The following is a 143,013-nucleotide window of genomic DNA, read 5'->3' on the forward strand; positions in this document are numbered from 1 at the left end:
ATAGGGGACAGGAGGCAGTGGAGCAGAGAAAAGGGGTAGAGAAAAGGGGCGTGTGGGAAGAGAGCAGAGGAAGGAGAAGTTACATGATCTCAGCCCCCAGCCCACCCCTGCGGCAGTCTGTAAATCCGCGGCCCCTTCCCTTTGGCTCCATCAAAGGTCCCTTTGGGCGAGGGGCAAAGGCCGGGAGAAGGGCAGATCCAGGCGGGTGAGTGGCAGCGCCTTCTCTTCCTCTTCTGGGCCGTTGTCGCCCTCCTCCTCTTGCTCCAAGTCGGCCCTTGGCCGCCGATGCTGCTGTGGCGGCGGCTGTGAATGCTGCTCGGCGTCCCGGTGTCTCCGGGGTGGGGGCTGCTCCGGCTCGTCCTCTGGCTGCTGCTCGCCGTCCGGCGCGGCCGCGACTCCCGGCTTCATGATCCTCCTCCTCCTTCCCTGGGGGCCGGCTCTGAGCCCCCGCGCCCGGGCAGCGCTGCCATGCAACCAGAGGCGAGGCAGGCGTAGGGGTGGGGGCGGCTGGGGAGTGAGGCTGGGGGGGGCAATAAAAAAATGAAATAAAACTAGTGGAAGAATAATAATTCGGTTTTCAAATGATCAGGAAAGAGTGCTTCTGGAGGGGTGGGGGTGGAGGAGGGCGGCTGCCGGGTCTTCACGGCAGCTCTGCCCCCGCTACCCCCACCAAGGGCGGCCTCGGCCGGCTCTCTGCCACCCCCCCACGATTCTCCCTCCTCTCCGCTGCCTCCGGCTGGTTGGGCTCGCTGTTGCTACCTCCTCGCAGATGCAACGAGGTAAGGCTTGTTTGCGGTGCCAGTTGCAGGTAGGGAGGGGGAAACGAAGCAGTGTGGCCGAGGTGGGAGACAGCCAGCACTTGGCTCCGGCTTGGTCCTCGCGACTCCTCAAAGCCGTATATAAATATATCTCTTATAAAAGGCGAGAGGAAGCAAATCAGATTCCAGGCTGCTGCCAGGTGTTGTCTCGTCTTCCGCCGTTGCTCAGCACCCGCCGCCGCGACTGCTGCCCCCCTGGCTCAGTTCCCAAAGGGGTGGTGCTGGAAGGGAGGTGGCGGGGCGGTGAGCTGACCGTCCGAGAAATGGAAACAAGGTTCTTGCAGCGGAGAAGGCTCTCAGCTATCTCCGCCGCTGCCGCCGCCGCGGCCGCCGCTGCTGCATTCAGCACCCCAGGCGAGTGGACAGCTCCCACCCAGACCCCGCGCGTCACGCAAGTAGGGGCCTGACGCAGACGCCGCGGAGGGATGGAGGAGGGAAAGGGGCCAAGAGGAAAAGAGGCTAGGGAGAGAGAGAGAGAAGGAGAGAGAGAGAGAGAGAGAGGAGAAGAGAAGAACTGTTCGAGGGAAGGGGATGGGGAGGGACCAAGGGAAAGGGAAGGAAGGAGGCTAGGGAGGGATTTAGGAAGGAAGGGAGGAGGGAGCAAGAAAGGGAGAAAGGCAAGTGGGGTGGAAAGGAGCAATTCAGGGTACATTTCCCCCAGCTGGAAAGTATCAGTGTGGATAGTAAGATTGTAGAATTTCTTCCCAATGTACACTATCACCAGCCCTCTCAACCCGCATACACAGAGCCTTCTACATCTCAACCAGAGTCCACTTCCCTGCTCATAAACATTGTAAGCAAATATCAGTCTGCAGACTTTGGAAAAAATAAAGTTTTGTGATTCTCTCACTAACTCTGGGGCTTGGTGGAGACTAAGTCCCTCATGACTAAGAACTCATGAGAAGAAAATGCTTCAAATAGGGAGGGGGATGCCAGCACCATTTTTGCCAGTTTCTTCCAGAAATTCAGCTCCAAAGGTCAGGATTTGTTTTTTGTTGTTGTTTTGGTCCATTTAAATCCTATGTGCCTAGGTCAGTGATGGCACGTAGTATGTGCTCAATACATATTTGTTGAATGGAATATGACCACCATTAGCATCATCAAAGTCATCATTACTCCAAGCTATAGACCTCTTCCAATTGTGAATCATAAGAACCCAGAGCAATATTACAGCCTCCTCCTAACCAATATCTCCAGCCTCCCTCCATCCAAGCCTTTCACTGAGCTGCTGACAAGAGGTAATTTGAAATGGATTTTAATTTCCTCTTTTATTTCTGTTTCTGACTCATGTCACCCTACCCCAACCTTGTCAAGGAGTTTCTAGTGAGTAGTAAGGTGTCCCCAAATGTGAAGAGCAAGAGAAAGAAAACTCAAAGTGGTCTATACAAATAACTCAGTACTTACAGCTGTAGACTTTGGTCATTTAAAACTTAGGTTTTCTTTCTTGCCTTTCTTCATAACCTCACCCCCCCTCAAAACACACACACCTCCTGGGTCATAGACTTGGACAAGCTAACCCAATGAGTCATCTACACAGCTGTGGTAATGCCTTTAGAAATATTGGAGCCATAGACAGAGAAGCATGCAAAATCTCTGCACCAAAATATCACTGGCATGAAGTTCAGCCCTATGAATCATAAGAAAACTACCCCTTTGCTGCCATCTCCTTGAATGATTTATTCCTTCAAGCTCTAAGGAGCAAGGACCTAAGTCTGGGTCTTGATTAAGCCAGGTTGGCTGCTTGTATGAATCATGCCTCAACACCCACCATGGATGCTGACACCTGGCCCAAGGTGAGTGGTTCAAAGAGGATGCTACAAAAATAACTACAAAAACAACTACAAAATAATATGTATATTACTAATATCAGCACACCCACTCTGTTGCAAAAGAGAATTTCTTTGTTACAAAAATCCATCTGCTCTCAAAGAAAATTCTCTACGCACCACATCACCCTGTGCCTGACTCTGACGTTGTGCACATCACACTCTATAATAATGATCTCGTCATATATTCATCTCCCTCTATAAGACACAGAGCTCTTTGAAGGCAGGGACCAGTATTTATGTTTGTATCATCAGCATATAACATAGTGTCTAGAGCCTAGTGCATGATCAAGAAAATGAATGCTGAATGACAGAAGGGCCTTTTTGTTTCAGTGAAGCTACCCTATTTCTCCCCTTCAACCTAAACACATTCATGTGAGTGCTCTCAGACATGACCGAATATCTGCTTTACCTAAAATTGAATTTCAGGGTCTTGTAAAATACTAATACTCATAAAATACTAGTTTCAAGTGTGTTGTGCAAGTAAATTGGGGCAGGAAATAGAAGAGCCATATGAAACCTATGTTCAGAGTCATAGAAAGGGGTGATATCCATAAGACTGTCTTTCCCAATCCTTCCACTGAAAGGAAAATGATTTCTAGAAACAGAAAGCTGCTGATAGGGAGCAACAACAGGGCTGTCTTCAGAAATACTGGAAGGCTTGAGGGCTCTGTTTTGAATATTATGTAAATCCTGAGAAACACCTCACTGAGTTAAAGTCTCCTTATGCTGTTGATGAAACAATGGTTGTGAGCCCCAAGAGTAAAAGCCACAGTAAAGAAAGTGTTAAATCAATGGGTCTCCATTCAAGTATTCAAAAAACATTTACTGAACACCAATCATAGGCAAGGCATTGTGTTGGAAGATGGCAACACAAAAATGGATTGGTTGGAATTGTATCCCCAAGAGTCTAGTACTATAAATATGTACATAATCATAATATAAGGTACAAAATAATAAATGCTACAAAGGTATAAAAAGTTTGGGGAGTGTTTAAAATAAGGAGATAATTGTGTTTATGCCTAGGCAGCAATTGGGAGAGGTGGGGAGAAGTGGAGACGCCAGAGCTCCAAGAGAGCCTTTCTCAAAAAGTGACATTTGAACTGAGTTAAGATATGTAGAATTCAGAGGAGGGGATGCTGAATACTTTAGTTCTTCCATTTGACTGGAACAGTAGGTGCTTGAAATTAAGCAGCTGGAAGTCAAGTTTGAAAGATAGGCTTGAGCCAGATCACAGAAGGCCCTGAATGCTAATCTGGGAGAAGATTTACTCATTGACCAGTTACTTGTTTTAATGGTTTTAAAGATTTGGAGCTGAAGGTGAAGGGCAGTAATAAACTTTATCTCTGAGCAGGTTAATTAACTGGATGAGATTTCATTGCTAACAGGTGAGAAGCAATCAATATTTTTCATTTCATGCCAGAAAGTTCTTAGCTCCTTAATAGATTTATTCTTACAAATGAGGTTGTTTTTCAGATATATTTCATTACATACAGAGATGCTGGGGTCACATGAATTAGAAGCATAGAAGAATGAGAGGCTACAAGAAATAGTCTTCAGGAATAAATATTAGGAGATGAAGATTTCAGAAAAGGCTTATTATGGAGTTCCATTGCTCTTGCTTCTCCAACCAGGGGAGTGCTAAAGTGATCCCATACTAATGCTGTTGTTTCTTCTTTATCTAGACAGAGAGTACTCAGGCTGAAAGGCATTTTACAGAGGCTGGAAAGAAAATTAAAAAAAAAAAAAAAAAAAGAGGTCCAGAAAGATTAGGTGACTCTGTGCCCAAGATCCCACAAAGTATCAGACAAGAGCTCAAACTCCTACATCTTCTATCTTCAGTATAGTTTGCTTTCTACTCTATCAGTTGGATCTCTTCAAACATAGTTCCTCAAGAATAATTGCAGGGGCGCCTGGGTGGCACAGCGGTTAAGCGTCTGCCTTCGGCTCAGGGCGTGATCCCGCCGTTCTGGGATCAAGCCCCACATCAGGCTCCTCCGCTATGAGCCTGCTTCTTCCTCTCCCACTCCCCCTGCTTGTGTTCCCTCTCTCACTGGCTGTCTCTATCTCTGTCGAATAAATAAATAAAATCTTTTTAAAAAAAAAGAATAATTGCAGAATTAAAGTTATGCAAAATGTTAATAGCTACCATGTACTGACCACATACCTTTTTCATACATACTTAGAAATACCTGTGTGTTTATTAAAAATAGAAATTCTTAGGTGCCACCTAGGTCTACTGAATAAGAATTTCTTGAGGAGGACCTGGGAAAATGCATTTTAATAAATGCCTTACCCAAGTGATTTTTTTTTATTTTTAAAACTCTTCAGTTAGTGGGTATTTTCCACATTTTGGGGGTGGGAAAACTGAGGCTCAGAATAAGTCTAAGATCATACGGTTGGTGTATACCAAAGCTGAGATTCTAACACCAAAACTGACAGGCCTCTCTCAACCTAAAGTCTATGCTCTTCTTATGATGCAACAGTGCCTTTTATTTATTTATTTTTAAAGATTTTATTTATTTATGTATGTATGTATTTATTTATTTAACAGAGACAGCCAGCAAGAGAGGGAACACAAGCAGGGGGAGTGGGAGAGGAAGAAGCAGGCTCCTAGTGGAGGAGCCTGATGTGGGGCTCGATCCCAGAACGCCGGGATCACGCCCTGAGTTGAAGGCAGACGCTTAACGACTGTGCCACCCAGGCGCCCCAACAGTGCCTTTTAAATTAAATTTCCATGCCACATAGAATCCCCACACAGTTATTATCTGTCTGCCGTATTGTGTCCCATGTTTAAAACTCAGGCTAAGGCAGCCTCCAAAAGGGTTCCCAATGATCCCCATCTCCTGGTAGTCAAGTCTTTGTGTAATTCCCTCCTTTTGAGTGTGGGCTGGTCCTAGTGACTTGCTTCTAGTAAATAGAATACAGCAAAAGTGATGGCATATCACTTCAGAGATCAGATTACAAAAGACTGACTTTCATCTTGCTCTCATTCTCGCTCTGGCTCTTCTCATTTGCCCACTCTGATGGAAACCAGCTCCCATGTTGTGAGCTGCACTATGGAGAGGCCCTACATGGCAGGGAACTGAAGATAGCTTCCAGCCAACAGCCAACAGCCAGCAAGAAACCAGGGCCCTTAGTCCGAAGCCCACGAGGCACCAAATCCAGCCAACAATCCACGAGGCACCAAATCCAGCCAATAAGAGTGAGCTTGGAAATGAATCCTTCCCCAGTTGAGTCTTGAGATAACTGTAGCCCTGGCCAACAGTTTGACTGCAGCCTCACGAAAGAAGCTGAGCCAGAGGACGCAGCTTCGTTGTGCCTGAATTCCTGACCTACAGAATCTATGAGATCAATGTGGTTGTTTAAAACCCTCTGTACTCTATCACAGCCCCCACCCCAACACACACATAGAGAGACATCTACCTCTCAACCAGAGTCCATTTCCCAGCATGTAAGGAAATTCACGAGTATTTGAATAGATACCCATCTGCAAGCCTTGGAAGAAATAAAGTTTTGGAAATCCCTCACTGAACCTGAGGACTTGGTGGAGCCTAAGCCCCTCGTGACTAAGAACTCATGAGAAGGAAATGCTTCAGACAAGAAAGGAGGTGATAGCTAGCATCATTGCCTTCCATTTCCTTTTCTAGAATTTGAGCTCATGGGGCAGGAACTTTTTGTTTGCTTGTTTCATTTCAATCCCATGTGCCTAGGTCAGTGACGGCATGTAGTAGGTGCTTAATACTTACTTGTTAAATGGATTATGACCATCATCATCATCACCAGAGACATTACGCCAAGCCAGAGACCTCTTTCAATTGTGGATCTCAAGAATCTGGAGCAATTATTACAGCCTCAGTCTCCTCCTTATCTAAGCCTTTCACTGAGCCACTGGTAAGGGGTCATCTGAAATGGATTTTAATTTTCTCTTCTACTTCTGCCCTGACTCATGTCACCCTACCCCATTCTTCTCAAGGAGTTTTTAATGAGCAAAAAGGTGTCCCAGGTGTGAGAAACACACTAAGTTTGGGGGTAATTTCTCACACAGCAATTGATAACACTTACATAAGGGCACTGAGAACATCAGTCATTGCACCCATGCTTTCTGTGCCCCAAGGCACTCTACTCTGACCTCAGAGAGACAGTTTGATAATTCACAAGACAATGTAAGTATAAATGTGAGAACTCACCAGGAAAAAGCAAAAGTATTTTGTATGCTTAGTTGGTGGACTGAACTTAAGTCCTAAGAGAGCTCCTCTGAAGCCTAGGTATGCCTCTAGGATGACCTGTGGTGCTTGTTAAAAGTGCAGATTTCCCAGTAGACTCTCACCTCCAGAGATTTTGACTTCTTTGTCTATTATAGACTTGGGATATGTATTTTCTACTAGTTCATTGGGCAATTCTGAAACAGGTGGTACTTGAGTTCACTGTGGAGAAACTGATTTAGAAGATAAAGTTCAAAGTCAGGCCCCACACCCCAGTTACCAGCTGTTATGTGGGCAGGGTAGCCACTTCCCTGCCCGGAGTTGATATTCTTCTTCAGACATGAGTGAGGAAGGAGCAAGTTCCAAATCGACATTGAAAAGAGGCAACATAATGCTACAGAAAAGTGCTGAGGAGAGATTTGTGCATTCACCTCTGGAGTTCTGGACCATTCTCAGCGACGGGGATACAATAGGAAGAAAGATAGATGAAGGCCTTGCTCTCACAAAGTTCTCATCCCAGTGTGGAAAACAGAGAAGTAGACAAATAAATAAGTTAATTTCATATGGTGATAAGTGCTAGAAAGAAACTAAACAGGTTATGGGGCCTCCGGGTAGCTCAGTCCATTAAGCATGCAACTTGATCTCCCCTTAGGTCTTGACTTTAAGGTCATGAGTTCAAGCCCCACATTGGATGCCACATGGGCATGGAGCCTACTTAAAACAACAACAACAACAACAACAACAATAATAATAATAATAATAATAATAATAATGAAACTAAACAGGGTAATGTGATAGGGAATGACCCACTAGCCTGTGTGTAGACTGGAGGGAAATAGATGGTGAGGGTAGGGAAGGCTTCTTGAATTTAGATCTAAGACATGAAAAGGAACTAATGATATGAAGATCTGGCAGTGCTCCAGTTACAGTAGGAGAAAGCCCAGAGCTTGAGGTGGGAATGGTGTAGTTTCTTAAGGGAACAGAGAGAAGGCCAAAGTAATGGGAGGCTAAAGAATGAGAAGAGGTGATGGAAGATGAAACTGGAGAGGAGAACAAGAGTTATATCATGTAGAGACTGTAACAATGGTGAGAGAGATTGCATTTAATTCTAAATGAACTGGGAAGCCACTAAAGGATTTTAGGTAATAGATTCCTATTTTTAAAAGGTCACTCTTGTTGCTGAGTAGGGAAAGAGCTAGAGGTAGACCGTTTCTTGAACACTTACAAGATGCCAGACACTGTGTCAAGCACTTCATATGCTCTATCTCATCTAATCTGCACCAAAAAAGCATATGGGTTAGATATTATCATTTCCCCCATTTTATAGAAGAGGACACTGAGCTCAGAGAATTAAGCAACTTGCCCAAGATCAAACAGCTAATACATGACGATGGTCATTAATTCCAGTAGTCACCAATATTTCTGATTCTCTTCCCTTTCCTGGATACATGGAAAACTGTATTTCCCACCTCTCTTTGCAAGTGGGGAGGGTTTTGTGACTAGTGTTTTCAAGGGGTTGTGACTTCAAGTGGCAAAGTACTCCCAGGCTGACACATTTCAGAGCCAGCATGTCATCTTCAATCCTGATTCCTCTGCCTCTGCAGTCACGGTAGCATGTGTTGAGCTGGGATGCCGTAAGATTAAAGCAGCCTGCACTGCTGAGCACTACATGAAGGGAGCCGCCCTGCAGAGTTGCTCAGACCTCAGACCACCATGTGGTGCTGTTTGTTACTGCAGCATAACCCAACCATTCCAAAAATGGAAACGGACTCCTGGGTTAAAAACAGCTTGCCCTCTAATCAGCTGTGTGACTTCAGAGATCAGTTATTCTCTGGGTCTCAGTTTTCCTCTCTGTGAAATGTCAGCTTGGGATCAGAAGAATGATGTGGCTCATTCCAGCTTCGCCATTCAGTGAAATACACTGCAGTAGCCTGAATTTGAGCCAAGCTCTTATACATTTGTGGAAAATAAGTCTCTGGTTTCCCTCTCACCACATGTCATGGTCACTTGATACCAGCTCAGAACTTCCCCTTCCTCTCTAAGCCTCCTGCCTGGTGCCTGGAACCACCTGCATGGCCTCCTTTCCTGGCCACATTCTTAGCTCAGAGCCATCTGTTGGGCTTTTCAGTTTGAGGATGCTCCTGGAGGGGAATGACTGGCCAGCCTGCTCCATGTCATCACAGCCCTCCTGCTCACCTACTGTACCAATGTCTGCTCAAGCTTCTCCAAGCTCTGTGTCTGGGAAGGCAAATTGTATTATTAAATATTCAAAAAGCCTGCAATGAGGCAGTGGACATGAAAGACAGAAGCTGCTTCTCAATTGTGCTGAGAGGGCAGTTGCCTGCTCAGAGTCATCCTTGGACAAAGAAAGAAGTGGTCTCAGCTGAAGATTCCCCAAGCTCCACTGGGTGTGCCTTTGATGTGTCCACCCCACACCTGGTCCCAGAACATGAGGGCTTTTGTCCTTTGTGGGGACAAAGCCCTTCACCAACCAACCCTCTTTGGGAACTTATTGTCTTATTCCAGTGACATGTGACTATGCAAGGAATTATAGGCACCTGAGATGTACACATACATATGTAATCCCAAGCAGAAATATCAGCTGCATTTATACCATGAACTCCCCCCACCCCAGTTCACACAAGTACAACGATACCCACACCCTGCAAACTTTAGCCATCTGCTATGTATAACCATTTTAACAGAGAAATCACTTAATGCAACGTGGCTTTAAAAAGAGCCTATTTTAAATGGCTGCCTGATGTGCACATGTAGATCGATAGCCAGACAGATAGAAATATTGATTTTTAGATACGTACATAGCAATAATAAAACCTTGAATTTATATACCCTCCTTGTCCTGGGGAATTCGCTGGATATGTCGTCTCCCCTATGTGGAGAGCACAAAAGTTTATCTGTGCACGAGATGTGAAACAGAGTTAATAGAAACCAAAGAAAGCCCCTTAGTATCCTGATTTATGCCACCTTGCACTTCATACATCCCGAGTGCCTGGATTCATATGCCCTCCAAGAGGGAAGACCTGAGCTCCGTAAACTATACCGTGAAGATGCATGTAGTGCTATCCATGTGCTTGCTATATCACTATACTCGAAACAATACCCCCTGGAAATTTTAAAATTGTATCTTTACTTCCAGTAATATTTATCATCTCTACCTTTTCAGATTAGATATAGCTGTGAATATAGAGAGCTGTCACATGAATATTTAATTGTGTAAAAATCCGTTAAGCTATCCACTTCAGATCTGTGCACTTTCCTGTGTATAAGTAAATACCTCAATGTAAGAAAGTAAGAAAACACAGATTTGCCTCTTTAAATCCAGGACGCATTCGCGTACACTGGAGTCAGGATAATAAAGCGTATAGTGTATGGGCGTGTCTCGGAATTCTGTGAGTGCAAATAAGGTGGGATACTGATCTTGAATCTGATAGTTTGTGGTTGTGTGACCTTGGCCACCTTACTCAACGCTTCTGTGCCCGCATCTGTACACAAAATATAAACAACCTTGTAGCATGATATAAAGATTAAATGAGAAAATTGATGTAGGCACTCAACATGGTGTCTGGCACATAGTGAGCTCTCAGCAGTTGGCTATGCCCCTTACGGTTGTAGTGACCCCGACTCCTTGGGCTGACACAGCCAGAGGCCGCTCAAGGCATGGCACTCTTTCCACGCGGCAAGCTCTGCCTCCTATCACCACCACCGAAAGCATCTGCAAAAACAGAAAGGTTTACATATAATCAGAAACCTAACTAGTGATTTTTAATGTCCTGATTGTCCAACCCCATCCATAACAGCCACATGAATAAATTTTGGTCTTCCCAATGTCCGGTGGGGCATAATGTTTTCTAACATCTTCAGCAAACAGCATAACCTCCTCCCATCACCAGCTCCCCTACACTAACATGTCTGTCACACCTCGGCTCTGCTTTCTAATCTTGAGACTCTAGGTCACAGTCCTGTCACCCAGCAATTCCCCTTTACATACACCCCTGCGGTTGTGTGCCCCAGAAAAATGAGGTCGGCCAACATTCGCTTCCAATTCACTTATGTGGGGAACATGCGTGTGAGCAGTGTGTGTGTGTAGAATGAACAAAGACGTGGGCTTTGTAGTAAGAAAGGCCTGGATGCTCCTCCTAGGTGTGTCTCTCAGGGCAAGACATGTGACCTCTCTGAGCCTTAGTTTCCTTATCTAGAAAATAGGACCATGGATCCCTATGTGAGAGGGTGTGATGAGAATGATAAGAACACTCATACCAAGTAAGTGCCAAGCACAGTGCCTGGCAGTAACACTACTGACCAGGAGTGTAGGCTACTGCTAAGTAGGAGGGAGCTTGCTACAAATTCCTTGCTGAGGAGAAAGTTTGCAGTTCTGTTGGACAGGATAACTTTTTATTAGCTAAGATAAAATTGTGCGCCTCCTTGAGAATTATCTTCTCTGAGCATTTTCATTGAGAGTTGGTCCTAGCTAAGACTGGCAAGATTTGTGCAATTCATACACACTTGTGAAAGTCAAGCACATTATCTCTTACTGACAAACCATAATGACTGTAATAAACAGGGAAGCCTCTGTTCTAATAAACAAGTAATTATAGTTGACAATAAATGTGTAAACATGATGCTAATTAGCAAATCCTCTCATAGCTGTTTCCAGTTTGGGGACCCATATACACATGCTTGGGAATATGGGTAAGACTGGGTGGTCCATGTTCTCATCCATAGGTATATAAATATGTGGGCAACTGGTGCCACCTTCCTTGTCGATCCTTCCCCCCCCCCACAATAGAATTATCTTCTTCAGTGGAGAAAACAAGGTCATTTAAGCACCTTGGTTTCCAAAGTAATCCCTTGAAACTCAGGTTTCCTAGTAACCTTGCGGGACAGTGATTTATTACACAAAGTACCTTTAGATATGGGGACACTGGCCTCAGTACATGGGTTCTCTCCAAAACAAAGACATGGCCCGTCAATCTTGGGATTTGGGAATGGCAGGTAAAAGAAGGCTGGAAGGAGAAGGTGGTTGAGATTAATAAGCAGTCTTAAACCAACAAATTGTCTTTATTGAACTAAGAAGGAGAAAAGCCACACAGGGAGACAGTGACCTGAATGGAGGGTCTATCCCACTTGTAGGCAGAGGGGCTATAGCTTGGAACTTCTCTTCCAAAGCAGAAAACATTCCCATTTATGCTTCCCTAGAGATGGGCTGCAAAATTATTTCCAATGAGGAACAACCACAATTAACTCTCTGGCCATATACAAAAATGCCAGAGGCCCTACTTACAAAAAATTTCCCAGGAATCCCTTTTTTTTTCTTTACCATTTTTTTAAAATATAATGACCAAAGGAAAGACAGGCATGATTTTCTACTAATCTCTTACCTAGTTCTTTTATTCCTCTAGTAAGAGGGTTCATCACATTCCTTTCTCGTGTCCCCTTTCTCTCATTTTTCCAGGGTGACAACTTCTTTTTTTTTTTTAAAGATTTTATTTATTTATTCGACAGAGATAGAAACAGCCAGCGAGAGAGGGAACACAAGCAGGGGGAGTGGGAGAGGAAGAAGCAGGCTCATAGTGGAGGAGCTTGATGTGGGGCTCGATCCCATAACGCCGGGATCACGCCCTGAGCTGAAGGCAGACACTTAACTGCTGCGCCACCCAGGCGCCACCCAGGCACCCCCCAGGGTGACAACTTCTAAGAAGTCTTTTTGGATAAAGAGGCAGAGAGAAGCAGTATTGCCCAGTGGTTAAGGACACTGACTTTTGGCTCCGAAAGACTTGTATTTGATCCCAGCTCCTCCACTGTTTCAGTCAGCACAGGTTAGGTTATGCGGCAGTAACAAATAGGACCACATTTCCAGTTTCTTAACACAGTAAACGTTTACTTTGCCTTTCCACCAAGTGAGTGCAGGTCTGAGTGATTCTGCAGGGTGGCTCCCTTCATGTAGTGCTCAGCAGTGCAGGCTGCTTTAAGCTTACAGCATCCCAGCTCAACATGCTACCGTGACTGCAGAGGCAAAGGAATGACAATTGGAGATCACATGCCAGCTCTGAAATATGTCAGCTCAGAAGTACCTTGTCACTCAAGGTCACAACCCATTGAGAATGCTAGTCACAAGACTTTCCCCAATTGCAAAAATGTTGGGAAATCTATGTATCCAGGAGGGGGGAAAGAATCAGAAATATTGATGATCACTGGTATTAATGACCATAGTTACCAGCTGTTTCATCTTGTTACTTAACTCTCTGAGCCTCAGTTCTCTCAGATATAAAACAGGAAAAATAATAGTGTCTAACCGATAAGTTTTTTGTGCTAATTAAATGATGTAAAACATATAAGGTGCTTGGAACAGTATCTGGTATCCTATAAGTGTTCAAGAAATGGTAGGTAGCACTATGATTTATAGCATTGTCTGCACACTTTCTACTTACTTAGACAATAGGGTACAAATGTTGGCAGGGGCTGAATGCAGAGAGGGATAATAGCCCTCAAATCCATAATTTTAACTATTAGGCTTCCCAAGAAGGCTAGGTCCTAAAGTATAAGTGTAAGTGACTATCCTTTAGACTTATAGAACACTGGGTGTGATCAAGGTATGTGATACCTGGTGTGACAGTGTGGCTCAGTGGATCCTGGACCTGCTGCCTGCCTATTTTTTTTTTTTATTAGTTTCAGAGGTAGAATTTAGTGATTCATCAGTTGCATATAACAGCCAGTGCTCATTACGTCAAGTGCCCTCCTTAATGCCCAATCCCAATTATCCCTTCCTCCGAGCCACCTCCCCTCCAGTGACCCTCAGTTTATTCTCTAGAGTTCAGCATCTCTTATGGTTTGCCTCTCTCTCAACTTTTATCTTATCTGATTTTTCCTTCCTTTCGCCTATGTTCATCTGTGTTGTTTCTTAAATTCCACTTATGAGTGGAATCATATGGTATTTGTCTTTCTCTGACTTATTTCACTTAGCATAATACCCTCTAGGTGCATCCACGTCACTGCAGATGGCAAGATTTCCTTCTTTTTGATGACTAATATTCCATTGTGTGTGTGTATATATATATATATATATATATATATATATATATATATATATACCACATCTCCTTTTCCATTCATCTGGCAATGGACATCTGGGATCTTTCCATGTTTTCTGACACCTGCCTATTGTATGAGTCAGGATTCTTACAGGAACCAGACAACACACTCAGAGACTTCTACTGAAGGTACTACATACAGACACATAGTTAAGAATAAGGGAACCGTGGGGCGCCTGGGTGGCACAGCGGTTAAGAGTCTGCCTTCAGCTCAGGGCGTGATCCTGGCGTTATGGGATCGAGCCCCACATCAGGCTCCTCCGCTATGAGCCTGCTTCTTCCTCTCCCACTCCCCCTGCTTGTGCTCCCTCTCTCGCTGGCTGTTTCTATCTCTGTCGAATAAATAAATAAAATCTTTAAAAAAAAAAAAAAGAATAAGGGAACCAATAGGGACTGTTGAGTAACTGGAAGGTAACGTCCAGGAGTTAATGCCACCTGTAGGCTTGAAGGAGCAAAGGGAGGAAGTGGTATGATGGAGTCTAAATAAAAGAAGCATCATAAAAGAGGAACGATCAACAGAAGCACTGGGCATAATGGAATGTAGCCACTGTAAGAATGGTGACAGCAAGGAAGAATCAGGAGGAATAAATATCTGAATATCTGAATCTCTCGTCCCTCCCTTTCATCTGCTGGTGATACCAACAATTGACCAAACACAACCATAAACCAAAGGGCAAAGGGGCCTGGGTGATGCAGTCCATGGAGCTCAGTTCCAGGACAGAGAGATCATCTGAGGTTGGCGACACACAGCACACCTGTGCCCCAGCTCTCTGAACACTTCTTAGATACCACCTTCTCCACTCACTCCCCCTTCTCTGCCTCTTCTGCTTTCACTTTCCCAGGCTGACTGAGCATCTCCTTAGGTGAACAGTACTGCCTGGATGGAAGTAATTAAAGCCATAGGACATCTACCTGCCGTGTGCAATGAAGAATTCCCTGGCACCAGTTCAGAGTCTTCCTAGACAGTCCCATTGACCTCCCACTGCTGCTGCTGCTATTTTGAGTCCAAGTACAAACACAGTTCTTGCCTCTGTAGTCTCTTGATGAGAGGAGTGTGGGTGGTGGGCATCTGTTGTTTTTGCTACCCAGCATCTATTCACCTCATCTTGATTACCATCCCCAGCTCTTTCTGCAGTATCACCCTTTCTTCCCCCACTCTCAGCTTCAGGTAGGGTTGACTCATCCTGGCTCAGACATGGAACATGTGCCTTGGCTTAAACCAATCACTGCACCTCATCCTCCCATACACAGTAATTGGTTCAGGGATGGACATGGTAGTGAGATTTCCTTAGAAATCTTGTTTTCCAGATAGAACACCATAGAAGACATTGTGGTTAACTCTTGACACTTTGCAGGAATCACCACTCCACCCTAGGTAATTGTCTAAGCCACGGTTTTTCAATCTCAGCACTACTGACATGTTGAACCAGATAGTTCTTTGTGGTGAGGGCTGTGTCCTGTGCACTGTAAGATGCTTAACCTCATCCCTGTCCTCTACCCACTAAATGCCCAAAAGTGTCTTTAGATATTGTCCAATGGTCTCTATGAGACAATATCCTCCCTGGTCGAAAAACGTGATCTAAGCTAACATGATAATTGTATTCCATTGTCAGTGGTTGGTTGAAAAATGGCAAGTGGAACAATTCTGTCCCATAAGACATGAGAAGTCTTCTAGGAGATTATGGGAACATTTCCTTTTTCTGAAGAAAAAGCTGGAGGAAGAGGAAGTTTTACTTCTTTTGCTGTGCATTGCGACGTCTAGATATGACACTTGGAATTCCAACAGCCGTGTGTGACCATGTGGGGGGCCATTCTGAGAGAAAAATTGATACTGAAAATAAAGGAGTAGAAAAACTTGGCTCCTCAGTGACATTATCGAGGCACTTAATTAACCAATCTGGATCTCGCTACATCTTTGGATTTCTTGTTGTGTAAGGGGAAGATTTTCCTTATTGATTAAGCTAACTTGAAACAGATTTTCTGTTTCTGCAGCTCAAATTATCCCAGCCAACGAAGACTTTAATATGGTTGTATGTAACCCTGAGAGTTTCTAGATGTTCTCTTGTGATCACAAAGGAAGATCCGGGGTGCCCGGGTGGCTCAGTCGTTAACCATCTGCCTTTGGCTCAGGGCGTGATCCCAGGGTCCTGGGATCGACCCCCACATCAGGCTCCCTGCTCCCCTGGGAGCCTGCTTCTTCCTCTCCCACTCCCCCTGCTTGTGTTCCCTCTCTTGCTGGCTGTCTCTGTCAAATAAATAAATAAATAATCTTTAAAAAAAAAAAAACAAAGGAAGATCGTACCTAAGACTTGAGAAAATACAGACGATGCAGAGCTGAGAGGAGAGAAGAAATGTATTTTAGTGACAATGGTTCAGATGTATGAGACAATACATTTTCCTTGCTTGGTTTACTCCATTCGAGTTGGGTTTTCTGTCCCTTGCAATAAAAAATGATCTAACTCATACAGGTGGAAGAACAATAGAGCCTCCAACATCAGAAGGTCACCTCAAAGTAAACGAGAGATGTGAGTACTTAAGATACCAGTCCACCCAAATTAATCTGAATTAGCTGTGTATATACCAGCAAGTAAAGTGGAATAAGGTACTTCCCAACCTTCCCAGCCCACCTTCCCAAGTATAAAAAATACTCCTGCTGAAAATATTAATAAAATTAAGCAAAGTATGCCCCTCAAATATGGACAACTTCTCACAATTTCAAATCCCACTGACTCATCCTAGATTTTGCCTAGATGCTCTGTGTAGCTATTTGATCAAATTGAATGATGTTGGATCCATTAAAGGAAAGAGTTAAAAGTAAACTTAGATACATCCCATCTGACTTTTTCATTTTTGCACAGGAGGAAACTGAGGGTCAGGGAGGGGGAATGATGACCAAGGTCACACAATTCCTGAGTGGCAGAGCCAGGACCAGAAGCCCTGTGTCCTGACTCTTCCCCCACTATTTATTCTCCCTCACTTCACCTGCCAGATATTGAGTCTCATTTTCTGGACCGGTCCCTGCAGAGCCTGGAGACTTGGCTGGGCTTTCATGAAGTGCTAGAAACCACTCTCCCAGCGTCCAAACATTCTCAGTCGGTGGCACCCATGAGAACACGTGTTTTAGTATCTGGAGCAGCTGTGTCAGCAGCCCCGGGAAGCCCTGGGACGGCCGGGACCCCCATCGTCAGCTGGGACAGAAGGCCCGTCTGGTGAGGCTGGTCCAACTGCCTGCCCTCCTTCCGGCTGAGCCAGAGCCAGCTGGATGCTGGAGGGGGGAGTAACTGGAGACAGCAGAGGGGGAGAACGGGCCCTCCCAGTGGCAGGAGGCACAGAATCTTTTGTGCCACCAAAATTTCAATCCAAGTTTAAAGCTGGCACAGGTGGAGTGGGCGGGCCTCTGTGATTTGATGGGTTCTCTGAGGTTTCTGGCTGCCTAAAAATATCTCCTCTACCCACCTGCCTATGACACCCTCTCCCTTCTTATCGGGCCTGCAATTCCTGCCATTAGAGTCTCGAAGGTTTTAGATGACAAAGGATGGAGCATGTTTCCCAGCAGGTCACCGTGAAAGCAGGTTTCCTGGGAGTGGAAGGGAGGCCCTTGTGTCTGCTCCTTTTAGCACAAAGAACTAATACTGCCAGGAGCTCAGAGAAGACGAGACTGGCCTACTTTACAATTATGGCTCCTACTGAGACACCGGTCACTCAATTCATTCATGCCATATGACCAGGCCTTTGAAGAAATTAGGCAGCAAGCTTTCACAAAAATAAGGTGACAATGCTGACAAGCAAAGTATCACATTCCGCCTCTCCTTTGCATTCCTATTTAGGTTTCTTCCCCCATGGGAACCTGGGTCCAAGTTGGAGAAGTTTTCCATGTGTCTGCCGCAGCCGGCCTTCAGAATCCTTCCAGAGCTCTGCAGGGCGCTCCTATTTGTGTTGTTCTTGTTTTCCCCTGATTCCTTTCGCATTTCCTCTTGTCATCTCTTCCCCTGGGCCATTCCCAGAAGGAAATTTAAAATCCGGGCATGCTCCTGAGAAGTAGAGGGATGAAATGGCAGGGGGCAAGGAGGGGCACAGGGAGAGATTCCTAACCCTGTTGATTGATTTTGTCCGCCCCATTCCGACAGGTGTAAGCCTCCACTCTGCGCTATCAGAGGCTGGGGCGAGGGAGAAAGATGGACAGGGAGGGTCAGAGGCAACGGTTGCTGACAGAAAAGGCCGGGCAGGCAGCAGAGTGATTAATGGTCTTGGGCTTGGGGAACACACAATGGCCAGAGGAGGGGAGGGGAGGGTTGATGGGGTTGGGAGTTGTGCTAAGAATTTATAAGCCCTGGTGTGAAGGGGAAGCTCTCTGAATACTTAAGAAGATGCTTGGTGTTGGGTTGATTGGTTGGAATCAGGGTAGATACCTTGGGTTTGGTCAGATAATTCATGCATTCATTTACAAGGTGCAACATGGATAAGACTGGAGAACCCGATTGAAGGAATGAATTCATGTCGTCTTATCTGGGCCAGACACATCCTGGTGGCAGAGGGTGGGGGAGGTAGGGGGGTGGGGCATGGCTTGCCCTTGAAGCAGATGGACCCTCCCGGTGTCAGTCAACCTGGCAAGACTTTAATCAGTTGTTAGCTATAAGACTATAAGGAGGAGGGACTTCCATTGGGAAGGAAAAAAGCCTATTTGTTCTCCTCAGGGTACACCTTCAGCCGTGCCTCAAGGCCAAGAATAGCCCCAGGAGATTTCTGGTGTGAGTACGAGTTCAGGTGGGGGCGGGGGGAGCTGCCCTTTGTCAATGGAGGCCCGCCAGGGGCCAAGCAAAGAAACAAATTAAAGGATGAGCCTGATGTGGGGCAAGAGTTTTTGACCATTCTCAGTCTTCACAATTTCCTTTCATTAATCCCAGACTTAGAAAAAGTTCTCCTTAAGATACATAATATAATCAAAAATTATTCTAAAATTAAAAAAAAAAAAGATATATAACCTGACTTCAGGGATGCTGTCGGAGCTGAGGGAAGCACGGGCACCTGTTTGGGACCCAGCAGCAGAGCAGTGAGCAGCATCCCCTTTCTTGAGGCTGGAGAAGTAGGAATAGTGGCAGTCACAGCGCCCCTGTACCAAGGAGGAATGTAAAGTCAGTGGCTGAAGCAGTGGCTTGCAGATAAAGCAGAATGAAATAACCTCATAAAAGAATGAAACAAGACAAAACCACAAAGGGAGACAAACCATAAGAGACTCTAGTCTTAGGAAACAAACTGAGGGGTGCTGGAGTGAAGGGGGTGGGGGATGGGGCGGCTGGGTGATGGACATTGGAGAGGGTAGGTGTTGTGGTGAGTGTGGGAGTTGTGTAAGACTGATGAATCACAGACCTGTACCCCTGAAACAAATAATACTTTATATTAATGTTTTAAAAATGTGCAAAGGTGGGGGGGAAAAGGAAAAAGGAAAAAGGAAAGAAATAGGCCAGAGGGTTGTTCATGATTTTATTAAAATTCTTTTTTTTTTTTTTTTTGGTTCACTCTTCCTCACCAATTGAAAATACTACTAGTAATAGCTGTCATATTAAATCTTACTATGTTATTTGCTAAAAAAAAAAATGAAATAACCTCATAGACTTGTTTCTGAATAATGGGTAAGGCAGCATTCTGGGAAGCCCTTGGAATGGTCTGAGAGGGCTAGGGCCTCAGCTCAGGCCGCTGTAATTTGAGGCACTTTCTTTTATAGTATCAACCACGTCCTGAGGGGCCTGGCGTTGGTTGTGTTAGGCTCTAGGGATATAGGGATGAATTGGACATGATCCCTCCCCTGAGGGCCCTTCCTGACTAAGTGACTTTACCACATCCCTCCAGGTGTCTGGAAACAGAAGACCCTGGGTAAGAAAAGGCACTCTGAACCCCGGACTCAGAGGGAGCTCACCACTCGATTCCCTTTGCATTGCCCATGTTGCCAGGCCCATGGCTTAATTTTAGGAACCACCAGTTTGTAAGATCTGGAAAAAAAATCGGAGACTATCTGATTTAACCCTCTGATTTTGCAGAACATCTATATGGTAGGATCTGGTGGGGGGGGAGGATCTGAGAGGATCTGGTGTCCAGACCTGTCCCTTAGCAAAGGGGAACTTTCTGCAAGTTGGTATCAGAGCCTCACGCTGGAAATGAGGTTAGGCCTGTGGCCAAGCATGCAGGCTGACGCAGGAGGATTCAAATCCTGGTTCTAGCTCTGTGACCATAGGCACATTATTGAAACTCTCAAAGCCTCATTTCCTTGTCTATAAAATGGGGACAAAAACGGCAGCTACTCACAGGGAGTCCTTTGGGGATTAAATGAAAAAAAATCTGTGTCAAGAACTTAGCACTGTGTATGGTACATTAAAAATGCTCCACGGTTTTTAATTATTTAAGAGAAGCTTTTTCTCAAAATATGCTCACGTTGGGATGGATTTGCTTTTTTATCTTCCTCAAAGTACATGTCAACTATAAACCTTGCTACTTTTGATATCATCAGTCATTACCAATGGATGAAAATATCCTTGCTGAAGCTCTTGACTCTCATTTCCCTGCAACTCTAGTGCTTTTTCTTGCATCTCATAGCTTCTGTAACAACAATACTGCAGGTAAGAGGTAATGTTCGGTTATCTACTCTTGCGTAACAAATTACCCTACAATGTGATGGCTTAAAACAACTATATGTGTTATATCTCATGGGTTTATGGGTCCAGACCTTGGGCAGGGTTTGGCTGGATGGTTCTTTTGCTCCATTTAGTGTTAACAGAGGTTATTTGGTGGTAATGAGCTTGCCCTGGTACAAGTGGCTAGAATTCTAGGCTCAGCTGGGATGGCCAAGTGCTTACACATAACCTCTCCCAGCAAGGTAGCTTTTAAGGTAGTCAGACTTCTTACATGGAGACTGGGGATTTTAGGAGCCCATGCAACAAAGGTCTAACCTTGCCTCAGAATTCCCAAGGCATTAGTTCTACCATATTCTATTGCTCAATCAAGTCACTAAAACCAGATTCAAGAGAAGAATTAGATTCCACTTCTCAGAGATAAGAGTAACAAGAATTTACAGCCATATTCAATCTACCAGAGGTAAGGAGTGCATACAGACCAACACTTTTAATGTAAAAATAGAAACCATTGGGGGAAAAATATAGAAGGAAATATACATGATTGTTTGTCCTTCCCTATGGATAGGGAAACTTTAAGCATAAGAGGATTGAAAGAAACCAGTGATGCAAATTTTGATAGAGTTCAAACTTTTGTATTTCAAAAACATTATAAACAAGACAGGAAATAAAACTCAAGCCATTAAAAAAATTTTTTTGTTACAACATAGAATAGGTTAATATGTCTAAGGTAGAAAATTAATACAAATCAATAAGAGCAAATAAAGTCAATAGAAAAGTAGGCAAAGTAAACGAATAGACAATTTCCCTAAACAAGAAAGGCACATGACCAATAAATACACAGAAACACTTCAATCACAGTCCAAAAATAGAAAATAAAACCATTATAAGATATTTTGTAATCTCGTTGACTTTGGTTGACCAAAAATACTCTGCTGGATACTGGCAAAGATGGTGAGGAGACACACATTCTCGACAAACTTCCTGGAAGTCAACTTGATAAAATATATCAAAAGCTTTTAAAATGTCATACTCTTTGAACCACTAATTCTGTTTCCGGCAATTTATCCTAAGGAAATAATTATCAGTGTGCACAAAGACTTAGAGACAAAAATATTCACTGCAGTATTGCACAAACTAACAAAAAATGGGAAGAAATCTAACAATAAGAGATTGCTTAAATAAATTATGATATGTTTGCATAGTGTAATACAATGCCACCATTGAAAACAAGGTAAAATATGCTACTGACACAAGGACGTTTTCAAAATACGTTGTTGAAGGAAAAACATGCAGTATGATTCCATTTTTGTAAGAAAAAATATATATATTTACATAGAAAACAACATAGGTACCAGACAAATGCCATTGCTTCCACTCTGGCCGCTGGAAGATGCAAACCCACTATTTCAATATGATGGTCATGGGTTGAACCATATTTCCTTGAAAGATATTGAAATCCTAGCCTCCAGTATCTGTGAATGTGACCTTATTTGGAAATAGAATCTTGGTAGATAACCAATTTAAGCTGAGGTCATTAAGGTGGACCTTAATCCAATATGACTTATGGAAAGGGGAAATTTGGATACAAACATATACCTACAAGGGGAGCACCATGAGAGAATGAAGCAGAGATTGTGGTGATATAGCGGAAGCCAAGGAATGCCAAAGATCCCAGCAAACCACAAGAGGGAAGAGGGATGGTACAAATCCTCCATCCAAGCTCTCGGAAGGGACCCACCCTACTGTCACCTTGATCTTGGACTTCGGGCCTGCAGAACTATGAGACAAGGAATGTCTGTTGGTTACACCCCTGGTTTATGATACTTTGTTATGACTGCCTTCTCAAACTAATACAGATTTGTGGCCTTGTCTACCGGATGAAGCTTCCTGGCCTAAGTAGGCAGTCTTCTTGGAAGTTGGAATTGGGACAATGAAAGATGGAGCCAGTGAGACCGAAAAATCATAGAGGCCCCAGAGCAGACATGAGGACCACATGTGAACTAATGAGTGAGCAAAGAAGAGTGGTCTTCGGAGATAGAAGATTGAAGCAGGTGGACCCATAAAGCAGAGATGCCCTGGGAGAGAGGTCGTCAGGCCCCTCGGAGTCAGAGAGAGCAGCTTTGGTGTCTGTTGAAGTTTAGTTCCCTTGAGGCCCAGTGACACTTTGTGCCCTGTAGGTTTCTCTGGAGTCCATGGCAGCCTTTGATCAATATTCCTGTGTTGGAGCCAGCAGAAATGGGTTTCCACTGCTTACAATCAGAGGGCGTGGAAGAGAACAGTCAGGATGGATCCACAGTAAATGTCAGCACTGGGTATTTCCAGATGATGGTATTATTTCATTCTTAAGGCTTATTATAGTTTCTAATTTTTCTATGAGGAACCCGTATAATGTGTTTCATTTTTAAATTAACTAGATTAATTCATTTATTCATTCACTTAATAGAGTTATTGAAAAGCTTCTAGACCCTGAGGATGCAATGAACAAACCCACAAAATCCTTATCCTTGTGGAGCTAAAGATAAGGAAGATGGGTAAGTAAACTATAAATGGCGACCAGGGTTATGGGAAAAACAAAGCAGGGAAGGGGGAGGGAATGGCCAGGTGAGGAAAAGACTTTCAATTTTAAATACAGTGATCAGGGAAGGTTTCACTGAGAAGGTGAGTTTTGAACCAAACCTTGAAAGAGGTGAGGGAGAAGTCCCTGCATGTCGGGGGGGAAGAGTGATTCCAGGGGAGACACCCACAGATGCGAAGTGTCTGAGGCAGCAGGTTGCCAGGACGCTGCTCAGCACAGATCATGTGCGGAACCTTGAGTTTCCTTGGGACACAGAGACTGGCCTCTCGGCTCCACAACCCCAATGAGTGACCCAAGACCGACAAGGTGAAAGCCTCAATGTCTTCCCTGACCTGGCCTAGGAAGTCACCTTCCACACCCAGTTTTTGCAATATCGTACTGGTGACACGGATGGGCCCTAAAACAAGAGTGTGAATACCAAGCAGCCCTTTCGGAGTCTCGCTACCACAGCTATTCTATTTAAATGATAATTTCTAACATATGCAAAGACTGCCGCTTTGCCAAGTTCAACCCAATACCCTTTACAGGGTTTACCTAAATATAACTGAACTGAAGAAGCTAGTAATTCTCCAGTTGTAACTTCCAGGGGACCTCATCTATGTAGTCGATCTTCAATCTGCCAATCTCCTCCTGATTGTCATTTGTCCCCAGAATCAAAGCGTCTTTAACAGATATAACATTAGTCGACTTGAGCACAAAGAAATGGAATTTGCAGGAAGGATAGGACTTTTCCCTAGGAGTTGCTTTAGATGTAATTCATCTTCCACACCTAAAATGTCCCATCTTGCAGTTCAAAATGCCAAGTTCCTGTGAAAGGGGGTCTGATGGGCTTGAACTGGGTCAGGTGGGCCCCACCCTCACCCAGACCAATCACCTGTTGGGGTGGGGGGCGTTGGAGGTAAGTGATACAAGCTCCACAACTCAGGGCTTACCTTTGTGACATGGAGGAAGTTCCCAGAGAAGAGTGACACCCCAAGACATATTTTCTGTAAAGCTCATAGATACACTGTACTTGGGTGATCACTACTGAGATTTTAACCTGAGATTGATTTGCTTTTTTGTAGTATTGCATGCATGTTTTTGTCTGTATTCTGACATGAAATTATTTCATTTCTCAACATTCAATTTCATTATTTCATTATTCAATAATAATTATTTCATTATTATACTGAGCAAAATCAGCAGCAATTCTTTCATATCATCCTAGTATCCAGTTCAAAAGTTTCTCGATTGTCTCAACGGGTTCTTTTTTACATTTAAAACGTCTCTGCTTTCATTTCATTTTTTTACCTTTTATTTACCTTGATTCACATTTTGCATTTAATTAATTTGACTCACTCAATTAATTAAATCACAATTTTTAGTCTAGCACAGGATGACCCCTCCAGCGGGCACGTTGGAGGAGTGTGGTGTGTTTGGCGCTGGCTCAGTGCTGGGTAGGGGTCTCGCTCCTGGCACGGAGGGGGTGGGCTTACATAGGGAGGTGCACAGGTGCAGCCTGACCTTTTGCAATCTGCGAGACAATCCTGCACGTGCTGGACCCCACGCTCCACATGACTTTCCACCGTCCCTGTATTTATAGAGCTGGAAACTTACTTATGATCATCTGATCTTTAAAATGGGATTTTGTTTTACATGTAAATGGAAGGACTTTGAAAAATGGGTTTTCATATACGCTCAGTATACAGTAAGAATGGGACTGCTAGGCAAATTACAGGAAGATTGGATCACTGACTGCCATGCTGCTTGTGGTAACTGAGTCTCCAACACGCCCGCCTGCGGTAGCCTCCATTCATAGCTGTCCCACTGTGGTGATTTTACTTTTAGTGTCTGTTTCATTGTCTTCTGGTGCTGGCCTCTCTCTGTCTACCAGCCCCCCGTTATGCCCAAACCAGACACAGAAGTCTCGAGCTGCATTTCCCTTAGGGTAACGTCCTGACATCCAGGTTTGGAGGGAGCATGTATTTCCCAGAGCTCCCTGACATTCACTTAGGGGCTCCAGGAATGCCCCTGTGGGTCACAGCAGAAGAAGAACCAGCTGGGGCTCAACTGGGAAGAAACCTTCGGTTGCCTGACTCCTGCCCTCCTGCCACCGCCACAGCTGCCCCCCCCATCACCACCCACCTTTGGAACAAAACTAATGCCCCGGCGTCCGAGTCAACTTAAGTCTCCCAGGCGCATCCATCATTGCCCCAGGCATCTCAGGAGAACTGACACAGGCTTTATTGTCCCTATTTTACAGGTGAGAAAACTGAGACCCTGTTTCCACAGTACAGAAAAGACCCCGAGAAATCCCCCGAGAACCCTCACCTGCTTTCAGGAAGGTCTGGGTGGTCCTTTCCAAGCTCAGGCAGAGACAGGCCTTCTCTCTGTTCTTTCCCTTTGTCTCTTTTTATGCCTGGGCAGGCTTGGAGAAAAAGAGGGGCCGGGAGGAGTTCTGGCCAGATGGCAGGGTAATAAATGACTCTGATTTAATAATCTGCTGCTCTCCTCTTAATTAAAAGGCTTTTCCCTAAATGACTTGCTGATCACCTAAGAGCATACGCTGCTTGGGTGAGGTCTGGGGGGCCAAGGGAAATCTAGACTGAGAGGAGAAGGAGCTGGAAAAAGAGGTGCCAGGTGGGCAGAAGAAACCTGCCCTACACATGCCGGTGGGCCAGCTTTGGGGGCTTCCTCCCTCATCAGGTCTCAAACATATTCCATCTAATCACAGAGCGGTGAGAAACGGATTCTACTTTGGGGTCTGGGCTGGCCTGGAAGCTGACTTAGCCATAGGGTTTTTGAATTTCTAGAATCAAGTATTTTATCTAACACGTACCTTGACATTCAGGTTCCCCAAGGGGGTGGTCGGATGACCTATGGACCATTTTGCGTACGTAGTGTTCCTTACACCCTTGCTATACAGGGGCAGTGGCAGGAGGAGTGTTGGGGGTGCCCATCGTTCCAGGCACTGTCACGAACTGCAGTTGCAATCAGATGACACTATTTAATAAGACCCCTATTTCATCTGTGCAATTATTATGTATAAATCCCGGTGACTAAAATCTGCTTTATAGCAATTATCATTCCGCAGCATGCTTTCAAAGCCTCATATGTAATTAGAACATGGTATTGATAAAGTGTTAGCTAAAGGTTTAGACTTTGAGTTTGTTCACGAGGGATTGGTTTAGTTAATATTGATACTACCCTCCCCCCAACTTAAATTGTAGTTGAGAGACTGAGATGTCAAATCAAATCAAAGCCCGCATAACACCCCTGAACCAAGGGACTCCTGGCCCTCCCTTACTGCTTTAGATTTGTTCAAAGGACCGCAAAGATCATGTCATTCCAGAAGCTAGGCTGTGACGCTGGAACTCTTTTTAAACATTTCATTTAATTAACCACATTTTCCTCCGCATTTGTGATTTTGTCAGATTGGATCATCCCTGTGATGTGGTTTTGGAATATAGGTGAGGTTCAGTGCGGTGGAGTCTGGAGCCGATGACCAAGAAAGAATTCTTGAGACGTGTTTTGTGCAAAAGGGTGGTTTATTAAAGCACGGGGACGGGACCCGTGGGCAGAAAGAGCTGCTGCCCCCGGTTGTGAGGGGTGGCTGATTATATACTAATACCGGAGGCCTTGCCATTGTCAAGTTCAGGTTGTTTACCCCTCTAGTAAGGCATTCACATGAAGATAGCTGGGAACTTCCTGGAGGCTGCAGATTGTAAGGACATTGAATTGTATTTACACTCCTTTCTGGATGCTAGGTTAGTGATAGAAATGATTTCTTGTAGACTGCTAAAACATTTCTAAACTGAGGGAGACTTAAGTCTTGCAGGATTGTGGTCTCTATAGGTTAACTATTTCTCTTTCCTTTAGGGCAGCCAGGAGTGCCTGAGGAATGTCACGTACATTCCATGGTGGGGGGTGGGAGAGGTTGCGGGGTGTGAGTTTCTGCTTTGTCCTCAGCTTGCCTTCTGTTCCCTCATCACTTGTAAGTAGCATTTTCCCCTTTATTTTTGGAAGTCAAACCCCTACTTATTCTTCAAAGGCCAGTTCAGATAGCACGGCATCCGCTTAGCCTTCTTGGTCCTGCACTGGCTCTGCGGTCCCCAGTGCTCTAGTGGACAAACCACCTTCCCGCCATTCCTCCCAGCAAGTTGTTCTTTCTGTATTGTATTTTTGACAAACCTCTTCTCTCTTCGCCTAGACTTTAAACTCCAGACAACCTTTTTCTTTTCAGTGTTTGTATTCCACCCATGGACACAAATAATACAGAGTTGCAGAGACTTCTTGTTTCATTTCATCCACCTGCTATTATGTTATCAGTACCACACTGTTTCTATTATTGTAGCTTCATTGTGTATTTTAATTAGGAACCATGGAATAATAAGTTACCCCCATTGATCATTTACTATGTTCCAGGCAATGGGCTAAGGGCTTTACATTACCTCATTTAACTGCAACAGGAAGTCTCCAGGATAAGTAGTGATTTCCATTTCACAGAGGAGGAAACCAACTACAAAAGAAATTCACTAGCTTTAAAGAATGCAAGAAGCAAAGTGCAGAACCGTGTGTATAGCCTGTTACTACTCATATGAAAGGAAGGAGGGATAAATATGTTTTCACTTAAATGTGCATAAAATATACCAGAAAAATATGCAAGAAATGGCTGATGTTTGGTTGCTGGCTGGGAAGGGAATGGGGAGTTTAAGAGACGGGGATGAGGGCAGAGGCAGAGTCAAGTTTTGGAGGCACTGAAGCGCATACAATTTGGCTGGCAAGGGAAGATTTTAGAGAAAAAAACAATGCAAGAACATGAATACAGAATTAGGTACAGGACCAAGAAGGCTAAGCGGATGCCGTGCTATCTGAACTGGACTCTGAAGAATAAGTAGGGGTTTGACCTCCAAAATTTAATAAAGGGGGGAAAATGCCAATTACAAGGACCGTAGGCAAACGAGGGTCCCTGAAGCCGAGGCTTCTGTATAGCTTCACGTCAAATTTACCTCCAGCCAGAAGAAAGCATTTCCCTGTATGGACTCTTGCGTGTGTCTGGAGTTTGAATTATGTGACTGTCTTGCCTGTCCAAAAAGTATATAGTTGTTTTAATTAATATTTTAAGATGCCATCTCTCCAACTGACAGCGTGAAATGGGCCTTTTAAATTTTTCAAAAGGCAAATAACTTTCGTTTATTTACAAGCAGAGAAGGATGTGCTTGCCGCAAGCAGGAGGGGGTGCTGAGAGGGAGTTCCGGAACTGTCTGTCGAATGCAAGTGGGGTAGCAGAAGACAGGGATTTACTTTCATTGTTTAGAAGCAGAGGGTTGTGCCGGAAGTCTAAAAGCCTTGAGTGTGTAACACACACTGGACGACACATCACTTGCTGTACAAGGAGGGTTAAGAAGAGAGTCCCTGATCTTTCAGAGGCTGACAAGGGAAAAACAAAATAAAAACTAGAATAATATTGAACTGATGGCTAAAAGAGAGCTGATTTCCCGAAAACAAGTGCTGGAGGACCAAGGAAGTGAGCGGACTGGATGCTAATGCTCTTTCCCAAATGGATCTGATGGCCCCGTGGTTTTCCATTACTGCATCCAGGAGTAGGAGGTCCTTACTGTAAACTACCTAGAAAGCACTCATTCTCTTCACCACTCAGTTAGGATAATTCACCTTCACAATGAACGCCACTGCTCCTTCTCTCTGATTTAGTCTGTGCTGGCCCCCATCGAATGCAAATATAGGTGGTTCTGTTCGCAGCAGAGAGCCAGCCCTGTGTCCTCATCACCCTGATGCCCGAACCTGCAGCGTGCTTCATGGAAGGGAAGGGTGGCAAGCCCCTCGGGTCAACAGAACATAAAATAGCTAGCAGTTCCTCCCATTTATCTTTCTCCGGTGGACAGAACAAATCTGAACTTGCAGAGAATTTGGAGAGTCCTCTGACAATAAGAACCAAAATACTGGGATAAGGGAAGGCGGGCCTTTCCCCCCATCCATCAGAACTCCACACTTTGGGTGGTTATTTAGATGCCCTATTGGTTACTGTGGAGATAGGATGCAGCCTACGAAGCCTCTTCAATTTTCCCACACCCTTGAACTTCTTCAACAGTTGAATGACCTTTTATTTGTGTGATGTTTTATTTGGGTCAGGAGTGGATCCCCTTTCTTTTTCTACTGAAGCAGAGAAGGCAATAGATATGACCACGTGAGTAAGACAAACGAACGGAAGCAGAGGGGAGGCTAGGGGAAAGGAGTCTAAAGTGTTTCACTTACAGTCCCTGAGAACTGAAAACCGGGAAGTAATTCAACACATACACCAAACTACTGGAAATAAGCTTTTGTTCCATGCTGTGGGCAGACTGGATATGGGGCAGGAGGAGCAGAAATATAAAGAGAAGAATAAGAAGAAAATAAATGTAACATAAAATGAAAAAGACATAAAAAGAGACAAACATAAACAGGGAGACGCAAGATGTAAAAAGAGACCCAGACAGAGGGACAGGTGCCCAGAGGGACAGGTTAAGAGTGACAGGTAAGTGACAGGGCTGGCCAGCTTTCATGGACTCTTACCCGCCCCCTTGTGGCCCTCAGGGATATTGCACCAAGCCAATGACAATCCAACACTGGATTTACACCTCTGTAGAAACAAATGGGGTGTCATCACATGAGCAATTTCCCATGGGACGGATGAAACTATACCAAGAGCAGAATACTGAGCAAAGTCTGGTGGCTGTCCCCTTGTTGTAGGACCCATGGAGGAGCACAGTGAATGAGGAGTAGGAAGTCGGACATCTCAGCTGCTACTTACCCCGGTGTTACTTGTATCCTTGAAGAACCTACTTAGCTCCTCTGTGCCCCCATTTTCCATGAATAATCATGAAAAAATGGAACTGTTCCAATTCATACTTCGGCAAGGAAGCTGCAGAAAAAAACAACAGTCCCTAACAGAGTTCCATATACTACCCTGATTTTCGAAGCTAATTTCACGTTTCTTGTTGCCAGTGGGAGGTGAGCGATGGAGCCCCGAGTGTGGGTGTGTGCTGGCCTCAGACATTCAGCCTCCTTCAGGAAAGATAGTGCTGGAGTCTCCCTCCAGGCAGCCTTCCAAAATGAGCATCCAGCCAGGCCAGCACCATCTCTTCCCTGGACCCCTGCCACAGCTTCCAGAAAGGCCTTCCTGTTGGCACTCTTGCCTTCCTCTGGGGCACGCTCCGCTCAGAGGCAAGAGCAATCTTCGGATCACACCATTGCAGCCTGAATCCTTCAGTGGCTTCCCACTGTTATCAGAACAAAATCCAAACTTCTCAGCCTGGCCTGCAGGACCCTGAAGTTATCTGTCCTACTTGCCTCTCCAGCCCTCTAGTCTCACACTGTCCTGCAGCCACACTGGTCTTCACTCAGCCTTGCAAACATACGCAGGTCTCTCTTGTCTGGGTGTAGTCGTGCTGGCCTTTGCCTCTAGTTCAGAGCCCTCCTTGCTCCCGTATCTGCAGAGCTGCTCCTCTCCTCCTTCGGGTCTCAAGGTTAATGCCTGCCCAGCAATCCCCAGGAGGCCTTTTCTAACCACTCTGAAATAGTTCCCTCTTTAGTCTCTACTTGAACCCTCTGTTTAGGTCCTTCAGGCCCTTATCATTTTGTTTATCTGTTTCCTTCCTTCCTTCCTTCCCTCTCTCTCTCCCTTTTTTTTTTTTTTTTTTGGTCTGCCTCTCCAAATAGACTGTAAGCTTTACGGAGAAAGGCTGACATAGTCAGGTTCTTATTCACCGTTGGCAACCCCAGTGCCTTTGCACTGTATGTGGCCCCTAGTAGGTCCTTGAATTGTAGTTAAATGAATATATGAATGGATGGATAAATAAAGAGGAATTTGCGATTTTAGAGGAACGGAAAAAGTGAAATTTTACAGGTCTAAAAAAACTGGATGAGGGTGTTGAGGGGGATGCTTTTGGCAAAGGATATACAAAGCCATCCTGGGCAGAAAATGTGCCAGATTTGAGAGAGAAGCTTGTGAAGTAATCACAGCCACCAAGACCAAACAGAGAAATTAAGATGCTTGGAGAATACTCACACCAAAATATGGAATGCTCAGCATAGAAATAATCCTGGAGTTTCGGTCTTCGTCACACATTTAAAGTTTTGAGGGAGAGGAGAGCTAGGGAAAGACAGAACCACGAGGGAGAAACACCGAACTGTCAGACTCCGAGCAATTAAGTCCATCAGAACGGAACAACCGCTAAGAAAGGTGAATTTCTTGGCTTGTAAACCTTCACATTGCTCCTCTGTGCTTTGGATATGTAAATGCCTTTGCCGACTGGCGGCATGAAGGAGGGAATAGCGTCCTTATCCACCCAAAGTCTTGCATCTGCTCCAGAATCTTTTAACAGTGCTCTAGGTGTAATTAACTTGAGCAATGACATGCCCTTGAGGAGGCTGTCGAAAGCTTTCTCTCCAAAGAGCTGTCAAGCCAGGGGAGGGGGGGGGTCAGAAACAGAAGGAAGTGGGAAGCCCACCACCTATAACAGTAGCATGTAAGCTCCAGGGAGAGGGACCTTAAGCTGTTGTAGGTTCCCACACATACTACCAGGGAAGGGCAAGCATGCAACAGCTACGGAATTAGTGTCTAGAGAGAACCCCACACTGGGACTGAGGTTCCCCTTCCTATCCTGGTCTCTGCCTGGTCGGTGACATCATGCAAGCTAAATTCTCTGGGTGCATTTTTACAACACACAAAGGCTGATCTGACCTCTATTTCCTCCCCTAGGAATAGACTCTGAAGTCCCTTCTAGCTTTAAAATTTGACATATCAATATATCTGTAAATCACCTATGTATCAATGTATGTTCGTTTGCAGCGTAGCTAAGCCTAACTGATAACAGGAGTGGACTGTTTTTATGGTTGTCAGATAAAATATAAGACGCCCAGTTAAATTTGAATTTCAGATAAACAACAAATACTTTTTTAGTATGAGTAGTCCCATGCAATATTTGAGACAGATTGTAGGACCTTGGCTAAATCTGACAATTTTAACCATTTGTCTTCTGTCCTCCAGATGTTGTAAACTTTTGGAAAGACAGTAATAGCTCTTACTCATCTTTGGACTCCCTGACAATTGTGTCTTGCCAGATTTTTGGATTTCACAGATGAAACATTATTGGATTTTCTTTCAGGGGAAAACAATTTTTTACTTTGGTAAATAAAAGTATTTATAACCATCATCACTTTACTAAAGAAAACCAGGTAAACATTAACAACTCTGACACAAACTCACAAATCATTTTATATAATTACGTATAATTATGTGATTATATGTAATTATATTAATCATTAAAAAGATTTTAACTTTACAAAATACTCATTACACTGTCCTTTTGCGTGTGTGTTTCTATGGCAACCAGGCGATGCTTCCCATCAGTTTGGCACTGCCCAGCTGCCCCGTGTTGGGAAGCTTCAGCTGTGTGATGTTTATTTGAAGGTCTGGCACAACTTGTTGACTTTTTTGCTTTAGCTGCCCGGGAGGGTGAGTTCATTTGGAGCTCAACTGCCTCAGCTAGCCTCTCTTCTCCCTCTATGCCTTGGCTCCTGTGCTCTCCTCCAGGCCTTCAAACCTTTTATGAGTGAATTTTCACTATAAGTTACCTCAAGAACCTCAGAAGCATTGGAAAACGAAAGAAAGAAACACACAAACAAAAAAACCCTTGCCTATAGTGAGTCCTCAACAGATGATGCTGTTGGCAAAGCAGATGTGAATATTAAGTGGTACCTGATTATACTGCCCTCTGAGATGATCTTTCTTTCTTTCTCTTTCTTTCTTTTCTTTCTTTTTTTCCTGAATTCTTATTTTTAGAATTTTAGAAAGTTAGAGCTAGAAAGGGGATCACAACTTCTAGTCCAATGCCAGACTTACCAAATTGGGACTTCGAGGGATAAGATCCATAAAATCTAGGATCCGAGTTCCACTGGTCCACATGCCCTCTTAGTAGGTATCAAAGGGCAATCTGTCGTTTTCCAGGCGAGATGACTGAGCACGACAGAGTGAAGTCACTGTTATATAAATAGGGGGCAGACACGGGTGAAGAGCACAGCACCCAACTTTCCTGGCAAATTAATGGACTCTGTTGGGGGACAGGAAGGGCAGGGAAAGGTGTTCATTAATTTCTGAACAGAAATCTGTATAGTAGAAAGTTCATGCTGGGTGTAGAGAGATGAAAGACCAAGAAGATTTACCTCGAATAATAGCAACATCCATCTGGTATCTCTTCTGGGATTTCACGGTTCACTAAGCATTTCTCTTGTCTTGCTTTGATCCTCACCACAAAAAGATTTAGCAAGGTGGTGGTGTTTTCTACCTTAACTTCGCAGAGGAGAAAATGGAGGCACAGTCACCATGCTTTCGTGGCCATAAAAGAGGTAGAGTGAGATTGGCCCACTTTCTAGTACTTTATGTCACTCAAGTGGGCAAAGACAGGTCAATGTCTTTGTCAGTTAAAAAAAGAAAAAACATGTTTCAAAAATGATTTTGTGTTTCAAAAGCCACACAAGTTCTACATAAGTATTATAAGAAAATCCAAGTAATTCAGAAAAATATAGCTTAAAAAGAAGAGTGAGTTTTGATGTTTCCTTTCCAGACATTTTTCTATGAGTTTATATGCATTTATAGTTAAGCCAGCCTTCCTTCCTTCCTTCCTTCCTTCCTAATGGCTCAATCTATACACGTTGCTGTGCTTTGTTTTTCTTAACATTATGTCTTGGCCATTTTTCCAAATCTTTAAACAGAGATCTACCTCTTTGTTTTTAAGTGAGTCATGTTTGAAAACTGAATAGCAACATTCGTGTACACTGATAATAAAGAAATATTGTATTTACCACCAATATGTAATAACTGAGTTCATCGTGTGAGGAAAGGGGTATTGATGCTCAGAAACGAGGTAAACTAACTCTGATAAATCAGTTTAGTAATTTTCCCTGAAGAGTGGGGACTTCAGAATCAGAATCACAAATAGCCTAACAAAGCCTTGAAAAACTTAGCAAAGAGCTGTCTCAGTTTTCCCATCTATAAAATGGGGATACGAATAATACATGTTCCATAAGGTTATCGTGAGGATTAAATAAGAAAATTTACATTAAATGGTCAGCACAACCACCAATGCAGACAATGGTGACGACGCCAAATCTCCTAGTCCAGGAAGGTCAGGTAGGTCATGGTTGGGACAACGGGTGGGGCTTAAATTGCGAGGTAATCAATACCTAGAACTGATGCTCCAGGAGATATTTTTTTATTAAGAGATACCAAACCAAAGTCTGGAATGACCCTCTGGAGACCATTGAGACCACGAGACTCCAGCTTTGGAAACCTCAACGTTCCAGGGTTTCGAGATGCAGTGTTTGGCCAAACCTTTGTGCGAACAAAGACTACAATTCCCAAGCTGCATCACCCCAGGCCCGCCCCGCCCCGCTCACGTCGATGCGTATCGCCTACTTCTCGCCAGGCTCCTGGCCCGAACTACAGATCCCGGAAGACCTTGGAGCACCGGTCCCGTCTCCCGGCTCATCACTTCCACTCTGTGAAGCGAAACTGCGGCCGCGTTGTCCGTTGGGAAACGTAGTTTTGCGGTGACCAGGCCCCTCCCCCTCCAGGCCCAGGCGCGGCAATAAGGCGGGCGAAGTGGCAGTGCTGGAATACCCGCTCCTAACTGCCCACCCGGAAGGGTAACCTGGCTGGGGAGGATTCTGGAGACGCTCCTGGGGTCGGGGTGGCTGAGAACGTGGCTCGAGTTCCACGCCTGTACGGGTGAGAAGGCGGACGAGACCAAATGTCACCTGGAAGAGGGAGTGGGGCAAGGGACGGGTGAATCCAAGTGGAGATAATAGGGGTGGCATTGGGGCGTGGCGCTCCCTTACTGCCTGGGTGGAGGGTGGTGCCCGCGCAGAATCTGGTGGAGCAGCGCTCCCGGCAAAGTGAGGCAAAGGGGAGTCTGGGTGGTAAGATCTTTAGGGTTTGGGGCTGATCAGTGAGACGCCTTCATCCTCTGGCCTCCCCTCCCCTGCCTCGTGGAGGCGGCGCACCCGGCCCTAGGCCTGGAGTGTTTGGGGGTGTAAGGGAGCCCTGGTTGGAAAGTTAGGAGTGTGTTACCCAGGGAGCCTGAGGGCTTCAGCTCTGCCAGGGGAGCAGTGCCTTTCCCAAATCCTTCCTAACTGGTGGTTGGAGGAGGTGAGAGGTCTCAGGGGGTACCATGGAAACCCCATATGTTTTGGAGCTCTGCCCGAAGGGAGTCTTCAGCAGCAAGGAAAGCTTTGAACCCTCTCAGTCTCAGCAGTGCTGCTGGAGTCTTCCCCATGTCATCATTGTAAACATAACACTTCAGTAGGTTGGATGAGGGCTTGGTCTGAACCAAGCCAGAGAAATTGGGGTCCAGCTCCTTGGTCCTAGAACATTGTAAAAGATTGTGTTGTTCATAGAGAAATGTCCTGAGTAAATTAATTGAAAAAAAATGAGGATACAAAGCAATATATATACTGATCCTTTTTGTAATAAATACACATATCTCCTAAATATGTGGCATGTATCTACGGATATGAGTAGGAAAAAGTCACTTTAAACGACTCTAAACCACTAACAGTGCTTATTGATGGGTGGTGAGATTACAGATTAATTTTACTCTTTTCTGTACATCTTTTTGTAGCATCTGAATTTGTACAATGAACATGCGTCACCTTTTTTTTTTTTTCCCCCTCTGCTTATTTTTCCAAAAAGTCACCGTTGCTCCACGGTGGTGCATTTTGGAAGGCAAGCACCGAGGCTGACTTCTTTGTGCCTTGCGCCTGGCCACCTGCAGATTGGTTTGCCAGGAATAACAGGATTGAATTCAAGGGCTGAATTTAGTGTGCAGTCTATGTGAGGCTAATGCTTCTTTCCTTCTTCCAGCTTGGCAGGAGTCTGTTAGCAAGTGTCACACCATGGTACGTGGCTGTTTTGGTCTATGTCAGTCTAATCCATTATTGCTTCTGGTTTGAAACGTCATCTTTCTCATTATCTGATAGATTAGGTTGCACTGCATAACTTCCTTGGGATCTGCTAGCTCAGGTTGGCTGGGGGGATGAGAGGGAGAATAATACTGCAGCTAAAATACCTTTTTAGTTTTGGATTTGATCTCACCTTGCTCTTTGCTTTTTTAGTATATGCTACCTATTATCCCTGTGCGTGTGTGTGTGTGTGTGTGTGTGTGTAATTGTAAAACAAACCTTTAACATATCCCTTGATTGTGCACATTGTGCATTTCCTGGAGGAAAGTTTGTTAAAATCAAGGTAGTATGAAAAATAAATATATTTAATGTTTATTTCAATATTGTTTTTCCTTCCTCAGCTTTTGCCAAGTTCCTGATTAAAGATTGACGTCCCTGCATAAGTATTTCCCAGTTAAAATGTCCTTGCCTCTTACAGAGGAGCAGAGGAAAAAAATCGAAGAGAACCGACAAAAGGCTCTGGCCCGTAGAGCTGAGAAATTATTAGCAGAACAGCATCAGAGCCCAGGCTTTGGCTCCTCCATTGCCACCAACTCTTCCCAGTCCAAGCAGGGCCCTACCCCAAACCTCCCCAGGGATCCGTCTAAGCCAGTGAACCATGGTGTCGTTTTCCTGCAGCAGAATCTCAATAGTTCATCTAATGGTGACCAAAGACCTCCTAATTCCCACAGTTTTCATCTAAGCTCTCCAGAGCAGGCAAAGGGGATCTGGAAAAGGCAAGAAGATGTGTCCCCAGCCTGCCCGCGCCACGGCCCATCAGGTCAAATGACTCTCACTGGCATCTCTCCTCCCTTGGCACAGAGTCCTCCAGAGGTCCCCACCCAACAGCTGTTGGGTGGTACGTTAGGTCAAGGTCATCCTCAGGCTTCACAGGAGATCAAATCCACACCCTTTGCTAACACAGCTCATGAGCCTTTGGCCAAAGCCAAGAGTTTCCAGAAGACACTAACTCCTTTCTTTAGACAGCCACCCAGGGATCCTGGAGTAGAGGCCAAGGCAGTGAGGCCCTCCACCTCGGGGCAGAACATTTCTGACACAAACTGTGGCTCGGGAAGTGCAACACCTGGGACAGAAGGCAGACGCCCTCAGAAATTGGGGGCCTCACTCCACAAAGCAGGAAGCTCCCAGAAGGGAATGTGCATAAGGAGTGGGGATCGTTTCCAGGTGAAGATCGGGTACAATGCAGAGCTCATTGCGGTTTTTAAGCGTCTTCCCAGCAGAAGTTACGGTAATGAGGCTTCGGTCTTATTCTTCACATGGTTTTTTTCTATTTTTAGAGTCTCTTTTAATCTTAACAGTTTCTCATAAATATGAAGAGAGTGCATTGGCACATTCTGTCCGTCCAGTTGTTGAAATTTTCATTTTAGCTCATGTTGCCTTTTGTAATAGACGTTCCCTCCGTCAGCTGCCAAACTTGGGGTGCTACATGGCCATATGGGGAATGGATGAGTATTTACTGAGAGGCCAGTTCCCCGGCCGGTGCTTTGTTTGTGTTGTAGCACTTATGCGTAACAACAGTTTTTTGAGATAACTGAATGTGATTTCCATTTTAAAGGGAATAGGACTGGCTGAGGAAGGTGAAGTAAGACACTCAGGTTCGTTCTTGTGGAAGGGCAGAGCTGGGATACACTAGCTCGGCCTCAGCCCAGAAAGCGTGCTCCTAGTGCTGTTGGCCTGACTACACTGGGTCACAGAGAACTTGGGTTCTAGCCCCGCCTCCGTCCTCTGCCCTCTTAGGCGATGCCATAACGTTCCTGGGCCTGATGAGTTCCACTATCTGGAGTACAAGCACTGTCCTCATTTGCATTTGCTCTTTGTCCCCCACGGGGATTTTTGTACATCCGTAGGGGCTCTCAGTCGACTGTTTTTTGAACCGAGCACTCATTCATTCATTAAACAAGCTTTTAGTGAATGTCTCAGTACAACTCAGAACAACAGTCGTCAGCCTCATTATGGGCAAACCAAGTACTTGTGTTTCATTTCAGATCCTGCCACCAAGACATGGAACTTCAGCATGACCGACTACGGTGCCCTGAGTAAGTAGGCATGTCATTGCCCTGCATGCAGGGAAGTCCTGGTGTCGAGAAGCCCCTAGAGCATCAGCTGCTCTCCAGCCCATGGTTTAGGGCACTACCCCAGTGCTCCTCTCCCTTCTCACTCATGGGCTGCCTACTGAGGCGACTCGTTGGGTGAAGGTCACCATATTCACAAAAGCTAGCGCATACTGGAGCCGCCCTGCCGGGTTGTTCTAAGCCCCTTATACAGGCAATCCTCAGAGATAGTGTGGGTTTAGTTCCAGACCACCGCGATAAAGCCGGTAGCACAGTAAAGTGACTCAGATGACTTTTTTGGTTTCCCAGTGCATATAAAAGTTATGTTTGCACTATACTGTAGCTTGTGAAGTGTGCAATTGCATTATGTCTGAAAAAACAATGTACAAACCTTAATTTAGAAATACTTGATTGCTAAAACATTACAGCTATGGCCTGAGCTTTCAGCAAGTCGTAATCACTGATCACAGACCCCCATAACAAATATAATAATAGCGAAACAGTGTGGAGTATCGCCAAGAATTACCAAAATGTGACACAGAGACAGGAAGTGAGCAAATGCTTTGGGGCAAATGACACCAATAGACTTGGTCCATGCAGGGTTGCCACAGACCTTCACCGTGTAAAAACAGCTCTGTATCTGCGAAGTGCGATGGACAAAGCAGTGAAACGAGGTACGCCTGTATGCACTGACTCTTTCACTTCTCACAGCAACCATCTTACAGATGGGAAAACTGAGGCCCAGAGAGGATAAGTAACTGAAATCGGTCACCCAGCCAATGAGTTGCACACCTGGGGTTCTGACCCAGCCAGCCTGACTTCAGAGCGCGTGTTCCCATGGGGCTGCCACTCCAGCCGTGACAGGCAGCTGTGCCGCCCCGAAAGGAATGGCTCAGCAGCAGACAGCCACGTCCTCACAGCTCTTCGTTCTTGTGGTTCACTTGCGGGGGCAGGGAGAGGGCGTAGCCCGGGCAGGCTCCAGTGAACCCCATTAATCCAGTGTGGTCCGTTGTCAGAGCCCTCGAGGGCACCCCCCTCTGTCTTCTGAGATTTTGTTGTCTCTTACATGATGGTTTTCGTCACCTCTTAGCACCCGGAGCCTCTACCCGTGCCAACACATCAGCCTTGGGTGTTCTGGCCTCCCGTTTTCCTCCTCTCTTCCCGTAAGCGTTTCCATGCTCTCTTTCCCCACCCAGTTCAAAAAGGGGAAAGGTGAAGGTGCACTTCACTTCTTTGCAGGTGTGGGGCCTGGGGTAGGATTCTTTGGAGTCACCGGCACAGTTTCTGGGGGGAGAGGGGTTGGGACAGCCCCCTGCACGATTTCCTGCGTCTCTCCTTGGCGTCCACCTCTTTAAGTGTGTGGCATTGGGGGGGTGTCCTTTTGTGGGGGGTGGGGGGGCTCACTTTTACTGTTATTTTAATCCCTGTGTTGGGTGTTGGGAGGGGGAGAGCCCGTACTCTGGGTTAAGATTGCAGGTTTCAACACCTGAGTTTCTCATTTTTGCTCGTTTTAAACCAGTGATTTTCACAACCACGGTGTTTTTGTATTACCGTTTTCTTACTACTATACTCACAATGCGTGGTGACTTGGATAACTTCTGCTTTTGCAGATTGGTTTTCTGTGTGGTATGGTTGCTTTTTGTAATGCCCCACATCTTTTTAAAAAACTGGTTATTGGACACAAAATTCTCTATATAGCTTTTAGATGAATTTTACTGATTATGAATTATTTAGTTCATCTGTGTTTCTTACCGGTGTTTCACACACTTGACTTCCTGTCTACTGAGATGTCCCTTGAACGCTGTGCAATGATTGTGGGGTTGTGCATTCATCCTTGTCCCCCCCCACCACCACTGTTGAAGTACAGTTGACACACAGTGTTACATTTGTTGCGGGTGTGCAACATGGGGATTGGGCAACGCTGTGTGAGGCTGTGCTCGGCACAAACGTAGCTCCCCTCTGTCCTTGTTTCATTTCCAGATAGGTTTATGATGTGCTTTCCTAGTAGGTTATCCTTTTTATCAACGTAACGTGTAAAGACTGTCAGTCTTTCTGTCATTTTGCTTTAGGCATACCTGTGAATTTTGCCTTTTTAACCCTCCCACACATACATTGTAGAAAATGTGGAAAGTATATGATCGTGCAAAGAACAACAACTGTTCCCCCATAATCTCCTGACTCAGTTAACCACTATTAACATTTGGTTTTGCTTCTTCCAGCCATTTTCTGTGTGTTAAGACATGCACATTTTATCTATGTAATATAATTTTTATCTTGCTTTTTTTACGTAGTGTTCCAGCAGAAGCATTTTTATTTTAATGGTGAATGTTAGCCGCTAATTCTGAGCAATGACAATACAGGTATTCCTTATTGGACTACTTTGAGCCCTAAGAAAATGATTTCATACTGTCGAACTCAATATTGGTTTTTGTATTATTGTTTTTTCCAAAACTTCTCCCTAAAAAAAATTAATAGCTGTATAACATTCCATGGTATAAATGTGTCATAAATGGCTTAAATAATTTCCTTTTTGTTTCACTTGTCTTTGCTCCCAGTTTTCCCAGGATTAAAGCTGTAAGGAATACCTTTCTCCATAAATCTCTGTATTTTCACTTGTTAGTTTGGGCAGATCCCTGGAAGTGGTGTCATGATCACTGTTTAGGACTCTTGTTCTAGATTACCAAATTGTTCTTCAAAAGGTTTTATTCTCGGCCAGCAATGCAGATACCTCGGTGTTTTGTTTTTTTTTTTTTAATTTTAATCTTGCAGGTTTGATGAGTAAAAATGGCTTTTTATTTCTCTGCTTATTTGTGAAGTTGAACATTTTTCCAGATGTTTGTTACTCATTTCCCCCCACTCTTCTGTGTTCATGACATCTCTGTCTTCTTATTTTGTGGTATAGTATTTTCTCAAGTGCCAGCTCTACTCTAATTTCTTGCAAAAATCTTTATTTGGTAGTTTTGCCTTTCAATTCCGTTTGGGTTTTTTTTTTTTTTTGACAGTTTAATTTTATGTAGTCAAATCTGCTAATCTATAAAATGCATCTGTCACAGATAAAATCAGACTGTAGGCTGCATTTGTGGGCTGACGGTTCTGTGTCTCTTTCCCTGGCTCTCCAAGCAGGAGAGAGCAGTGACCTGGGGATTGGGTTGAGGGGGTGATTCCTGGGCCGTTGGCTTCGGTGGCTTCTCTGACACAGCAGCAGCAATTTCCATTAAGTTCAAGCATCTTGGTGAGACTCCTTCTCCTGTTCATTTCTGAGTTGCAGGTTTTGTAATTTGAATACTTAAGGTGCAGAAGTTACATTCAGTAAAGGCTGGAATTCCCAGTGCCCCAGTGAAAGCGCACTTGCAAGCCTTCCTGATCTAACCATCCGCCTGGTCACATCTGCCCTTTTCTTCCGCAGTGAGAGCAGCCCAGAGCCTCCCCACGGTCACCCTGGAGCCTTTGGAAGGGGAGGACAGCAGGGAGTCACTCTCCACTGGGAGCGTGGCCCATGCCTGCCTGCCTTCAGCTCCCTCCCTGGCCTTCGTCAAAGGGCAATGCGTGCTCATCTCCCGGGCCCGCTTCGAGGCAGACATCGGCTACTCCGAAGACCTGATGGCACTGTTTAAGCAGATGGAGTCCAGAAGTTATGGCAAGTAATTGGCTCTTGCCGGATTCCTAGGATGCATAGTGGTCCATGATCTCCGGGCAGGTTATTTTTCTCTCTGTTTGAATGTTCAGAAATAACTTTTGTCCTTAGGAGAGCTGGAGACACAGGCATGTGCCATAAAAATAGATGCCCTTGGGTAGACTGAGTCCATGCTTGTCAGCCTGGAGCACGCATCCATACTGCCGGGAGGGCTTGGTAAAGCAGAGTGCCACGCCCCACTCCCCCCGAGCGATCACTGGTGCCTAGTGCCGCCCCAGAGACGCTGATTTAATTCCCTTGGGTGGCCAGCATGGAAAACCACTGGCCAGGGCAGAGCAGTTCTGCTTTGTTTTTTGTGAGGCTCTTCAAAGGTGCCCTGTCCGAATCAGGAGCCGAAGTTGGTTTAGAATTTGGAACTGCTGGATTTCATTCTCAGCTTGGGCCGTGTCGCTTTGCTGAACCACATGGCTTTTATGGGTCGCTCTTCTCCCGGAAATCCTTGAAATGGTGTTAGTCTTTTCCTGAGGGAAGTAGGAAGCAGACCCTTAACAGCTGCCGGTTCTGATTGCTTGTGTCCAGGCAAGGTCATGGAAGCAGGCTCTCTAGAGTTACTTGCTCGGTGAGCTTTCTTCGGGGTTTGGGGTTCCGTAGGAGGAGGGGATGCCAGCTGTTACGTTTGTATTCCTTAGGCGGTAGAGTTTTAACTCACAGGGGCAGCCTGCTGATAGGATTTAGGGGAGGCAGGCCGGGGCCTGGCCTGAGTCATGAGACGGGCCACACGCACGAGAGCTGGCGTTCCTTGCCCCTTCTGCTTCCTTGGATTTCTGGCTTCCGTGTGGGGTCGCCCTTACAGGCCAGTGCAGATGGCCAAGTGGGACCCTTGAGATCACACTCCTGACGTGGCCTCCTGTGCTGGGAAGGTGAATGGCTAAAATAGCGACACCCCATCCTGCCTCCACCCAGACGTGCAGAAAGCATGATTGGATTTTTTTGCCATACTTACGCTTCACAGACTTGCCCATCTGCTGTTCTGCCACGGTCAGGATCCAGCTGTTGTCAGGAAGAGTCTCCCGTACAGTTCCCATGTCAGGAGTCGTCTGTCTGCCTTTGATCTGTCAGAGTATACCTGGGCTACCTTGCTTTTTCCCCTGACACTGACTCACTGTGTTGATGCCGCCGGTTCCCTCACCACCTTGCTTTCCCAGTGACCATGCGGAGAAGACTTAGTGTCTGCTCTGTGCACAGGGCATTTGTCTAGTGGAAGCTGTCATGATTTTCTCCGAAGATAGAGCGATAGGGAAGCTCTGTAAGAACTTAGGCGGTGTTGGGTACTGAGACGCTCGCCCTTCTTGGTCTGTATTGTACGTAGCATGTGCTGCTCTATATTAATCAGCAGCGGGTGTCACACTAATAACAACAATCATAACAGTTTATAATCACCAGCTTTCTTTTGAGCGCCCATTGTTTACCGAACACATGTTCATAAGCATTTTATTTTTCATTTAGTTATTTTTTGTGGGGGAGGGGCAGAGGGAGAGAGAGAATCTTAACTGACTGAGCCACCCGGTGCCCCATCGTAAACATTTTGCGGCAGGGGCTGTAGTGTCCTGATTTTTCAGGTGTGGGCACTGAGGCACAGAGAAGTTACATAATTTGCCCAAGGTCACACAGCTAGGAAGTGGCATGACCGGGATTTGAACATAGGCTGTTTGGCTCGTCTGACCATGTGCAGCTCGTTTCCGGTGTATGAAAGGGAGCTAATAATAGTGCCCAGCTCTTAGGGTCATGAGGAGCAGAGGAATGTCACGTGTGAGTCTCTTGGCACTGTGCCTGGCTTAAAGTAAGCACTGAATAAATGTAAGCTACTATTATTACCCCTATCTTGGAAATGGAAGACATTTCTGACTTCCCCGGGCCATTCCCGGTGACGGATGCCCATAGGTCCCCATAGGACCCTTTGTCATCCCCTTAACAGCTCAGTAAGGTTGCCGTGTCTGCTTGTCTTTTCTCGCTGAATTCTGTGAAAGCCTTGAGGGCAGGTACTCTCCATTTCTGTATCCTGTATCCAGGACCAGGACCAGGCACAGCGTCCTAGCTTACTGGAGATTTCTGGAAAAAGGGAATGAATGAGTAATGACGCAGCAGGAGGGCGCAGGGAGTCACACTTACTTGTTTGTTTGTTGTCATTGCAGATGTCAAGACCAGGAAGTGGAACTTTCTCTTGGAAGAACACAATAAACTAAGTGAGTTGCCTACCTTGCTTGTTTTATACCATGCTAGTGTTAAGCTTTCATTATCTGCCTTAAATTTTGCATATTTTAAAGGAAGACCTCCCCTCTCCACCCTCCCCCCTCCACCTTCCTTCGACTCTCCACCTGTGGTAATTTCACATGCTCAGGCACAGGACAAGTGAAGGGGAAGATGTTCCCAGGCAGCTGAGATGGTGGCTTTACAGTCACCCAGGCAGACGCAGGGTCCCCTCTTCTATCCGAGCGTGACAGCTCGTCAAATTCCTAAAGCCTGTGAAAGAAGTATTAGATGGGGACTTGGAGCGTCAGACGTGAACTAGGTTTGCTTAGCGTAGATGGGAGCCACTGTAGATTCCCACTAAGAACAGGGTCTCGGTTTACTTCTAAAACCAGATGATCAGTGAGGTTCGGAGGGTCTGAGTGGTTACAGGCTTCGTAATAGGCCTGGGCGTGCATGCATTTAATAAGCACTTTGGAGACTGACCCAGGGAGGAGATGTGTGTATGGGTATAAGAATAGGAAGGGGAAGCCGGTTTGGGCTCACCATTCGTCTCTGTGCTCTGCATGGGTGGGGCGGTAAGTTCTAGTATGCCTGAGAAAGGGGGACGTGGGCATGGCTCAGCCTGTCCCGGAACGCCCATCTGTCACCCATGTACCAAGCTGTCACATGCCCGCAGTGGGTCTGCAGCTGGCACAACTTACATTCCTGCTTGGCCCCCTGAGGACTTGGGCCTCCCAGCCATGCTGGTCCCAGTCAGGCCAGGAGAGACAAGCTCCTGCCAAGGACCTCCGAGTCATTGCCCATCTTGCCCAGCAGGCCAGGGCTGTCATCAAGAGGGAAGAGCTGGGTTTCTTCCTTCCGTCTCCTTCTCGTGTGACTTATGAGGTGACATCAGGCAGATGATTCCACATTCTGGGTCCCCCCTATCCTTTCAGTGAAAGAAGGGGTCGTCAATCCGTATCTGCCCTGTTGACAGAAATTCAGTGTAAGGGAAGTGCCTTTGATTCCTCGCAGAAAGGCTTGCTGCAAACTCACAGACTGTAAACGCGGGGACCCCATGCCACTTCCCCCACCCCAGGTCTTGTTCCTTGTGTGCGAAGCTAGCTTACTGACCCCGAGCTAGTGAACGTGTGCATGTGAAACTCATTAAGAAATGGTCATAAGACCTTCTGAGTGTATGAATGCTCACTGCTGACGTGGTGACGATTATTTTCTCCAGATAAGGTAAATCTAAGAGCTTTCCTCCTCCCTTTTTTCTCAGTGACTTGAGGACTTTTGCCCATTGTGAAATTGGCAAAAGGCCTTTTGTTTTCCCCGGGCTGTCACAGTCCAGAAGGGTTCTGCATCCCCCTCACTGATCTTGTCTTGTCAGCTGCTATTTGAAAACATTAACATCTCTCTGCCGTGTGGCTCACTAGAATTCTGCCAAAGAGCTGTTTTACAGAAACGATTTCTAGATGACTCATGAAGCCAGACAGCACACTCCTGTCATCTTCCAGCACCTGGAAAGGACATCCGTGAACTGGGGGGCTTCCTCAGAAACACAGCCACTCGGCTGAACTAGCAGCATAGGGTTATGGAGGCAGTAGTTGGTGGGAGACAGAGTGGAGGTTGGGTTTTCCTCTCGAACGGCTGGAAGAGCATAATGCTCACACAGCACCACATTTCACACCGACCGGATCATCAGGCCTTTTCTTAGCTTCCACCAGGTGTTTGAGTGCTGGCGATCCCAGGATTAAAATGAAAATGGTTTCTGAAAGCACATGGGGCGCTCAGTCTCCTGAAGTGTGCAGAAATCAGCACGTTCAGATTTAATTTGGAGGTAGAAAATGTATTTCTCCGTCAATACGGGAAGTCTCTTTTATATTAAAGCCGCCAACCGTACCTAATTTTTTATCGTGGTGATTCTGTTCACGCAAAGCATTTCCAGAAATAACTGGTATATACATTTAGCGAAAATAGAAATGGATTTAAATATTGAGAATACAAAGCAACTTAAGGTAGCGGTGGCTGGCTCAGCCCTCCAGATTCAGATGAGTATTTGCAATGGTAGTCAGTCGGTGGTGTGGCAGAGAGCTTGGAACACCTTGTGAGGATATTGGGAAAACACATGACCGTATGGAAAGAAGAACCAACCACCTTAGAATTTCAAATAATATTGGGGAGAAATGAAATATACCCGGCTTCTTATTTGGTTCCTTTTACTAGATTCCTGAGAACAGTTAGCTCCTTGGAGGGTTACAGTGACTCCCAGGGTACCTGTGCAAAGGTAAAGGATGAAGAGCAATCGAAGATCTGCAAACAGTAGTTACTCCTCCAATTCGATTTTTCAAAGGACAATGGTTTCCCCATCCATTACATGGGGGGTCGAACCACTCACTTGGAAGGAAAGTAAAGACCCCTAAATATGAGCTTTAATTGAAAGAGTCAGAGTGATGGTCACTCTTAGGAATAGTTTAGACTCTGAGCTTAGCAGGGGTTGGTAAATTATTTTTGTAAAGGACCAGATAATAAAGACTTTTTAGGCTTTGTGGGCTACATGGTCTCCCGTCTGCTCGGTTCTGCCACGGTGGCAAGCCCAGATAAGCAAGTTGTCACAGCTGTGTTCCCAACACACTTTCTTTACAAAGCAGGCAGTAGGCCGGTTTGGTCCACAGGCCTTAGCTTGCCATTGCCAGCACCTGCTTTCGAGGATCGGTAGGATGCTGTCAGGTCCCCTCCAGACCAAGGGACTTGCCAGGTGCTTCATTGCTGACGTCAGGGAGATCAGTGTTCTCTTAGGGAAAGGGTCACCCAGGTGCAAGGCCACTTGCATTTTTATCACTTGGTGGCCTTAGCGTGGATCCTGGCCTTTGTTGTCGCTGCCGTTGTTTGTAAATAGCCCTCCTGTCCTCTTGATATTTCTCACTGAACAGAGCACAGCAATTCCTTGCCTATTGGCAGCAGGTAAAGTAAAATTCTCAACTTCTCAAACATCAAAATCCAAAGAAAACGTGAAGAGAATGGAAGCAAGACAAGATTTATTCATTCTACATCTTGCTTTTTTTATGGGTCTTTTGGAACTGATTTTTAAGAATGTGGGTCCTTATTTATTTGAATGGGAATACTAAGATAATTTTTAAAATTACTTTAGGTTAAAAAAGAATCAGTCACAGAAACATTTGCAATTCTTCCCAGGGTCCACGTAGTGTAGAAAATCAATTTGGCATTCATGATTGCCCTCTTACTTGCAGAGACTGGGAGTAGCGAGGGAGCATTCGCTCTCTAGGTTTATGTACTTGCTCAGGGTATGACTGTCAGCCTAAGCTTTCTCTCTAGTTACGTTTTTGAGAAGGTGGCACACAGCAGAATTCCAGCCACTGAGCTCTGTATTTCAGAGCCCCTTCACTGTCCTCAGCTCTCGCGGGCATTTCCCTCCAAGTCACACAGCTCTGTCCTTCTTTCTAGTCCAGAGCGTGCGCTGCCTTCCACAAGTTCAGCTGGACCCTCTGCCCACGACACTCACCCTGGCATTCGCGTCGCAGCTGGAGAAGACCTCTCCCTGTCTCACAGAGCCCATCCCCGAGGCCGACCTTTCTGGAGTGGACCCCAAGCTCGTGTCCAATCTGCTGCCCTTCCAGAGAGCGGGAGTCAAGTAGGTTCTTGGGTCTTCCCCTCTCCTGGACTTCATGACTCATACTAACTGGGTTCAGATGCTCCTTCTTTTAAGAGCACTCATCTTTCATGGACATCGAGAAGCATCTAGGCATTACACAGCCAGGTGTGTTGTAAGCTAAGCCTGATTATAACCATCGATTTCAAATTCCATGAGTTAATCAGGACTCCGGATTGCAGGTGTGCAGAAACCCAACTCAGACGGGTTCCAGAACAGAGATTTCTCAGTGCGCTTAGTAGCAAACTAAGGGTCTCCAAAGATCTCATCAGGACTCTGTCCCACCCTCAGCTCAGCTGTCTCCTGAGTTCGCTTTGTTCTCAGCCAGGTGCTCCTCAGGTGTGGCGGCTAGGGCTCAGCAACCAGCGGAAGCACCTCTTTCCTGGTGGGGCTGACACTGAATGGCCTGAAGTCTGGTGCCGACGCTGGGACCAGTTGCTGTGGCCTGTGGGCTGGGGAGTCTTATTGGTGAGACTGGATGACAGGCCCATCCGTGGAGCCAGCTGGTAGGGCCCCACCCCCCAAGTTACTTGGACTGAGAGTGGAAGGTGGTGGTTTTCCAAAAGAAAGTCAGGATGTTCTTATTATAGACAGAAAAGCAGATAAGCCCACATCGTGACCTGTCCTGTTTCCAGAGCTTCTCGGGAAAAGCCAAATGACAGGTTTGAACTTGCCTTCTAGTGAAAATACTAGAGGTCCAGGAGAGGAAAGAGATGGTCAGAGCTTCATCTGTCATTCGACGGTGTGGCTGGGGGTAAAGCCCTAGGTAAGGGAAGAAAGTATATCATCATGGACCCACAGGCAGCCTGCTCGTGAAGTTTTGGTAAAAGCTTGGCCACTGTCTCAGACAGGATTCTGCGATTTGGGAACAGTCATACCTCCCTACATTCCCGTGGTCCCAGCTCTGTTCATACCCTTTCCCTCGTCTTCCCTCCCAGTTCCATCTGTCTCAGCTAACATGCTTTGCACAACTTCATCTTGCTTGAGAGGTTGCCGACCCACACCCCCGGGCAGCCTCTGTCTTCGCTGTCCAAGCTCCTCTGGGCCGCCTTGGAGATCCTGGGCCCGTGTGGTATGTGCCGCCTTGCCAGCGAAGCCGTCACCACCAAGAGGCTCCGTGTAGAGGCCCGCCCGGCCTGACATGCGCCAGAACCAGAGCCTAGCCAGCAGCTTCCATCTTTTTCCCTGTGCAAGGACATCGGAGCTGAAATCCACATTTTGTGCCGACGAGCGCGGCACTTGTGTTCTACCAACTGCCCTGTTGGAAATGGCGTTCGCTGTGTGCTTGTTTCTCTGTTAGGCACACATTTCCTTTATTCTCCTTTTTGGCCACTTTGTTCCTTAGCTGGGCTACTTCAAGGCAGGGAAGAAGGAAAGGCCACGAAATGCAAGGGCTCTTCTGCTTTGAGAATGACTGGATGGACAAACCATAGGGACGCTGCGAACGGCCGAAGCAGAGGGTCCTCTGGGGTATGTTGCTTAGGTGCCCCGTCCGCCCTGGCCGTCAGTTCTGTAAACTAAAATGTGAGGTAAAAAATGTATCTTTTCACACTTGCCTCCCCCATTCATCTCTCTGGACGGTTGATCCTGGAAATAGTCTAGAAGATTTTAACCGAGGCAGATGTGCCGAGAAGAGGCTGGGTCTGTCGGAGAGGTGAGGTGGCACCACACCGGGCTTCCTTCCTTGCCACTGAAGGCATATGGTGGTCACAGCCCGGGGGGGCAGAAGGGGTGGGTGCTGCCTCCCCTGGTCTCCACCGTGGCTGCTGGGGGACAGAGCAGTGCTGTGACATGACATGTGTCGCCCGCCAAGCCGGGCGAGCTGGCTCCTGCCACCCGCAGAAACACTGCTCAGTTTGCCGCCTTTGCTGAGCGCTGGCTTTCGAAGGGCAGAAACGCTCTTTCCAGCAACTCCGAGAGGCCCCCGCAGCCTGGAACTCCTGTCAGCCGTACCCACTGCTGATCAGAAGGGGCTACACTCTCTGCCTTGGCTGTGTGAGAAGGAAAGAAAAAGAGCTCATTGATGGGCTTCTTCTCAGATTTCTGAGCAAATGATCAGTTTTTCAGGAATTCAGATGAAAGAGAGCTGGTGTTTGGATCAGGAGACCAGACATCTGGCACTTGGGATCCTTTTCCCTTTTCACTGATTCATTTGTGAGTCAAGCAAGTCCCGTTCAGTGTTCATCTTGATTATTTTTCTCTTTTTTCGTGGAATAGTAGTTAGAAGAGAAACACTTCCCCAGCACGTATGATGGTGCCAGGCACTGTAGTCAGTGCCCGAAACATTAACTCGGTTAAACCCTGATGACGGTCTCTGGGGTTGGGCCCTTTTTTCCCCATCTCATGGCTGAGGCACGAGGAGGTGAGATAACTTGTGGAAGGTACCCAACTGCGAAGCGGTGGAACTGGAGTGCCCCCCAGGCCAGGCGGGCTCCCGGAGAGTGAAAGAGCGTGCCCTTCTTCACAAGGCATCAGCAGGAGTTGTCGCACTGGAGGGCCAAGGGGCCCCTGGCAGCTGCTGAGGCTGGTCCTCCCTGGTAGACAGACACCCTGGCGCCGTCCTCCCCTCGGCCTGTCCTCTTCTGCAGCATCCTCAGTCTTTGCCAGCTCTTTCCCTTTGCCCCTGTGCATAAACGTCCTCTCTGACCTTGAGAAAGCCTGGCTGTGATGCCACCATCTCTTCATTCTTCCCTTCCCTTCCATGCAGACCTCTCACGTGAACAAGACCACCCTTCCTGGCCCCTGTTTAGGGGCTGTTTCCCAGTCTCCCCCTCTTTCGCTCCCCCCCGTCTCGTCTGCACTGGACTGAGGGGGCCGCCTCTCTTCGAAGCTTCCTCCCTTGGCTTCCATGACCTTGTTGTCTTGTAGAGCCTCTCTCTGCCTTTTGACCACCATTCCACATTGTCCCTATTTTGACTCTTCAGTAGTAATATTACCATCATGCTGTCCCCTCATGGGCTCCTGTCTTCCTTCTCCGGGGGCGCAGGGCCCATGTTGCGCACTGCGGTGGCGCATATCGCTTTACATGGTGGCCTGACGGCAGGTTAGCTACCACCCCTGACAGATGTGCCACGCCACCGTCCTTCCCTCGTCTGCTTTCAGTTTTGCCGTAGCAAAGAGAGGCCGCCTGCTGCTGGCTGACGACATGGGCCTGGGGAAGACCATCCAAGCCATCTGTATTGCGGCCTTTTACCGGAAGGAGTGGCCGCTCCTGGTGGTGGTCCCATCATCTGTGCGCTTCACCTGGGAGCAGGTCAGTTCTCTTTGTATTGTGGTTTTAACTAGGAAGTGTCCTCAGTGTTGAAGCAATCAAATAACAGTTTGGGGACAGGGCCTGGGGAGCTTTAGAAGATCCTGTGTCAGCTGAAGGAGGAAGGGGAGGAGGTGGCCTTCGCGGGCCAGGCTCACGGTTTTCTGAACTAGAATGAGGGATAGCTTTAGGGAAGAAAGCCGAGGGGTTACGGGCTCAGACCTGCCTCCATCCGGCAGCAGAAGCTTCCTGAGCGCCTCTCGTGCCCCTGCTGCTAACCCCACTCACCGGTACCACACTGACGTCTCAAAATGGCTGCCTCCTTTATTTCCCTGAATCCCGTAGCGGCTGTGTGCGCGTGGCCGCGGTCGGTATTAACCCTGTTTACAGATGATAAAACTGAATCTCAGCGAGCTGAAGCAGGAGGCTCACTGGTAGCTGGAGGCATTATCGGACCTTGAAGGGGCGTCTCCTGAGGTGTCGGCTCAGGTTTTGTGCCCCTGCAGGAGGTGGCCAGGGCAGGATGCTCACTGTCAGCCAGGTGCCGTTAGAGCTGAAGAACCTGACATGGACATGGCATTCGCACTCGGCCGTGAGCGTTGTCCACCGTAAATCCAGGGGTCGGAGTGCTTCCAGGAAGTGAGTGAACGCCCATAGAAGCAAACTTGACAGAGAAAGGAGACCTCATTCATCGTCTATAGCTTTTCTCAGCTCTCTGCTACTCATGGCAGCTGTCTGCTTCCTCCCACGTTGGCTTCTTACTAAGCACCCCGTGAGCCACTTGGTGGACAAGAGGCGACTCTGCCTGTCACTGGTCAGCCTGATGCCCAGACATGCCCTTCCAACTGAAAAGAAAGCAAAACTTTAAAAATGTGCATTGCAATAATACCTCTTTTTTTTTTTTCCTGTCCTTGTGACCTGAATTCCCCCCACCTCTAAAAATGAACAATTCAACAGATACTTATTTGGTGTGTGTTAAGTTCCCCCAGCACCTCAAAAATTCTCAAAAAAAAAAAAAAAGAATCAGGTGGTCACTTACTTATGAGCAGGACCAAAACTGGAGGAAGAACCAGCCCTCGACATTGCCATGGTGTCAGCTGACATGCAGGGACCTCGTGGCCTTCCATTGGCTCCAGGCACTAGCTTGGGGTAGGGATGGCAAGATTTCTGGAGAGAGCAGATGATAAGTATTTTTGTCATTATCAATGTCTTTGGTATGTACCAGGATCTGCTAAAAAATCCTCTGTAAAATTCCTCTTAGAAAGAGTCACATTCTTGCCCTGCAGAAACCTGCCATCTAGTTAGAGATTCGAGGTCTGAGATCCGCAGACGCCACAGTGACTGCTTACGAGCCCTTGCTGACAAAGGCAGACAGTGTCATGTTAGTGGAAAGCGAAGGAGCAGATGGGTAGGAGGGTAGTGGAGATAATTGTTGTTCATGGGCCCAAGGGCGCCAGCAAATACAGGAGGGTGTGGAGAGAAGGGCGCTGAGTTCATTTTTTGGGGAGTATTAACGTTCACTGAGAGAGTGCCGTTGATGGGTGGGCTGGGGTCTCAGCGGGCAGCTGCTGGCTGGATCCCCCAGGTTTCCTTCTCCTCTGTCATCCCCAGGCCTTCCTTCAGTGGCTGCCGTCTCTGAGCCCAGACCGCATCAACGTCGTGGTGACCGGCAAGGACCGCCTGACAGCTGGCTTGGTCAACATTGTCAGCTTTGACCTTCTGAGCAAGTTAGAAAAACAGCTAAAAACCCCCTTTAAAGTTGTCATCATTGTAAGTGACTCGGCAGAGTCTTCAAGTACTTCATCTCTGGGGAAGCTTTCTTCTTAAAAGCTCCGAGAACTCTAATGTCTGTGCTCTCCTGGAGCCTCCCTCTGTTTCTAGGAGAATAGAAATCACTGTCTTTATTTTGTGGGAAACTGGCATTTTATTCATCTCAATAGCAGTTCTCAGCCCTGGCTGCATATTAGAATCTCCTGGGGAGCACTTTGGAAAGTGTCATTTACTAGGCCTGAGCTGGGGGTTTGCAGCCCATCTCCCCGACGTGAGGTCATGGATGGAGGCCAGCTTGGGGAACCCGGGCCGCCGGCCTGGACGGCAAGGGCATGTGCCTTCATCTGGTGCCCTCTCTTGTCCAAGGGGCTCAGATCAAACAGTAAGTTTTTTTCTAGCCAATATAAAGGCACTCGCTTACCCCCCCCCCCCCCCCAAAAAAAAATACAGCTGTCCCTTGAACAACATGGGTTTGAACTACATGGGTCCACTCATTGGCAAATTTTTTTCAGTAAATACAGCATGGTACGGTGAATGTGTTTTCTCTTCCTTATGATTTTTCTTAATATTTTTTCTCTAGCTTACTTTATTGGAAGAATACAGTAAGTAATCGTATAACACACAAAATACGTGCTAACTGTGCATGTTGTCGGTAAGGCTTCTGGATGAGTAGTTAAGTTTTGGGGGAGTCAAAAGTACATGCTGACTTTTGACTGCAGGAGGCAGGGGGTTAGCACCCTAACCCCTGCGCTGTTCAAGGGCTAGCTGTACTTTTCACAGGTTTTAGTGTTTGGTTTTTTATTTTTTCCTTAAGTAGGCTTTACTCAAGTTCTGCTCCCAGATGTGACCTCACATCTTTCAGTTAACTGGCTTTCCTTCTTTTCATTCCTCAAGTCCTCCGTAAGGAAAGTCTAGAGAGGCCTGGTGCTGGCCACGAGACAGAACTCAGTGTATTCACGTGGCTCACAAATAAAGGTTAGGAAAAGGCGTGCAGCTCCCAACCCCAGTGCCGGTAACACGCACACAGAGCGCAGTGGATGATTTTCAGCGCCAAGTTTACCCTTGTTTTTCCTCTTGGCAAAACAGAGGAACCCAGTGCCTCTGGATGATATGAAAGGTTCTTCTTTATTCAAACGTGTGCATTTTAAAAGCCTCTGGTATTTTCCTTCTCTTAAAAATAGAATTCTCTGCTGACAGTGGCTTCCCAAATCCCAATGCTCAGAATGTCGTAGTGCATATCTTATCTAGAAGGAGGAAAAGGAATGAGTTTGTAGGAGGCCCAGAAAAGTCAGCAAGATTGCGTTAGAGCTGTGGGTTTCTCAGCACGGGGCTGGCTGTGAGGGGAGGCTCGTTCATCCATGTGCTCAGCCCACATTTGAGCACCAGCTCCATACCCTGCTCACGGCTACACACTGAGGGTATGGCGGGAGGAAAGTCAGCCCCATTCTCCAAGATACCCCAGTCCAGTAGGACAGACAGACACGCACACAGAGCATTAGAATACATTTTAGTGCTTTCATAGATGTGTGAACTAAGTATTGTGGGAGCTCAGGGAAGGGAAGAAGGCACGGTTGCGGGCCTCGGGGATCTATTATCATGATTTGAACGTGAGAACCATACTCTGTTCCTAGCCTAAGCAAACTTCCATGTTTATATGTTTTCACAGCTGTAAGGGTAATGAGTCTTTGAGGAAGTCCTTTCTGGTTTGGCACAAAATCAGGTGTGGCTTTGAAAAAATGTTAGCGTATACATGAAATGCAGACATTAAAAGAAGTATCCCAGGATGATGGTGATGGTTCTCCAGTGTGTAGGAAGAATAATGCCTTCATTTCTTGAGTGTTCTCCTTTGTTGAGTACTTTACACATAATTGCCGATCTTCCCCATGGCCCCTGAGGCAGACATTATGTCCCTTTCACCACTGATGGAGCTGACAATGAGAGCGCTCACATGATTTGCCCACAGGCGTGAAGCCAGCAGGATGGGACGCATTGATCAAAGCTGGACCGCATCATTTGTTTCTGTTTCTGGCTCAACACTTCCACCTGCCATATGATTTTTGGCAAGCTACTTACCACCCCTGTTAGTTTGTCTTCAGTTATTTAAGAGCCCTGTCTTCTGATTTCAGAGAAATGTTACAGGAAGGAATAAAGTGTCAGCTCTAGGATGTCACACTTCTTAGGAGAGAATTCAGATGTAAGCCATTCCTTGTGGTTAGTTATAAATAATGGAACATTTTAGCCCATTGGTTAAAAGGGTCCATTCCCTTCCCCATCCTCTGTACTTCCTGCTGTTTCTCACTATAAACCCTTTCCTTCTTGGCTGCCGCGGGGGCTCATCATCAGATAGGAGTATGAATGTTACACCCCAGGTTTCTAAGAATAGATGCTCTGACATTTGTGGGTTCATCTTGCACTCCTCTCCATTGTGCTTTTGAGGACCATTTTGGTTCATCGTAGCTGAAATGGACAGGAGGTTTCTTACAAATCACCTCTCGAGATAGAGCCGGGATCCCCTTAGTGTCCCCGTCATAGGGTGGCCGATACCACCGTGTGCTTACTGAGTTCAGTGGCAGGACTGTTCTAAGGGCTTTGTGTGTGTTAGCCCATTAAGCCTTACAGCAACCTGATAAGTTAGGTAGTGGTGTCTTACCCATTTTATCGATGGAGAAACTGGCACCGTAGAGAGGCCACATGTACCTGTATGTATGCTGTGTCTGCTCAGGTCCACAGCAAGTAATTTGAATGTGTACCAAAACAGAAATTTCTTCCCCAAATCCTAAGAATGTATTAGTTACTTACTTGGCTTTAGAAAATACGACAGGGGCACCTGACTGGCTCAGTCGGTAGAGCACGTGACTCTTGATCTCAGGATTGTGGGTTCGTGCCCCATGATGGGTGTAGAGGTTACTTAAAAGTAAAATCTTTGGGGCACCTGGGTGGCGCAGTTGGTTAAAGCACCTCACTCTTGGTTTTGGCTCAGGTCTGCTCTTAGGGTGGCCCCGCATCGGGCTCCACGCTCAGCATAGAGTCTGCTTGAGTTTCTCTCTCCCTCTTCCTCTGCCCCCCACCTGCTTGCACACTCTCTCTCTCTTTCCCCCCAAAATAAATAAATCTTTAAAAAAAATAAAATGAAATCTTTAAAAAAGAAAGAAAAGAGACTATGCCATATTCTAGTTTGCTCAGGCATAGAATGCAGAGCTCTGTCGTCAACCTCCATGTTGTAAACCTGGCAGTGTCTTGAGGACGGGAGTTGCGTCTTCTTCCCCTCCTCGAGTCCTCCATACTTTGTCACCCTTCCTCAGTGACAGCACTTAATACTTCGCTCCGCTGTGGTGTGGCTGACATCCTTGCTGTCTGGGGGGCCCTGAGGGCAGGAGCTGGGCGCCAGTGCCGCGCCCTGGGGCAAGGCACGCAGTAGGCCTGCTCCGGCGTTGTGCAGGGCGGACGCCAGGCGCGTCCTATCAAGTAGCAAACCAGCTCGTGACAGTTTGCTCAGCACCGCCTGCAAGGTGGTAACCCCACTTCACAGTTGGAAAGCTGTCGGGGGAGATGACACAGCTCACCCAGGATAAAGTGGAGAAGCGACAGCAGAGCCTGGGTGCTTACCGAGGCCCACAGCTGTGTCCTTGAACACGAAACTACCAGAGGCGTCCTCGGTGGGACGCCATCCCAGGGTCAAGCTTGACGTGTGCTCTGTCTCCATCCACTCAGGATTTGGTCTTGTTCACCTATGTAACCCTTTCTTTTCAGGACGAATCTCACTTCCTCAAGAACATCAAGACAGCCCGCTGTCGCGCGGCCATGCCCCTCCTCAAGGTGAGTCCCGCGGAGACCTGGCTTGGAGCCTGAGCCCACTCGGCGTTGAGGGCCCACTGTATCTTGCTCGGCCTGGCAAGGGGTCCATGGAGAGCAAGGGCTTACGTCCGGGGCGAAGGGCTGTAGGCCATGGACGTGACTTAGCGTCCACTCTGGGCATCACTCTGGAGGGCTTCAGCACCAGATTCGTTTTTCTTCCTAACTTCCTGCTAAGGAGCTGGTGGTCGGTGCAGTCGTTTCTGTCTGTCGGAGACGAAGGCCTGTCGGAGGTCACAGGCTGGATGGGGGCTGTACCGTAGGTCCTCTTGGGCTCCCGGACAAGGCAGAGGGGGCCACCAGCGGCATGCCCTCTGAACAGCTCAGGAGAAACGGCCTGTCTGCTAAGTCACTGTGGGGACAGAGCTCTCTTGCGCTGAGAACCAAGGGAGAGGAGTCGTACAGACTCGGAACCAGGCCATCGGGTGTCAGCAAGAAGCCCTAGAAAGCTGAGGCGTGCCTCAACACTGATGTCCTCCCCCTGGGCCTCCCTAAGTCTGTCTGGTTAGCGAGAGGGTCAGCCATCCACAGCCCTTACTGTGCGGGCCTACACTGAGGCCTGCGTGCTCTGGTGGGTCGAGCCCTGGCTTCAGAGCGGGCAGCGTGTGGATAGAGCGTAGCTTCAGATCTGTGTCTGAGAGTGTTCTGTTCTGACACGCGACGTAAGCTCCGTGTTTCATCCGGCACGCGCTCCGGGCCCCCTTCCCCAGACAATGGGAAGGCCCCGAAACTTCCTTTCATCTTTTTGTGGTGAGCTTTTTCTTAATATTGGAAAACATTAGTCAATTAGGGAAGTCGCTTTTTTTCTTAGAACCAGATAGAAGCCTCTCACAGATGACTTCGGGAGAATTTCCTCTGGTCTATGTAGACTGAGCAGACAAAATTCCGTGTTTATCATGTGCTTCCTTAAAGCAGCCTTTGTGTTGTGCCCGCACTTGCACACCGCAGCTTTCGTTGCTTAAAAGAAGCTTTACGTTGTACGTAAACTAGGGAAAAACAAATATGCTAAATGTTGGCGAAGCTTATTAACATTTGAAAATTAACTTAATTTCTCCAGCTCCCCGTAAAGCACAACTGTCTAACTCGTTTCAAATTTTGTTTTGTTTTCTTTTGTCTTAGGAATAACAACATGATACCTCTTCCAAAGCAGGATTATGTCCTGTGCTCCAAACTTAAAAGTCCTTTACTTAAAAACCTTGATTCTCTGCTCACATTATTTATAAATATTGATGGATACCCTGCAATGTAATGTTTTTCTCAGAGTGGTGACCATTCTTTTTGGAGGCTTCAATATATTTTCTTTTGAAAAACGTTAATAGATCAGGGCGCCTGGGTGGCTCAGTTGGTTGGGCATCTGCCTTAGGCTTGGGTCGTGATCTCAGGGTTCTGGGATCGAGTCCCGCATCGGGCTCCCTGCTCAATGGGGAGCCTGCTTCTCCCTCTCCCTCTGCCTGCCGTTCCCCCTGCTTGTGTGCTCTCTCTCTGACAAATAAATAAATAAAATCTTTAAAAAAAAATAGAAAAGAATATTAACAGATATCTTACCGTGGTTCCAGTATTACGGTGGTACCTATACAAATCTGTGCCCCTGATTGCTTAGAAGAAGCTTGCCATAGGTAGGGTGTGTCACTACAGGTACGGAGGAAAGCTTTTTTTTGTTTTTTAAAGATTTTATCTATTAGCACAAGCGCGTGCGTGCTCAGGTGGGGGGAGGGGCAGAGGCAGAGGGAGAAGCAAGCTCCCCACTGAGCAGAGAGCCGGACTCAAGGCTTGATCCCAGGACCCTGAGATCATGACCTGAGCTGAAGACAGACGCTTCACCAACTGAGCCACCCAGGTGCCCCAGTAGGAAGGCTTCTGAGCAGCCACCTGGTTCATGCGGTCATTGGCTGGCCAGGCAAGCTGGACTACATACTTGTTTCCAAAACATGTGCTTCTGGGTCAGACCTTTTATTTTTTTATTTTTTTATTTACGCTGGAGCCCGATGTGGGACTCGATCCCGGAACGCTGGGATCACGCCCTGAGCCAAAGGCAGACGCTTAACGACTGCGCCACCCAGGCGCCCCAAGGGTCAGACCTTTTAAAGCAGCATTTGTATCTTTAATATCATGGTGTATTTCAGAGTGCTACATTTAAGACAGACCTTTTAGCTGTTAACTAGTATAGCTTACCCTGCATTTGCTGTAGAACTCGGATGAGTTAACACTCTGAGATAGGACCTTTGAACATGGCCTGCTGTGTATGGAGGTGTCTTGAAGCCCCTCTCGTCAGTAACATTGACATCACAGGATTCCGAGCTGTTGACGGGATTGAAGGGAGGGGCGCTGAGGCATTATATGCTGTTCTGCCAACCAGACCTTTCATCTCGGCTGTATTTCCATCTAGATCAGAGTTTCTCAGTCTTGGCACTGCTGGCACTTTGGGCTGGATCGTGCTTTGCCGTGCGGAGCTGTTCTGTGTGCCGTGGGGTGTCTAGCAGCACCCCTGGCCTCCCCGCACTAAGTGCCGTAGTCCCTCCACCCACACACCAGGGGTGACAAGCAAAATTGCCTCCAGATATTGCCAAACGTGCCCGGGAGGGGCAGATCACCCCTCTCCATCTCTGTTGAGAATTACTGATCTAGATACTGGAAGGAGATGGATCTAAGTATTTTTGGAACAAGAGGAGAGTTCAGAGAAGTAAAACATGCCTTTAGAAAGGCACGCAAGGAACTAATTTAGTACTACTCGATTGTTCCTCCAACTTGTGCATGTCCGAGAACTACATTCACATAATTAATATTTCAAGATATGTTTGGCAAATGCGCACGATGAGGTAGTTAGGTGATATCCTACAGTCTGTGAGCTGGCCAGGCTGAATCGTGTCCTGAAAATGTGAGTCTCGTGAACAGTGATAGCAGGTGCACTCGGGACACACGTGGCTTAGGTTGTAGGAAACTGGTGTTGTGGTCCCCTGGGAAATGTGACGTCTTTCTTTCCCCACAGCACTCTTTCTTTGGGCTACTAAGCAAGGTAGTTCTATTTTTTGTGTACACGTGTGAAAGTAGCAAGACAGAAAGCCATGAGGAACAAAATTCACGGGCGCCTGGGTGGCTCAGTCGGTCGATTGTCTGCTTTCAGCTCAGATCATGATCCTAGGGTCCTGGGATCCAGCCACTCCCCTGTTTAGCTGGGAGTCTGCCTCTCCCTCGCCCTCTGCCCCTCGCCCCTGCTTGTGCTCAATCTCTCTCTCTCTCTAAAATAAATAAATAAAATCTTTAAAAAACAATTCAAATCACCTTAACTCCTTCCAACAGAGAAGACCACCATTAACATGTCCATTGTAGAGCAAGGTCATCATTTTTAATGGCTCTAGAGCCTTCTGTTGGATGGATCCCATAGTTTAGTCCTTAGTGTTAGACGTTGTTTTGCTATTATCAGTAATTCTGCAAGTGAACATCATCGATGTATTTGTAGCTTGCATACTTTGACCTATTAGGACAAATTCCTATGTGCAGAATTGCTGGGTCAAAATTTCACTTTTTGGGGGCGCCTGGGTAGTGCAGTCATTAAGCGTCTGCCTTCAGCTCAGGGCGTGATCCTGGCATTATGGGATCAAGCCCCATATCAGGCTCCTCCACTGGAAGCCTGCTTCTTCCTCTCCCACTCCCCCTGCTTGTGTTCCCTCTCTGGCTGGCTGTCTCTCTGTCAAACAAATAAATAAAATCTTAAAAAAAATTTTTTTCACTTTTTGATAGATGCCTCTGAAGGCGCATGTGGCCAGGCTTAACCGTCTTTACTCCACTCAGCCCAAGTCACGCAGTCTTCTCCATAAGACAACAACCTGAAGGTAGTCAGTCTCTTGCTTTAGAGCAGCGAGGTGGATGTTGGAGTTTTTCTCTGATTTATAGCACTTTTTATTGTCAGATGGTGTTCGATTATTTCTCTGGAGGGAAAAAGGCCTCAGAATCCCACCATCCTTTCCTAATAAATAGCTATTTCTCTTTTTGTGTGAGTAGGTCCTTTTTATGTCTCTATTGATTGGTTAGATGAAACGAGAGTAGTGACTAAAATGTATGAGCTTTTTCTTTTTTCCTTTCTCGTTAAAGGAGTTTAAGTAGATGATATATTCAAAAGGGTGTACAGTGAAAAATAACTCTTTCTCCCACCTCTGGGCTCCGGACCCCTTGATTTCTGTCTCCGAAGGCAGCCAGAGTTACCAGATTCTCACATTTACTTCCAGAGCTTAGTCTGTGCCCAGCTAAGCATGTGCATGTGTTTTCCTTCCTCCCTCCTTAGAGTGTTCCTCGACTGCTATTTTGCTCCTGCCTTTTTTCTCTGACTAGTGTATCTTGGAAATCATCCCACCTCATTTCAGATGACTCGACCTCATTCTTACAGGTAGTATGGTATTGTATAAATCTATCATAATATGTATCATCTGCTCCCTTTTGATGGCTTCGTAGCCAGGCTTTGGCCATCACATATAGTACTGTGGTGACCATCTCTTCACATGATACACAAGCAGGTGTAGAGAACCCAGTCCCTCTGCCTCTAGAAGAGATGGCTTTTTGCCCCTCTCAGCCCGAAGGGAGAGTGGTATCATTTGAGGGCCTGTTCTCCCAGTGTGACGAGGCTGCAGGAGGAGTCCCTTGTGGTCCTGCTGTTCTGGTGAATTTCCTCCATTTTATCACAGAATCAGGAAGGAAATTATTGGAGTCTAACACTTAAGGTAGAATAGACTATTTTCCCGGCGGAAAAAACCGTGCTTAATACTTAATTTGAGCATGTGTGTTGTGTTAATAACACCTGTGCCCATGCATGCCTTGAAGGTCAAAACAACGTAACTTTAATTAGCTCTAATTATGCCATTTGATGTATTCGCATGCATTTTGGTATTTTTGAACCAGAACACCTGTAGTCACATCCTTCCTTCTTTCTGTTCTTCCCTGAGAACTAGTTACCTTTCACATGGCATCAGTATTTTATTACTCTCAAAGCAGTGATGCTTGCTTAGCTTGAAAGCACTCTGGTTCTCGTGCAGATCAGTTTGGTGTTGGCAGGAGTGCTCAGACTTGTGACTGGAACTTTGTCTCTTTTTGGGAAAAGGCTAGATCCTAGAAGGAACCGTTTTGTATGAAATATGCTGACCCAACCAGAGACTCAGAAAGGCTATTTATGAAGTATCACTGAGTGGTAGGTGGCCCTCTGCTGATCCTTGGAGTGCCCTCTGGTCAACAGGGGTCATAATGATGCCATTTGTCCTGGTTTGGTTTTGCATGTCATGGAGAGCAGAGGGAAGAACAGAACCTCGATCTTCTCCCCGGATTCCAGTCACTGGATTTCTCCTGAAGAGTGGGTTTCCCCTCTTGTTCTCAGGGTTTAGATTTAACTACGGGTGTTGACTCTTCTGTTGCTTCTTGGCTCCTGACGGTGATCCTGCATTTGTTTTTGATCTGTGTACTTTTAGTCACGTGCCCCCAAACTGTTTGCCATTCTCCTTGTTTTTGAAGATTCTATAATGACTTCTGAACTCGTGACAGCGTAGCTCCAGTGTCCCCACCACATGGGGCTAATGTGTGTATCAGGACACTTGGGTGGCGTGGGCACAACCTTCTCTTTGACGTCACCAGCCTTCCCAAGTAGTACTGCTAAATCACAGGGGACTCCGCCTACAGACCAAACTTGACCATTAGGAATAACATGGGGCGAGAACGGGGCTCGGCTTTGGGAGCATGACTTCTTCCCCAGTCCGGAGTCTTGGTGAGTAAGTGTGTGATACCCAGTCAGAATAATTCAGTAAAGTGATTGGCTCAGTTGGAAAAAAAGAGGTAACAACAGAAAGTGATACAGAATCCCCAGGCTGCTTCTTGTATGAACTTACAATAATTTCAGCTCTTCTCTGCAGCAGAACATTCTCTTGGCTCCTATTTAAAAATCTATGTGTAGGTTACTTACTCTGAGTTGGATTGGATTCTCCTTGGCAAATTATTTATACTAACTTATCCTGCTAGCATCCTGTTCCTCAGGGCTGAACTGATGACCTTGATCCCTGGGGAAGCTGACCCTGTCTTTGAAGGTCATCTGCCCCCAACAGAGTCTGCTCCTGTGAATCACATCATTTCTCTAGGACATCACACAGAAATTACTTTTTTGCTCCACGGTGGGTTTCCTGGGTGCTGCTCTCTTTCATTAGCCAGAGGAGTTGACTATAAAGTGTTCAGTTTAGTGTGCATTTACGTAGTGTGGATTTATGTAGTTTTATGCATTTCTATTTTCTGAAATTGCAGGTTCTCCGAGGTGGAGGGTGACCCATAAATCATGGGCAGCTGGTCAGAATTAAAGGCCGTTTGGGTGACAGTGATGACAGTACCAACATGTTGGGGCTGAGTAGGGAGCAGGCTAAATCATTCCAGAATAGATAAAACGCTGTTCTGGTTTCTTTTCAAAGCTGGCCTTTTTCTTTTTCCATAATGCTACCTCTGCTTTTTAAACGCCTACAAACATCCATTTTCAATGGTCTCATCACCCCTAGTCTGGGCAGTGTATGGGAGAACGCGCTCAGAATTAACTCTGTCCTGTAAATACCCAACCGAGAACCCGAGAGTTATTTTCCGTCACCTGATCTGTGAGCTGTCTCTGCCCAGGCTCCATCCCCAGGCAGCAGCAGCGACACGGGGAATCGGTTTATGATGGTAGGCCGATTTTCTCTTATTGATAAGACTTCTCATTTTCCCCGTTTCATTGAAATGGTCTTGGGCCAAGGCAAGCGATGCTACAGACGTCATTCAAGAAGCTCATTGTTATTTTAATGAGTCTGCATTAAACCGTGCAGGAAATTAGAAGCCTGGGTAATTGAACTGTGGAAAATTGTAGCTGAAGAAATTCATAGCTCTCCTGTCATAATGGAATTAGGTACTGGCAGTCACTGAGAGGGCAAAAGTGCATCTCGAGAGTTGTATATATTGTATATTTATAAAGAATCATTTTTCTTCCCTCTGTTGCACCTTTATTTATTTATTTTTATGAGGCAGCATATCCATTTGAAAACCTAATTTCCTCCCCCAGGTGATTTACTGCATGCCATTGCCTTACGCTCCCCTCATTAACTCAAGGTTACAGTGGTTAACAAGGTGTTTCTAGACAACTGAGCTCCCTGGTAGGCTTCCTTCTCAGGGCTGAAATGGATTTTAACTCCAGGAATTTTTGGCCGTTCCACGTCCCAATACAGTGGGGAGTGTCTCCTTTATTTTCATCCTCTTGCCCATCTTAGGAAGAGGTGGGATATTTCAGTCTGATCTCCTTGGCTCAGGTTGGGGTCAGGCTGGCGAGGAACCTGGAGTTCATCATTGGAGTCAACCATTTATTTCTGTCTTCCCCACTGCTGAGCAGGCTGCTGCAGACCCGAGCTGAGTTTAGGGTACATGGATCTGGGTCCCACTTTTTAAAGTCCTTATTAACTGCAAAATGAGCTAAGTCAGGGAGCTCCAGGCTCAGAGTATTGTGCAGCTGAGTTAGCGACAGCCTTTCATCCTACGAAGAAAATCAGGTAGAGGCTTATGCACGGCCACCACTGGCTCTTCCTCATGGCAGTGAGAAAGGGCTGGTCCTCGGTGTCATTATCTGACTGGAAGTTCAACTCAGATGTCAGATCCCATCTGGAAGCAGGTCAGACCTGTTGCTCTCTCCCCCCTTCCACTTCCTCTTCCCATGCTGGATTCTTTGAGTTTATTCCATCTTCCCGGGGACACTGGTTAGCTGAGTATTTCTCAGCATACAGCAAACTTTGGTCGGTTGCTTACTTTGTGCCAGGCTCTGTGCTCCAGAAGATAAAGGTGAACCCAGCCCTGATCTCAAGATGCTCGTAGTCTAGTGAGGGAGGCAGAGAAGGTGGAATTCAGTATCATGTGCCGAGTCCTGGTGTACAGACTTGTGACAAAGGCAGCCTAGGAAGTGGCATCCCACTGCTTACGTAGGTCACACCATGAAGCTCTTGGAACGTGTGTGCTCCTCTCTCTCTGGCCACAGTACCTTTGCTTAGAGTTCCCAGGTATGGGCCACACTGGGATCTGGAGTGAGGCCAGCCTGTGGTGTCGTTGGAATCTAGATCTTCCTGGGTTCTCAGGGGACTAAACTGGAGAACTGCCAGCAGTCAGGGTGCCCAGGAAGGGAGAGGTGCTCTTGCTGCATTCCAGGGAATTTTGCTCTTCCTGGGGCATCCACCTCCAATCCCAGTGGGCCATTTGGGATAGTCCCTAGGTGCTCCTCTGTGTGCTCTCAGCACTTTGGCTGTTTGTCTTCCAGGTTGCGAAGAGGGTGATCCTGCTGTCCGGCACGCCAGCCATGTCCCGGCCCTCAGAGCTCTACACCCAGATCATCGGGGTCAGGCCAACTTTCTTCCCTCAGTTTCATGCGTTTGGACTTCGCTACTGTGATGCCAAGCGGGTATTTATTCTCTCCTCCCCCCACCCCCCAATGCCCCATCCCTCTCCCCAGTTCTGATACTTACCTTTTTTTCCTTCTCTTTGGCCATGGTATGATCAGAAGTACACTGGCCAGGGAGCCAGACCCAGATTTTCATCTTTGCCCCAAACTCTGACCTTCAGGTGTCCTCGGGAATAAGAACAGTCTCTCCTGGTTTTAATGCTTGTGGTTCTAGGGTAGTGTTTCCCAGTGAGGGGACCGGGGGTGATGCATAGGTACCCAGAGCTCTGAGAAGGGCACGGAGGCAAGCTAGGAGTGTGGCTGGGGCCCGTATCTTCTGCACAGAAAAAACAACACAAGGCCTCCAAACAGGTAGAGTGGGGAGTGTGATCTGGAGCTGCCTTGGTGGCCCCTCATCAGCCAAAAGAGCAACTCATTGCAGTGAATTGTGCCTGCTCGATAGGCCAGAAGCCTCTGAGCTACAGATGCTCTGTGGGAACACAGTGCCAACGGGGCATGCGCCTCTGGGGCTCCAGTCTGCGGGGCTTCAGTCTCCAAGAATGGCAGACGGAGCTTGTAACCGAGAATGCCATTGCAATCAAACCCTTGATTTCATTTCTTTTAACTGAAAAAAGTATGTATTTAATGACTTGGGGAAATAACAAGAGTGGGGAAAAAAGCAGGATGCGAAATTTTCCCCATCATTCATTCATTCCTTCCCACTTTCTCCCTCTCTCTCCCCTCCCTAACCCCTCTTCCTCTCCCCCCCATCTCTCTTTCATTTATTATTGGAAGATAATGTACACCAAAACGGATTACTTTTGTAAGCCAGAAAATCGACATTTTTTCAATGTTTAAATGACATTATTCACCGATCCTGCCTTCCTCCTGATGGGCCATTGAATCCAACAGCGTTCATCAGTCTGATCGAGCCAGCTGAGCATGGGACACTGTCCTCCTCGGTAGAGAAGGCTCCTCACCGAGTCTCCACCATTTCCTCTCTCTCCTCGTCCACGGCCGTGCCTCCCTCCCCGTCAGCAGCAGCGTGTTGGTAGCGGACTCAGCACGCTTCCTGAGCTGGGGGTGCCTCTCAGTGTCAGGCAGCCATAACTGGGTTGGCCAAAGCCTGTGCACATTTCCAGTGTTCTTCCCCAAAAATTGAGAAAGGATGACACAGAGAATCGGCTCCTTGTTTGCTGAGGTGCTCATTTTTTTCCCTTACTCAGCTGAGCTGTTTTCTTCTGGCATTGGGCCGCTTTCTCTTCGGGAAGGGACTCCTCCTTCTTGGCCCCTAGTGCCTTCTGCACGCTCTCCAGGCCCGCCAGTGGGATACAGCTCGTCTGTTCGCTGGGGTGCCAGGCACTGGGGTGCCAGGCTCTGGGTTGGCCGTGGGGCGGGAGGTACAAGCACAAGTTCCAGTGGGCGACCTCGAGGACACGAACAGGTGGGATGTGGGTGGGACTGGCTGGCATCTTCTTCGTGTGCCCTGATAGCTGTCTCTGACCCAGGCTCCGGAACTTCCACAATCAGAAAACCAGAGGGAGGAGTCACTAGTTTTCCTTTCTCGTCTTTATTTTTGAAAGTGGCCAGAGCAGTGAATTTATCCTTCAGCGGCAGACTTTCATCTCGCAAGGTCAGACTTCAGGAACTCCCAAACTCCGTTCCCACAGGGGTCCACGTGGCCCTGAATTAGAACGGCAGACTCCGGCCCCTCTATCAAGGGTAGATCACGTCTCCTTTTCCCCAGTTGTTCTGCTGTAACTTCGTCAACCTCGACGCCTCAATCCAAGCTCTGCCTGACTTCTTTCTTGCGGGGGGCGCCCCCGCTGCAGAGGCTCCAGCCCAACTCTAAGACCCCATCAGTTCAGGCCTTCAGGATTCCTGTTTTGTGATCAAGTGACAACCTTCCCGAGCTGCTATTTGCATCAAAGATGCTGACACTTGGGAGAAATGGCTGTTGCTTACCCATGACGCATGCCGTCTTGAGGAAAAAGCCTTGCTATGCAAGTTTGTGATGTCAATAAGATTGTCTGCCTTATTTTTTAAATACTTTTTTCAAAAAACTTTTCAAGTACTTTAAAAATATCCACTTACATCAAACAAAGTACTTATAATGTAAATTGTAGTGCTTTGCAAAGTTAATTGCAAACCATTTTGGGCTGCTTATCGAGGCAGGAAATTTCTGTTATTAGATGTATTTAAAGCCATACACTTGTTTAAAACCCAAAATCCGTAGCGCATTTCCCCACGGATCAATCCAGATGAGATTCCACATGGTTGTCGTTGTCCCTTGAAACTCTTCAAGAGTGATTTGTACCTCGTTCCTGTTTGCAAATGACCCACTTTCTGAAAAGGATCTTCTCTTCCTCGAGTATCTGGGCTCATGGTATAATATTTAGCTCGTGATGGTAGGAGCTGAAGACAGAATTCGTTGCCTTTACCCCCAGACTGTCCCTTCCTGTGTCCCCAGGCTCTGTCCATCATCTCCCCAGTCTTCATGCCATCCTTATTAAATTTATCCTTCCTCTCCTTCTCACTGTGTCCCCCCCGCCCCACCACCACTAACAACCAAGAAAACAAACATACGTACTGCCTTCCTCCCCCTTCCACCTAGCCCAATGCCTGCTACATGGTAAATTTTCAATACAAGCTTGTTGGATTATGAATATTCCAAATTTTAAATCTTTGGTATTATTGGGTTTTAACCTACAAGATTAAAAGCTGACATAGGAGCATGCTGTCCAAATTAATTATGGTATCCACTTGTTCCCAGCAGGATTTATTTAATGCAGCCCATAGGGCAGGGCTGCTTCCCCCCCACCCAATGACCAGCTTCTTGCATTGAGAGAAGCCACTGAAGAGAATGCCCCTGGCTGAACTCATTTTCGACCCCATTGCATGAAGGCATTTGCTGAGAACTTCCGGTTGATTTCAGAGTATCTTTTTTTAAAGAAGAAGCAGTTTTTGATCATTTTACTTCTCCGGCTTTGACCATCTCTTCCTATTCTGTATGTAGCAAAGGAACCCGCCGTGTCTTCGCAATTAGAGACCAGGTCTACTGGCCCTCGAAAATGAACAAGCCTAGCTTCTACCTAAGGTGGTTTATGGTCCAGGGGAGGTTGAGACAGGAAGGGAGACAAGCAGCTGGAAACATGAGGCAGCAGACACCTTGGTTCCCTCATGTTCTAGAGGACTGTAGATCTGTTCTATTTTGAGTAAGATTGTTAGTGCAAGATACGGTTTTCATTTTAACATCTTCTCTAGCTATGTGACAGGGAATAGATATTCTTGCTCATTGCCTCCCATGAGCTACTAAGTGAAGAAACCATTTTTATGAAGAACTGCCTGGGTACCCTAAAACCCACCTCTGGTCTCAGCCAGACTGGCAAAAGCCTGTGCTCTTGGTTCCTTCCTTCAGTCCCCACCAACAGCAGCAACACACCGCATTCATCTCACTGCACTTGGATATGCTGGGATAGCCTTTACTCCAGGCACAACAGCTTCTTTTTTTTTTTTATGATTTTTTTATTATATTATGTTAGCCACCATACAGTACATCCCCGGTTTCCGATGTAAAGTTTGATGATTCATTAGTTGCGTATAACACCCAGTGCACCATGCAATACGTGCCCTCCTTACTACCCATCACCAGTCTATCCCATTCCCCCACCCCCCTCCCCTCTGAGTCCCTCAGTTTGTTTCTCATAGTCCATAGTCTCTCATGTTTCATTCCCCCTTCTGATTACCCCCCCTTCTTTATCCCTTTCTTCCCCTACTGATCATCCTAGTTCTTATGTTCCATAGATGAGAGAAATCATATGATAATTGTCTTTCTCTGCTTGACTTATTTCACTTAGCATTATCTCCTCCAGAGGCACAACAGCTTCTTAAATCTCAATACATCTCATCGAATGAAGATATTACTGAAAACGTGATTTGTTACGTTGTGCAGTGGACTCTAGGATAAACCCAAGGGAAGACGATTTCTTTATTTAGAATACAGGACTACTCTGACAAGCTAAGCGTCTTGTTTGTTTTTAAATGTAATGGACACCAGATCTCTCAGCATCTTGCATTTGCTGCTAGAAAAGTTCAGCATGTAGAACACCAAGATAGATGTTTTTAGCACACTTTATTCCTGACTTTCTTTTTCTCTTTTCCTTCCTCATTCCCATCTGTGTTATGTGAGGTTTCATTCGTCCTTTAGAGCCACTTGAAGTTGTCTGAACAAAGCCACAGCAAGAGAAGTTTGTGAGCCGGTTGAGGTCACAGCCCGGTTAACTTGGACCTGGGAGAACCTAACTGGCTGTGTGTCTTGGTTCTCCCTCCACAGCAGCCCTGGGGATGGGATTATTCGGGCTCCTCCAACCTCGGTGAGCTGAAGCTGCTGCTGGAGGAGGCAGTCATGCTGCGACGCCTCAAGTGCGATGTCCTTGCCCAGCTCCCACCCAAGCAGCGCAAGATGGTAGTCATTGCCCCTGCCCGGATCAGCACCAAGGCCAGAGCCGCCTTGGCTGCTGCGGCCAAGGAAATGACCACCATGAACAACACTGTGAGTGTGGGGCTTGAGATGGGGATTTTGAAGTCGATGTGTCCTTTCCAGGAGGGGGTCTGCAGGGGTTTACCCAGAGTTCTCTTAGCTTGCTGTTCCAGGACCTCTTCCCACGCCCCTGGGCAAGGACAGTGAGCCCATGTCATCTCTCAGCCTATCTAGTCTGCTCCCAAAATCTCTTCCTAATTTGCGGTTTTACACACGTGTAGATTACTGTTGACGGATGGTCATAAAAATAAACCCCATGGCAGTTGTAGAATGGTGATGTGTATTTTGAATCCCTCAAAGAGAATTGGAATTTGTGTTTAGTGTATTTTGAGAATGTCTTAAAGTCTTGTAACTGTTACTCAGTCTATTAACAGTTAGAAATTAGTTCTAGGTGTATTCATCCTCTTTTAGTCAAAATAGCAAATCAACATTTATATAACAAAAGTAAGGTTTTAAAACCCTCTTAGCTCTTAATCCTTATTACAGTCGTTTATGGTTTGCAAGAAGCTGGCATCCCCATTTTATGGAAAGGGAAACTAAGGCCCACAGAGAATGTGATTTACTCAAAGTCTTATGGCTGCTCCATGGCAGAGCTGAGGCTGTAACCAAGCCTGTTACCTCTGTATTTTAAGGTCTTAACACTATGGTGGTTTTATCTTTTCAAAACACTTTCATATCTGTCTTTAGTGTCACACTGTGCTAAGTGCGGTAAAGTAATTTACACCAGCTCCATTTCTGTCCTTTTGGGAAAAAACCTTGCAGTTTTCATTGCCAAGAAAATAACAGTCATTGACATTTTTTGACATTATCATAAAGCGTAACCTGGGCTTGTTATTACCCTATATAAGGAAACTTAGATCAAGATGAGATCCAAGCCTTCTGGGGGAGCACAAAATAAATAAGAATGACAAGAGACAGAATGCATGGGGTTTTTATGTTATTTTACCACGTTATGAGCAAGACAATGGGTAACTTTTAAAAAACAAGAGTGCACTGGTAAGTTGTCAGGCTGTATTTAATTTATGCTCTATTACATCTAATAATCTGGGTAGTCTGGAGGAACTGAGCGGGCATGATCTCTTTGCTGTGGGATTTTCCAACAAAGTTCCCCAACGCCGATGTGGATGTACAGACCAGTGGTTCTCAAACTGTATTTCAGTGGAACACAAGCAGAAGCAGGTATTCTGTGGCTAGAATCACCGTTGGTGATCTTTATCTGATTTCTAGAGATAAAAATTCAATGGCTGGAAATTCTTTTTTTATTTTTTTTTTAGATTTATTTATTTATTAGAGAGAGAGAACAAGGGCTGGGTGGAGGGACAGAGGGAGAACGAGAACGAGAATCCCAAACAGTCTCTCTGCTGAGCACAGAGCCCAACATGGGGCTTGATCTCATGACTCAGATCAGGACCTGAGCCGAAATCAAGAGTCAGCTGCTCAACTGACTGAGCCATGCAGTCACCCCTGAATGGAGATTCTTCTTCTTAGTTTTAAGCTTTTTCTTATAATTCTCTTAAATCTTTAATGTCTACTAACTGTTGCCCATGAGTGAACTCTGCCATCAAGAAAATCAATGAACAAGTATAGCAAATATATTAGTGGGGAAAATTCAGATAGTGGGATATTTTTAGGTGCAAAGATCTGAATGTTTATAAGTATTCTATATTTTAGTTCCTTGTGTTTGTGGTGGAAGTAAGGCTATCAGTATTTTGTGGACTTCCTCAGAGAACCCCCTCACCTGTGCCTGGTCCCCCTCCGAAACCAGGCAGAGACCAGCCAATGTAGACAACAGAAAAAGCAGTCAGTGGACATTTGAATTGAGGAGGAGCAGCACATCGAGTGGCCAAGAGGCAGCTCTAAATTGTGCAATATGCCCCAAAAGAAGTATGGGAATTTTTTCTTAGTGCAGCAAGGTTTGAAAGCATTTTTGAAGTTTTTTGCCAGTTTATGCAGTTCCTTGATTCAGGTTAGGGGTCTTTTTCTAAAGATGATGTCAGATGCAACCTGGAGGTTTGATTTCTGAGTTTACAGGCAATAATGTGAAATTTACTAGGTTAGGGGCTCCTGGGTGGCTCAGTTCGTTGGGCGTCTGCCTTCAGCTCAGGTCATGATCTCAGGGTCCTGGGCTCGAGCCCCGCGTTGGGCTCTCTGCTCAGCAGGGAGCCTGCTTCTCCCTCTCCCTCTGCTGCTCCCCTTGCTTGTGCTCTCTTTCTCTTTGTCAAATAAATAAATAGAATCTTTAAAAAAAAAAAAAAGAAATTTACTAGGTTAAACCATGGAAATCAGGAATGTTGGGTATTTTTTAAGTTCCAGTAGCTGTGTAAATCCCCTAAATTCTTTGGGATATTTTGATATTTTCTTAACCTAGAAAAGGGAGCCATGATGTGCCTCCTAGGCCTGGTGCTGGAAAGGTCCCTAAGGACAGTGTCAGTTACTCTGAGTTCCTCCTGTTGGGTGATTGTTCTCTCTTCTTCTTCACCCCAGAGTCGTAACATTGTTGTGCAGATTATGAAAAACCTCGATTGCAGTGAAATTCAAGAATCCAGCAGAGAAAGAGCCCAGAGCTCTTCTCAGTCCAGGGCTTGGGAGTTGCTATGTTTCCCTGGAGTCTTAGGAAAATTGGGAGTTTGTTCCTAAAAGAGAGAAATTGATGAGAGTTTCAAATCACCTGCAGAATGACCCTGAAGTCGGATACTAGGTTCTTTCTGATGACAAGATAAATCCTTGATAAAGTGGTTCCCTTTTGTGTTCTTTAATGTAAATTCATTTCTGTGATGGAACATCCAAGTAGAAAATGAATTGAGGATTTGCTCTTTAGACCACCAGAACCTTTCTTACTCCAAAGCTACTGGCGTGGTACAGCTGTCAACTGTGGATCTGATCGGAGGCAACAGCCTCCCTTCGTTCAGGAAGGGGAGCCAGGGTCAGCCGGGAGCTGGGCCAGGTGGCCCTTGGCATCCCTTCCAAACCCTATGAAATCCTGAGTTGAAAAAGTTAAAATGGGGGATGGTGGTTTTATGGTTTTAGGCAAGTAAGGAAGGCTTGTGAATCTATAAAAAGTTGCCCCTCCCACTTTTAAGTTACTTTGTAGCCGCAAGTTTCCCTGTGGTGTTGTGCATTACCATGGTTCCAGCAAAGGCCTGCTGCCCCATCAAGGAACGGTTCTTTGTTCCCTCACACCTTTCCATCTGGAGGAAGACATTTTTAAAAAAGCTTTAAATCACAGAAGCCAAGGCGAAGCGGCCCATTTGTAAAATATAATGTACAACGAAAGCTCTTTCTTATTTTCAGCTGAAATAATAGATATCTCTTCACAGGCTAAGAAAAGCTGACTCTAATCCTCTTTTGTCTATAGTAATTTTTTGATCAGCAAGACCAGGAACAGAAAAATAGAACAAGTCCACACAGACTTCCTGGTGACAATATCAGTTCACCCTTCTGCCGTTTGACAATACATTCAAATTCCAACAGGAAAAATAAATTCAAAACCCAGTGGATCTAATTTAGTAAAAGCCTAGGAACAAAGAACGCAAGTTATTTAAAATTTCCTGGCCCATGGCTGGCAAAAGAAGTGAGATCATTAATCCGCTAGTATTGTGTCTACTCAGTTTTAGGGAGGTTTGGTTTTTTTGGGTTTTTTTTTTTTAAGATAAAACTATTGATCTTTCCTATATTAAAATAGCTGTCTATTGCATAAAATCTGAAAGATAAAGAAAAGTACTTTAAAGTAACATCAATCAAGTGTTTCTTACTACTATACTATAAGCAAGAGTCACCCATCTTTTATATCATATAATTTTGGCATATATCATTTGGGTAGTTTTTCTATAAAATGTATGTATATTTTGCTTTAAATATGCATTATTTATATATACACTTATATATAGATATAGATATAATTTATGTATACAATAAGTAACATATTTTTAAAAGCAGAATTGGTACCCTATAAACATCTATCAGGTGGGGAGGAAAAAAGAGGTTACAAAACCACATCCTGAACACTTCTCTGTGTTGTTAAATGTCTTTTTAAAGCACAATATATGTTTTTTCCCATGGCCACATTAGAATTTTGTTAGTAATTTTGAGTTGGACTTTTGGGTCATTTCAGCTCCGTATTCTAAGTAGCCAGACACTGAGAAAGCAGCTTACATAGGAATTCGGGAAGGTGGACTGTATGGTGAGGGTAGGTATGAAGGAATGAGTCACTGCAACACGGGTCTGGGTTCACTTGGAAGACATCCCAGCGGGTGCCCCCTGGACCGACCCCACAACCGAGTGTGATAAAGGGGTTTGCTCCCCACATCTCATCAGCGCTCAGTGGCAAATCTCAAACAGGTGAGGTTTCTCATGTGCTTTCTGCCACTTGCCCATCTGTTTGTTCTGCCCTCTCCCTCTCTGCTTAGCAGGTGTGGAGTGAGCAAGTGTGGGTGGGAGGGAAGGACCTGACAGGAGCAGTGGTGGTTCCCAAAGGGCACGGGAGTCAGTGTGAAGACAGGACGACTGGGGTGCCCTCTGCTTGAGGCATGCCCACTGTGGGTGAGGTCAGTGCCTGGAAGCCTGGCTCTGTCCCTTCGGTGTATCCTACCAGAGACTGCATTATGTTAGAGGGCCTGGCTGGTCTGCTGCAAGGGACCCTTTGAGGGGACATGAATGGACCTCAGGATGTCTGTGAGCTCTTTGTCCAGAAGGAAAAAGGTGTGTGTGTGCCCAGAGCTCCATCAGAGTCTACGCTGGGTCTGTAGCTGAGAGAGTTTAAGGCACACTGTCATGGAGTTGCATCTCCAACAGGAGTTCTCAGGAAGTTTGTTCAGTTGGACCTCTGTCACAAGGCAGGAGGGATGGTGGCCACCACGGCCACAACAGTGACATGGCCCCACAAGCCTGTCATTGCCCCCCCCCCCGGCTTCCTGTGGTTCTGGCATCTTCCTTCTTTCTCGTTAAGTCCTTGAGGAAAGACATGGTTGGGAGGCGGGAAGCTGTTTGGACCAGGCAGCTTGTCCCACCATCTGTGGTGTCGTTGTTTAAGGTACAGCCTGGCTGTGGCCACTTTCCTGAGTTATTAACGAGTTCAGGGCCATGGATGTTATTACTGTGGGCTCACTTCTTTGTTACGTAAAGAAGCTATCATGTCAGTCACTGGCCTCATGGGGCCTGGGCCCAGAGAAGTAGGGGCATCTGTAATCCTCGCTTGCTAGTGGAAGGAGAGGACCACCATAGCAGTGATGGTTAAGAGTGTCTGTCATCTCTAGGGACCCAGAGTGATGGTAAATGTTATCCTATAATATTGTGAAACTATTTGTGCCTCTCCTGTGCTAGCATTCTTGATTAGTATTTATTTAGATGCCAACTATAAAGAAAACATGATTTCTTCTCCTGGGAGGTCAATGACCTTATGTGGGAGGCAGGCCAAAACACACGTGAATAATGGTTTTGAGATAATACTAGAATAGACTCGTTGGGGTCAGTTGGAATTGATTCAGTAAGTCTTGGACAGAAGCAAGCTTTGTCAGTTGGGTATGGGCGCAGTGTGGCAGAAGGAAAAAGGGAGGTAAAAAGCACCTTGGGCCAATATCGTGTGTAAGTTGTCAGCAGGCTGTAGGAAGTGGTTCACGTAGCTTAACGAGGGCTGCGTTTCAGCCAATCATGTGAGCCTGTGTGGATGGTGGATCCGTGGCCGAAACGCCTTTCCCGAGGGTTCTCCTGTTCCTGGTCTCACTGGCTGTTCACAACAGTTCCTGGGAGATGACAGGGTACCTATAAGGCCATGTCTCCGATGACAGGCTGGAGTCCCTGCAGTTCCCATGGCTTGTCTAAATTGAGTGGATGAGTCAGGGTCTCCCAGCCCCGATAACAGGTGTTAGGATTTGTAAAGCTCAGAGCAGTGATAATTACAAGCTCATCAGCTCATCCCAGGGTTCGCAGAATGGCAGACTTTCAATCCTAGACTTCTCTCTTCACAGAAACGGCAGCAGAAAGAAGCCCTCCTTCTCTTCTTCAACAGAACAGCTGAAGCTAAAATCCCATCTGTCATGTAAGTGGCCACCAAGTGTCTACGTCTCTCTCCCACTCTCTGTCTCCCTCTCATCTTTAAAAAGAAACACCTATTACCTTAATCCGCCAGCATGGTTTTACTGCTCTGCAAGAAATGATGAGAGCCTGGAATTATAGCTGCCTTCGGTACAAAGTTCAGGGCAGCGTAGCCTCATCACCCACAGGGCGTAAGCAGGCCTGTCACGGGAGCAGTGCCCAGTAGAGTTTGGGGTGCTCGAGAGCTCCTGTCTTGACCAATAAGCTAGAGCTGCTGCCACTTACAAGGAGGGTGGGGTTGACCAAGCCCTACAATGAGCTTTTCCCCTTAGTAGGAAACCTGTGGGCACTTGCCTGTAGACACAAGTGAGGGGTTTCATGGAAGACCAGGAAGGCTGCCTTACGGGGAGCCTCAGGCAGTCTCCAAAGACGTGAAGTCTCCGCCATTATTTACCTACATAAAAAGGCAACTGTCAAAGTTTGTTCAAAAGATATGGGCAAGTTGGCCATTGTCACACTTAAGTTTTCCTTCCGCCTTCTAAACTAAGGCTGAAGTCATAATTCCTATTCTTAAATGTATTCACTGACTTGAAAAATTGTCTGCCTTTCTTAAAGAAAGGAAAAACCCACTCATGTTCAAATATTCACTGTGGTAGAAACTTGAGGCAATTCTCATGACGTGCATTTGCCTGATTTTTTATTGTTTAACATTCATGTGAGACTCTGGCAGGATAATGGTCCAAGTGATTTAATTACAATGAAAATGAATTTAGCGTGGGTTGAGCGGTGCCAGCTTGGCTGTGGGGACCAAGCTCTGTGGATAAATTGAGACACACACAGCCTACCCCACCCTCTCACTCAGCCTCCAGATCCCCCAGCCTCTCCGGCCTCTCCCTCTGCACCCCTAAATGCAGTAAGAGAGTGAGTTCACCACATGATTCAAATCTAAGATCTGTCCCCCCAAAAGACTGCTGAATTTTGGCCAGCTCTCCTTCGCCCTCAGGGCACTGCCCTTTTCATTTATGAGACTGTTAGGAGACTAACGAACTCCAGATGTGGTTTTACAACCTGGAAACTTCTCTCTCAGAAACTCATCAGAATCACCCCCTCCAACCCATTTCTCATGAGCTGCTGAGTAACAAATGGCAAGGGTGTGATCCTTTTTCCTTGCTCTCTCTGTTTGTGACCTACAAAATTCAGGGTCTGTTGAGTGCTGGGCCCAGAACCACCCATTTCTCTTAGAAATTTTAAATTTGGCCATTCCTGCACCTCTGAAATAAACTTTGGAACTACCTTGTTTTAGAGCGTTTGGCTGCTGTAACAAAAATACCATAGATTGGGTGGCTTGAACAACAGGAATTTTTTTCTCAGGCTTCTAGAGGCTGAGAAGTCCAAGATGGAGGCAGCTGCAGATGTAGTGTCTGGTGAGGGCCCTCTTCCTGGCTTGTAGATAGTCGTCTTCTCCCTGTGTCCTCCAGTGTCAGAAGGGGTGAGGATGCTCTTGGCGGGGCGGGTGGGGGGGGGGGGGGGGGGGGGGGGAGTCTCTTATAAGGATGTTGATTTCATTCATGAGGGCCCTGCCTCTGTGACCTTATCCCTTCACAAAGGTCCCATCTCACATTAACCTCACCTTGGGGGTTATTATTTCAACAGGATTTGATGGGGGGGAGTGTGCAAACATTCCATCTGTAATATACCTTACACATACTTTTTCAGAATTCTGTGATAAATTGTCTAGTGCTTTCTAATTTCCAACCAGTTTCGACATCTGCTAACTCATTTCACACTTACAGCCTCTTTGTGTGATCAGTCAAGTAAGTCAAACTGGCCCCATTTTTAAAATGCAGAAATGGAGTAAATCCCATGTATATTTCTGGGCCTCAGAGTCACACAACTAGTAAGTGGATATTAGATTATAAATCTTAAAACCGCAATTTCCTCTGCTAATTGTTTTTCTTCCTCTTTTTGCTGCTGTTCGTTTGTTTTCATTTTAATGGGCATCTTTTGATAGAAAAGCCAGTGGTATTGTGGTAGGCAGACATTTCCAGCCTGGTAACTTAGGGGCTTGAGAAGGATAGAAATAAAAAACCGCGTCTGAGATGTAGAGAGAGAGAGGAACTAGGAAAACTGGGACCTATAGTTGTTAATGAGCTGTCCAACTTGATTTTATGGCCTCGTGACTTTTTGATGCTGTAGCAATAAACTTTCTTGCTTATATCATGGCAAATTTTATGTCTCAAACTAATTAAAGTAGATTCCATTAGTACCAACTATTCACAAATTGAACTCAAATCCATTCCCTGGTTGGCCGTAGTGTTGCTTGAAAATAATTCTTAGTTGCTTAGAGGACAGGTCACCACCTGCGTGACAGGAAACCTTTGAGATTTGTCCTTCTCCAAGGAGGGCAGTGTCTGTTCTGTGTCCAGACATACCCACATGTGAGGATGGCCTCAGGCCGAGTGAGTCCTTTTTGTCAAATGCAGTGAATATATCCTGGACCTGCTGTTTGTGTCCAAGGAGGCTCACCTTTCCATTGCCTATGTGGGAACAGTGACCTGTCCTGGGATTGTGAACCCCCTTCAGGGCATTAATCGCAGGGAAGCCGTAAGAGCCTGCTGACTGGGTGACCCCCACCCCCCTACAGCTCCTGGCATTAGCTGCCTTCCTCGGGGCCACAGCTAAAGATGGGGGTGGAAAGTCAAGAAAAAAACAGTGGTGGAGGAGAGAAGTAAATCAAGGGGAGAATAAAGAGCAAGGAAATAAGGTTCTTCACTCCATCTTCCTTTGCCTCAGAAAAAAATTCCCTTACCACTGATTTAGTTGTTGGCCATGTAGCTTGCCATCTACTGTGTGAGGGAACTGGGGAGCTTTCCCTGACCATCTCTCCAGTACTATTACTTATGTTTCAATATTACACTTCCAGAAATTTGATTACTGTCAAGAATCCTGTAATCCCCTGCCTAGGCATTTTCAGATCTTAGACAACATTTCAATTTCTATTGAAAACACATTACAGGGGCGCCTGGGTGGCACAGTGGTACCGTCTGCCTTCGGCTCAGGGCGTGATCCCGGCGTTATGGGATCGAGCCCCACATCAGGCTCTTCCGCTATGAGCCTGCTTCTTCCTCTCCCACTCCCCCTGCTTGTGTTCCCTCTCTCGCTGGCTGTCTCTATCTCTGTCGAATAAATAAATAAAAAATCTTTAAAAAAAAAAAAAAAAGAAAACACATTACAATGATAGTAGCAGCAAAAGTGAAAACTGTTAATTATCTTCTGTGATCCCAGATAGTAAGAAAGTTTCAGTAACATATCAGAGACACATAAAATGTAGTGATACTTTCATTTATTTGCGTATGGGGGACGACTTAAAAGCATGTAAGAACTCTTTCTGCACGTGGCAGAAGGTGGCTTCCCCACAGCTCCTAATTTTGCTTCTACTCAGGTGACTTGGCCTGAGGGGTAGGGCAAGAGGTCAGTTCTCAGAGAAAGGGAGGGAAAGGGGAGACACCTCGAAGGTGTCTGCTAAAGATGCAGTGGAATAATTTCAACTAGATAAGTATATGTTGAATTTATTGTGCTCTCATTGTGCTCTCATTGTCAAATGCAGTGAATATATCCTGGACCTCCTGGAAAGTGGAAGAGAGAAGTTTCTAGTGTTCGCACACCATAAGGTAGTCCTGAGTGCAATTACAAGAGAGCTTGAGAGAAAGGTAAGCTCCCTTCGAATTCAACACAGGATGCTTCTGTTGTTTGTGTGTCGGCTGCCGAGTTGTTCTGAGCAGGTTGAGGGCAGATCTGAACCAAAGAAGTGAGATGATGTTTCCAGAAACATCGCTGAAGATTTTCCAAAGATTTCTTCTTGGTCAAAATACTTCCCAGCAGTGTCCTTTAACTTCTTTCCTGCTCCCTACAACTGCTCCTGGAGCCTTGCTTTAAGAACAAGGACCCACTGGGAGCTGTGGATCCTTCATGACTCTGTGTAAATAATTACAAGATTGTCAGGAAAGGAGGGAGCAGAAATTCTCTTGTGGGGAAACAAGTATTTATATGAATACCCTCCTCTCTTCCTCTTGTTCTTCCTTACTACCGTCAAAGTGGCTTTACTAAATCATCCATGGCAACGTGCAGATTTCAGTACAGTGTGTGGCCCTATTACATTGAATGAAAGATATCCAGAAAGATTTCCAAGGATGTTCATTGAAACTAAACACATCAAATTAAGAAACAAAACTTGTGAAGTTGTAACATTTCACATGGAAATGCTGCCCAATCTTCACCAGCTTCTGCATGTAGAATTAAATCAGAACAGCTAAACACATTGTATTTTCACCTCCCTTTTCATTTTTGGTTAAGTTAGGGCCATAAATTGCTTTTTTTACTTCCTTCATCTTTATTACATTTTATGTAATGTTTCTTTCTTTCTTTTTTTTTAGAGAGAGACTGTGCAAGCAGTGGGGGAGGGGCAGAGGAAGAGAGAGAGAATCTGAGCGTGGAGGCCGAGACAGGGTTCGATCCCATGACCCTGAGGTCATGACCCAAGCCAAAATCAAGAACTAGTAGCTCAACTGACTGAGCCCCCCAGGCGCCCTTGTAATGTTTCAAACAGGGAGAGGAGTACAGAGAAACATATAGCAGGCACTTGTGTGTCCCCCACCCAGATTTAACAAATTAAATGTTTTGCTATATTTATTTCAAAGTGTGTATTTTAAGTAATAACATACTTAGGCCCCTCAGCAGCCCTCTGATTCATTCTCCATCCTCCTCCCTGGATGTAACCACTGTCCCCAGTCCTTCCCTCCATGTTGTCATACTTTATTCCAAAAGTATGTATTCTTAATATGCAGTCTCCTCTTGTATGTATTTTATAACATACATAAATGGCAGCATAGTGTGAGTATCCTGAAATTTGCCTTTTCGCTCAATGTTATTTTTGAGATTTTTCTATGTTGTATTATAACTAAAGCTCATTCACCATAACTGCAGAATTGTATCTCATTGGGTGACTGTAGCACAGTTTATCCATTCTTCTGGTGAGGGGCACGGAATTTTATTTACAGTTTTTGCTATCATATGAATACTTTCATACACATGTGTGTACACGCACACACGGACATGCATGTCTATGTACATGGGCTTGTCCAGGCATGATCTTGCATAACCTTTGGATAGGCTTGTCTTCAACTCTACTGGGTATCGTCTGATTTCTCCCCAGGGTGGTAATTCACATTTATAATCGCACCAGCAGCATTTGGAAATTCCTACTGTTCTTCATGCTGACACTTAGTATTATCAGACTTTTTACTTTTGCCAATCCAGTGAAATGAAATCTCAGTTCATTCTTATTTTAATTTGCATTTCCCTGACTACCACTAACATTTGTGTCCTTTTATATGCTTATTGGTGATTTCAGGCTGTCTTATGTAAATATTCTGCCTGTTTTTCTGTTAGATGGTTTGTCATTTTCTTACTGATTTGGAAATACTCTTTATAAATTCCGGATATTTATCAGTTAAAGTTTTCTCTTTTCATTTTGTTGAATTTTTATTGAGCAGAGTGTTTCATTTTACTTTAATTGTTATAACTGAAATACATTGCAAGTTTATTAGTTTTTCCTATATGGTTTTTAATTTTTATGAATGATTTAAGAAATCTTTCCCTTCTTAGGGTCATAAAGATTTTCTCCTGTGATTTTTTTTTTTCCTGAAAATTTTAGAGGTGGTTCATAAATCCACCTGGGCTTGAATTTTGTATATGATGTGATGCAGGAAGCAAGCCAGTGGAATTAAAAGCTATAATCCCTGGAAAGGAAAAATCAGAACTGTCACTATATTAAAGAGACTCAAGACAAAATTAATTGGAAAACTATCAGAATACATAAGAGTTTAGTAGGGTGCCTAGATTCCAAATAAATATACTAAAATAAATTGCCATTTTTATGCACCAGCTATAACTAATTAGTAAATACTATGGGAAAACGATCATATTCAGAGCAATAAAAGCATATAAAGTACCGGGGCGCCTGGGTGGCACAGCGGTTAAGCGTCTGCCTTCGGCTCAGGGCGTGATCCCAGCGTTATGGGATCGAGCCCCACATCAGGCTCCTCCGCTGTGAGCCTGTTTCTTCCTCTCCCTCTCCCCCTGCTTGTGTTCCCTCTCTTGCTGGCTGTTTCTATCTCTGTCGAATAAATAAATAAAAATCTTAAAAAAAAAAAAAAAAGCATATAAAGTACCTAATGGTAACCTCACCAAGAAGGGTAACCTCACCAATGAAGAACTGGAGAGAGTTGGGCCATGCTCCAGTGCAAACACTGTAAAAATACTGGTCCTTCCCAAATGAATTCATAGGTTTAACTCAATTCGAATAAAAAATTCCAGTTGAGTAGTTTAAGGGAGCTTTATATTATTATGCTAAAGGAGTCTCAAAAAATAAGCAGGAGAGATATCTAAGACAACTTTGAAAAAGAAGAACAATGTTGATAGACTTGTGCCTCCAGATATTAAAATCTATTACAAAACTCAGCCATACTGGTCCAAGAACTGATGATGAGTTGGGTGGAATAGAATGTATACCTCTCTTTAGTATTAATAACTCTTTAGATGAATAGCCCTGTAGTAGAAAAAAAAATGTATAATCAAGGAGTCATCAAAACCTAGGCTTAATTTATTCAACAAATAAAGTTCGGGCAATTGGCTAAGTAATTGGGTGGAACACTTAAATGAAACTCGACTTCGCTATTTATTAAATTTCAGACAAATCAGAGCTCATTAAAACCATAAAGCATTGGAAGAAACCATAGATGAATGTATAGCTGATCACTGGATGGGGAATGACTTTCTAACCATAAAAACAATGAAAGAAATCACGAAGGAAAAAAATTGATTTAAATTTCCTAAAACTATGGATCTGTTCTGTCACACATATACACAGTGGCTAGACCATGGGGTTTTTTTGTACATTTGGTACCTTTTCGGAGGGCAATTTGCCAGTAACTTAAAGCACACTCAAATTTTTCCAAGCTCCTCTTCCAGGAATTTATCCTAAGGAAAAAATGAGACCAAAGATTAATGTATAAGATTAGGGATGTTATTATTTATAATATCGAATAATTAGAAACCTAAATGTTTGTCAGTAGGTATACTGTTAAATTAGAGTCTGTTTAGCCATAAAACAATGTAGATCCATGGTTCTTAACTTCGTGGAGGTCACGGGACCTTTAAGAACCTGAGATATGAAAAAAATCAACTCCATTTAAAAAATCAGATAAATGAAAATTAACCTATCACCTCAGCAGAGGTTTTAAAAATGTGCAGCCCTCACTATTGATAACAGCACAGTGAGCTGGACATGCTCATACATTACTTATTGGATAGCAATTTGGCGATAATATCGGGATCCTTAAGTCTCTCCCTTTTGCCAAATTACTTTGATTTTTAGTAGTGTAGTCTAAGGAAATAACCAAATGTGGGCAAAGAACCATGAACAGGTTTATTTTAACCTGTCCTTTAAAACTTTTTTTATTCTAATAGCTTTATAGAGGTATAATTGCCATGCAATAAATTGCACCTAGAGCGTCCAGTTTGGTAAGAATCAAGACAACGAAGGGGCATCTGGGTGGTTATGCATCTGACTCTTGATCTCAGCTCAGATCTTGATCTCAGATTTGAGAGTTCAAGCCCATAGTGAATGTGTCTGTTGGCCCCAGGAGTTTCCTTGTGCCCTTTGTAATCCCTCCTGTTTCTCCCTGCCCTCCCACCTCCAGGCCAAGCAGATCTGCTTTGTCACTCTAAACTGATTTGCATTTTCAGGGCTTTATATAAATGTGGAATGATTCAGTGTGTACTCTTTTTTTTAAATTTGATTTCTCTCAACATATTTTGAGATTCATGTCTATTATTGCACATATCATCAGTTCATTCCTTCTTATTGCTGAGTAATATTCTGTTGTATGTGTATACCATGATTTTTATCCATTCACCTGTTGGTCGATGTTCACCATCCCATCTTTTTTTAGTGAAAATGAAGAATCCCCCAGGGGCGTCTGGGTGGCTCAGTCAGTTAAGTGTCTGACTCATGGTTTCAGCTCAGGTCATGATCTCAGGGTTGTGAGATCGAGCCCCGAGTCAGGCTCCATGCTCAGCAGGGAGTCTACTTGAGATTCACTCCCTCTGCCCCTCCCCCCACTCATATTCTCTCTCTCTCTGTCTTTCAAATAAATAAATTTTTAAAAAACAAAAAGAATCTCCCAAATATGAAGAAATACACAAATGGATAAATTATACTATTACCACATAACAAAATATTATACAGACATTAATAATCATGTTTTAGAAGATTTTGATAGTTTAGTTTATTTACAATATAATGTTTATTGGAGAAAAGCAGGATATAAAACTTTGTGTTTAAAAGATTATCATACACGGGGGTGCCTGGGTGGCACAGTGGTTGGGCGTCTGCCTTCGGCTCAGGGTGTGATCCCGGCATTGTAGGATCGAGCCCCACATCAGGCTCTTCCCCTGTGAGCCTGCTTCTTCCTCTCCCGCTCTCCCTGCTTGTGTTCCCTCTCTCGCTGGCTGTCTCTATCTCTGTCAAATAAATAAATAAAATCTTTAAAAAAAGAAAAAAAGATTATCATACACATTAAGAGGAGAGCGCCTGGCAAAAATAGATCAGTAATAGGGGTGCCTGGGTGGCTCAGTTGGTGCGTCTCCCTTCAGCTCAGGTCGTGATCCCGGGGTCCTGGGATTGAGCGCCAAGTTGGGCTCCCTGTTCAGCGGGAGCCTGCTTCTCCCTCTCCCTCTGCCTGACACTCCCCCTGCTTGTGCTCTTTCTTTTCATCAAATAAATAAAGAAAATCTTTTAAAAAAATAGATCAGTAACAGTCCTGCTATTTGTATTTCCTTTGTAATGTTTGTCTTTATCATTAGAAAAAAATGGGTAAATGCCCCTTAAAAGAAGATAAAACTCAACTGGACATGCAGGGAGCACGCGGCCCAGCAGTCGACTCCTGGGCATTGATCTCAGAGGAGTGAAAACTTGTGTTTACGTGGAAACTGCTATCCAGATGTTCATGGCAGCTTGATTTGTAGTAGCCCCGAACTGGAGCCGGCCCACATGTCCTTCCAGAGGTGAAGGCCACACTGTGGTACACGCATACCACCGAACACTACTCAGCAGTAAGAAAGGAAGGAGCTACCACCGCACGCAAAGCCCTGGCTAGATCTCCAGGGAATGGTGCCAAGTGAAATGTTGCCCACCACATGACCCCACTGATACAACATTCTTGAAGTGAAAGAGACTTGGGAGTGAGGCAGGGAGTGGGAGGGAGGTGGGTGTGGTTGTGAAAGGGCCACAGAAGGATCCTTGTGGTGTTAGAACTGTTTGGTGTCTCTTCTTTTATTTTTCTTTTCTTTTTTTAAGTGAGCTTGATGCCCAACGTGGGGCTTGATCTCACAACCCCGAGAGCAGGAGTTGTGTGCTCTACCAACTGAGCCCACCAGGTGCCCCTTAACTGTTCAGTGTCTTGACTGTGAAGGCAGATTTGTGAAAACCCACATGGGTGATGACATTGTGTAGGATACACACACACGAGTTTAAATACAACAGGACCTTTGAATAAGATCAGCACCTTGTATGCAAGTCAATATCCTGGGTGTGATATAGTTTAACAAAATATTACTTCTGGGAGAAACGAGGCCAAATGTGCGAGGAATCTGTATTTTTGCTTCAACTAATGGGGATCTACAATTCTCTCAACACAAATTTCAATTTGAAATGAAAAGACAAGCAGCTCTGAAAGCAGCGTCAAGTGAAGACTGGCCACTCGGGTGGGTCTGAGCCAGAACAGCAGCGCAGCTCCGTCCTCGGAGCCCAGCCGCCAAGCCCCAGGCCTCGTGCAGCCCTCCTCCCTTCCCCTTTTGTCCCTGCAGCATGTGCCACACATCCGCATCGACGGCTCCACGTCCTCCGCAGACCGAGAGGACCTGTGCCAGCAGTTCCAGCTGTTCGAGAAGCATGCCGTGGCCGTGCTGTCCATCACTGCGGCCAACATGGGCCTCACCTTCTCCTCGGCTGACCTGGTGGTGTTTGCCGAGCTGTTCTGGAACCCTGGGGTAAGGGACACGGGAGCCTTGAATTCCCCAGGCCTGTGCGTGGCTGAGGGGACGGAAGGAGCGAGTGTCAGTCTGGGCAGACAGGGTCCCGGGAGCTGTTCCCTAGCACCAGTTTTGTCTTCTTCCATCCATTTCTGTTAGGCCGCAGAAACATGTTTAAACTTCCCACGGATCAGTCTTAAGAGAAGCGGAGACTCGCACATCTATTGACTTGTTCCTAGAGCTTCACAACAGTCTCCTAAGTAGTCGGATTATCGACGCCGTCTTACCGAAGGGAATACTGACGTTTTAGAAGGCCAGGAGGAATCTTAGGAGTCATCCCTCTGTGAGGAAATGGGGGCACAGATAGCTAAGGTGCACAGCTGTCCCCGAAGGGGAGCCTGTGGCCACAGCAGCCGTAGCCCAGGCCTCTGGCCTTCCAGTCTGTGCCCCCCGTATTAGCCATCACTGCGAGCTGCTTAGCCCATGTGGCCACAGCAGGCAAGTGCTGTGGGTGTTCCACTGGCCTTATGTCATGAGCGGAGAGCTGTGACAGCAGGTATGTGGCATTGGCCACACAGGGCACTGCTTCGTGATGGGTGGACTTCGAGGCTGAAGACATATATAATAGAAACAATGCTCTTGGGCTTTGTTATTCATTATAGGGCTTACCACCATATTAAAGAGCCAACCGACCCCTAATCATACATGGCCTCTCCCTTGGCTGCGATATGTTTATTGAGAAGGTCCTGGTTTCTCTCACAGTGAGAAGAATGGAGGTGCACCGGGCTTCCTCCATTTGCCCCTTCAGCCTCCTAGCAGAGTCAGCGTGTGCTGTTCATTCCTCCCGGCACCTAGTGCTGTGCCCACCGCTGGCTGGCTGCAGATTCTAGCTCCCCCAGAACTCTGGTTTGGTTTGGTTCTCTCTTGTGTTAGATGGCAGCTTGCTTGAAGGTACAGGCTCTCAGCCTGCTGACTTGGGTCATGGAGTGAAGTCCTTTAAGGAGGGAGGGTGTGGTGGGCTCAGGGGCAGGGGGCTGCATGCTTCAGGCCTTGGCCTGCATACATCCTGATCCCTGGACCTCACAGGTGCTGCTCCAGGCTGAGGACCGGGTGCACCGAATCGGACAGGCGAGCTCCGTGAGCATCCACTACCTCGTGGCGAGAGGCACAGCTGACGACTACCTCTGGTATGGCTGGCCACGGGGGAGGGTGAGCAAGGGTTGACGCCAGGGATGTATTTCCTTTGCTCCCTAACCGCTTCTGCTCTTGCCAGTGTCTTCAGGGACCCACGCAGAAGACCCAGGAGTCATGCCCTCCCACTTCCACCACGAACATGTTGGTCCTCCTTCACACCATTCACTCATGGCTTGCTGGGTGCATGAGGACTAAGGGGATGTGGCTCTTTTCCCAGTGGCCTGAGACAAGGGAGGGGGGAGCTGATCGTGATGAAGTGTGGGTGCAGGTTTGCTCGTAAGACGCTCCGTCCCGGCCGTGAAGGCACACTGAGAGACGGTGGTGTCCCCCTCTGCCCCTTTAGGGCATGTATTGGTACAGTAAGGCTGTCTTACAGTGCTGTAAGTACAGTTCAACCCCGGGGTTCATGTCTGGTACCTAAGCAAAAAAATCCCCACGTGCTCCTTCCAAATCCCATGTATCCCATCCTGATACTAAGTTTCTTGATTATCTCATTAGTTTCCACTACTTGTCTGTTTCCAGCGTTATGACGAAGGGGTCTTACCTTTGCCATAACGTGTAGGTTGTCCCTACTCCCACATCTTTGGATTTGTGGGTTCCTTCACTGGGCAGCTCATAACAGCACCAGGTTCAGAATTTTGTTGTAATGAGACATTTATTTCCTCTCCATCTTCCAGTAGAAAGAATTTGGAACCTGATTGACTCGAACCCTAAATTGGTTTACAACTGAGAGGAGGCAAATATTTGAGGTTGGGTCTTGGCGCCTTGAGAGCTGCAAAGAAGTGGAAGAGCGTGCCTCGGTCCTGTGAACACAGGAGGGTGAACCCCTTTCACCAGCCCACTGGGTCTGCGCAGCTTGTATTCACCGCAGCTCGTTTCTCCCCAACAGGCCCCTAATTCAAGAGAAGATTAAAGTTCTGGGTGAGGCCGGACTTTCTGAGACCAATTTTTCAGAAATGACAGAAGCTACTAATTACTTCTACAAGGTAACACCAGCAAATGGCTTCTTGCCACTGGGGCGGGGGGAGTTAAGTTGTCTGCTCAGCCCTTGGGTCCAGAGAGAGAAGGTGGGGCTCACTCCTGTGGATTTCACCCAGCCTCATGCAGAAAGGTGGCTTTACAGTAGCTCGTCTGGAAACCGAAGTGTCTTCTCTTCATGGAACTTCCCCAGAATCAGAGTCTGAGTGAAATTGGCAAAATCTTCGAGTGACAGGAAGACTAGAGAGTCTGAGGATTTGAGCTTTCATTTACGCTGAGATAGCAACTAAAGGCTTCCTTCCAAATATAATTATTGAGATAGATAAGACTCAGAGATCATATTTTTATTCTTTCTAAGTTCTTAAGTAATCTCTACACCCAACGTGGGGCTTGAACTCATGACGCCCAGAGCAAGAGTTGCATGCCCCTCCGGCTGAGCCAGGCACCACCAGAGATTATATTTTTTAATGTAGCGTATAAATTATCCTCATAGATGTTAGCAGTTAATAACCTAATTTTGAAACAACTGTATTTTAAAGCTTTTTAAAAGAACTCTCTAATTCAGTTGAATGATAAATATTTTCACAGAGCCTTGGTTATTATATGCCCTTTGAAAAGAAGGAGCCTTATTTTTAAAGGATTCTCAACCTTCTCAGACTCAATAATGAGTTTATTTAGAACTCATTTATTTATACTGCCTTTACCCTCACTCTGAATTAGTTAAGAATTTCTGGCCTAAAGTACAAGATAATATAAATGCCGCTTATCAATACTTATTTTTATTAATAATTATATCTAAAATGGGGCTGAAAATGTCATCCACTACTAGAAAAAGAAAATGTTGCCTCCTCGGAGGAGATTAAAGCAAAAGCAGTTATGTGTCGCTAAGACAGGCTGCCTCCCCAGAGGGGAAGTGAGATACTAATCGGATCTTGGACCTCGCTTCCGTTAATCAGGCCTGCTCCCAGCTAGAGCACAGCATTGCCACCACCATAATCAAATGCAGGTTAATAGTGATTTTACTTGGAACAGGCTGCCTTGTGGGGCAGCATTTCCTTAACCTTGCAGTTGTTCAGACAGAGGCTGGTGAGGATATTTCTAGAGGAGGACGTGTGGATCACGGAAGGCTGACCTTAATGACCTTTAATATCACTCCTCGTCAGGAAGGCTGGGATCCTGAATGGCGAGGGAATGTTGGGTGCAGGTACACTGGGTAATCTGGAGTTCTCATATGGCTGCTGCCGCGGTCAGGTTTTAAGGGTCTCCCATCACCAGGCGGTGCTGGCAGGGGCAGCGGCGGGAGGGGGGGGCTTCTATTAAGGAGCAGTGAGGAAATAGAGACCAGCTGGGGTGAGACCTGATTATAAAGGGGCTGAAAAGCCAGGGAAGCTACTTCAGCATTGATGAGGTAGACACACTCCAGGATGTGAAGAGAAAATCCTCTTAAAGGACAGCCGAGGGCAGAAATCAGGTCTCTGCCGGGGATTGGAACAGGGAGAGGCCTGCAGGGGGAAGCACAGGTGAGCCACCGCAAATCGGTGCAGGTACCGAGTGCTGTGGCCCAGGAAAAGAATGTGTCTATGGAACATTGCAGAGGAAACAGATGGGAGAGGCAAACTTGCTGCCGGTTTGATGTGTGAGACAGGCACTCAGGATGCCCTGGTGATCACAAGCCAGGGAGACGAGGAGAATGTCGGTAGACCATCAGAACTAGGCTTTGGAGAGAATTGCTGGTTTGAGGAGATAGGATTGAGAGGAGAGATGGCTTTGGTTTTAAACAGCTTTAGTTTAATAGAACTGAGATGTCAGGGGAGATGTTGAAAGTACACCGGGATTGAAAGATGGTCAGGGTTGGGAATTCATACTTGGGAGAGATCAGCAAAGGGGTGATAGCGAGCCCATCGTGTGCTGTGGTTGTAACCGCTGGGCATGATTTTAACACTGCACGGTGGCCGTCAATGCACAGAGGCAGCTGGTGGGCCTTTTATTTTTATTTTTTTAAAGATTTTTTATTTATTTATTCGACAGAGATAGAGACAGCCAGCGAGAGAGGGAACACAGCAGGGGGAGTGGGAGAGAAAGAAGCAGGATCTTAGCAGAGGAGCCTGACATGGGGCTCGATCCCAGAACGCCGGGATCACGCCCTGAGCCGAAGGCAGATGCTTAACCGCTGTGCCACCCAGGCGCCCCTGGTGGGCCTTTTAATCATTGGCAGATTTCAGATAGTCAGAAACAAGTATGGGAATCTACTTCTCCGTATGTCAAGTATGGGTATGTTTTATCAACCACTCCGAAAATTAGGTGTAAGCCGTGGCTAAGCACACGAGTTTGGCAGTTGAACTGCAACTTAACTAAACCTCGGTAGAGAAGGGCTTTGCGGGAAGTGAGAGCTGGGGAGCTATTTCAATACTGATTTGGAAAGCTAGAAGGAAGAAGACATTTCCAACATCAATTACAGTTTGAGAGCAGGTTCTTTATTGCTCTCACACCATTTCTTCCCATTTTTACCCTCTTCCTTTACGAGCAGCAGAGAAGAAACGATGTCAAGGCAGTACGGCCGCCCTGGTCTGCACGGGCCGTCCTACGGCACCTGACGCCGTAAAACGTGCAGCCTCCACCTCCATGTGTCTTCTCCAGCCCCAGTGGCACCAGGAGAGTCGGTGCTGGAGCCTGCATTCTAACTTTTTTGTTTTTTCTAATGAAGGACCCAAAGCAGCAGAAGATCTATGACCTCTTCCAGCAGTCCTTTGAGGAGGACGGAAGTGACATGGAGCTCCTCGAGGCAGCGGAATCCTTTGACCCCGGAAGTGCTTCTGGCGCACCTGGAAGTGATTCCCAGGACCTGGGAGACTCGGTGGACGAAATCACGTCAACGGGCAGCCCCGTAAAGAAAAGGAGATTTGAATTTTTTGATAACTTTGACAGCTTTATGTTTCCCCTATAAGAGGGGCAAAAAACCAAGGCATCTAAAAATCACGGAAATAAAATAAGATGCTTTGTTTTTAGAGCTTGCGTTCCTCTTGACGTTACAGCAGTGCTGGCGTCTGTCTCCAGCCCTGCGGGTTGCCAGGCCGTGGGGCAGCATTTCCTTCCGGGCCTCTCTGTGTGGATCTGCTGGGGTCTTAACCTTAGCTTTTCTGGCTGAGAAATAGAGACAGCGGATTGTAGTAGTGATAATTCATGTTCTTTAAGTAACGAGGTGCTTCCTATGCAACCCCTGAAATCTGGATTTTTAAAATTTACTGTTTCAATAAATATTTATAGAGCACCTGATCTGTGTCAGGCAGCTTTCTAGGTGCTGGCAGTAATTCACCAAGAGAGAAAGCTCGTACCTTTGCAGAAGTTGTATCACAGGAGAGATAATAGTTATACATCCTACAAAGAAAAGTAATGTTAAGGAGGTAATCGTTTAGAGCAGGAGGTGACAAGCTTTTTCTGTCTATAGTCTGACAGTAAATATATTTGGCTTTGTGGGCCAGGTTGTCTCTGTCTCAGTTCTACTGCTGTAGGGCAGAAACAATCATAGGTAATCCAGAAACAAATGATTATGGCTCTTTTCCAATAAAACTCTGTTATGGACACTGAAATTTGAATTCGTATAATTTTCATGTGTCACGAAGTTTTATTCTTTTGATTTATTTTCAGCCATTACAAAATGTAGAAACTGTGCCTAGTCCACAGGCCATAGAAAAGCAGGCAGTGGGCACAATTTGGCCTGCAAGGCATAATTTGCTAACTCCTAGTTTAGAGCGGCACCGTCCAGTAGAAATATAACACAAGCCACACATGCGAATTTAATTTTTTAAAAGAGTGTTTTAAAAAATAAAGAAGGATCAAATTAGTAGTATTTTCTTTAACTCAGGATCTTCAAAATATTGTCAGTTCAACATATAATCACTATTAAAAATTTAGAAACTTTCTATTGTGTTCTCTCTCTCTCTCTTTTTTTTTCCATGCTCAATCTTCAAAACCTGGTGTGTATTTGATGCTAACGGCACCTCCCAGTGTGGACTAGCCCCATGTAAGTGCTTATTTCAAGTGCACCTGTGGCTGGTGGCTCCTGTGTTGGCCAGCACAGGCTTAGAGAGTGGTGAGGGGTGTGGGGTATCATGTGGGAAGGTTATGGGGGATGTCACTGAAGAGACAGACAGAGGCCAGATGATGTGGAGCCCGTAGGTCATGTAAAGAACGGGATTTAATTTTGAACATGAAGCCACTGACTGGTTTTGAACAGCGATATGAGGCAATCTGATTACATTTTTCAAAGATCCCTTCAGGGGCGCCTGGGTGGCTCAGTAGGTTAAGTGGCTGACCCTTGATTTTGGCTCAGGTCATGATCTCAGGGTCGTGAAATCAAGCCCGTCGTCGGGCTACACACTGGGCATGGAGTCTGCTTGAGATTCTCCCTCTCCCTCTGCCCCTCCTGCTGCTCGCACTCTCTCTCTAAAATTAAAAAGAAAAAATGTTTAAAAAATAAATTAATTAAAAAATGAAAGACCCCTCCAATTCGTGTGTAGAAAATAGATCGGGAAGGATGGTCAGGGGAACAGTGTTGAGAGGAGGCTAGTGAGCTATTGCAGCTGACTACAGGATGACACGGGTGTGGCCCAGCTGAGCGGCAGTGTGAGGGAGGTGGGACGTGCTTGGGTTGGATACATTGTGATTGTAGAGCTGAACGAATTTGAGATGGACTGACCGAGAGGCATTTGAGAAGGAGAAGTCAACACTTAGACCTAGGATCTGGCCTGAGCAAACTTGTAGTACCATTGATTGAGATTTTTTTAAAAAGTTGAGGAAGGGTAGGTAGGTTGGGTGGTGGGGCAAAATCGAGGGTTTGGTTATGGACTTGTTGAGTTTGAGATGGAGACACCCCACCCAGCTCCCCCTTCGCGGAGGGAAGCTTCCTGCCCAGGTTCAGGGAGCTCAACTAGCCTCCGGCTGGCCACAGCTTCTGGCTGGTCTCCGTCCACAGAAAGCCACTTTGTTGGAGGTTATATCCTTCCCGGAGTAGCCTGCATCAGTGACTGAACAAGAGGGGCACAAGGCTGGGCCACTCAGGCCTGAGGCAGGACACCTCTGCTGGGCCCGTATTTGTTTGCAGAGCTGCCCACTCCCCGCTGGGCTGAGGCTCCAGTTCGCCTCCCTCTGCCTGCCCTACTTCCCTCCCTTCCTTCACAGACATCGATCTCTAATAAACACCTTGAACCCCACACAATGTGTGTTTCTGGGAAACCCGATGTGTGGCAAGATCTAGGGGGCTAGGTTATGTAGGCTGTAGGATTTGGGTCTCTGGCGGGAGAAGGTCCCACCCAGAGCTGTGAATTCTGCTCCCACCAGATATAAGTGGTGTTTATTGTCATGGGACTGGGTGAGATTGAGCAGGTAAGGTGGCTTTGGGGAAAAAAAGCAGATCTAACTGACCCCAGAGCACGCCAACATTTAGGGTTGGGAAGAGAAAAAGGAAACCAAACAGCAAAGAAAAAGAGGAAGAAAACCAAAATGGGTGTCCAGGAGGGGGATATTTAAAAAGTGTTTCAAAAAGGAAGGGGTTGCTGTTTTACCTGGTATTGTCGAAGGACAGCAGGCCAGGGTTAAGGGAAGGTTTAGAGTTAGCCCAGCTTTCTTGGCAGCAGTGCAAGATGTCCAAGTAGCTCCAGCACGACCGCGTGTGCATTTGTTTGTTAGACTTGGATGGTTTTCACTCTCGGAATGTTTACTAGGTGCCAGGCACCGGGCCAGGCCTGATGCTTGACAGGTATTGACGCGGTGAACCCCACCTTGGAGGGAGGTAATTCGATTTTCATTGGGCAGATGAAGAAGCCGAGCTGAGGCAGTCCCAGTTAGGAAGTGGCAGAGCGGGACCTCCAGCCAGGCCACCCCCTCCAGAGCCCACTCTAGGGTGGGTGCACACTTCCTACACCAGCAGGCTCGGGGCTGCTTCAGCGGGTCTGTGAGTAGTTGACTGCGTGGCTGCCTTCCCGAGGAGCTCAGCCCTGGCTGTAGACCTGAGCTGGCCTCCCGGCAGGCTCCCAGCTAACTCTATTCTAACTAAAACAAGACCCTGGAATGCACCATTTTCTTGTGCCTTTCAGTCCCCTTCCCAAGGCGTCTAGACAGCTCCAACGGAAAGAGAGGTCTTTGAGAGCCACCCAGCCCCCTTCACTGCTGCTCTGGGGTGGTCAGGCATACTGACATGTCAGGACGATCCGATCCGGACTGCGGGGCCATGTCCTGTGGGAGGCTTTGGCTGTGGGAAATAACTGGCTGACTTTCTGCCTTCCTCACTCAAACCTGGCATTTGGTTACTGAGCTTCCTATTAATCACTGTATTGATCTGCTGTGGGCTGCTCTGCAGAGTCAGAGCTCCTCAGGAAATCCAGCCTGAGCACCTACGTCTGAGGGGCATGAGTTTCTTCTCCTGCCTTTCTGGAAAGGACTGTGGAGACCAGCAGCTGAGCCTGCAATCCGCCAGTGTATCCTGCCAGGAGGAGCCCGCCGTGGTGCCAGGTCTCCATAGATAATAAGGCCTTTGGTTTCCTCTATCACCTCCTGAAACGAGAATGACCCAGTGTTACTTAGAAAAAAATCCAGAGTCACAGGGCTGAGAGAGAATGCTTGTCTGGCTGGGCAATCCTCTAGGCCGCCTGAAGTCTTAAACTACCTTATTAGCTCCAGCTCTCTTTTGTTTTTAAATTTTGTTAGCTGTACCAGTTTGTTTATAATAGTGACTGTGACTTGTGGGAAGCTTCCAGAGGACAAGTAACGGGTCTGTCTAAAGTTTACTCTAACTTTGTCCCAAACGGCCACTTAAAATATAAATGTTTGTCTAAGACTAATTAAGAGCAATGACTGCTGTGTCATCAAATAAATTGTCCTAAGTTCCCTCAGGAGTGGGTGCTCTGGAAAACCAACTATATCACTTCAGGGTTGCTGCCCTTGGTGTCCATAACCAATCAGCCATGGACACAGCCATCAGTGTGGATCTGGAAAAGGGTACAGTCGATCCTGCACTGGGTGGCCTATTGGAAGGTGGGCCAGTGGGGACAGGATCTGTATGAAAAGAAATGCTAAAATCCTGCCTCAACGTTGCTCGCAAGGCTTTTGCAGGGATTTTTGCAGTCCTGGTGACTCATTAATGGAAACGACACAGTCACTTCATTAGGGGAAAACCTGTGGCATGAGTTCAGGCCCAGGAAGCCGAAAGATTCTGGATCACAGTAAGATGCTGTGAGAGTTCCAGAAAGGAGCATTTCTTCCTTGCCTACCCACAGCCTCTGGCATCACAAGGATTGAGGAGACTTGCGAAGCTCTCTTCTGTGAGTCTGTGGACGTTTCCAGAGACTTGCCTGCTGCTTACTCAAAGAAGATTGGCTGCAGCTTTCTCACGAGCTCTGCTGGAGTTTGGTCAAGTTCTTTAATGTACCAGAGAATGAGATCATAGCCTCTCATTCCTTACTCCTATTAGGAGTTCCTCCTCACTCTAGGGATGTGGTTAGTCTGCAATGGGTACTTGGGAGAATCGGTGCCATTGTTAAAGGAATAAATCTCTGCTTTATTCACCTCGGGGCCGGCCACAAGGTGTCAGATCGATGGCTGCCATTGGGAGGGTTGGCCCTTGGTCCTTGCAACTTGGTGTGTATGTTTGAAACCACTGTTCCTCTGGAGTCTTAGTAAATATGGCATATTGAGCCTCTGTCCAAAGCCTCTAGTTAAACCTCAGTTTCAGCTGCTCTGGAGAAAGACTCACCATCTCTGAGATGTCCTTGAGGTCCTCCAAAGCAAGTTGTATTTATACCATGAAGCCTGTGTATTCTAAGTTCTACCATCCCAAATGTACCTCTAGAATTTGTTGAGAACCATCCAGCCATTTCTGTGTGATTCAGAAAAGACACTTGGGCTTATTTATAGAGAGTGACTGGCTTTGGGTTTAAGGAAGGATTTCTGCACTAATTCTTTTCCCTTCTTTACTTCACAGTCAGTCCAGACACATACCTGCCACCATCCACTGTGTTTTCTGGAAATGTCAGTTCTAATGAAGAAAATCTGGGCCTATCTCATCCCACTTCCTGTCCCTGCCATCAGTTGGCCCCTTACAGGGGTTTACAAAAGGCCCCCCAGTCCCACGGAAGCGGGCTCTGCCGACCCTCACCAGGGTCATTACGCCCCGAATGACCCTGGTTAATTTCTGCCTCTAGGGCTAGCATCAGGAAGACTTCTAGAGGGAGCAAGTGATCCTGTAAGCCTTGATGCATCTGTACTCGAATTAATCGTGTCTTTTCCTTCTTGGCTTCCCACAAGCCTTTTTCTAGGTCGGAGGGAGAGCTAAGAAACAGAGATGGAGGTGCTGTCCCCTCACTGCTGGCTCTTGGGTTTTGCCTTGTCTGTGCATTCTTGTCTATTGGAATCTTAATGCTTTTCTTTTTCTTTCCTTTTTTATTCTTTTTTAAGATTTTATTTATTTGAGAGAAAGAGAGCGAGAGTGTGCCAACACGAGCAGGGGGAGGGGCAGAGGGTGAGGCTGGCTCCCTGCTGAGCACGGAAACCTGGCACCCTGAGCCACAGAACGCAGATGCTTAACCAACTGAGCCACCCGGGCGCCCCGGAACCTTGATGCTTTCTGAAGCTCTTTGTAGGTGAAATTTAAACCGCAAAAGGGATGAAAAGAAGTCCAACCTTCTCTCCTGCCCTATCCTCTCACTTCTTGCCATGTGCAGGATTACAAGGTTAAAAAAAAGCCGGCAAGGCGGCTTAAAGAGAATTTGTTGGAGCACTCTGTCATGCTTGCAGTTTTGGTTTTGTTTTTTCCTGTGAGGTCCCAGCGAAGGAAGTGGATTCCTAATCCTAGCAGAAACATCGAGAAGCCTGTGAGTCACAGTGTTTGGGGTATTATGACAGCCAACAGTTATTTGATTTTGCAACACCCTCTGCCCACATCCACCCCACCAACCCATTCATCTGACTTATTGAGTGCCAGGCACTCTTTGTCATTGTTTTTTAGCTCCCCTTTTCTAGGCTGAAATATCATACATAAAAGAATTCACAAGACAAATTTACAGCTTACCAAAATATTACAGAATACGCACTCGTGTAAACCATAACCCCACAGTTGCGAATATATGTTCTAGAAGCTTCATTGTTTTGCTCTTAATGTTTAGATCTGCAATCCAATTGCAGTTTATTTTTGTACATGGAGTGAGGTAAGGTCAAGGTTAATTTTTTTCCACATGAATATGCAATTTCTCAGCATTGCTTATTGAAAAGACTGCCCCTTCCTCCAGCGCTCTGCAGTGCCTACTTTTCACTTTATAAATTTGATATAAAAATTGACTAATCAGGGCGCCTGGGTGGCACAGTCGGTTAAGCGTCCGACTCTTGATTTTGGCTCAGGTTGTGATCTCAGGGTCGTGGATGGAACTCCACATCAGGCTCTGAACCTTGTCCCTCTCCCAGTCCCTTTGCCCCTCCTCCCACTCATGCTTTCTCTCTCAAATACATAAATAAATAACAACTTAAAAAATAATAAAAATAAAAAAAAATAAAAATGTGTAAGTATAAGAATGAAAGCCATGCATTCTCATCCTTCTTATTCTTAGCCCTACTTCCTACAGGTAATAACTAACACAAACAATTTGGGAAGGAGCTCTTGGTAATTTATTCCCAATGCATATAAATATATAAATACACATAGAATTGTTTTTACAAAAATTGAATCAAACTCTTCATATTAGACATGACTCGTGTCACACGATATATTTGGTCATTGTTTCATATCAAATGCCCCTATCTCTTTTAAGAGTTACCAAGTACCTCCCATCCTGATGGATGCATGACCTGTGTCAATGCCCTGTGAAATGTCCATTAAAAGCAAACAACTAGAATGATGAATTTAATGTAAATTTGTGGAGAGAAGAGAAGAAGGAATGAATCCACATACTGAATTCTTTTCGGACACGTGATTCTTTCTAGGTGTTTAGGACTTGGCCTTGGCATGGCTGGCCTTCCCCTTGCCGAGCCTACTGCCCCCTGTTGGAGGTTGGCCCACAGGACTCTTAAAATTGTGCAAACTCACTCTTGTCTGTGGCCGCCAGGCACTTCAGTGAAGGGGATGCTCTTTGGGCACAAAGTAAAGGAACAGCATGGGGCCTGGGACTCCAGGATAAACCCATTTGGTCTCCAGCATGAGATAAAGTGGGGATGATGTTTGCACCTCAGATTTCCTTCAAGAATCAAATGTTCCACTGCCCCAAAGAGAATTAGTTGGCTCAACAGCTAAAAGAACTCTCCTCTAGAGGCAACTTTTAACCTCTTTTTTGAAGGGTGAAAGTGAATTTTGCTGGCTCCCGATGAGCAGGGGTGACTCAGCAGAGATTTTCACTAAGACTTTTATGGATACATATTACAGTCAATCTCTACATCTGATGGTCCTCTAATGGGGATGGAGATTTATAAGCCCACAGATAGGACAAATCGAGACTTTGTGCGCAGTTCTCTGAAGCCACTTAGAGCCGATTTCATGAGAGTGCTATTTGCACATCCTCAAGCTTGCTATTTAAAGAGAATTGTTCAGTTTTGAGAAAATTGCTCTGAGCATGAACAATTTCCTCCTATTATGGAGTGTCTCATTTTCAGCCATTCTATTGCATTCTTACTCATGCATTCTATCTTCTCTTGCTCTCTCTCAGATCCCCTGAAGGGCAGAAGCGTAGGAGGCTACACAGGGGATGGGGGTGGGTGGTAAATTTGCTAAATGATGATCTGAACAAAGCCAGCCCGGGGTGGGGGGGGCTCACCTCAGTGAGTGCAAGCTGGCCATGCTTATACACTCACCCAGGCCAAGTGTGAACCCCACTCCTGCTCAACCTGCAGACACAGACCGGAACAGGAGGACCATTGGCGTGCTCGTTTCTCAACTCCTCTTCCACCCGTCCCATTTGCACCAACAGGAATGTATTTTGCTTTAATTTACGGTGTTCTAGAAGCAGGGCACAGTTTTGGTGGAGAAGTGTCCAGAAATCATCCCCAATAGGCAGTGCATCTCTCTCTTGAAGGAGGAGAAACTTGCTCCCTCTGCCCCTTGCTATTCTTCACCCAAAAGGGGCAGAGGGTATTGGAGGCGGTGGTGGAACTGGGAGATTTTGAGCACTTCCTATTCTCTCAGTGGGGGTATGTGTTTGCGCAGTTGCGGTGGTGTGCAAAACAAGGCACTCGCTGTGTCTCTAGGCAGAATTCTTCTTGATGTAGTTTTTAAGGAGAGGTTAATGTTTTCAATATGCAAAGGCAAGAATGTAATGCTAAGGAGTACAATATATAATTTAATTGGCGAAAGTGTGTATTTTTTATTTAATTAGAACATTAAAAACAACCTCCCCAAGTCAGTCTATGAGGCTTTTTTTTTTTTTTTTTAAGATTTTATTCATTTATTTGCGTGAGAGAGAGCACAAGCAGAGGGAGCCCAATGTGGGACTTAATCCCAGGACCCTGGGATCATGACCTGAACTGAAGGCAGACGCTTAACCGACTGAGCCACCCAGATATCCCATATGAAGCATTTCTTAAAGAAGGGATGTAATTATTATATTTTGAAAGATGTGCCTTTGTATATTATACGATTTTTTTCTACTTTTGTCTGTATTTGACATTTCCCATAATGTTTTTAAAGTGTAGTGTGGGGGTCAATATCAACAGCTTCATCAATGGACATTTTTCGTTTGAGTATTTATGTGCTGATTTTAATGCATATGAGGAAAAATACCCACCTAGCACATTCGCCCGGGATTCCATAGATAACTTTGGCTTAGGACGAAACTTCACTTTGTTAAGTTTTTAAAAAAGTGACTCAGTTTTAAAATAAATGATAAAACACTCAATACCGGTATGGCAAAAACTGGAAATGCAGTGTTCAAGTGACTAAATTTTGAGAACACTGGTCTAATATTTCCATCTTTTACCACTCATCACACAAGAAACCAGTTAAGTAAGTAACGAACTGACCTTCTTCCATCCCTAGCAATAATCCTGTGATAAATAATTTAATCTCTTTATTCTGCTTAAACAGTAAAATTTTAATACAGAAAACAAACAAAAAAACCACATTCCCCGAAGGCCGCGGGAGCGAACAAGCCTCCGGACCATAGAGTTCAGTTCCTAGCTGGGCCTCCCATTCGCCACTTCCGCCCGTTCGCCTAAAACTGCGCTTGCGCACTAAGTCTCTTCCTCTCTGAACTCAGACCTGGTCTGCGGCGACATGGTGAGTGTTGGTGCCGGTGAGGCCTCGAGGTCTATCTGCCCGCATCTGACCTTTTCTTGCTATCTTTGCCCTCACCCGGCGTTTGCTCGCCGGCCCTGTCCCTCGCCGTCCTCGGCTTCGCGCCTTGGTCGCCCTTCTCGGACGCAGAGCGGGGCGGAGGGGCGGGCGCAGCTCGGTGGCGCTTGGCCCATCCGGGCGGGTTCAACAGGGTGCCCTCGGAGTGCGGGGTCCGCTCTGGCCTCGGGTTTTTGCAGAATGGAATGAGGGGGACCTAGGTCACTGGCAGGGGCTGGGTAATTGGAGGAATGGTGTTTGAGGCGGGGAGTGGGGGGCAAAGGCTCCGTTCCCGGTTCTTAATATGGCTGGTTTCTCTGCTCCTAACAGGCTAAACGCACCAAGAAGGTCGGAATCGTGGGTAAATACGGGACCCGTTATGGTGCCTCCCTCAGGAAAATGGTGAAGAAGATTGAAATAAGCCAGCACGCCAAGTACACTTGCTCCTTCTGTGGCAAAGTAAGGAGGTCTCCGGTGGGGGGACAGAGGGAGGGGGAGGCTTTCCTGCGAAGTGAGCCCGCTGTTGAGGGAAGTTTGTGAAGAGTGTGCTGGGTTGTTGATAACTGCGGATTTTGTAGAATGCTTTCCATTAACACTTGGGAACCAAAGGGTCAAACATTTGACAAGGAGCCTCAGCCTAAGCCATAACCTGCTTTGTGGGAAATGACTCTTGTCAGTTTTGTCTACTGGTGTTGGTGGAGAGTTTCCTGTAATGTTTGTGTGTTTATGGTGTGCAGGAGTACTGTTTTGGGAGGAATGGGGGGGTGTCTTTGACGGCACTGGCAATACAGCAACCTGACGAATGCCAGTCTTGCATTAGAGAACTTCGGGCACTAGGAACACGTAGAACCTCATAAAATACACCCAGTTTCTCTTCTTTTCTTTTTTCTTTTTTAAGATTTTATTTATTTATTAGATACCACAGGCTGGGGGAGAGGGAGAAGCAGGCTCTGGGATCATGACCTGAGCCACCCAGGTGCTCCCAAATACACCCATTTCCTAGTGTAATTTAGACTCCTGGGTGTTAGTGAGGTAAAAGGCTTTTATTGGTTCATAGGGAAAATGGATTGTCTTTTACAGACCAAGATGAAAAGACGAGCTGTGGGGATCTGGCATTGTGGCTCCTGCATGAAGACCGTCGCTGGCGGCGCCTGGACCTACAAGTGAGTCCCTTTTTTTTGTGGTATTTGAAAGTGTGTGGATCACGTCAAAATTCCAGGTTTGACGCTGGTGGGCTAGTTTTAACTCCTAACGAGACTGAGAAGGTAAGCACGCTTTTTGTTGTTTTTTTTTTTTCACGACTCACTGACAGTTATGATTTATGTTCAGTTATTCAAAGAATAGAAACAAAACTACTGAAATAGAAAAGTCTGACATGACTTTGGATTTTTATAGAGTCCCAAGGGTCATCACGGTGAGTGTAATGATACCGTACAGGTCCTTTAGTGGGACTGAATTTATACTGAACCTTGACTTGTATTGCAAGCTGCTTTTATAAAAATGAGGCTAGGTAGCTTGTTACTGCGTATGGAAACTTGAGGCCACCTGGACCATGACACTTGCCATTCTAAACAGTACTGGCTGGACCTCGGCAGCTTTGTCACCTTGACAAGTGCCAGGTGATGCTGCTGAGATAAATCTACCTATGCTGGTTATTAACTCTTGAGTTAATCCATTTCTGGAAATTAAAGCCACCGTTGAAGGTCTCTGATTGGGGAATTCGTTTTTGACCTTGAAGGCTGAGGTATTCTTCATTTAGCCAGTATTTAGAGGTGTGCTGTCCAATACACTAGCCTCCCATGTATAAAATGATAAGGCTAGCGTGGTTGAAGAGTTGAAATTTTAATTTTAGTTGATTTAAAACTGCGGCAGTGTAAAATATTGGAAAGTGTTAAAATAATCATTTTTATATAAGTGTGTCTTAGGAGGGGTTTATGAGGTCAGAAAGACAAATGGATCCTAGCGTGGTCTCTTGGTTGTGATTAAATGAACTAGCATTTCTGTACCCACCATATGTGATGCTTATGGGTTTTCCATTGACAGTTCCAGAATCTTCTGATAGAATTTTCTGTAGTCATTTTCATAGCTGTCTTCAGAAAATACACTTGAGTCTGTTCTACCTATTTTGACACTGTTTTCTTGGTATCTCTCATTTCTGATACCATTTTTGAATTTACTAGTTTTTTCCGACGTTCTGTCCGTTCCCTTTCAATGAGTTTAGGTCAGCCTCCTGCAACCATTCATTCCTCCCTGTTTTTTTTTTTTTTAATGCTGCTTGAGAGATCGGATGCATGAGATGGCCTGTCTAATTCTGCAAATGTCTGAAGACACGACTAATTGTTAAAAGATGTCATCATCATCAAGATTGTAATGTAAAAATGAGGCAGGATTTACTCATTTGCCATTTCACATGTTAGTGTAGCTAATTATGTTGGAACCAACTTTGTTTTTCTTTCCAGCACCACTTCTGCTGTCACAGTAAAGTCTGCCATCAGAAGACTGAAGGAGTTGAAAGACCAGTAGAAGCTCCACCATTTGAAACATTGCTAGCCTGTAATAAATGGGTTAATTTATGTAAGAAAATTACTTTGGCTTGTTGTTAAATTTATTAATTAGATCTTTCCATTTGTGTTGCATTAGTTTTGCTTTCTCGAAAGACTTGGAAATTAAAAATCCTTCTAATTTTTATTGGAAAAGTGTGCTGAGATGGTTTATCCTAATACAGCCTTTTTTTCCCCCTGCAGTCAAATGATGACATAAAATACAAGTCTTAGAGGTTGGATATGTGTCTTTGCTTTCTGTAGGTGTATCCTTGCCAGTTCAACTTTTTTGAGATACATTAATTAAAATTGTGAGGACTTTTGTTTTTGGATCATGGTTAATTTTGTTATGTTTCTAAAGGTAGGATGAGATATACTGCCTTCTAATATAATGGGTGTTTTCTCTGACCACACGTTTTATCAGCATCTTCAGAAAACAATATGAAACAATAGAATTTTAGGACAAATTTTGAAATGTCTACACCATTCTCCATTTTTCAGTTTGCACTGAGGATGGAATTACTCAAGTTGATATAGATGGTCAGTTACACTAATAAACATGAAGTTTTGTGAAGGAATTCAAGTTGTGAAAAGTTAATGGTGATGATTAACCTTTCTTCACCTTTATTTAGTCCATCACTTAATTCTTTGCCAGTTTTCCTGGTTTGCCTTTTTTCAGCCCTGTCTTAAGCTACCATCTGTGGTAAGGAGTCCTTAGGAACCTCCCAACACGTATGTCTGTCTATACACCAGAGACAGTAATTCTTTCGAAATGCAGATCTGATACATGATGAAAACATGAATTTCCTATGTCCTTAGGATAGAATTAAAACCTTTGTGACTCTCACGGGCTGTCCTTCTCTTCCATAACTCTTTGGCCCATTACTTGCTTAAGTTCTCTATAACGTCGGTTCACAGATTTTTTTACCTTTATTTCCGCTTTGGCTCTGGTACAAACATTATATCAGGGTAATGCTCTGTGTCAAGCCCTTATTAGACCCATAGCAGTAACTCTAGGTTTGTGTTACTGTTGCTGCCAACAGTTCTGTTCATTATTGTATCCCCAGTACCTAATGTAATTCCATTCCTTGCACATCGTAGCCTTAAGTATTTGATGAATAAAAGTGTGGCTCTCATTTTTGTAACAAAATGGTACCTGTAAACAATGATTTTTTGTACTGTGAAGCATCAGTGAGTTTGGTGGGTCAGTAGGAATAGGACCAGAATTGACAAATCAGGATTTTCAGACTTCATGGAAATGTTTGACACAAGTCTTCAGAATCCCCAGATTTTGGATTAGCGTAGGGAGTTAAATAAACATTAGGTACCTGTGGTTATTAATACGTACCAGCTCAGCCAAACTGCTTCTGTAGTTACGTGGTCCAGGTACTTAACCTGTGCTTCAGTTTCCAGAACAATGCCTGGTAGTAAAATGGAGTATATGATGGGAGCTAGGGTTTACTAATTGAGAATCTTATTTGAAGGCCTTCTGTGTTACTTTGGTTAGGAATTTGGATGTGATGCTGTAGGTCATAGAGAACCATTAGAATTTGTAAGCAGTGAGGTAGTTTTTAACATTTGTTGAGCCTGTGTAGTCTGAGCACTGAATATCATTTAATCCCAAAACAACTTCATGAATTGTAGATACTGTCCCCATTTACGCACATGAGAAAGTTGCATAAACTTGTAAATGATGGAACTGGGATTTGAACCCTTGTGTGGTTAGCTGCAGGATTGATAATACTAGAATTTCTTTTACTTTTAATATGTTTTTTATGAGAGTTAAAGAATAGATGGGAACATAGAGGCTAGTTAGAAGGCTGTTGAAATAGTAAATATTTTGTGGATAAGAAATAGTGACCTCAAGGTTATGGTAGGTGGTGAGGGTAAGGCTGAAAATTAGGTTTCTGACTCCTTCCTTTGTCCATGTTTTTCCCGCTTTGCTAGGCTGCCTTATGAGCTCAGAGTATGTTTCTTAATCTGCCTTTCTATAGACTAAAGATCCCCACCTTCATTTTACTCTTAGGAAGCAACCCTCGTTTGTTTTTAGAGCCTTCGGGTTTTAAGCCATTTAACCGACTGCATCAGGATACAAAGGTGGATAAGGCACGTGTTCCTCACTAGACGGACTATCTCATTGTATCCTAAATGTTTTTGTCTGTGCTGTGATAAATGCACAGGTAGCCAGAAAGCCAAAACACATCTAATTGTGAGTTTGTTTTGGGCTTGGAGATGAAGGATGGGGGCTACTTAGAGATAGGACTAGAGTTCAAATCCTGGAACCAAGAGCTGGGGCTGAGGGGATTTTACAAGGGCCCAACTCAGATTGGAAATAATACATCTGCAGCAGCAGTTTTGAAATGTAGCAGCCAGAACCAAGCAGTCTGTACAAAGTTAAACGTATTTTTACTTTTACTGTCGTCCTCAGGAAAACCAAAAGCTGTTTTGTTGTTGCTAGCACTTTGGGCCAATATTGAACAACAGGGCAGGGAAATAGATTATGTGTTTGGGATAAATTGGCCAAAATGAGTCAAGGGTCAAGTATATGTTCTGCCAGGGTCAACCCTGTAGGCCAGAGCCTTTGAGAATAGTGTCAGGACAGTGAGTGGTGTGGCTCACAGCCAAGACCCACAGGTATTATTGTGTTTCAGCTTATGAAGAAGGGGGTTAGAGGGTAGAGACCTCATTTGATCAGCATACATTGACCACTCCCTGAAATAGGGACAAGACATGCTTGCCAATCTCAGCTCACTAGCGGGGCAAAACAACATGCTTCATTACACTTAATTACAAATTCCTGGTTTGAAAAACTACATGGTAAAAGTGTTTGGAAGTGACGTGTACAATCCAGTCAATATGCTTATTTTAGAGCTCAGCAAAATGTTTCTAAAATTTATTTGGAAACAAGTAGAAAGTCAGTGTAGCTTAGTGATTAAGAACATGGACTAGGGTCAGAAGTAGTTTAGGTTTCGTACTAGCTAGTGAGTGACCTTGGACAAGTTTACCCCTTTTTTGAAGTTAAGTTTCCTCATCTGTAAATGGATATAATGGTGTTTCTTTCAAACAGCAGATTAGGTAATTTTGGCTCCAGAACACTGATGAATGGTAAGGTCCAGGAACCCAGGATAAGTGGAATCCTGGATCATGGAGAGAGGAGTACCACCAAAGATACTGGTGCTGTGGTGAGGGTGTGAGGTCAGAGGAGACAGGAGGGAAACTGCCTGTGATAGAAGGAGGAGTTCTGTTGAAGAAGGAGGAAAAGATGTGGGGTTCAGGCTGAGGAATCGCTTAAGGTACAGTTTTTGGTCCAAAAGGAAAGGAGACAACTTGAAAACAGGAGGCCAGTGTCACACTGTGTGCGTGCGCGTGGACACGCATGCGTGCGCATATGTGTATGTGGCCACATGATGTGCCGATCATGTGGAGCACTTTTAGGATTCCATTTTCGGAGGCTCTTGTGATACTCGCTGTAGGGGTGGGGTTTACTTTGCTCTTTTGTCTTCAGTCTGCTTGTGCTGCTCGTGTGTGCAAACTTCTCGTGTTCTGTATGTACATCATGGGTCAGGTTTGTGCTGTTTCAAGCAATAACTTTCCCAGGTGCTTTACGTAGGTATTTTAGTCTCATTGTAGATTACTAATCTCTCTTCAGTTTACTCCAGGCTGTGGGGAAGATAAATTCGTGGTTGACTGCATTTGCACAGGAACCATAAAAGGATTGCCCTGAGCACTATGGGAAAAGGGATGGACATCTGATAAGAGTAAATGGAACCAGTCAACTCTCTTCAGAGAATTTGAATCAAATGATAGCGGAGCTGAGTTACACAAAGGTGGAGCACAAGCCTCAGGAAAAGCTCATGGACTCCCTGCTGCCAGGATCACAGGGCTGCCCCAAATTCCTAACTTGTTTCAGCTAGAGTTCTTTGGTTGTGGGCAATACAGACTGACTCAGGCAAATTAAATCAGAAGAGATCTTACTGGCAGCTAATAGAGTGCTTCACAGGATAGAAGAAAAAGACTAAGTTTGTAAGGGGAAGAAACCAGCGCATCTTTCTAGTTACCACTGGCAGATGTTGAAAGTCCTCTTAAGGAATCTCCGGTGGGGGGATCAGATCTGTGTTTCGTCTTTTTGACACTATTTAGGAGTGAAAAACCTGAAGAAAGTATCTAATTGGCCTAATTGGGGTTACATTTCCATCCCTGGCACGTGAGTGGACGGTCTCCCCAAGACTACACACAGCAGGAAAAATCTCCAGCAGGAAATTGGATTGGCTATTGAGGAGGGAAAGTGTCTTTAACATAAAACTTGAATTATCATTTAGATTGTGTTCTTGTTAAACCATCTAATTTAAAAGTAACATTGGAATTTTGTCTCTCAACCACCTTGCAAATTGCAGCTCATGGAAGAACACTACAGCGTGGCCACAGGGTGTCCTGTAAGCTGTTCTCCAGTTCTTCCCCAGGGAAACCTGAGCCCACTGGCCATGGTCCGACTAGGAGTGTATGGAGGTCAGATGATAACGTGATGTAGCGAGTCATCCGTGGGTTTCGGAATGATGATTCCCATCCTGTGTATTTTTACGCCCTCCTCAGGATATAGAATGGGATAGATAGACTTAGTAACTTGTAAAGTACCTTCTTCAGTCGTCCTTTGGCCAGTGGAGGGAGGGCTGTTAGGTTGGAAATGTCAAATGCTGCAAACCTCTAGAAATTGTACTTTCTGCCCCTCAACGCATATACCAAGATAGTAGAACAAAAGGAATCCCTGGGGAATCACAGATTAATGGTACCACCAAATAACTGAGATTGTCACTAGCTATGGTCTCATAATAGCCATCTCAGTTACGATTTTTTTTTTTAAAGATTTTATTTATTTGAGGGAGAGTGAGAAAGCATGAGTGGGGTGAGGGGCAGAGGGAGAAGCAGACTCCCCGCTGAGCAGGGAGCCCGATCCGGGGCTTGTTCCCCGGACTCCAGGATCATGGCCTGAGCGAAAGGCAGACGCTTAACTGAGCCACCCGGGAGCCCCAGTTATGATTCTGAATATAGTTCTATATTGGAGGAAATCAACACATCTGGCCCTGACATATTTTTGTTAACCTAGCTAATGTTTTCCCATCATCCCTATTTGCAGTGTAATCAAAATTAGCTTACCTTCACATTACAGGGATAGCAGTATATTTTTTTTAAATCTTTTTTTTTTTTCTTCAGATTTTATTTGAGAGGAGGGAGCACACAAGCAAGGGGAGGGGCACAGAGGGAGGAGGAGGCTCCCCACTAAGCAGGGAGTCCGATGTGGGACTCAATCCCAGGACCCTGGGATCATGACCTGAGCTGGAGGCAGACGCTTAACCGACTGAGCCACCTAGGCACCCAGGGACAGCAGTATACTTTACTTAGTTTTGCTTTGTGGCTGTCAAGTCACATATTCTCTGTCTTACACTAAGGACACAGTTGGACTGAGAGGTCAGGGTGCCTTGTGAACCTTACATGCCTCAGTAGACATGCATATAGTAGTTGAGGTCATCTTTGGGGGATATCCTTTCTGAAGTGATAGACAAGTTTCATCACCTTAGCCCCAGTTAAGAAAGGGGCATAATGTTTTATCTGTTTGGAATTTGGAGGCAAAACAGCACATTTGGATGTACTTCTCTGTCCCATTTACTGAGTAACCTGTAAGGCTATCAGTTTTGAGGTGAGACTGGAGAAAGTAAGGACTTTGGAGCAGGTCCAAGTCACTTTGTTACTTAGTCTGTGACTTACCAAATTCGAACATACTGGAGGGGTTAATGGCAGAGATGTTCTATAATGCTCCAAAAGAATCAGTACACTAGAAGTTCGGGGCTAACTACTTCAATTAACATCTATTATCCATTTGAAAAGTACCTCCTGTTTGTGACTGGCCCCTGGTAGAACGCTTGAACGTAGATCATCGATCTGTGCAACGGAAACTACCCATTCTAAACTTGATGTCACCTGATCTATAAAATCAGATCCATGCAGCAGCATTCTATTCTAAAATGGAATTTTCGGATTTGCTAGATGATAGAGACTAAGTACCAGAACAACTTGGACCACAACTTAAACCTGTCCCAGGGTCTTTTCTTTCCCTACGCAATGGGCTTGGACAATGGCCAGCTAGTCAGAGAATTGGGAAGAACAAGAGTCAAGAATTGGTGACAAGGATGTTAAAGGAAAAGATCTGTGGATAGAATTATTAGAACAAGTAGAGTTGATGATCTTTGTATCCTGGGTAAATGCCCACCAGAAAATACCTACTATGGATATTGCTCTCACGAGGCCAGGTAAGTAAGATAACCCATTCTGTGGAGGTCTGTTGTCTGTTTTCCCCAGCCACTACCTTGGTGCCTGTTCATTAGGCATAGAAACAAAATCATAATAACAGAGGTTGATCCTGTGTATGAGCTCAAAAAGCTGGGCCTCCCTTACCAAGGGTGACCGGTCTGTTGCCTCTGCTGGAGTGGCGAACTGCAACGAGGGAGGCCAGAGCTGAGCCCTAATACGGCCCCATTTCTTAGGGGGACCATGTAGCCCAGTGATTCCAGTAGATAACACCATTATGCAGAAGTCAGCAGTTTGTCTTCTTAGGGATAGATGTGTATTATGGGTGTGGATTTGTCTTTCTTGCCTGCAGTATGTCTGCCAGCATCACTGCTCATGGACTTGGCAGAACGCCTTCTCTATCACTATCCCATACAGTATAGTCTCTTGCCAGTTGAAGGAAGTGAAGAAAGTACATCAACTGGCTCACACTTACAGAAATAATTTTTACCATGTGCCCCATTATCCAGAGAGGGCTTGCTTAATAGACATGTTTGCCAAAGGCTTAGCTATAGAACCGTCTGGAAGTTAACTCATGAAGAAGCTAGATACTGTCCTAAAGGACACAGCATATGGTGCCTTTCCCCTAGTCAGGATGCACGGATCAAGAAATGCAGGGATGGGAGTGGGACTCTCACCATTGAGAATTAATGTCAGTTGACCCATTGAAGGCATTTTTGCTTCCCTTGCTTATGACCTTGAATTTGGAGGTCTTTGTGCCTAAGGAAGTAATGTTTGTTTCAGGGAACAAAGCCTTAATTCTATTTCAGTTGAAATCTTGAGACCAGTCTCTGATCACGTGGGCTCTTTATGCCACTGAACCAATAAGCTAGAAAGGAGTTTCTCCAGATATATCACCTTTACCACCCAGCTCTGTGCTCCAGGAGATTCCCTGCTGTATATGGGCTGTAGCAATGGGTTCCCTTGTTCTCTGGCTTCTGGTCAGGCTCAGTAAATGGGAGGCACCAGCAGAAGACTTGGCAGTTGAGAAGGAAGTGGAGTCTTGATATTTATTTCCCCTACTCCTTGCAGAGTTGCTTCAAATATAATGGCCTAAAGAGTACAGCTTGAGGCGCGTGGGTGGCTCAGTCGGTTAAGTGTCTGCCTTTGGCTCAGGTTGTGATCCCAGGGTCCTGGGATTGAGCCCCATGTCGGGCTCCCTGCTCAGTGGGGAGTCTGCTTCTCCCTCTCCCTCTGCCCACCCCGTGCTTGTGCTGTCTCTCTCTCGAATAAATAAAATCTTGGGGGGAAAAAAAGTATAGCTCTGTTAGGTAGTTCCTTCGTCTCTACAGCTACTCTTTCTGAGATTTAGTACCCACTTTCCTCTCCTTACTCCTGCAGGCCTAAGGTGGTAATGGGTCCCCATTGTTATTGGTCCTGGAGGGCTTCATTCATGATTTCTCTTAATCCTGCCCACATTGTTGACCTTAGTCCCTTTTATTCAGCTCCCCTCAATTACCCCATTTGAGTATCCCATCTGTTTTGTGCCAAGACCCTGACCAAATCAGATGTTTCACAATCATCTGTTTGGATATTTCTGGAGCTGAAATCATATTCTCCAAATTTGTTCCCTAGCCTGTGTCATCTATTACTCCTTCCTCTTATGTTCTGTAATAAGACATGTTCTTTTTGTTTCCCCAAATCTCTCTCTCTTTTCTTTTGAGCAACTTCCCTCCTCCATTCCAGTTGGTTATAGTAGAGTTACCAATAACAGGATCCTTTCCTCTGGCCACAAAAGGATGGTCACATGACACAGACTGGTATAACTGATCAAATTATTTCTTCTGGGAATGTATAGATTGTGCAGCAAAACACACAGAGAGGTAGCTAGTTGGAATTGAGTCTTTTAGTGGGAGTATCCAAAGAAACAGACAATGAATTGCTACCTCTTAAGATTTCCTGAAGTTGCCCTGGTTCTTGCTTTGGTATTAGCTCTTCCTTTGATTTGGTGAGATTTTGCTGTGAAGTAAGACTCCCAGCAGCCTACACTCTGAGAGAAATGAACAAGAAATAAACAAGCCAACACGGGGATGAAGATGAGATCCAAATCATCTTAGTGACTGGATTTAGTTAATTAGAATTACTAGTGCCCTGGCTGCCTACAAGAAGCAAATGTAAATCCTCTCTGGGAGAAGAAAAGATGCCCTAAACTTAAAGGTATCTCTGTACTTTTTTGTGTATGATGTCTGGCACCCAAGTAAAAATAACAAGGAGACAAGACAGTTTCATTTAAAAAACCAAAAGACACGCCTTGGCTGGCTCAGTCGGGAGAGCATGTGGCTCTTGATCTCTGTTGGGAGTTCAAGCCCCATGCTGGGTGTAGAGATTACTAAAAAAAAATAGAAAGTAAACCAAGAGAAACAATAGGAAACTGAGAAAGATATACAGGGTATCCAAATAATAGAGTTTTTAGACAATGACTTAAAAATAACTGCTTAATAATAGACAAGGAAGTAAAAGACAAGACTTAGAATTTCATCACACACAAAAAAGACTATTCTTGTACTGAAAGATTTAATAGCTAAAATTGGAACTCCATGGATGGATTTAACAGCAAATGAGATGCAGGTTAAGAGATAATCAGTGACTAGAAAGATAAATCAAAAGAAAATATGCAGAAATGAGCACAAAAAACAAAAAGGAACAAGTAAGTGTAAGAGCCATAGGTGATACAATGAAGAGTTCTAATATATGTGTAATTGGAGTCCCAGAAGAAGAAAGAGAGGACAGATGATAATGGCTAAGAATTTTCGAAACCAATTTAAAAAAAAGATTAGAAAGTCATAGATTTAAGAATTTCTGTAAGCCTTAGGCAAAATAAATACAAAGAAAATCATACCTAAAAAGATAACATATTATGAATACCAAGGACAAAAGGAATGTCTTAAAAGAAGCTAGGAGAGAAAAAGCACTAAGGCAGTTGCCTTTTTTTTTTTTTTAAAAAGAAATCTCTACACCTAACATAGGGCTTGAACCCACAGCCCTGAAATCAAGAGTCGCGTGCTCCACCAACAGCCAGCCAGGTGCCCCTAAGGCAGTCAACTTCGTAACAATAGACTCTACTAGACAATTTATATCTTCAGAGTTCGTCAAATTCTGTGTCCAGCAACTATATCCTTAAAATATGAAGATAAAATACAATCTCAAACAAAAAAACCACAGAGCATTTATTACTGCGGACCCACCCATTGGACAGAAAGTAAATAATCTAAGGAGGAGACTTGAAGATGCATGAAGGAATGAAAGTGAACAAAAAGGAACACCGTAAGTAAATACAAGTGACTATAGACTGTATATATAATAACAATAATTTGGGGGTAATAGTTTTAAAGTATAATAGTATTAAAGAAACAGCATGTAGGCCAAGAAAGAGTAAATAGTGTTAAAACGTTATAAGGTTCTTGCATTGTTCAGGAAGGGGTCAAACTACAAATCAAATATGTGTTGTAATCTCTGGTAATCATTTAAAGAATAAGAAATAATGTATAACTAACAGTACTGTGGAAACAAAATTACAAAGCATTCAGGGGATAAGAAAGAACTAGTAGGACAAATAGTGCACAGTAAGGCGGTAGATTAAGTGTATACAGATGTACACCATGTATATATGTATATGTATCAGTGACACCATTACATACAAATAGACTAAATGCTCCACTTGAAAGATAAAGTTAGTCAAGTTGGATTACATACACAAAGTATCAAGATTAAGGAAAGACAGATCCAAAGAATAAGAAATAATAATAAAGGGTACAGACACAAACTAAAGAAACAGAACGGTTTAAAGTAAAAGGATGAAAAAAGATATACCCTGCACACACTAATCCATGGAATGAAAGCTATATTAATATTTGACAAAGTGGACCTTAAGGCAGAAAAGCATTGTTAGGGATAAAGAGGGACATGTATACAGTGGTCCCCCCCTTACCCGTGGGGGATACTTTTCTAAGACCCTCCAGTGGGTGCCTGAAACCGTGGATACTACTGAACCCTATAGGCTGTTTTCCTACACATATGTACCTGTGATTCGATTTAATTTCTAAATTATACACAGTAAGAAATTAACAACAATAATAAGATAGAACAATTATAACACTATACTGTAATAAAAATTAGATGAATGTGGTCATACCTGTACTCACCCTTCTTGTGACGATGTGAGATGCTAAAATGTCTACCTGACCAAAGGAAGTGAGGGGAAGGACGTAGGCATTGTGATGTAGCATTAGGCTACCACTGACCTTCTGACCCCATGTCAGTAGGAGAATCATCTGCTTCCAGATGGCAGCTGACTGTGGGTGACTCAGCTAACTGTGGGTGACTGGGAAGCCCAACTTCAGGTAAGGGGAGACTGCTGTATCGTTACGCATATAGAAAATATGTGTGCATTTTTCAGCATTTCTGGGCCATTGGGGAAGATACAAAACACGACATAATTAGGTGATGATGCTCAGAATTTCTGGAGGAACAAATTGAAGAATTAATTGAAGAACTTAGAGAAACACTGACTGGAGAAAATTAAGGAGAACTGATAAATTCTACAAAGTCAATGCCAACTGACCAAGAAGAACCGCCAAGTTGGAATCAATATAAGCTAGAAAGCATATGAATTAATTTCTAAATAATAGATATTTTATGAAGGGAAAACTTAAAACAAGTTTCAGCAGCTCTAAGTATAATAGATGCTAATCATTAAAAAAAAAACTCTTCAGTCTGAGCTAGAGCCACCCCCTTGGTCTACGGTTTGCTCTCTGTTACTAAGAGCCTGGCGCTCCCTTTGTTTTTTGGTTTGGCATTAAACATTGATGTATCCCTACAAATGTCAGCGGGGGAAACTAATCATTTGGCGTGTGTATCACCATATTCACTGTTTTGTGTCTTGACTGGAAAACAAACTTTGTAAGGTGTCAGGTATAGTACTTTAGATATTTTTGAAGGTTTATATAGTGCACTTTGGCATTAGAACCCAGTGGATTTACATATATTCTTTGGGAACCTAATCTGTAAATCAGAAAAGTGCTCATCTCCAGATAATCTATATTCCTTCAAAGCAGAGAAATTGGTCAGCGTGTGTTGGCTGCAAAGCATCAAATGTACCACTAGGGGGCGATGCAATGTAGAGGAGAAAGGAACATACCCTGATAGGTAAGCAAAGTTTGGAATATTCATCTTGAGGGCATATATAAAATGGTTAAGAGCTTGTGTAAAATTACATTTTAGTAAGTACCAAGTTATTTTTAAATTTCCAGGATGCCATAGTGTGACCAAGCCGACTAAGGTTAAAAAAAAAAAAAAAGAGACCAAAAGGAGTTAATAATTACAGTTTGTCTTTTGGGACAAATATATAATTAAGATGGACTTGGGTGTATTTTCTAGGATCTGCTAGTTTGAAGAAAAAATTTTAGTATTTTCATTTTGGTAATAATATCGAAAATTATTTTTACCAGTTGTAAAAACAAAATTTCTTCATTGGTAATGCATCATTAAAATATATTTAATTGAGTAAGATTTTATTTATCAATCACGTCTCAGTCTAGGGTGTGCAGGTCTTTAACCACATTTTCAGAGTCCTCAAGAATTTTTTTCTTTTTAAAAAGTTCAGTAATTTTTAAAGGAGGAAAATATTAAATACACTGTCACAAAATACTGGGCTTTGTAATTGAGTAACCAGAGCAACGAAGACATGAACCAATGGGGGAAGCTAAGTGAGAGCGCGGCCCCCCAAAAAGTGGGTCAAAAGGTTACACTGATTCAGGGAGACACCCTAATGGCACCACCACTGGGCAGAGCCAATGGGATGCTCAGTAGAAGTATGACTTGGAAGGGAGCCAGTAGGAGAGGAACTTCCCTCTGGAGAGGGAGCTGTGTGTGTTTGTGTGCGTGTACGTGTGCATGTGAGACACGCACACACAAGAAATGGTATAATTTGCTGAGATGTAAAGGCCAGTATTACATGGGTGACGTGAGGATCTTCTCTTTCCTGATGTTCATTTTCTCCAAGCACCTGTTTTTTTTAACTCATCAACTCAGGCTGTTCTGCTCATAACTATCCCTGCTTTAGTTCCTAAGTCATGATTAACAGATTGGTTTTATTCATTTATTCATTAACTTTTAGGTTTTATTAGAAATACCTAATCATACACCTTGCTGTGAGCCTGGCTGTGTTCTAAGTGCTCGACCCATATAACTGCAGTTAGTCCTCATGACAGCCCTGCGCTGGGGAAGTGTGGGACCATATTTTACGAGGCTCTTCATGACTTGACTCCTTGCCAACCTTATCAATCGTGAGGTCCTCTTTCCTCTCTAAGCACCAGCCATGCTGAACTTCCAGGTACTTGAATACACTGCTTTAGGACAGTAGCTAGTGTTGGCCATGCTCTTCCTATGGCCGATTCTCCTTTCCTTCTGCTTGTCTCCCCTTCTTCTCACACCAGACTCATGGATCAATACGATCGCTTCTCCCATCTTGCAGACAGGGAAAAAGAAGCTTAGGGAAGTTAAGTGTTATGTCTAAGGTCACACACTTCAGAGAGGGATGATAATGTGTAAGAAGGATGAGCTTTGGACCCAGAAGTTATGTTATTCAACTTTCTCTCTGTTGTTTACTGGCTCGAACTTCAGGGAATGTTTATTCTTTTTTTTTTTTTTTTCCAGATAAAGAGGTTCTCTGGGAGTAGCATACTATGAAGGATTTTGGTGATGGGAGGGCCAACCTAGCATGAGACAAAGGCATAAAATTCAGGGAAGTATAACAGAAAGGAGAGGAGAGAGGAGAGAGTGTTTTCAAGAGATAATGTTAACCAACAGGACAGCACTGATGAAGTTAGGGCACGTGCACGTTCTGCGCGCCAGGCTGAGGCATCTGGGCATGTCCTACTTTCTATAGGACGCTGAGTGTAGAGAACGGACAGCAGAGGGAGCCCTTGATGGGTTTTGCTCCAGTCTGGCCCAGAAGAGTGAGAAAGTGATGTCGTCCCTGGTGCTGTCCCACCGTGAGCTTATTTCTTCCCTTTCTCCTCTCCACTCAGTGCCCACACTGCATTTCCCTAGCGGAAGTGCACGTGAAGGGCTAGCAAGGCTTGGGGAGGGGCTGCCTATCCCTCTTGGCTAGACGAGGAGACCAGGCCCCAGAGGGATTGAATCACTGCCCCCAGTTCAGTTACACAACTGGTAAATTGTTGAGGCAGGATTCCAGGTCCGTAGGACGCTGGGATTAGAAAGTGCAGTCTCCTCCACATTCTTCCGTGCCCCTCAGTCCCTCATGGGCCTGTGTTCCCCCTCTGTAAATGCCATCCTGGGTACAAATGGAGTTCGAGTCACTCTCTGAATAGCAGAGTTGGCTCAGTTCAGCAGGGACATTTTAAAAACAATATTTTAATTCAAAGGAGGTGTCCCACGCCTAGCAGGAGAGAGATATGGGCTAGTGGTGATGGCAATACCAAGGGTGTGGGTTTGGAGGCTTTAAAATCCCCCCATAATTTCCATTTGCTTCCTCTCTCTTTCTTCAGAACCACAGACATTATCTTAATCTTACATCCAAAGCTTTGCAAACGCAGCTTCAAAGCCCTACCCACCCTGCCCCCTTCAATCTTCCCCAACACTCCACAGTGGCAGCCTTGACTGGCCATCCTCAAACCCTGCTCCTGGGAGCGATGGTGGGTTATATACCCCGGTACCCCCAAAAGGAAAGAGCTCCAACTTTGTATCTTTAGTTGCAACAGAATAAAGACTCCTGTCTTCTCCCCTTTCTCTTCTGGGACCCCACCGTGCAGGTCGGCATGGGACCAAGTTCTGGGGTGGGGGTGGGGGGCTCGGCAAAGACTTGGTGACAGGCTGATTGATGGGTTTCCCGCCTCTGCTTGCCCTCCCGCCCACTCCTGCAGGCTCTGGCCCGGGTCCACCATCCGGCTGCCTGAGGGGTCTGCTTTTCTTTGTTGAGTCAGCACCAATGAGTCAGGGCCAAGATCAGCTGGGGGGACTGGGGAGCACTGCAGGACACTGGGAAGGGAATACGAATTTAGTGGCCCAAAGGAAGGCATCACAAGCAGCATCTGAATGGAGGGCACTGGGGTTGTGGTCCAAGGAGCCTGAGCAGGGAGCTGACCTGTTGATGTCACTGACCATCAGCTGTCAGTGGATTGCTTTCCCACAGAAAAACACAGGTGACTCAGATCATAGTGCTTAGGGCCCTAAAAATTCCCAGTCTTGTCTCTCTTGCATTTTTACTCTTTTAGAGATGTCAAAATGGAACCAAATCTCCATTAACTCAGCTAATGGAATATGAGGTGAAAGTAGGTGGGTGACATTCTCAGATACACTCCAGTGGCAATTCAGCCATGTCTTTTTGCCAGGGCTGCTGAGGGTCAAAACAAAGTGGCTGATGACATTCGGTGGCATCCTTGTGTACTTCCTCGTCCACACATAGGTTGCAGACACTGGTAGTGGAGGCAGGAAGAGAGCTGGATGTGGGTAAGGAGAGGGATAGAAATTAAAGAGACATCAAACTTCCAATAACACTTAGGAAGGAGCGAGTGGAGGGGAAGAGGTAAACCTATGATGCTATTCTTGCTTGTTCAGGCATGACAGTTATGCCAGTGTCCCCAGAACCACAGATATCATGGTAGCCTGGAATCCTGTTGCTGGGGGGGCGAACTTAGAGGCTGTCTCCTCCGAGTCCAACATTTTAAAAAGTAGGAGACGCAGACCCACAGAAGGGAAGTGACCTGTCACAGTCATAAGAGCTGGACAATGACAACAGAGCCAAAAGCCTCATTCCAGGCTCTTTCCATGACAAGAACCCAGGATCAGATCTGCAGCAGGCCGTGGTGGAGTTCGCATTGCCTTGGCCACAGCTTTGTAGGTGAGAGATTCATTACCGCCCAGGGGCTGAGAGACTCTAGAGGCCCTTGGTTTGACATTCTCTTCCTCTGAAGGAATCAGTATCTATTCAGATCAGTTGAACTCTTGAAATTGTTTCATTCTCAAAAGCCAGGTCATCAGGAGAAAGGGCCATGGAGAGTAAAAAATGTCATCTCAAAAAAGTCTTTTTGTCTAACAGAAGAAGGGAGATAATGCAGGAGGGTCTGGGCACAAGATACAGAAAGCCTGTATGTGTTCTACCAATGCCATCCCATGACAGTAGTAGGGTTTCCATTCTTGGGAAAATTCTTATCCCTTGCACCCTTCTTAGGGGGCTGAGAAGGGCCTGCGGTGAGGATTAGTAGGGTAGAATGAACAAAATTCCCTGGGACAAGAGGCTGCAAGCCCAAGTCCAGAGCCATATCATGAAGCCACCCCACCCCACCCCGACCTCCCCAAGAGAGACTACCCCCACCCTGGTCACCACTTCTCTGGTGATTTTCATCTCTCTATAAAAATCTAGCAAGAGCAGAAAGGCTTTCTGCTTTGATGGCACACTTCTCCCACAGCAAGGCAGCGGCTTTGGACAGAAAGGTGTCTGGAATGGACCTTCTGCTCCTGGAGGGAGGCTCATTCTCCTCTGTGAATGGGGGACACCCGCTCCATTTTTCCAGTGCTTTCCTCGAAGATGTTCGGAGCACAGCACAAATGATTTGCTTAACCCTATAAGATTCAGACAGTGGTGAAAATGGGTCTTGGTTTCAAAATTGAAGACCTAGGGCATTAGTTGTTACCATCTGGTGATGTCACAGACTCTTAGCAGGTCCAGATGGACAGGATCTTAGAAATGACCCCACAGATGTGGCACAGAGGTCAAGAGACTGGGCTGTTGTGTTAGACCATTTGCATTACATCACTAATTATCCTTAGAATCCTTACCCCTCTGGGCAGCTTCCTAACCTCTCCAGAGCTCTTGTCTCCTGTCTATAAATGAGGACAAGGATAATATCAATACCTACCCCTTAGGTTTGTTGTAAGGATAAAACCTTACAGATACTTTCCCTAAAGTGCTCAGCCTGACACATGATAAGCATTCAATTAATCTTTTATATTGTTATTATTATGTTATTATTATTATGTTATTCTTTTTCCCCTCACTTTACAGAAACTGAGGTCCACAGAGGCATATTTTAAGAAATAGATTTTCTTTTTTTAAAAATCACAAAACCAGCTTAGTTGTGTGTGCACATTTTCATTGATTAAGAAAAGGGAGACATGTGGGCATCTGGACATGAGCCAGGCAAGGCCAGGTTATGCGGCGGTAACAACTCCCAAATGCCTGGCCTTACAGCAGAAATGTTCATTTCCTGCTCATACTCTTTGTCCACTGTGGGTTGGCTGGGGGCTCTGCTCCTATCATCGTCCTTGTTCTGGACCTGGGCATTTGGAGCGCAAGCCTACTCTTATGGCGTCCATCTGGAAGTGACTCTGATCATTTCTGCCCAGATTTCTGTTTCTGGCCAACGCAAGCCACATGGCCATATGGCAGTTGAGCAATGTGGGTAAGCATGGTCCTCTTATAGGAGGTAACCGGGTATCGTGGAGCAATACAATTTATGATGATCTGCTGCATGAACGAATATGATCTTAGTGTGAGCGATCCTCCGATGTGAGCCCATTGAAACACCTGCCCTAAGATCTCGGAATTGTTATGAAAAATGAAAAGACCCTTCACATAGCATTAAAAGGAACATCTATTGACGCCCACTCCTTGAAATAATTTCTTAAAACCCCCAAACCATGGCCAAGATAAAAATCCATTCCTTGGGGGGCCTGGCTGGCTCAGTGGGTTAAGCATCCAAGTCTTGGTTTTAGCTTGGGTCATGAACTCAGCGTCGTGAGATCGAGCCCCGTGTGGAGCTCCGTGCTCAGGAGGGAGTCTGTTTGAGAGTCTCTCTCTCCCTCACCCCCTCCCTCTCTCTCTAAAATAGACATATAAAATCTTTTTAAAAATCTCCATTCCTTGAAAGCCGACCACACACAGCCATGGGACTCATCCTAGAATGAGAGGGTGCTTGTAACAGGACATCCCAGAGGGTTCACTTCCCTCTCCCATCCCAAAGTGTTTACCATCCACCCCGTCCCACTGCCTACCCTTTGTGGTTCCTTCATTAATGATCACCGATTAGTGCTGATCACTGGTCCAGACAGTGGAAACACAAAAGAGGGGGGACACAGCCCTTGTCCTCAGTGAAAGGGGCAAACTTCCTCCAAGTCGGGGGAAGACTAGCAGTAAAGTCAGCAAATAGAATATAAGATAAGGTCTGGTATTGTCTGCAAACTATAGAACCACAAAGAGGGGTCACTTGCTCTAGCCTGGGGGTGTCAGAAAAACTCAATATGGGAAGGTTGATATTGTGGGAGTTTTATTCTTTTTTTTTTTTTAAGATTTTATTTATTTATGTGACAGAGAGACAGCCAGCGAGAGAGGGAACACAGCAGGGGAGTGGGAGAGGAAGAAGCAGGCTCCCAGCGGAGGAGCCCGATATGGGACGTGATCCCGGAATGCCGGGATCACGCCCTGAGCCAAAGGCAGACGCTTAGCGACTGAGCTACCCAGGCACCCCGTGTGGGAGTTTTATTCTTAAGCAGGGGCAGGAATATTGCAACAGGCTGAAGTTGTGCAATGATTCTGGGGACAAAGTACTCTGTCCTTCAAGAAGTAATTGTTCAGCCTTACCGGCATTTCTCATTTATTAGCAAGTATCTTCTGAGTGTTGGGCATTGGTGATACAGCGGGCAGTTAAGCAACACAGGCTGTGCTCTTGGGGACTCAACGAACCTGAAGCTGGCGTTCTGAAGGAGCAGGTCTGGGGTTGCCCACAGGTGCAGACTTGTGGGCCCCACGCCAGAGTCTCTAAGCGTAGAACCCAGAAACTGGCATTTTAAACAAATGCCTATGATATTTTTATCACACCCAAATTTAAGGGCGACTGCTGGAAAGGCAGCCATAATATTGATAAATGTGGAGAGGACCTAGGGAAAAATGGGACAAGTGTATTGAACTAAGAAATACATCGGAGTAAAAAATATTTGTGTTACCCGTGGGTCAGGGGCTAATGCCCTTTGAAGCGGGGTGCAAAGGTTAGAGGCCTTGGCATTTCTTTGTCAAGACTGCTGTTGGCTTCAGAGCACTCCTGGTTCTCCAAGGCAGCTCTCCTATGCCAATGTTTTGTTTTGTTTTTAAAATTTGCATTGCTTTTCATCTCTCCCAATAAAACAATTTCATGGCAGAATCTGATTTTCATTTTGTGCATAACAGCCAGTTACGGGTGCAGGCGATTTGTGACTGAGGAATAATGGCCTCTCTCTGTTGGCTTGGAGTTCACAAAGAGCTTAGATTGTCTCGTTGGACCTTCACCCAATAATGTGGCGGTAGGTCTCTCGCTAGCCTCGTTTTGCAGTTGAAGATACTGAATCTGGAGAGGATAGACAATTTGCCCAAGGTCACATCAGGTAGCTGGTAAGCTGTGCGGAAAGTTGATGGACCTCTTTGAGATTTTAGCCTTAGGGATTATTCCTTTGCCTCTAAGAGTCTGGATGAAGAGTTTGCCTCATCTGCATCCAGACTGCCTCTAACAGAGAACTCGCCCTTTCCAGAAAGTCCCCTGCAGCCCGCCCGGATCATGTGATTCCCCCTCTTGAATCCTGGCATCCTCTCGCACTGCTAGGTCAACGAGAATGAGGTGGTCCAGGTGAGTGTGAGGGACAGAAAGCCGAAGAGAAGATCAAAGAAAATGTCACAAGGTGGAGGCCTTCTCCTCCCACTTCCTGAATTCAGCACACTTTCTATAGCATGCTGGACCAACTTTGTTAAAACTAGAAAGAGGTTTTAAACAGCCTGCAGGCCCCCTCCCCTCTCCTCAGCTGTCTCCCTCACCCCTGTCGGTGGTCTCCTTTCTGTCCCAAAGAGAATGTGAACTTTCTCCAGATGGAAGAATTAGGGGGCTGATACGTGACCCTCCCCAGGGACATGTTTGTGCTTTGAGCCTCAGGCCCACAGTGGGAACTGCAAGACCAGAAGGAACAGATGATTAATGAGGGAGTCTTGGCTGGGAAGGAATGGCCACCCTCGGTCATTATGGCGAATCCCAGAGAACTGTGTTCTGACGTCTGGTGAGAGAAGGACCAGCCATAGAGCCAAGGACCCTGGAGGGTCTCCTTCCCCTCCTGGGTATCCCCACGCCGTACCAGTAAGAGCAGATGGATTTGGCTTTAGAAAACTGGGCTAGAATTCCAACTCCGCCAGATGTTTGCAGTGACCTTCGACAAGTCTCTTCCCCCATTATGCTCAACTGTCCCACGTGTCGAGTGAGGATGGAAAGGTCTGCCCTGCCCTCCCGTAGGGTGGCCACAGGCCTTGAAGGAGACCATGTACAAAGTCAGTTCATAGCAGCTGCATGGTACCAAAGTGCCATGGGGGAGTGGTAGCGAGTGAGAACGGAGACGGGGCCTCCCTGAGGGTAGGGGATTCATGAACGACCACTCGGGCCCGGTCCAGTGGAGGAGTCATCTCCTGTCGTACGATGGGCGTGAACACGGGTCACCAGCTCACCTGCGATAGCCATCGGAAGTCAGTTAAAAGGCAGTAGACGGGACTGGTTCAGAGGGTGGGCTTAAGCCCCACTACCTGGGTTTTTATGATTCTGGCTCTTCCAGCTATGTGATGCTGGGGAGATACTGAACTTCTCTGGCCTCAGTTTTCCCATGGGGATAATAATGATCCCCATCTCAGTGAGTTGCTCAGAGATTTAAATGAGACAAGAGTGGAATGCTTAGCAAAATACCTGGGACCGGAGAGAAGCCACAGTGTTAGCTGGTAACATAATTGTGAGATTTGACCGGAGGGTTAAGCTAAGGCTTTCTGCTTGCTCACTGAGAGACCAGAGACGTGGGCTAAGCAGGGAGCAAGTGCAGGAATTAATTAAGTGGATACTGGATGCCGTTAGTGACTTGCACATGCCGAGGACCGGGTAAGTGCCTCTCTGCCTGGGGGCCTCTGTCTCCTGTGCGCTCTCCTCTCCGAGGTGCAGGAGAAGAGCTGTCACACCGCCGGCCCTGCACGGCCACATCTGGTATACCAGACGGAATCTGACTCTGTCTTGCCGTGCAGTCTTCCCTTGGGTCCCTAAAGGGAGAAAGAAGTTGTGACTTTATGTCTGGGAGGTTTCTCATCCTGGCCATCGGGCTGCTTCCAGCTGTGCCTCACCTTCCTCCGCAAGTACCCTGCGGCACTGAACCCCCACTCCAAAGCGCTCCCCCTTCCCCAACCCCCAGCCTCAAGTGGAAATGAAAATGAGGCTGCAGGAGGGCTGGTGGGGCTGTTATTGCAAACAAAGGCCTGGTGGGCATCCGCTCTCCGGGCCTAGCTTACCCTCTCCATTTCCTTCTACTCATGCCCGGCTCAGCCCCTCGGGAACACCACCCTTGCCCACTGGTTTCACTTTACCGCGATTCTTCTGGGAAACCACGGAAAGGGGCTTTGTGCAGTCTTGGTGATTTATGGAGTCAAGGGGAGGTTTGATGGGAGGTGCAGAAAGAGGCAAGTTATTTCGGGGGTGGCGGGGTGGGGCTGGGTGGGGGGCGGGACACCCTGGGCTCCCATCACGTCCACCAATGAGCAGCATCTGGGTCCTCGGAGGCCAGCCCCCTGACAGTGCCAACGCTGGGGTGGGGGCAGGGGGGGTTGGAGTAGAGGAGACCCATGTTCGCGGGGTGCATTCGTCCCGAAGGAGGAGAGTGTGGGTTCCTACCTCCTGTGCCATTAGCTCGCAGTGCCTGTCGCTTAGGAGCGTGGCAGGACTTAGGAAACTTCTAAGTCTTGGGGGAAAAAAGACAGCATAAGCGAACTGCAAGATCAGAATTAATACATGTTCAATTAAAACTGCTCCTGTCACCCTCATTAGCTATTAAATATAGCATTTACAAATTTTCTGGGAAAACAATTTTTAGTTGAGGTTTTCTGACTTTGCAGGAATCCCAGGGAACACAACTATTAAAATACCCTGGAATCATAAGCAACCATAAATTTAGTAAGTTGCTAGTAGTCAAACCACTTCAAAAGCAAAATTAGAAATCTGCTTTGGCGATTGTGCGGGCAAAGTTGCCTCAGTGTGGGTGCATTTGGACGTGCCGGACGTGACGGAAAGCCTCCAGAAGCACGAGTGCCCAGGGCCTATGGGGCTCTCAGGCCGCTCTGCCAACAAGCCCGGAGAAGCCACTTCCCTTCCCTAACTCTTTCTTTTTGCTTGGTGAGGTCCCCCAGTTAGACACTCCCTCGGTGTCTTCTCCATCCAAAAATCTGTGAGCAGTTCTGCTGCTTTTTCCTCTTTTATTAGTTTATTTTTCAGCCCATAAGATTTAAAGGGTGATCAATAATCAATCAATCAATAGGAACCCGCCCACCAGGGGCTCCACTGCGCTGCGGCAGCCAAATGAGGTTGGCCATGTTTTTCGACACTAATTATTGGCCTAGGACTTTCTGACTTTCACCATATTCACGTAGCACGTCATTATTATTCAGGTTAATATTTTTCCGTAAATCATCTCGTTTTTTTTTTCTAATCTATTTTTTGAATAAGTACAACAGTCACATGATCAAAAGTAAAGCAACAGAAACAGAAGACAGAATTCCCCCCCCCCGCCCTGTCCCCATCACCCCATTTCCGCTCCCTCCTCGTTGCCCACAAGCCTTTGGTTTCTTGTATAACCTTCCCAAGACTTTCTGTGCACATATGACAACATGCAAACATACCTACTCCCCCATGTTCTTTACACAAAAGTTTTTCAAGTTAAATAGATACGCACCTACTTGTTTTACTTAGCTGTATTCTGTGCCGGTGTTTCCCCAGCATTACACGGAGAGCGTCCTCATTTCTCTTGGTCACCACTATGGATATTTTCATCGTAGGCGCTACCAGAATTTATTTGATCCAGACATCCTATTGACTAATCTTTGGTTTTATTCCAATTCTTTGCTATTACAATAGTGTTCTCATGAATGTATCTCTAACTAAAAATCTGTATCTTGCTGTTCTTTCTTTTGGTATCTCTTTATTTTCCAGCCCACAAGATTTCACATGTTGTTTGGTTTGTATGGAAGTGTTATGGACTGGATGCTTGTGTGGGCCCAGAATTCAAACGTAGGAGACAGGGCCTGTGAGGAGATGACAAAGGTTAACAGAGATGGTACCCTGATCCCACAGAGCAAGTGCCCTTATGAGAAGAGGAAGAGACTTGTGAGGACATGGTGACCAGGCAGCCATCTTTGTCAAGTTTCTTCACTGACAAGTTACTCTTTTTCCCCATCTGTGTCGCTGTGCTCTTTGAAAGGAAGTCACTATGCGCAGCCCATCCTTACAGAGTGGGGGGTTATGCTCCCCTGCCCTTAAGAGAGGATTATCTGTATAAATCATGTGGAATTCTTCTGTAAGAGACATTTTTCTCTTCTTCCCCATTTATGTATTTATTCACGCATTTATATAATATATATTTATATCTATGCAGATTCATGGCTATTTTACACTTGGGTTAGAAGTCATTACTGCTTTACTTCATGGCTCAAATTTTTTTCCAGCTTTGTCCATTGGGAGCTCTTTAGTTGGTTCCTGTGTCCCTTTGACATACCCCTATTAATGCAGGTTTTAAAATTTAAAAAAAATACTGTTTAGCACTTCCTTACTTTTGGCATTACAAGATGTTCCAGGTTCATAATGTGTGTGTGTGTGTGTGTGTGTGTGTGTGTATTTTTTGGTTTTTGTTTTTGTTTTTGCACTGCAGTCCTAGAATCAGCCAGTTCTCCAAGGAGCCCTGGTTCCTTGTGTTGGAGATTGATATTAGAAATCAAGATCTGGGTGTTAGGTGTACTTGTGGCCACTGGAGTGTCAAGTCACATTTTCAATTCACTGAAAGCATTCAGGACATCTGTATTTTCAGTCTCTTCCTCTTAACCCCCCAGATAATGCCCATCAAAGTCAACCGGTGACCTCACTGTTTCCTCAAAAGGCCTCAGGATTCCCCCTCCCTCTTTTCCTTCCTCTTTTCCTCCCTTTCTTTCTTCATTTATTTATTTTTTTAAAAGATTTTATTTTTCTACACCTAACGTAGGGCTCAAGCTCACCAGCCCAAGATCAAGAATCACACGCTGTACCAACTGAGCCAGCCAGGCGGCCCTCTTTCTTCATCTGAACTGTGGCCCACGCTTTGCCTAAATCCTTCCCATCCTTCAGGCCTCAGTCCTCCCCCTGCCACCCACCCCAGCTTCCCTTCTGACATGCCGTCTCATTTCCTGCTGCAGGAGGCATGGAAAACTCAAATTCAACAGAAGCCCAAATTACTCTTGGAAAGCAAATTCCACGAAATGCAAGCAGGATGGAATTAGGAGGGGAGGACACCATCTAAACAACATGTTTAGGTTCCATTCTTTTCTTAAACTTAGTTTTGTGGTTTGAACCCATATAGCTCAGCTCTCCGAGCATTTTTAGGGTTTCTTTGCCTTCTTAAAGTTGTGATGCGGGCATCAGGGCTGAGGTTTGCGATTCAGAGCCAGAGCTGAACAGTGAATCGTGCGCCTGGCGCAGCATCTGGACAGATGCAGTGAAGGTGAGTGGCGTTTCGAGATCACTTTGTCTAGCTTCTCTACTGTGGTTTCGCAGATGGGCAAACTGAGACTCAGGGAGGAAAACGATCTCTCCCAGGGCGACAGAGCTCGTTCAAAGGCAGAGCTGGGTCTAGAAGAATTTTTGATCGCTGGTCCAATGACCGTTCTGTTGTTGTGTAAGGGCTCAGTCACGATTTTTCTTCTTGGGGCGCCTGGGTGGCTCCGTTGGTTAAGCTTCTGACTCTTGATTTCAGCTTAGGTCACGATCTCAGGGTTGTGAGATTGAATCCCGTCTCTGGCTCCATGCTGGGCGTGAAACCTGCTTAAGATTCTATCTCTCTCTCCCTCTGTCCCTACTGCCCCCCCATGCTCTCCCTCTCTCAAAAAAACCCAAATTTTTTTTCTTCTCTAAGGAATTTGTCTTAACATCCTCATCCTGCATCCATTGAGGCACCCAACTGCACTCTGGTGGAGGGGGCAGCCCTGTTCTCTGAAACTACACAGGTTTTGGAACCAGTAAGAAAGACCTGCACTGAAAGCCTAGCCTCACCTCTTAACAGCCACTTAATCTCAACAACATCTCAGAGTCTCTGTTTCCTTATCTGGAAAATGGGTCTAAGGAGGGGGTCTTGGGCCACAGGAGCGTGTTTTAGCTTAAGTAAAAGCATGGGTATGAAAGCACCTGGAACATGCCAAATAGATAACTGGTGCTCAGCATTTGTCCATGGAATCTCAATTTGCTGGATTGTTCCATAGCTTCTTATCTGGTGCATTCTGTATCCGGAAACAAACGGAAAGCTTCTGTTACTTTTGCTTCCTCTGTGCCCTACAGAACTGGACACACAGTGCTCAAAAATTCTTGCGGAATGAAGGACTGTCATAGAGAGCAAAATCTGCTCTTTGGAACCCCCCCTCCCTGGGGGGAAATGGAAGGCCTAGTGGTGTCATAGAATTTCCTGGAGTGTTTATGCAATCTGAAGGGGAGGGCCTGCTTTCTGCAGGTGTGTGGGGCAGGTGGGAAAGAGAGCAGCCCAGCTACTCTGTCATTTTACAGATGAGGAGACTGAGGTTTGGGTCAAGAGGCAATTGCCTGAGGCGCCCCAGGGAGGGCTCTGCCGAGGGGCCTCTGCCGGCTGGCCAGGAAGGAAGCCTGATAAAGCATCGTGGGGCATGGGGCCCTTGTGCTTTCACGCTTTCCAGCCCGCCTGTCCCTGCTTGGGGCGTGTTCATCGCCTAACAAGATGTGGCAGGAAACCATGAATCGGGGAGGGGGTGTGTGTGTGAAGGCATTAATGACATCGAGCTGACATCTGGGTCTAAATCCCTTTCCCTCTCCTTCAAGCTTGCTCCGGCCTGTCCCTGCTTGGCGGAGTCTGGAGGCTGCCCTCAGCTCTGCCTTGCAAACCGCACCCGGAGCCAGGATGCAAAGGGGAAGTCAGAATCCGAAACCAAGCTGGATTGTCACAGGGATGGGTGCCTTTTATGAAAGGGAAATTTCCTTTGCAGGAAGTTTATCTGTAAGAGGCAGCATGGCAGTGAGCAGGGGTCGGCAAACTTCTTCTGTAAAGAGCCAGGTAGTAAATATTTTAGGCTTTGAGAGCCACACAATCCCTCCTGCAAATATTCCAACTCTTCTGTTTGAGTACAAATACGTCCAGACCGTACATACGTGAACGGATTTTAGCTGCGTCCTGATAAAGCTTTATTTATGACACGACGTTTGAATTTCGTATAATTTTTGCATGTCACAAAATATTACTCTCCCTTTCATGTTTCTCCCCCAACTATTTAAGAGTGGAAAAATCCTTCTTAGCTTGATGACCATCCAGAAACAGGCACCTGGGGCACATGGTGAGGGAGTTTTCAGAGTCCTGGCATGAGGAGTGTGGACTTGGGAGTCGGACAGCCCGAGGGCCGAAGCCCAGCTCAGTGGCACACTTGACATCTGATCTTTGCCAGGTGACAGACTCTCTGAGCCTCAGTGTCCTTATCTGGAAATAGGGATAAGAGTGTCTACCTCATAGGGTTTTCGTAAGCATCACGTGAGATTGCGAGTGTCCGGGACCTGACAGGCACGATGTGGAGCCCTTGATGGATGGGGGTGGGTGGCGCTGCTTTCGTCATCCGTGGGAGAACTCGTAATGGAGCTGACTGTGGTTCCCGGCTCTCCATTTCTACTCCGCACCTCTGAACCTATTTGGAATGGCAGTCACCACAGGCCTCTTACAAAAGCTGTAACCCTCTGCTCCTGGCTACGTCGAAATCCTGTTTATGTCCAGTTTGCTTCAACTGAACACGTGCCCTCAGGTGCCTACTTTGTGCAGGGCTTGGGGTACAGCGGAGCTGGAAAGAGGAACTTGGCCCAGTTCCCGCCAGCAAGCTTGGTGTCTCCTTCGGAGGGAGATCAGGTGCAAACCCAAACAACCATGAATCGGAGCAGCATGTGCAGGACCTCCCAGGGAAAGCACATTTGTGGAGTGCCAGGCGCTGTGCTAAGTTCTTACTGTGCATCTGTTGGTCTCCTTTACGTAACCCCGCAGGGAGAGGGGACGGTGAACTTCATTTGTGAAGTGGGAAAACGGCGACAGGGAGACCAGTAAGGTACTTGTACGGAGATGCATAGCCAGGCCTGGCTGGTGTGGGAGCCGGGACTTTATCCACTGGAGCCCAGACAGCCATTGTGGCTGTGACGGTTGGGTCACTTCACAGAGAGAAGCGGGGGAGGGTTGATGGGGAAGCAAGGGCAGGGGTGGGGGAGGATTCAGGCAGAGGGAACAGCTGAGCAAATGTCCGTTGGCGGGAATGTGGAATGCTCTAGGCACGTTCAGGAACAGCAAGTGGCCTGTTGGGCCCGAGGACAGTGCGTTCAGTACAAGGGTCCTGATCCCGCAGGGACCGCTCTGTGCCTTCAAGCGCGGTGGGGGAGGAGCAAGGCCCGGTGACTGCCCTGAGCTCAGGAAAATAGAAACTTCCTTGCGGCAAAGGAAGACCTTCTCTTGGTAAAGCATCTGCCGTGAAGTTTATTCAGCTCTTCCCACTTGCTTTTTCAGCCGTCATTGCACTCCCCACCTCCAGACATGACTTTCCTGGGGTGAAGAAGAGGCCACAGGGTACAGGGACTCCAGGGCTGGCCTGGACGCAGGTGTCTCAGCGGACGCCCCATGACCCTGGGCGGGTCCCTTCCCCGCTCTTGTCTCAGTTCCCTCAAACGTGAAATTCGGGGTTAGGCGATCTCAAGGTCCCTTCCAGTTCTGCCCTTCCGAATTACGGCATACTATCCCTGCGTCCATAAGGGAGGCGGCCCTGGTGGCTGGGGTAGTGAAGCTGGGGCTCTGGGGGCGACACGAGATGACTGACAGCAGCTGCTCCCTGGGCAGCTCCAGGGAGAGACCTCCCCGCCTTCAGATTGTCCGCGTGCTGCTTGCTAACCTACCCCTACCGAATTCCCGGCGCTCCGTCTGCTCTTCTGGGGATTTCTGTATCCCCGTCCTCCAGCCATCCAGCCACCGTGGCATCAACTTTTGAATTGGTTCCTGTGTTCACAACTAGCCTCTGGAGCCGGAGCTGGAGTCCCAGATCTGCCGGCTCCCGGACCATGGTGCGTTGCAAAACCTCCAGGCGCCTTAGCGTCCTCCTCTGTGAAGCGGAGAGAGTCGTGGAATTTGCCTTACGGGCTGGTGAGGGATTAAGTTAGTCATCTCTGCGAAATGCTGAAAGCCATCACCATTAGCATTAGTTTAGGTAAGCGCTGCGCCCGACATAGGGCTCGAACTCACCAGCCCGAGATTAACGCGTTGCACGCCCGACGGCCGGAGCCGGCCAGGCGCCCCTACTCTTACTACTATTATTTAAAGCATCTCTTGAGTGGATATCATGTGCCAGGCACTGTGTTAGGGGCTTTTCCTCTGTGACACGTTCACCTTCCCTACAGCCCTACAAGGGAGGCGTGACAAGCCTGCTTTTCCTACGAAGGAACTAAGGTCCGAAGAGTACCCGAGATGGGCTTCTGCCCCCCTGGGACTGCGGAGGACACGTCAGCGGGGCCCAGAAGGAGCCGGCGGGCAAGGGCGGGCAGGTCACCTCCTGCCCCTGTCACTGAACACCCATCTCAGGGTGCCTCCCCGCGGCCTGGCGTCATTCTTGCTCAGACCCGGGCTCCTGCTGCTGGCGTGTCTTGAACCGTATAACCGTATAACCTGTCAACACACGAGAATCATTTGCAGTGACGGGGGAGGTGGAGGAGACGTGATTTAGGAGCGGGGGAGAGACGCCCTGGGAGCCTGGTTCACTTCGGAGCTGCCTCTCAGCCAGAGCAAACGGGAAACGTCCTGCCTCGGACGGAGCTGGATGTTAATACTTAGATAAGTGAAGACACGCGTGTCTCAGCTCATATCCCAGGCATATCGGACCCATCACACTGCGTCCCAGTGCAGTTTCCTCTCAGGTCTTCTTTCTTTGGCCCGACGCTGGGCAGATGGTGCGCTCCGCTCACTGGAACCGAGTGTGGAAATGATAAAATAGAAACACGAGACATTTGGTACCCCTGGAGCTGAAACTTGACACTATAGGTCTGATGGAAAATCCAGCAGACCTCTCTCTCTCCTGACCCTTCATCCCTGCTTCCCCTTCCCCTTGGCAGGTGCCTGCGGGGGACCCCCCCCCCCAGCTCTCTCCAAATCGTGCTGTTGTTAGCTCTGATTCCATTAGCCCTACTCCTCCCAGGAGATGTCTGACCAGGTAACCCCCTCATGCAAGGCCCATGACTCCCACATGTGTGTGTGCAGCACATGCCCCATCCCCGAGCTGCTCAGGCCCCCCTCCCAGCTTTAAATTCTTCATTGAAGACTTCCTGTCTGCTGTCCACCGAACCTTCTTGAGTTTCTCTCTCACACTTTTCATGGGAAAAAGCACCTTTCTCTGTCTTTTGGGGTCCATCTCCTTCCTCTTTCGAAGCCCACAGAGCACCTCGTCTAGAATGTCTCAGATCCCCGTCTTTGGCTGTCCTTCTGTCTGTCCTAGTAGCCCGGACCTATTTCAAGGTCTGCTCTCCACACAGAAATCCAACTTTCTTAAAGTTTCAGGATGCCTCCCCTGCATCCCCCCATCTCCAGGCCCCACTGTTCTGCAACCTGGAGGCTTCACCCCTCTGTACTTCTGGTGATTTCCATGACGACTGCAGATGCTAGGGTGACTTGGGTCTCCACAGCACCTACATCAGGGGATGATCAGGACTCTCGAAACCCTCTTTCCCATCCAATCTCTGACTGGACCAATTTTGATTACCCAAACCTGAAGACTCTATCTTTGCCTTTTCCTTTGAAGATTTTATTTTTTTAAAGGAATTTTTACCCACAACATGGGGCTCGAACCCACAATCTTGAGATCAAGAGTCACATGCTCTACTGGCTGAGCCCGCCAGGCACCCCACTGCCTTTTCCTTTAATGATGAACTTGCTTGGAGGAATCCAGGAGCCGAGATATAGTGACAACTGACCCAGTTACTGACCCATCCTAAAGATGTCTCTCATGAGGTCCAACCTCCCTGCTCCAGTGCGTTTCATGTGAGAACGGGAATTCCTTTTGGGCACCAGTTTTCCTTCTCAAGCCAGGTACAAATATTGATCTGCTCCCTTGACCCCACGTCTCATAGAGGTTTGCTGTATAAAGGCCTCTAGAGTGGAGAGATCATGACGGCTTTGCCTTGTTTTAGGTTTCGTGTTTTAATCTCTTTAAACCCCGTTTTGGATCCTATTGACTCCGAGCCCTCGTCTTGGGAAGGAAGAAACCATCACTCGTGTCGCTGTGCACAGCTCCAAACCATCTGGGGCCTGTCACCCTCGGAGCCAGGGAGGCTGAAGTGTCTTCATGTTCCCCACTGCCGAGGATGAGGCAAAGGTGGTGAATTCCTCTTTGTGGATACCACGTGCTTGTCCCAGACTTGATTCTTCTAGTTCCTCTGAGGCACTCCTGGGCCATTGCTCCCTAAATTAGTCCATCCGGGCCATCATAACAGTACCGCAGACCCGGGGGCTTAGGCAACAGAAATCACTGGCTCTCGGTTCCAGAGACTAAAAGCCCAAGATCACAGTGTTGACCAGGTTGGGTTCTTCTGAAGACTCTTTCCTGGGCTTCTCCCTGAGTCTTCATATCATCCTCCCTCTGCACCTGTCTGCATCCAATTCTTCTCTTATTAGGACCCAGTAATGTTGGATCAGGCCCACCCTAATGACCTCATTGTAACTTAATCACCTCTTTAAAGACTCTGCCTCCCCATACAGCCACATTCTGAGGTACCAGGGGTTAGAACTTCAACTTATGAATCTGCGGGGACATAATTCAGCCCTTAACACTTTCCATTTTTAAATATATACTGCCCAGTTCCAGGGCCTCTTGGATTAGCCTCCTGGAAAGATGTTTCCTCCTCTGTAAAATGAAATCAGTAAGGATACTGATATCTTGAAGTTCTTGTGAAGATGAGGTGCCTAGGAGCTTACCGGAGGCCTGCATACAGTAGGTGCCTAGTAATGCTGGACCCGTTTAAACAAATAACGGTGGTGATGATGCTAATAACACCACTGTTATTAGTGGATGTCTTGGTCGTAACAGATTTCCTTTTTTATAGCAGCTGACAATCATTTTGCTTGGGTCACTCTCATTTTGCTCATTTCTTTCTTTCTTTCTTTCTTTCTTTCTTTCTTTCTTTTTTTTCTTTTCTTTTTTTTTAATTTATTCGTTTTAGAGAGAGAGAGAGAGCACTGTTGCAGGGGAAGGGGCAGAGGGAGAGGGAAAGAAGCAGGCTCCCCGCTGAGTGGGGAGCCCTACCTGGGGCTCAATCCCATGACTCTGAGATCCAACCTGAGCTGAAACCCAGAGTCAGATGCTTAACCGACTGAGCCATCCAGAGGCCCCCATTTTGCTCATTTCTTTCCAAAAGAGGCTGTCCTGTGGCTGCCCAGCTCCCCAAGATTAAGGCCCCCGACACTCTGCACTCCTATGGTGAGGCCTGTGAAGGTTTCTAGCAGGACGAGGCACTGGGCCTGGCCCAGCTCTCCCATCTCCTCCTGGTAGCCAGGAGGCCCTGGGGCTCCCTTCGTCACAACTCACTCCAGCATCTGCTTTTGACGTTGGCACCTTCCCCTGGGCTGTGCCAGGTGCCTGGGGCACTGCCAGCTCTCCCAGGCTGCCAAACTGACTCCCTTCCATCACTCAAGTGACCTGGGAAATCCCATCTCCCCTCCAGCAATCCAGCGAGATGGATCCCAGGAAAGGTGCTCCTATGGGAGCGCTCGGCCCCACCACCCTCCCGGACACATGCCAGGCTTGGCTCGCCCTCAAAGCCCCTGCTCGGAAAGGCTTTCTGCTCAAGACTTTCTGGTTTTGGGCATCCAAGTGTCCATCTCTGTCAACAACATTTTTTTAACTCGTAAATTGTAGGGCTGGGTCTCATTCCATTCTCTGTCCACGTCTTCCATGTGCCTAAACATGCCGGGAGAGAGGCGGGGTCTCCGCAGTTCACGAAGCAGTTACGCATGAGCACTTTGTTCCTCCCTCCACCCTGTTTCTTGCTCCTGTGCTGTGCTATCTGCTGCTTCCCCTTTGCCTAGAAGCACGTCCTCTGCTTCGTACCCGGGGGGCTGCCTGTCTTCAGTCAGTCCTGGGCCCAGGCTTTGGAGATGCATTGCTGACCTTCCCCAGTGGAGCTGATGCCCCCTCCTTGGAGGCCCCACGGGACCTCTGGTGGCATCTTGGCCGTCCTTGCCAGCCTGTAGCGTGCTGGGCTGTCGGTGCAGGCTCCCCGGCTGGACTGGAGGCTCCCTGAGGGCAGACATGACAATCCCTTTACCTCTGCATCCCCAGTGCCCAGCACAGTGCCTGGCTGCAGATGAATGGAGCCCGGGAGGAGGATTCTGGGCCCTGGCCGTGCTGGGCAGGGCCTTTCATGGCATTTTCCATTTGGCCTCACCTCTTCCTTTGTCCTGTTTTTAGCCTAATTCCTTTCAAGGAGCTGGCATGGGACTCTGAGCTCATTTTCATGATTGCTTTAAATATTTGGGGCTGTTGGCATGCCAACACGAGGACCCACGCTAAGGAGGGAGAGGAATTCTCTAGCTCTCTGAGTCCTGCCCAAACACAAGAAATGTGCCAGAGACAGGGGAGGTTCTAAGAAAGTGCCAGATCAGATCGAACTAAACTGCTTTTCTACCTGACTGAGGGAGCCAGGAAGCTTGGCAGCAGACAAAAAGTGAGAGGACACAGAGATCTGGGGGTGGGGGGNGGGGGTGGCAGCAACACCCATCTGGAGATGTAGTGTCCACGCCTGGAAAAGGTGAGGAGCACCCTGGAGCAAATGCCTGGACGCCGGGACTGTCCCAGGAGCCAGTTTTGAAAATCGGATAGATAGGAAGAGACTCTGAAAGTCTTGTCATGGGAGAACTTGGGAGCCACAAAAAGGAGTCCATGAGCATCTGCCTAAGGAGGGCCCTCAGAGGGCAGCCTCCATCACCTGCTAGATCAAGAAACGGAAGCTCAGCGAGGAAGGGGATGACCACGAGCACACAGTGTACGGTGGAAGCACTAGGTGTGGGACCCAGATTTCCTTCTTCTCTTCCAAGACTCCCAGCTGCTCAAGGGCTGGAGAGGAGCTTGAATTAGGTTCTGCAAGTTTCCCCCAGTAATTGTTACACATAGACTAGAAAGCTTCCCTTCTGCCTGGTGAGCTCTTGTTACCTGCCAGGCATCGTGCTGAGTGGGTCCCATGTTTGCTCAAAGCAGCCTGGTAGACATGCATAGCTCCATTTTAAAGATGGGGAAACTAGTTTTAAAGGCTAAAGGATTTGCCAGATTAACCAGCTACTGAGCATCGAAGTCCAGGCTCCAACCCAGAGACTGCCTGACTCTGGAGGTCTTGCATGTAACAGCTTCTCTCTAAAACTTTCTCTGCCCCACCTTGACAGATCTCAAGAGACTGGGTCAAAGGAAAGATAGCCTAGAGCTTCTAGATGAAAATGCAACCTTACATCCCTCCTGACAGTGAGATGTGAGGCAGATAAGGATGGGCATCCAAAGGAGTCTTCCCTAAAGACTCCCCAGTCCAAATGGAATATTATGCAGCCATAAAAAAGGATGAGCCCTTACCATTTACAACAACATGGATGGATCTAGAGGGTATTATGCTAAGTGAAATAAGGCTGACAGAAAAGACAAATACCCTATGAGTTCACTTGCATGTGGAATTTAAAAAACAAAACAAATGAATACATGAATAAACAGATGAAAAGCAGTATCAGATCTATAACACAGAGGACAAACTGATGGTTGTCGGAGGGGAAGGGAGTGGGGGATGGGCAAAATGGCTGAAGGGGAGTGGGAGATCCAGTCTTCCAGCTATGGAATGAGTAAGTCATGGGAATACAAGGCACAGCGTAGGGAATAGAGTCAATGGTATTATAAGAGTGTTGTGCGGTGACAGATGGGAGCTACACTGTGTGGTGAGCACAGCATACAGACTTGTTGAATCGCTCTGTTGTACCCCTAAAACCAATGTAACACCATGTGTCAACTATACTCAAATAAAAATGTTTTTTAAAAAGAAAGAATACTAAAACAAAGACTCCTCAGTCCAAAAGAGCCCTGCCTCTACGGGGGTAGAGATGGACAGATGGACCCCTGGTGGGGCTGCAGATCCAAGAGCCAGAGTGGGGTATGCGAGGTGGGAGCCCAACAGAGCAGCCGCACGGACGGAGAGAGAGATTCCTGATTCACGTCCCGAGCTGGCTGCTGACTTCAGAGCTCTCTTGCCTGAGAGCATGGATTCGTCAAAGAAGACAACAGCCCTTTGGAATTCACACACTTCACATTTGTAGAGCAACTCAAACTCACGAAGGGCCCCTCTCGCCGGCTCTCACTGGATCTTACAGCGAGGCGGGGTAACTATTCCCTCTTTAAGGACGAACACACTGACCCAGAGAAGTTTGGTGACTTGCTTAGGACCACCAGCTAGCTAAGAGCAGTAAGCAGACCGAGACCCAGGTCTTTTGAACCCTACATGGATATCCCGTATTTTGATACTACATCTGGTGGACCAAGGAGCCAGTAAAGATGCTTTTGGAGAATGCATTGTTGTCTCAGGGCATGATGGCTCCTCTCCCAGCTCTACGCTTGCTCTGCTCAGGCTACAGAAAATCCTCTTCCTTTGCTATTAGTTGCTTCAAGGAAGGCCACGTGACACAATTCTAGCTCATGAGGCAGGAATGGGGTCTGCCGGGTGGCCTCTGGGAAAACTTCTTCTGTTCTTACAGAGCCACGGGAAGGGGCAGGCTCTCTATTCCTCTGGTAGCTGTCATGCCTTGTAGCGTGATGGCTGGGACTGCTGCAGCCGACTTGCTGCTTGCAAGAAGCCAGCACGGGCAAGAAGGAATGGGCAATGAGACGAGAGAGTCTGGGCCCCTGATGACATCATTCAATCAACCCCAAGGCCCGTCGGCCTTGGACTGCACATCCCAGACATCAGACTTTGGTCATGGCACACGGGAGAAAATCAGAGTCTGGAAACTTTGTGTCTCCTTCTTACGAGTTCGCAAAATCTCCCCCGAAGTTCCCTAGCAGACTGCCCTCATGACTTTTTGGCAAGTGCCCCGGGAACGCCATGATTGTCTTCTTCTTCTTTTTTTTTTTTAAACTGTCTTTTTTTTAAGATTTTATTTATTTATTTGACAGAGAGACAGCCAGTGAGAGAGGGAACACGAGTAGGGGGAGTGGGAGAGGAAGAAGCAGGCTCCCAGCAGACGAGCCTGATGCGGGGCTCGATCCCAGAACACCGGGATCATTCCCTGAGCTGAAGGCCGACGCTTAACGACTGAGCCACCCAGGCGCCCCCATGATCGTCTTCTTAGTTGGGGTAAAAACAGCAAGCCCTCCATAACACAACTTTGATTATGTACCAGGCACTCTCCTACGTGCTGTATCATAATGCTCCAGGAGAGATACTATGAATACTCTCATTTTATACAGGAAGAAATGGAAATAGAGTTTAGATAATTTACCCAGGGACCACACAGCTAGGAAGCAGCAGGGCTAAGTTTTGAACTCAGGCGGCAACACCTATGTCCTTAATCACTACTTACTCAAGTTAAGAATGAGGTCAGCCCCCTGGAGCCCAGGGCTGTGTGAAGGAGAGGTGGGGTTTTGAACAAAATTTAAGTTCTGTTAGGAAAGAGGGAGAGACAAATAGACGTTGGTTAGCAAGAGTGTTTGCTGCCGCTGACCCCACTGGCTGCTCTACCTGCAGATTTCCTTCGACGGGAGCCAACAAATATCCTTGTGGTTGTACAGTTTGAGTGCTTCTCAAACCATTACTTGTCACGCAGCTGTCCTGACTAAAACGAGTTATTGTTGCAGGCTAGATCGGAAAAGCCTTCAGGGAAGAGAATGATTCGAGAATGGATAGAAATTAAAGCACATGGACATTCCAGGCAAAGAGAATTGCAAAAGAAAATGTGCAGAGGACACAGCTGGAAATATAAGGTCGGGTCAGGTCTTTGAAGTCCTTGAATGCCAAGAGGAGTGTGGGCTTTATTCAGGCAGCAAGAACTGCAAAGGATCCTTGAGCAGGGCCGTGCCTGGGCGTCTAGAGAGATCCATTCTAAGGTTGAGCAAAGGAAGGAGTGTGCAGAAGGAGAGAGCTGGTTGACAAGAGGACCTGCCTTATGATAAAAGTTTGAATGAGGGAGACAGTGTTGGAAATGGCGAGGGGGAGACACTCTAGGAGCTACTAAGAAAAAATGATGGATTGGTCTGACGGCTGCTTAGATGTTTGAGGAGGAGGAATCCAAGGTATCTTTGAAGTTTCAAGCTTTGGTGACAGGAAGATGGAAACCACAAGCTTGCCTGACAGAGGTGGGTGACGGGAGCAGGATACGGCAAATTTGGCATCGGGCTTGAAGATTTGAGATGATGGACACCCACGTGGGGATGTGGGATTGGGACATTCATGTTGAGTGAGAACAAGATGTGTCAATTAGCAAGCTAAGGGTGTGGGTGGTGGGGATGAGACCTCCAAGATAGAGAATGTGGAGAGAGGATTGAGGACCACTGAGGCCAGAACCGAGGAAACCCCTAGTACTGCCTGGCCCCGGGGGAGTGCGCAGAACAACAGACACGGAGGAAGATCAGAGGCCTTGAAGGAGAAGCCAGCAAGCTCCGGGGGATAGAACTGGGGACTAGAGGGCTTCGGGGGAAAAGGAATCAGTAGTGCTCAATCCTACAGCTATAGAGAAGTCTGGGTTGGTGAGAGCAAACATCTTGGGTATCTTAAAAGAAGAGGTTTGGAAGACCGTGGGCAACCCAACATCTTTATAAGCTGCTGGTGGGATATAAATTGGTAGAATCCTTCAGAAGGCCCATTGGTCAAGGTGTTTCCGAAGCCTTAAAAATGTATAAAATTGCTGATCCAGAAATTCTTCTTCAAGGAATAAACCCCAAGGGCATCGTAATTACAGCTTGAGTCCTTTCTCCCCCATGACACAGAGTCAGGGATGGCATCGCTTTCAGCACTTTGTATTTAATAGCTAATGGAATGATCAGGACAATCCTGCAAGGTAAGTACTACGTGTACTTCCCACGGGCAAATCGTCACAAACAGAAGAAGGCCGAGACAGCTTATGTCCTTTGAGCTAAGGGATCGAGATCCGGGGAGAACAGCTGCAAGGCCCTTGATCTTAACCACCAGGCCATCCTGCTTCTTGAAATGATTAGGAGTGAACACAGCGTTGCACCCCCGGGGGTGTTCGTCTTAGCGTTATAATAACAGGAAACAATCTAAATGCTTAACAGCTGGAGGTTGGCTAAATAAAGTCTGACTTGCAAATGAGAGCACGATGCCATAGAGATGTTAAAAATCATGTTATAAAAGAACGCTCAATGACATGGGAAAAAGGTTGATGATACATTTTTAAGTGAGAAAAGCTGTTTTCAAAACAGTGTGATTTGAAATATGAAGAAAGGAAGATGTTTGTTATGACTCACATGTGTGCACCCTGGCAGACGGATCTGGCTTCTGTACTGGACGGCCTGTGCCCCCACCAGGTGCCCTCCTTCACCCACCCTGCTCAGCCCGAGGGCCCAGCCCCATGCCCCAGTCACTTTGGTCATCCTCATGCCTCTGTGTATTTTAACGAAGATAAGAAGGATGCACGGCAGAGTTCAATGCCCCGAAATGTCATTGTTTCCCCTCAGGTCACTCCCGGAATACTGTCTCGAGGAGGCAGGATTCCCAGGGAGCGTTGACCATTGGAAATGCTTGGCTGCATCTCACAGGAAGATGTCAGATATATGGCACCTCTTCTGAAGCAATGTGGAGGAGAGGATGCGTCCCTCCAACATAAGGGATGCTGGAAAGTACCTGAAAGTAGGCTGTCCTGATCCTTGGACTAGGGAAGGTAGGCCAGTCTCCTACCCCTGGAGTCACCAGCTTTATGTTGCAGGCAGCTGAGCTCCAAGATGGTTCAGAAGCCCCCCTCAGGGTCCTCTTGGCTTTCTGTCCCATGCTTTACCCCAGCTCCACAGCCATGTTCAGGCAAAGCCCAGAACTGACGGCTTAGAAAAATATTTAATTGAGATTCCTCCTACAGTGCTTATTTCTGTCTCAATAAGGCCTTGGCATGCCATGGGTAGCTAAATATATTGGCTGTTTCCTCTCCAATGCCAGCCTAGTTTTTTAAATGTTCCCGAGTACATCTGCCCAGTTTTATCTTAGAGAATTTACAGCATTAGCCTCTGTAACCCAGAAGGGGGGGGGGGGACTGTGGAGGAAGTTAACTTACTTAGAGAAGAGAAACCAGGGGATTTATGTCTGTGCAGGATAAGTATTCATTCATTCATTCATTCATTCATTCATCATTCAGGAACCATCTATTGAGCTTCTCCTGTTACTGGCACTGTGCTTAGTACAGAGACTGAACAGATTTATGGAATTAGACCTGGTTCCTGCCCTCAAGGTGTTCGTAGTCTAGATCAGCCAATGATACAAAGTGTTGATGATGGAGGATGAACGAAACAGAGCTGAAGGGAGGGTCTGCAGTGTCCTGGAGTGAGACAGAGAACACAGAGGGCAGTACTTAGGACTTGGAAAGGGGGAGAGCTCTGCAAAAATATAAGGATTGATGTGCATGTCACATTAGTTTGGGGTCAACAGCATGGGCACTTTCTCAATAGAATTCCTCCGTTGGGTTTGGTATTTGATTCTAAAGAAGTCTTGAGTACAATTAATTTTTCCTCTCTAAACTTTGGTTTCTTTATCTATAAGATATATTATTGCAGGCAGATGTTCTATAAACATTTTTAGAAGCACAGGATCCCTTTTATAAACAAAAGCATACATGGAACCCTAGTATATAAGACGGGTAACATCAGAACTACCATGGTCGAGGCAGGGGTAGGGGACCCGAAACTAATCCTGACCTACCCCTGTTCCCTACTGAAACACCTCATTGGGACTCCAGAGTTCCCTAGGCTGCAGTTCAAACACACAAGTTAAGATGATGTTTCAAGCTTTTCTGGCTCTAAACCAGCCCTCCAGGCTCTCTCTTTGCCCTGGTTTAGGCATGGGGCTGGTCCTGTCTCCAGGATGAGTCTGCCCTTGCTACCTGGGAGCTTTGATGGAGGCTGGTGGGATCCTTGGACCTTATTGGGATCTTGGACTTGGTGGGATCCTTGGATCCTTGGACTCCAGCTGTCTTGGAGTGCTTGGTTGGGATCACCAAGTTCTGGGAGTGGTCAAGTCATGGTTCCTTTGGTGAAGGAAATAAGCTATCATCTGAAAGCAGGAAGGGTGTTGGTAGCCAGAAGGATAAGCACAGTCTGGGAGCATGTTATAGATGGCGCTGGCCCCATTTACTCATCTAGGACTTCTGGAAGATGTTCTAGGGGTGAAGGGTCCTTTTGACATGTCAAGGTCTGTAGCATCTAGAGTGGGCTTCACTCTCTGTGATATCAATAATGCAAGGTAGAGAATGGTTTCCCCCATATTATAGATGAGGAAGAGGCTAGTGTGATTGTCAGTCTCCAACAAAGAACATCGAGACTCACTTTGGAGGGTGTGGTCTATACTTGATCCTTTCTCATGCTCCTGAGAAGTGCTTTCTGTTCTCTAACTTCTATTCATTTTATCAATGTACATTACTTTCCCTGCATTTATCTGTTTCCTTCTTGTTCAGAGAAGGCTGAAGTTTGATTTTTTTTGTTCTTCTTGACATTGCATAGAAGGCAAGGGAAGTATTAGGGGGTCTTGAACAAATGACCTGCAAGAGCTTTGGCAGATTTCCATCTCCGATCGCGAAGCACTGCTTTGGTGATCTTGGCAGGAGGCTGGAGTGTGGACATGAGAATTTTAGGGTGAGGGTGATTTCCATCCGGGGGAGCCTGTAATTCCTCAGATCTTATTAACATAGGGGCTGAATACCAGACGTTCCTTTGGGTCTGCGTGCCGATGCTCTCAGCCGTTCCTAGCAGCCTTTCTCCACTGGTCTGGAACCTTTTAGGGCATTCCAAGCCCCTGCCCTGCTCCCCCCGCCCCGGGGCTGGCCTGCAGTCAAGCATCTTCACTGCTACTTCCATCTGGAACTCTCTTCCTCAATTCCTGATGCTGGCTGCCTCCAGGCCTGCTCGCTGTTCGGGTGCCCAGAATCCCACACAGCAATGCTAGGCGAGTCCTGGTAAACTGCAGCCGTAGATAAGGGTGGGCTTCCCCAGAGGCAGAAGGCATGGGCAAGAGGGTGCCTCCCAGGGACCTCTGAGCCCTCATCAAAGGGTACCTTACAGAATGAGAAATGACAGATTCGCACCTGGGAGGAGAAATCTGGAATACACAAAGTTGGTGAAGGGTATTCTCAAGAGCACATAAAAGAACATCTCCAAGTTACCTTCAGATTCTAGGATTCTCTATAGCATTTGACTCTCCATGAGGCATGAGACTTGCCCTGATGTGGGGCCACATGCTCTCCAGAAACTCATTTTCTACTGCAAAAAGGTGAGGGAGTCTGAGCCCTTTGAAGGGACCACTAGCGGACTATTTCAGGGACTCAACTAAGACACGGAAGCACAGGTGTGAAACACGCTCTGGCTTCCTCTGGACACTTGCGTAACGTCCTGCGTCCAGGCAGACCCAGTTAGGAATTCCGTCGAGGTTTTAGGAAACAAGATGCCGGAAGAAAGCGGGAGGAGGGGGTAGAGAGAAGCAGAGGCGGAAGGAAGCAGGTGCCGCCCTGCAGGGTTGTGCACTCCCTGGGGACCCGCAAGCCTGTCTCCCTGCAGACCCCCCCCCGCACCCCCCCACTGACTGCAAGGCTTTCTTCTTCAGTCCATCCCCTTGTCCAAGAACCTTCTGTCTCTGGTGTCAGCAGCAAACTTCCCTTGCTATCCTGACTCAAACTGGGGCTCATCGGCGATTCCTCTCCCCTGTGTCCCCC

At 46.2% G+C, this 143,013-nt stretch overlaps 2 protein-coding genes across 6 annotated transcripts; both read left to right on the forward strand.

Annotated features, from left to right (window-relative positions):
* Nucleotides 1-34,625: 34,625 nt before the first annotated feature.
* SMARCAL1 (SWI/SNF related, matrix associated, actin dependent regulator of chromatin, subfamily a like 1) lies at nucleotides 34,626-91,772 on the forward strand. 5 transcript variants are annotated; one of them, XM_011233824.3, is made up of 18 exons: nucleotides 34,627-34,923; nucleotides 36,058-36,092; nucleotides 36,497-37,383; nucleotides 38,141-38,191; nucleotides 41,613-41,843; nucleotides 44,033-44,083; nucleotides 47,538-47,724; nucleotides 50,845-50,995; nucleotides 52,604-52,762; nucleotides 56,513-56,578; nucleotides 64,899-65,039; nucleotides 69,352-69,570; nucleotides 75,522-75,592; nucleotides 79,196-79,298; nucleotides 85,516-85,698; nucleotides 86,767-86,867; nucleotides 87,764-87,860; nucleotides 90,557-91,772. In XM_011233824.3, the coding sequence occupies exons 3-18, from the start codon at nucleotides 36,555-36,557 to the stop codon at nucleotides 90,794-90,796; spliced, it is 2,880 nt and encodes a 959-aa protein (XP_011232126.1). In that variant the 5' UTR covers nucleotides 34,627-34,923; nucleotides 36,058-36,092; nucleotides 36,497-36,554; the 3' UTR covers nucleotides 90,797-91,772. The 5 variants fall into 5 exon arrangements, with proteins under 5 accessions (XP_034511043.1, XP_011232126.1, XP_011232136.1 ...); XM_011233834.3 differs by having other exon boundaries at nucleotides 34,627-34,841; XM_011233831.3 differs by lacking the exon at nucleotides 34,627-34,923 and adding an exon at nucleotides 34,969-35,090.
* An 8,191-nt stretch (nucleotides 91,773-99,963) lies between these two features.
* Nucleotides 99,964-102,849, forward strand: RPL37A (ribosomal protein L37a). The gene is made up of 4 exons (XM_019807462.2): nucleotides 99,964-100,099; nucleotides 100,484-100,612; nucleotides 101,234-101,316; nucleotides 102,613-102,849. The coding sequence occupies exons 1-4, from the start codon at nucleotides 100,097-100,099 to the stop codon at nucleotides 102,674-102,676; spliced, it is 279 nt and encodes a 92-aa protein (XP_019663021.1). The 5' UTR covers nucleotides 99,964-100,096; the 3' UTR covers nucleotides 102,677-102,849.
* The last annotated feature ends 40,164 nt before the right edge of the window (nucleotides 102,850-143,013 follow it).

This window comes from Ailuropoda melanoleuca, chromosome 2, assembly GCF_002007445.2.
Source record: "Ailuropoda melanoleuca isolate Jingjing chromosome 2, ASM200744v2, whole genome shotgun sequence".
Lineage (NCBI taxonomy): Eukaryota > Metazoa > Chordata > Mammalia > Carnivora > Ursidae > Ailuropoda > Ailuropoda melanoleuca.

What these genes read in the sequence shown, in the direction of transcription:
- RPL37A (XM_019807462.2), top strand. An exon ending in CTTGCTCCTTCTGTGGCAAA is followed by an intron (nt 100,613 to 101,233) that starts GTAAGGAGGTCT and finishes TGTCTTTTACAG; the next exon opens with ACCAAGATGAAAAGACGAGC. An exon ending in GGCGGCGCCTGGACCTACAA is followed by an intron (nt 101,317 to 102,612) that starts GTGAGTCCCTTT and finishes TTTTCTTTCCAG; the next exon opens with CACCACTTCTGCTGTCACAG.
- SMARCAL1 (XM_034655152.1), top strand. Translation starts at nt 36,555, where the DNA reads ATGTCCTTGCCTCTTACAGAGGAGCAGAGGAAAAAAATCGAAGAGAAC. An exon ending in TCTTCCCAGCAGAAGTTACG is followed by an intron (nt 37,384 to 38,140) that starts GTAATGAGGCTT and finishes GTTTCATTTCAG; the next exon opens with ATCCTGCCACCAAGACATGG. An exon ending in GCTAAAATCCCATCTGTCAT is followed by an intron (nt 75,593 to 79,195) that starts GTAAGTGGCCAC and finishes TGTCAAATGCAG; the next exon opens with TGAATATATCCTGGACCTCC.